At 35.8% G+C, this 144,179-nt stretch overlaps 4 protein-coding genes, 1 long non-coding RNA gene and 3 pseudogenes across 7 annotated transcripts in view; 5 read left to right on the forward strand and 3 right to left on the reverse strand.

Moving 5' to 3' along the window:
- Positions 1-11,218: 11,218 nt before the first annotated feature.
- Positions 11,219-28,384, reverse strand: LOC145934289 (uncharacterized; annotated as a pseudogene).
- Positions 28,385-39,736: 11,352 nt separating this feature from the next.
- On the forward strand, positions 39,737-42,432 carry LOC145934385 (uncharacterized). The gene is made up of 3 exons (XR_014425021.1): positions 39,737-39,873; positions 40,767-40,878; positions 42,229-42,432. It is a non-coding gene; the product is annotated as an uncharacterized LOC145934385 (long non-coding RNA).
- LOC145934384 (G-protein coupled receptor Mth2-like) lies at positions 41,068-67,880 on the reverse strand (annotated as a pseudogene). Its single transcript, XR_014425020.1, has 6 exons — positions 66,376-67,880; positions 65,769-65,847; positions 44,543-44,726; positions 42,470-42,635; positions 41,875-41,935; positions 41,068-41,804 (listed from the first exon to the last, which is right to left on the reverse strand). The product of XR_014425020.1 is annotated as a G-protein coupled receptor Mth2-like (transcript).
- Positions 67,881-109,809: 41,929 nt separating this feature from the next.
- Positions 109,810-112,614, forward strand: LOC145934290 (uncharacterized). The gene has a single exon (XM_083034651.1). The coding sequence runs from the start codon at positions 109,810-109,812 to the stop codon at positions 112,612-112,614; it is 2,805 nt and encodes a 934-aa protein (XP_082890777.1).
- A 503-nt stretch (positions 112,615-113,117) lies between these two features.
- On the forward strand, positions 113,118-115,006 carry LOC145934291 (uncharacterized). Its single transcript, XM_083034652.1, has 3 exons — positions 113,118-113,297; positions 113,342-114,123; positions 114,181-115,006. Exons 1-3 carry the CDS (start codon positions 113,118-113,120, stop codon positions 115,004-115,006), a joined length of 1,788 nt encoding a protein of 595 aa, XP_082890778.1.
- A 4,863-nt stretch (positions 115,007-119,869) lies between these two features.
- On the forward strand, positions 119,870-124,644 carry LOC145934292 (uncharacterized). The gene is made up of 6 exons (XM_083034654.1): positions 119,870-120,250; positions 121,969-122,365; positions 122,643-122,846; positions 122,944-123,006; positions 123,096-123,185; positions 124,516-124,644. The coding sequence occupies exons 1-6, from the start codon at positions 119,925-119,927 to the stop codon at positions 124,642-124,644; spliced, it is 1,209 nt and encodes a 402-aa protein (XP_082890780.1). The 5' UTR covers positions 119,870-119,924.
- A 7,141-nt stretch (positions 124,645-131,785) lies between these two features.
- On the forward strand, positions 131,786-134,237 carry LOC145933794 (uncharacterized; annotated as a pseudogene). The gene is made up of 5 exons (XR_014424926.1): positions 131,786-132,338; positions 132,782-132,876; positions 133,005-133,340; positions 133,488-133,840; positions 133,931-134,237. The product of XR_014424926.1 is annotated as an uncharacterized LOC145933794 (transcript).
- Positions 134,238-138,722: 4,485 nt separating this feature from the next.
- Positions 138,723-144,179, reverse strand: part of LOC145934293 (uncharacterized) — an 11,539-nt gene continuing 6,082 nt past the window's right edge. The window contains exon 9 of the mRNA XM_083034655.1: positions 138,723-138,950. Within this exon, the coding sequence (XP_082890781.1) occupies positions 138,784-138,950 (167 nt within the window). The 3' untranslated portion in view covers positions 138,723-138,783. The remainder of the gene's footprint in view (positions 138,951-144,179) is intronic.

The raw sequence follows: 144,179 nt of genomic DNA on the forward strand, positions 1-144,179 counted from the left end.
TATGTATATGATTTACTATAAAGAAGTCAAAAAGACAAACATAATATTAATTTCTCAATTTAATGGAGATCAATATTTACCTTTCTAGCTTTTTTAGTAGCAAATTCTTTGATAATATCTTTTTTATTCAGATTTTTAAATATTTCGTTTTCTATACTTAAAATAGCCAAAGAATTGAGTCTTTCTTGGCAGATTGAAGATCTCAGATAGCTTTTAATTAATTTGAGTCTAGAAAAAGATCTTTCTCCTGCAGCTACTGTTACAGGTAGGGTCAGTAAAATCTTTAAAGATATTGTTACGTTTGGAAGCGTTGTGGTTAATTCATTTTTTAATATAAATTGTAATACATCGAAAGCACCAAGTTTATCTTCAAGGAAAACTGAAATATTTTCTATTTCTGTATTAAGTTCTTCCGCATCAATGTCACACTCTTTAAGTGAAGGATCGCTCAATTTTATTTGTAGGTCCATGCAAGTTTTCAGTCTCAAATCTTTATTTTTTTTTACTAAATTCTTTTATATTATTTAAAAACCCAAACAAGTCATTGTAATTTTTTATTTGTTCAAATCGTTCTTCAATTTTCGAAATGGCAATGTCTATGATAATGTAGAAAAAATTTATTTTATAGTTGGTTTTAGGATCTGATATATTATTATCATTACTTTCGTAATCAAACATTCGTTTTTTCTTCCGTGGCCTGATACTTGTGTCACTTGGAAAAGTTGCTTCACAATCTATATCAATCGCTATTTCTTGAGCATCATTCAACATAACATCGTATTCATTATCCGACCTTATTTCTTTTAAAAAGGAAAGTAAATTATCTAGCATATTTACTAAATTAGGAACAATCATACTTGAATTTTGCATACTTTTGCTAACAACATTTATTTTTCCTAAAATCTTGTACCAAATAATTACTGAGCAAATAAACTGAAAGCTTTTAATTTTAACAATAAGAGATTTGGCTAAATTTGTGGTATCATTGTCTTTGGATTCATCACTATAAATAGAGTATAAAGCGTCATAAACATGATGTAAATTAAATCTAAGAGCTTTGATTGATTCTACTCGGCTCTGCCATCGAGTATTTGACAACGGTTTTAGTGTTAGGCTTGGAACTTCAGTTTTTAATACATTCCAGCGATGAGTAGAGGCCGAAAAAAAATTATATAATTCTTGAACTTATACAATTCTTGAATATTGAAAAAATTTGTAATTTCCAATGAACCTCTAGCAGCGTCATTTACTACTAAATTCAAAGTATGTGCTCCGCAAGGCACAAAAAATGCTCTAGGATTAATATCAAGAATTTTTTTCTGAAGACCATTATTTTTTCCCTTCATATTGGCCCCATTGTCGTAACCTTGACCCCTGAGACCATTTATATTTATATTTTCATTATCAAAAAATTTCAAAAGGAAATCGGTCAATCTTTGACCTGTCGTATCAGTCACAGGGAAAAAACTTAAAAAATGCTCTCTAATTTCTATTTTTTGGGAATTTTCGTTTAGATACACAAAACGTACAATTACTGTGATTTGTTCTTGGTGACTAATGTTTGGAGTACAATCTAGAATCACAGAATAATATTTTGATTTATGTAATAGATTAATAATTTCATTTTTAACTTTTTGACTTAATATAGATATGAGCTCATTTTGAATATTATGACCTAAATAATGAGGTAAACGTTTACTATCAGATTGAATGCGCCTGATGTGCTCTGCTAAAACATTATCGAAAACAGCTATTGTTTCAATCATTTTTAAAAAATTGCCGTTATTTCGTTCGAAAAGCTTTTCACTAGAGCCCCTAAAAGCTAAATTTTGCCCCGCCAAATATTCAATTACATAAATAATTCTTTCTAGAACAAGTATCCAACGTTTTTTTTCTAAATTTATAAGTTTTTCATTTTTACAGTCTATAGTTGTTTCAAGTTTCAAAGATTTTTTCAAATTTATAACTGACAATATACTCTTAATATGTTCTTTATTTTTTCCATGCCTTTCAAGCGCTTGAGATAAATGTTTCCAGTCGTTAAAACCATTACAGTCAGAAAAAGGTGAATGAGTTTTTGAACCAAACAATTAACAATTGAAACAATAAACCGTGTTTTTAGATTCTGAATATATTAGCCACTCCCGTGGAATTCTTTCATTATTGCTCAATTTTTTGTAATAATAACTTGTTGAAAATGATCTATTTTGTTTGTCAAACGGAAAAGAAATATTTTTTATTTGAATTATTGGACCTAATTCTAACAAAGTGAGTCTCATTTGATCTGAAACAAACTCTGGCCAAAAACCAATGTCCCTTAAATTATTTCTTGATGATTTGTTGATGATGAACCTGCTGATGTACTTTCAATTGATTGGTCAACTGTTGAGTCTTGACTGTTAATTTTATCAAGAGAGAGAACATTTTCAGTATTAGAAATTGCTTCTTGTGGCCTCTCAGATGAACGTTCTTCTGTCGATGAATTCTCCTGTTCTTGTGTCGGAGTCTTTTGTGTTAAGAACTTTTTCAATAGTGTTGTACATTTTTTTACTGACTCTTCTTTCTCCAATCTTCTCTTACGATATTCAAATCCAGATAAACGCTTTCGATTGTCTGACATCTAGGTATATAATAAATAAATAAAATCTATCTTATGTTGTAATTCAATATTAAGCGATTGAAAGATATTTCATTTAAGTACTTACCTTTAATTCACAGAACAAAAATTTTTTCTTTAATGCAATGCTCGAAACGTTGAATGTTGATGAATCACAAGTTGTTATTGCTCAAACCAAATACACTTTATAATAATAGTACTAATGAAAACTGTATTTGTGATAATCGCTGAATAACTAAATTAATCAACAGAATGGAAAATGCTTATATACTTTTTGTTTTGCTCTAAATCTGAAGAATAGCGCCGTTTCGTTTCTCTTACTATACTCTACAATCTACAGACTACTACAGTTAGCTATATCTTCTGTTATTATTCTTTTGTTTTTCGTCTCTACGCAACGCATCCATATTAGCTTGAGCCAATTTCAACAGATGACGCCGCTGTTTTGATGTCTTGTTTCTGGTTCGAGTTTGAAAAATGTTATATATCCACAAACTTCTACTCTTAATCAAAATTTGCCGCCCCTTGTATCCTGCCGCCCGTGTGCGGCGCACACTCTGCACACGCGGTTAAGACGGCCCTGTCCGACCCTAACGATTTTACTGGTCGTGCTAAAAGGAAAGTGCAAAGCGCGCAAATTACCGACGACGGGATCGAAGGCGGAAGTGATTGCGCGACTTATGGACGTTGATCCGACGAATTCGTGGATGACGGAGGAGGACGAGCGTGATGGAGACGGCGACGATGCGTGCAGTGAGGCTGAGGCGCCGGAGGATGCACTGCATCAACGAGAGATCGAGCTTTACAGACGAGAGAAGGAGCTTGCGGAACGCGAGCTTGCGCTGGTTCGATGCGAAATAGCAATGTTACGCGAGCAGCAGCGGTGAAATTCAGTCGACGATAAAGAGGCGGCAGCAGCGGTCGGAGGGAGGATGACCCCATGTATGCAGCCGCGGATGGATCTCAAGATAGTTGGAGATCTGCTGAACGATTTCGACGGCGTGACTAGCGATTTCGATACTTGGGAGAAGCAGGTGTGATTCGTGAAGCAGGCTTATCGATTGGAGGACGACCACGCTAAGATCCTGATCGGCACGAAGCTGAAGAAAAAGCATTTAAATGATTTCACTCGAAACCAGAGTATGTAAGCATGCCTTTCGAAATTATCCTGGAAAAACTAGGAGCAATGTTCCAGCGCCGCGAGAATAAGTTAACGTTACGTAAAAAATTTGAAAGCCGCGTCTGGAGAAGGGAGGAAACGTTTCACGAGTACTTGCACGAAAAAATAATTATGGGAAATCACGTGCCAATTGACGAAGATGGGCTAATCGAGCATGTTATAGATGTATTACGGTATTCCGAATGCAGCAGTGCTACCAGGCGCGCATACAGGAGTTCGTGTCAACGAACTCTCTTTTGAAGGCGTTCGAGAAAATAAAGCTCCGGGATCGCGGTGTCAGCGGCTCGATTCGGCAGGACCAGCGAAGCGGTGGAGCATCGAGGGACGAGCGGCGTGAGCGGGCCGACGGGATCGAAGGATCGAGCGGTGGTGGGAGAAGCTCCGATAACAGGAGGGCGGCGTCGGGAGCTAAGCGTTGCTTCAATTGCGGCGCGCGAGAACACCTTAGCATGAATTATCCAACCAAAAATTTAGGAACGAAATGCTTCGAATGCGGTAAGCACGGACACATCGCGTCAGAATATAAAAAAAAAGCGAAGCAAAAAGAGCTGTTGTTGCGTCAATCTCAGAGGTTAATAAAAAGTGCGTAAAGAATGTATCGTTAGGCGATCGAATTATTTCAGCGTTAATCGACACAGGTAGCGATATTTCGATAATGCGAGCCAGCGAGTATACGATGGTTGGAGCGCCGAAACTGCGAGCATCTAACAAGTAACACTACTCAAGTGCCATTCGCCGATATTCTTGAAACTTTGCACACACGTAGTACATCGAAAAACATTAAACACGTGTTTTTTTATTTTGGCTAACAAAACGTTTTAAGGTCGGGTATAGTACCACTATCTTGCCTTCACTGGTCGGGTATAGTACCACTATCTTGCCTTCACTGGCTGGGTAGACCTTCCCATTGCCTTCAGTTTCCGCCATTTGGATGCGTCATATTGAATTTTTCATCCGCCACCTCTAGATTGATATAACTGTTGCCAAAATCGTAATCATGTATCTAATAAACTTCGCAAGTGGCGTTAAATAAAGTTTTTGAAACTTCTGCGATTTTGTCCACCATTTTGTATTTGCCATTCTGAATCTCGTTAAACTAATGTCAAAATCGTCATCAGCGATCTCAAAAACACGCAGACAATGGGAAGGTCTACCCAGCCAGTAAAGGCAAGATAGTGGTACTATACCCGACCAGTGAAGGCAAGATAGTGGTACTATACCCGACCTTAAAACGCCTTGTTAGCCAAAATAAAAAAACACCAAAGGAGAGATATATGGAAAAAGAAGAGGGGAGTATAGGTATAATATTAAAAGAGATTAGAGAATTGAGAGTAGAGGGAAAGCTGGGAAGAGAAGATCTAAAGGGGGGAATAGATGTTATAAGAAGTGAAATAGAGATGATGAAAATAGAAATGAGGTCAAAAGAGGAGAAATGGGAGAGAGAGAGAGAGAGAGGAGATGAAGGAAAGATTTAGTAAGTTAGAGAGAAGTTTGGAGAAGGGAGTAAGCAGTTGGAAGTGTGAGGAAAGAATTAGAGATATAGAGAGGAAATTAGAGAGAGGAAAGACAGAGGAGAAAGAAAAACTTGATATTTAAAGGGGTGAGAGGAGAGAAAGGGAAGGTAAAAGAAAATATTGAAGAAATTTGTAAAGAAATAGGAGCGGAAATAGGAATTGAGGATATTATAAAGAGATAAGGGTAGGAAATGAGGAGAGAGGAAAGATGGTGTTAGTTAAATTAAAATCTGAGGAAGATAGGAGGAAAGTTTTAGAAAAAAGAGAAAGTTAAAAAAGAAAGAGATCTGGATAGATGAAGACTTGACTTTCAAAGAAAGAAAAATGAAATGGAAACTGAGACAGATAGCAGAAGAGGTGGAGAAAAAAGAAGGGAAAGTAAAGGTAGGATATTGAAGGATATGGATTGAAAACGAGTTATGGCTTTAACATGAGGAAGTAGAAGAGTTAAGAGATGGAAAGGGGAGAAGGAGGGAAGAGGTAGGGAAAGAGAGGATAGGGAGGGGGGAAGAAATAGGAGGCGCATAGAAAAGAGTGAGGAAAATACGAGAGTGCATAATGAGGGAAGGAGAGTAGGGAGGGAGATTAATAGAGAGGAAAGAATAGGGAGAGGGAATCAGAGAGAAGAGAGGGAGATAATGGAAAAGGGAGAAATATATAAAATAACGTTCTGGAATGTGGCAGGTTTGGGAAATAAAGATAAAGATTTTTGGAAAGAGCTAGAGGAATGGGATGTGATGGTCTTAATTGAAACTTGGATAGATAAAAAGAGATGGGAGAGGATTAAGGGGATGCTTCCAAAGAAATATGTATGGGTGATTCAGTGGGCTGGGAGAAAAAATAGGAAAGGAAGAGCAATAGGAGGAATACTTATAGGAGTTCGTGTAGGAATAAAAATAGAAAGGGAAAAAAGGATGGAAAACAAAGAAAGACTGTTAGCTATAAGGGTGAATTTAGGGGGAGAAGAGTGGGGAGTGATAGGAGTATATATAAATAAGGATATAAAAGAAAAACTGGAGATTTTAAAAGAATGGACAGAGGAGAAGGGTGATAATAGAAGAATGTTAATAGGAGGGGATTTTAACGCGAGGACAGGAAGGAAGGGTGGAAAGGTAAGGGAAGAAGGGGAAGCAGAGGGTAGGGAGTCGAAAGATGGAAAAATAAATGGGGAGGGAAGAAAGTTATGCAGTTTTTTGGAGGAACAGGGATGGTTTATCTTTAACGGAAATGTAAAGGGAGATGAGAAAGGGGAATGGACATATACAGGAGAAAGCGGAAACTCAGTGATCGACTACGTAATAGGGGATGACAGAGCAGAAGAAAGGGTAGTGAATTTTAAGGTTGAGGATAGGATTGACTCGGACCATCAACCAGTGACAGTATGGGTCAAAGGGGAAAGGAAGAATAGGAAAGAAGGTAATGTAAGAAAGAAAGTAAGTAGAGGAATATGATCAGAGGAGGGGAGGAAAAAGTTTATGGATACGTTCGGGGAGAAATCAAAGGAGGAGGGAAGAGGGGTACAAAAGGAATGGGGAGATTTAAAAGAGGGAATCAAAAGAGCGTTAAAGAAAGTAGAGGAGAATAGAAAGGAAGAAAGGAAAGGAGGGTGGTGGGATAAAGAGTGTAGAAAGAAAAAGAGAAAAGTTAGAAGAGAACTTAGAAAATGGAGAAAGGAGGGGGGATCAGGTAGGAGTTATAAAGAGGAGAAAAGGGATTATAAAATTATGTGTGAGAAAAAGAAAATGGAGGAATTAGAGAGATGGGAAAAAGAAATAAGAGAAATTAAAACGGAGGGTCAGGTATGGAAGGTTGTGAATAGAGGGAGAAAAAGGAGAAAAAGAATAAATGAGGGAATTAAGATGGAGGAATGGGATGGTTATTTTAGAGAATTGCTAGGAGGGATAGAATGGAAGACGGTGTGGAGTAGAAGGAAAAGGGAGGAAAATGATGAAGAAGAAGAGTTAGGGAGAGAGGAATTAAAAAGGGCAATTAGAAAAATGAAAGATGGGAAGGCAACGGAAGAAGATGGAATAGCAAATGAGATATGGAAATATGGAGGGAAAGAAATAGAAGAGGGATTGTGGGAAATATGCAGGAAAGTATGGAGGGGAGAAGGATGGCCAAGTGATTGGAGTGAAGGTGAGATCGTCCCAATTGTGAAGAAAGGAGAGGGAGAAAGGAGTATAGGGGGGTGACGTTACCACAAACGGCGTATAGAATATACGCTACGGTATTAACAGAGAGGTTAAGGGAAGAAATAGAAGGAAAAGGTTTACTACCACCGAATCAGACGGGATTTAGGAAGGGAATGGGAACGATGGATAATATATGTGTTGAATTATCTAATTAATAGACAGATTAGTAAGAAAGGCGGGAAAATGGTAGTTTTATTCGTAGATATGAAAGCGGCATTTGATTCGGTAGACAGAGGAAAGTTAGTAGAATCGATGGTGAAGAGGGGTGTAAGGGAAGGATTAGTAAAGAGGTGTGCAGAGATTTTAAGGAAAACAAGTAGCAGGGTGAGGGTGGATGACATAGAAGGCGAAAGATTTTGGACAGTAAGAGGGGTTAGACAGGGGTGCCCTTCGAGCCCAAGCCTATTTACTTTGCTATTAGCGGATATAGATGAGGAGTTACAAAAAGGGGGATGGGTAAAGGTAGGAGGAAGAAAAATATACTTTGGCATATGCAGACGATATAGCAGTTTTGGCGGAAGATGAGGAGGGGATGAAGAGGGTAATAGGAAAATTGGAAAAATACTTAAAGGAAAAGGGATTGGAATTAAATATAGGGAAAACAAAAATTATGAGATGTAGGAAGGGGGGAGGAAGATGGAAAAAGGTTAACTGGAGATGGAGGGGAAAGGAAATAGAGGAAGTAAGAGAATTTAAGTATTTAGGATACGTATTAACATATAATGGGAGACAGGAAGCACAAATTAAAGAAAGAGTAAAAAGAGGAGCTGCTTTGTTAGGACAAGTGTGGGGAATTGGAAAGAGAAGATTTGGAAGGGATTGGGGAAGAAGAATATGGCTGTTTGATAAATTGATGTGGGCGGTAATTAATTATGGAGTAGAGATATGGGGATGGAAGGAAAGGGAGGGGATAGAAAGAATCCATGAAAGGTATTTGAGATGGGTGTTAGGAGTAGGAAGACACATACCAGGCTATATGGTGAGAGAGGAATTACAAAAGGAAAGGTTGAAAGGGAGAGCAGGTCTGAGGGCATGGGGATATGAAAAGAGGTTAGAGGAAGGAAGAGGAGGAGAATTGGCAAGGGCATGTTGGGAGGAGATAAGGAAAAGAGCGAGGAAAGGAAAAACTATCAGGATGGGAAAAAGAGAGAAGGGAATTTTTTGAAAGGAGGGGGTGGAAACTGGAAGAGGTAGAAGAGTTAAGGGAAGTAGGACAATTGAAAGGATATAAGGGAAAAAGAAAAGAAGATACAGAGAGAGGATAGATGGGAAAGAATAGGAGAATCGAGGTCAAATAAATGGTATAAGATGATTAAAACAGAAGGAATACCGAGCTATTTAAAAAAAGGATGGGGAGAAACTAGGTGGCAGAGGATAGCCAGATTTAGATTGGGAGGAGAAATGAGAGGAGGGAGATTCTGGGAGGAAGAAGAGAGAAGGAAGTGTAGGATATGTGGATGGGCTATGGAAACGTGGCAGCACGTATGGGAGGAATGTATGGTAAGGGAAATAAGGGAACCATGGCGGGAGAGGGTCAGAAATATATTAGGAGAAGAAGGAGAGGGAGAGGAATGGTTAAAAGAACTGGAAAGGGTAAGAGAGAATAAAGGAATGGTTGAGTGAGGTATGAATGAAGGAACGGATGGAAAACTGAAATATGTAAACGGAAACGGAAGTCCGATTAGGGTTTAGGGATTAGCTTAGGGCGAAGATGTGTGTGTATGCGTATAGTTAGGAGGCGTGTTGTAAAAGATTTACTTTGTTGCGTGGCGAGTAAGCGATGTAATGCGAAGAAATAAGAACCGAACGTTTAGTTATAGATTATTTATAATTTTTGTATTTTTGTATATTTTTTATTTTTATTTTTACTGTTATTTTCTTTGTATGATTATTAGTATTATAATTTTATTTTTTTTATGTTTATTTCTTTTGTAATTTCCACGCGGGGAAAAGAATTTGTACTGATAACGGGGATAACTCCCTTATGTAATCTCTTTGGAGACACAATAAATATATCTATCTATCTATCTATATATATATATTATAATTAAAATAAGGATATATAATATTTATAGAAGCTCCATGATACACATTAAGGCTCCTGGTACCTTGTCGACCATGTCGGAATCGTGACGTCAGAGGCGAGAAAACACACGCTAAAATTTTTTAGATGCCATTTCTAAATAAAAACATATTTGCATAAAATAATACTTAAGATCTCTTTAATACACTTCTAAAAAACGCCGAAAACTATCCTTTTCCCTTTATAATCAATCAACAGCTGTAAAATGTAATATTATGAGGCCCAGTCCGTCTGGTCTTTGCACATGTGCAGTCATTCCGCATGTCAAAGTCTGATATCTCGATCATTTTACGGTTGTTGATTGACTGTCAAAAGAAAAGAACAGTTTTCGGCGTTTTTTAGAAGTGTATTAAAGAGATCTTAAGTGTTATTTTATGCAAATATGTTTTTATTTAGAAATGGCATCTAAGAAATCTCAACGTGTTATTTCTCGCCTCTGACGTCACGATTCCAATATGGCCGCGGTGAGCACCCAGGAGTCTTAATTACTTAATTAATCTATATTTTAAAATAATTGTATAATTTAATATTTTGCTTAAATATGTATACATATACATATGTCATAATACATAAAATATTTCGACAATATTTGGAGTAAAATATATTTCGTCCGAAGCTTTATTGTTCAATTTTTCGACTTTTTAAATATAATTAAAATTTTGAACCTTTAATTTACAACTCGTTTACTATTAATTTGATGGACATTATGCAGAGTCAATGCTCATTTATCATATTTGTGTAAAAAAAAAGGATCAAGCGCATGTTAAAGCGATTCCGCTTTGATTTGTTTCCAGAGAGGCCTGGACAAGTCTTTCACTAAAAAAATCGAACAAAAAAAATGTTCGATGAAGAGTAAAGTGGACCTAATAATATTGTTGTTTTGGTCTTAAAAATTTTGGGTAAAACTGAAGGAGAGCTCCGTCCTCTCCGATTTTGTTCAAACTTACCAATATTGTGTATTTTTGTGCGTAGAACAAGAATCTGTAAAGTAAAAGTGTCGCTCTCAATTAGGGAAAAAGTTATAAAGTGTTAAAGTGGTAGTTGTGAGGTAAGGAAATCGGAACCTCGCTTTGCGTGAAAAGTTGCAAACCTATGTGGAACCTCGCTTCGCGTGGAAAAGTACATGCGTGGATTCAATGGGTTCGGCCCCCCTGCGGGGGCTCCAATTCAGGAAGATATAACCTAACCTAACCCCTAACCCAAACCTATTTCCAATTTAAAATTAAAATTTGTTTGGGTTAGGGTTAGGTTATATCTTCCGGAAGTGGTGCCCCCCGCAGGGGGACGGAACCCACTGAATCCACGCATGTACTTTTCCACGCGAAGCGATGTTCCACATGGGTTTGCAACTTTTCACGCAAAGCGAGGTTAAACCCAAACCTCGCTCGCGTGGAAAGTTGTTAAGAATGAAAAACATTTAATGAATTATTTAATCGAACATCATTTAATAAATATAGAAATACAGTATTCAAAGTGTAATAACAAATTAAAAATTAACACAAATAATCTTACATTTCAATGGTGGAAAGTATACTATGAAAAAAATAAGCATAAAAAATATATTAAAAAAACAATATACATTATAAACAAGTACAAAATATGATATATGGTTTAATATATATAATTATTTTAAAATTTTATTGCAGATGTTGAGGCATCTTCTTCATGAAAAGTCTTCGGTGGATACAGTTCCGCAATTGCACTGAAAAACGCATTTAATCTTTCTTCATATTTATGAACGCGTTTGAAGAGATATTCAGCTAGATATCCCACTAAGTGCGTAGTACGCGTTCCGTACCGTGGAATATTAGCTCTTACCTCTCTCCAAACGCGTTCAATATGTTGAGTGTGAGCTCCTAAAAAATGAAAAAGTTGTCTTAATATTTCTATATAATATTCCTTAATTTTTTTTCTTAAATATATTATAGTTGCATGAATAAAAAATTTATAAGATTTTATATGTTTAAAATATCTGTACTTACCAGTACATGGGTCGACGAAATTTAGAGAATGATTAACTGTTAAATGTTGGAAGCCTTCATTGTTTAAACAATTGTAAGACTTCCAACAATCTGACATTATCGTCGTCCCAGGTAGGATCCACTCTTTAATAATATTTAATAATGTTCCTTCAGTGCGATCCGGAACTGGTACAAGAAATATATTTCCTGAATTTCGCGTTCGTATCCACCGAAGATCCACTTTCCTTCGATTATTCGGCCACAGTTGTATTTCCTTTTACCGATTTTTACTTCGTCGATTTCCACAATTATATTTGGACCTCCAAGTTTTGGAAAATTTTTTTCCCCCCAATATATGCAAACCTATATAATTTTAACATCATAAATTTACTAAATATATTTGACATATTTATATTTAATGTATTAAATATATTAAATATATTATATATATTATATATACCAGGTGTCCCATTTTAAAGGACCCACTCAAATATCTCATTGTCAGAAACACTGCGTTAAATCGAAAAATGTTTCCTACAAAGTTGTAGGGTTTCGAGGGGGACATAACATAGTAATATTCATTTGACCTTGGGCGACGTCTCCAAGGTTAGTGAAGGTTAACCTTAAGTGAAGGTGAGAATGAATTTTGAAGAAAATTAAAAAATGCTTCAGATAAAAGTTGTTCAAATTAATTAGTAGAAAAAGATGTTATAATAAAAAATATGGGTTTCCATTTAAAAAATTTATTCTCACCTTCACTTGACCTTGGAGACGCCGCCCAAGGTCATATGAATATTACTATGTTATGTCCCCCTCGAAACCCTACAACTTTTGTAGGAAACATTTTTTGATTTAACGCAGTGTTTCTGAGATATTTGAGTGGGTCCTTTAATATGGGACACCCGGTATATATTATATATATATATATACTTACTTCTCGGCAAAAGGAATTCCAATCAACAATCGAATGATCCGAAAGTTGCAGCTCTGTGCATAAAAATTGATGTCTCGGAGGCCGTAACTAAAATTAGGGCGTAAAATTTGCATTAAATTACTATAAACTAATCAAAAAATTTCTTTCAAGACTTAAATTGTAGCTTTATATGTTTAGTTTCATTAGCAATCTGGCTTTTTTGAAAATTCAAATTGGTAGACTTAATATGGCAGTGAAAGTTACGAAAAATTAAAACACAATTTCTTATTTTTTAAATAAAAAATTATAAATGTGTTGTTAAAAAAATTATTTTGACCTTAAATCGTAGCTATTTATATCTACTTTTATAAGCAGTCAGACTTTTTTGAAAATTTAAAATGGAAGACCCAATATGGCGGCGAAAGTTACAAAAAACTAAAAAATAATTTTAATTCTTTGAATAAAAAGTTATAAACTTGTTATTAAAAAAATTTTTTTAGTTTTAAATCGTAGCTATATATGTCTACTTATATAAGCAGTTAAACTTTTTTGAAAATTGGCGACTAGAATCCGGCGAAAAATTTAATTTTATTAAGACGGATACATTTTATAAAAGTATAAATATATTTATTATCAATTAAATTAGTCGTTTAATTATTAGTAATTAAATTTTTATCAATTATATTAATAATTTAATTAATTTAATGTTATTAAGGGGATGCTGATCCTTACCGACAGAACAATATTTTTCTGCACCCTTTTCTTTTTATTGGTTAAATAGAATAATAAATACTTTTCTATGATTGAAGTACATATAGAAACAAAGCCGGAACCTTTCGACTTTATGTTAAAAACAAAAATAAATAAATAAATTTTTTTGTCACAATCCCAAAATATATCAGAAAAATTCTGTTAACAAACATAGATAAAAAATAGGATTTATTGCATTAACAAAATTTTATCACATTGCACGTAGGTATAATACGAAATATCGAGTCGTAAGTAAGTTCAAATGTATCAAGTAATCTCATATATTTTTATCTCATTTATATAATCAAGAGAAAAAATGTATAGAAGAAAAATATATGCGATATTGTGTTTAAGCTAAATTAATTATTAAATAAGTACTAAATATTAAATAATTGTGCCCTGTGCACAAGTATTTAATTCCAACGAAAAATTAAATTTCGTTGGAATCAACGCACCGAAATCCGCGTACGGCTCCTATATAGCCTATTTAATTCTCAATTTATATTTAATATAGAGGAGCCTTTAAATTCTTAATGTTAAATAATTTTTATTATATTAAATATTTAGTTCACAACGATTACAGTCACATTTTCATGATGCTGCGAGAAATTATTGAAAGACTATCAAAATTTTGTTAACAGTTTTCATCAATCCAGCGCTCGTAAATCGATTAGTGTTACATCATGCGGAGTCTATAATACTTTTGCGTAATATTCAAATGTTAATAATATCAGAATAAGTCACAAATATACATACCGGTTACCCTCGCTATTTAAATCGACGATCGTTAAATTCGATCGGATTTGCCTCACAATCAGTTCTATTTATACTGACAGGCTGGATAGAAGTGTATAATAGTCATACATGTAATAGAACAGTAAGCGACATTTGCGATAGCAAAATATGTCAAATGTTGTTTTAGACTTCAGACAATCAATTGTTTATGAAGTTACGAGTGCGTAAGCTCACACGTATTTTTATCATCTTTGAATTATTTTAAATTAGTCTTAAAGCTTAAAACGTGCGAAAAAAACTATTGCACAACACAACTGCAAAGTTTATCGTTGCGTTAATTATCGAATAGTATTTATCGATGTACTTATATACAGCGTGAATTTTTTTACGCATTAAAAACTTATATCTCGGAAACAAAGCATTTTAGAGAAAAATGTTTTATACAAAAGTTTTTTGACTCGAAGGGAGATATGAAAAGGTGCCATTGTTTTGTGTGTACCCTTGGATAGTCGTTTGAAGGTCACGTAAAGGTCATCTTTAATTTCTTAAATGGAAACCCTCATTTTCCATTACATATTCTTGTAACTTATTTCGAGAACTTTTCAAAACACTATATTTTTATTCAGTGTTTTTCAAATTATGATGCTTGAAGTTTACAGTATTTTTTGACACAAAATACAAAATATCTTGTAAAATATTCAGTTTTCGGTAATCTTAGATTAATACTTTTATGCACGGAATAAGACCAATCAATTGATGTTGACAAAGAACACATAGTTGCTTTCAGGGCCGGCAACTTAATTCCGAGTGTGGAGTTCTGCTATCGGTTAGGTTAGATGGGAGGGGGGGGGGGGGGTAGCAAAAAAAAAAAACTGTAACAAATTTTAACAAAATGGAGCCTTTCGTCTTTAATTTTTTATCTACCTCTACCATATAATGTTACAGTTCATGGCGGTAGCTCTCGTCGCAATTCATTAATAATTTTGGAACAAATTGGTCAAATTCCGAGTGTGGAATTTCCACACTCAGATTAATCCGAGTGTGGAAGAATCCCACACTCCATATATAAGTTGCCGGCCATGTTTTAAGAAAAAGTACGCAGCTACATGTTGCAATCACATACTTTTTCTTTAAACAATTATCTGTTTTCTTTGCACCAATTGATTGCTCTCATTATTCCGTACATAAAAGTAGTAAGGTAAGATTATCGAAAACTGAAGATTTTACAAGATATTTTTACATTTTATGTCAAAAAATTGTTAACTTCAAACCTTATAACTCAAAAAGTACTTAAGAGAAAAATACTTTTATTATTGTATTTTGAAAAACTCTCGAAGTAAGCTACAAGAATATGCATTGAAAAATGGGGGTTTCCATTTAAGAAATTGAAGGTTATTTTATGTGATTTTCAAACGACTTTCCAAGGTCAAATTAATGACACCCTCTTACTAATGACACCTGTCTCCTTCAAAGTAAAAAACTTTTGTATAAAACATTTTTCTCTGAAATGCTTTGTTTCCGAGATATAAGTTTGTAACGCGTTAAAAAATTCACCCTATTTATGTAATACGTTTTCCTTTTTTAAATTAATATATAGCAAAATCTGAATATAAAATAACGCTTGATGCCATTGATATTTTGGTACATATATGTGTGTTAAATTAATTTTATTGAATCGCGAAATAAGTTTCAGCATTTTTTTTATACAGAAGACACAATAAAAAATTCGATTGCGAAATGTTATATCTTATATCAGAGATTACATGTTATCATGTAATCAAATGCAAATTGATTCAATTAGCTTTTAATTGTATACCGAGAATTGGTAGATCTTATATAAAGTTTAAAATTTTAAATTAAACGATAGATAAAAATCGAATAGCATAATATATAATTTTTTAAATAAAGTTAGATTCAAAAGAATGAATTACTATGTAATATATTATATTACATTGTTGTGACCACTAATCAGATCTTAGACTCTTTGACCTTTGACTCATAATATACAGTATAAATTTTACATAAAAGATACATATATTCTTAAGACATTCGTGACTACACTTTACATATTCTACCGGAATAACGACCTTGCCGTAAAATTCTTTTCAACGAGCCGCTATTTATCACATCGTTACCGAATCCGCATTCCTTTGACGCTCGCGAGAAACTCGCACTAATCGACGACTCGGATGCAATATTGACATTTCTCTATTTTTTAATCACGCACGTCGTCCTTGAGTCTTACGAACTAATTATCTTTGGGTCACTTTTGGTAGCGGGATCGGAGATAAAATCTTTCGGCTATCGTCCGGTCGAATCATTGAAATATCACCGATAATTTTGTTCTTCTCATGCTTTAATCTCTCGCTTTCTCTCTCTTTTTTTCTTTTTCTTTCTCTTTATGTCCTTTTCTGTATTTTCCTCTGATTTTTTATCTCCCTCCACTTTTCCTTTCCAACACCCCTTTTCAAATCTCACCTGTGCATATGCGTGGAAGAAATAGAATTACAGCATCCTCCCTCGTACATCTCATGCTGGTAATAATGCTGGACCGCACGTTTTGTCCTCCCCACCAGTTAATCAAATAAATCCTATAAATGCTCTTGGTTGCGCGCAGACGAAGAAGTCATCTTTTGCGACGCTCTCTTGAGTGAAGCATGTGTTTGTTTTAAAATGTTTAAAAAATTTTTTTTTCTCGATAATTGGCACAGCGATAAAATCATGGTAAGTACATTACGAATCGTGTATGTATATAAAAGTGACATGAGAGAAAATAAATAATGATGAGGATGAGCGGTGAACTCGAAAGTTGTGAGTCTTTTTTTCGTCAAAAAGTAACATAAGTAAACTTGTGAATAATCATTCACTCGTGATCTGAGGTTGAGAAATTAAACTTTGTACAAATCTTCATTGATTTTTTTACGTCGATGTTCTGAAGTTTTTATAGATTTTTGTTTTATTATATTTTTATGTTTCTTATGCAAAAGATATATAACGCTGCAATTGGTGATAAATAAAAATCTGAAAATTAAAATTAAAAAAGAGTAGAAGAGATGACAACTTTATTGCAAAAAATGATGAAACCTATCGATTTTTATAACAAAAATATATCGCAATTATACAAGTTTAGGGATAAATTATATAATAATAATAAAATAATTTTTTGATGTATATTTATCAGATATATATTATTTACACATTAGTTTTTTTTTATAAAGTTTGTAGATTTTTGTTTAAATATTTGTTTAAATATATAGTAAAGATTAAATATAAATTTTCTTCAATATACATATTAACTACAAATTTTAAATTACACATTTAAAAATTTTTTTAACATAAAATAAAATTCTATTATACTATATATCTTTGCTTGTTGAAATTTAATTCAAAATTTGTCTCAGAAATACTATCCTTAAAAACTCGTTTAATATTTATAAGAAAAAATTTTATAAAATTTTTATAAAAATTACCGCTCATTGCGTAAATTTTTCAGACATGCATTTTAGGATCGTTTTAGCGATTTCGTTGTGCCGCGATAACGCAAAGAACTCGCAGTAGAAAGTATGGAGCGCAGCGGATGCAATGGTGGCAGTGCATTGGCGATAATTTACTTCGTATACACTCTCGCAACAATGTCGAGCGAATGTTATCCTTAGAGCAGATAGACATGGAGGGAAAATAGTATATATTTTCCGGGAAATAAAAGTGTCCCCAAGATTGTGCGAGAGAGAAAGGTATAGTAATTCCTATTCGTTCTCTATACGCGTGCGCTAAATTGGCAGACATGAATGACAGCTCCAAATTTCTTTTAAAATAGGTAACAACTGCATAGCAATAACAGTTGCTTGGAAACAACATTTGCACACAGAAGACTAATAGGAACTTATACCTTTCTCTCTCGCACAGATGTTGTGGACACTTTCAGACCAGTATTCTCCCTCCATACACAGATGTCTATAGTCTATACTAAACCTAGATCGCTAACTCTGTCAAAAAAGCTGAGACCAGCCGGATTTCCGATTTCGGCTATAAACCTTACACAGCTTTTCATACGTCAAAACCCGAAGTTAGCGATCTAGGTTTAGTATAGATATCTGTGCCTCCATATCTATATGCTCTAAGGTGTTATCACGCCTTTTATTTTCATTTCTTGAAGTTTGCACTTTCTTTTTTGCAAAATACTGTTTTTATTCCCGACTGTTGCCAACCATAAGTTGGCGAAAACGAGGGAGTATGCGTTTCATTGAGTCCGGATCGGTCGTGACCTTAATCCTCGATAAATACCGCATAATTTTATATCATCTTTTGAACATAAGTTTTTTATTCGTAATCAAGTAAAGTTTTTTATTTTGTTAATAAAAAGTGAAAAATTAATATTATTTTGGATAAATATTGACAAAAGGGGACCCAGCCCCAATCACCTTGACCTTGACATATGTTGTCAAGGTCATAGGCCTGAGTAACCTCCAACAAATTTTAGCCGTCGCTCCTTCTTAAGAAGAAAGTTATTAATAAAAAATTATTTGTAAAAATTAAAATTTGTACGTAGTCTAACAGTGAAAAACTTGATGACAGAGTTCATAGAAATAGCTCTACCTATACTATATACCTATATACATATACCTAAATAAACATTCAATTTTTTATATAGAGTGTTCAAAAATAACATATTAATATGATGAATTAATTATTTATTGAATACATTTTGCTCATTATTTCAAAAAAAGCATCAATACGTTTATCTAAAAAAGTTTACTAAACACACACACACACACGGGGAAATGCAAGGGGGGCCTTCGGCCCCCCTCCCGCACCCGCCCCGCCGGTAGGCAGGGTGGACCTCGCTTTACAACTTACAGGATGTGTCCATTGTGATTGAACTCTTCGCAATGCATCCCCTACCGGCCGCGAGGGTGCGGGAGGGGGGGGGGGCAAAGGCCCTTGCACTCCCCCCCCCCGCGCGCGCGCGCGCGTGTGTGTGTGTGTGCATATATGTTTCTGATATTTTATATTTCCTTTGCAATTTTTTTTATTAATAACTTTTTATTAAACAACAAGCGACGGCTAAAATTTGTTGGAGGTTACTCAGTCCTATGACCTTGACAACATATGTCAAGGTCAAGGTGATTGGGGCTGGGTCCCCTTTTGTCAATATTTACTTTATTTTGTCTATACGATCTCTCATTGGCTGCCGAGTGAAACTAATTGTAAGAATAAGCAAAATGATTCATCAATAAGATTTGTGTGAGCATCCGTATAGAGAATCTTAGGGCCAATTTCACTAACGTCGTAATATTTTCAACACTAAGGGCCAATTTCACCAACATTGGTTAACTTTAACCTCCGGTTAAACTATATCTTTATCTCTTTTCAGATACGTTCATAAAAAAGAGCTTAATTACTTACAGTAACTTACAGTTGGACTTAAGACCATATGGTCGGCTTAGACATAACTTGTGTCATCACAGTGTGTCATATGTGTTATTTGTTATGTTATTTAGTGTTGAAAATGTTATTAAATATTTAATTAAGAGTTAAAGTATTCAATAAATATATGGATACATTCTAATTGTAAGAAGATATCAATATTCAAGTAAGTCATTTTCTTATTTTTTATTTATATTATTTTTTTCTGTCACATAAATTTTTATCATTTTATATATATAATTATATAAAGATAATTATATATAATTATATAAAGATAATTATATATAATTATATAAAGATAATTATATATTATTATATAAAGATAATTATATATTATTATATATTAAATCTATATTTATATATAATTATACATATATGTTAATAATCTTTCTGCATTGCTATAATTATGGCAGAACTACGTTCAGGCAGCATAATTATAGCTACGCAGAACTTTCTTAAGGCAGCATAATTATGGCTACGTAGAAAAAAGATTATTAACATATATAATTATATATAAATATATATTATATATAATAATATACATATAATTATCTTTATATAATTATATGCAAATATATACAGGGTGTCCCATGACTCGAGGTCCATACATTAAGGGCGTGTTATTGAAGTCATTTAGAATTTAGAGTTAAAATTGTCTAATAAACATATGTCCCAAAATGCTTCCTAACAGAACTACAACCAGTAAAAGTAAATGTAAATATTTAAAAAAAGAAAGAAAAAAGATATTTAATTTAACTTGTTTATTTAATAAATTATTAAAAGTTATATAAAGGTATTACAAATTCTGTTCAAAATTATCTCCTGCAGATGCAGAGATCCTACAGATCTTACCTTAATACTTTCATGCACGGAATAATGAGACCAATCAATTGATGTAAAGAAAACAGATAATTGTTTTAAAAAAATTTTTGTAATTTGCAACATGCAGCTGCGTACTTTTTCTTAAAAGCAACTATGTGTTTTCTTTACACTAATTGATTGGTCTCATTATTCCGTGTATAAAAGTATTAAAGTAAGATTACCGAAAACTGAATATTTTACAAGATATTTTACATTTTAACAAGATACGTTTGATTTTTGACTATTTTATCCTTATTATTTTTTATGCAGAAAATGTTATAAGGAATCTATTTACATAAAATATTTAGGGTAATTTCATTTTAAAAAATCAAGTTGACCTTAAAATAACCTTGAAAACCGTCTCCTATAAACATTTCTATAACATCAATTTATCACCCCCTTGAAATACTGCAACTTTTATTTGAAACATTTTTTTCTAGAAACTATTTTTGGAGATAAAAATTTGTAACGCTTTATTTTGAATACCCGGTATATATAATGTTTTTTTAATTTTAACAGGCAAATATCTTGAAAAGAGGAAGTTTTTTTAGAAAATGTTTCAGATAAAAGTTTTATGACTTCGAGGGAGACATAAAATGGTACTATCTGTTTGACCTTGGATAGTCATTCGAAGGTCACATAAAGGTTATCTTCAATTTCTGAAATGGAACTCCCTATTTTTCATTTACATATTCTTGTAGCTTATCTCGAAAGTTTTCCAAAACACTATAATAAAATGTTCTTCCGTTAAGTATTTTTTTAGTTATAGGCTTGAAAGATACAATATTTTTACATAAAATACAAAATATCTTATAAATTATTCAGTTTTCGGTAATCTTACCTTAATACTTTTATGCATAGAAAATCGAGATCAATCAATTAATATAAAGAAAGCACATAGTAGTTTTTAAGAAAAAGTACACAGCTGTATGTTGCAAATTACAAACTTTTTTTTAAAAACAATTATTTGTTTTCTTTACACCAATTGATTGGTCTCATTATTCCGTTTAAATATAATTTGTTTAAATATATATTATTCCGTTTAAATAAATTTGTTTAAATATATACATTTCTATAATTATTAACTTTAAGTATAAGTAAAAATGCTAGTTTATACTGATGTTATAAAACATTATTGATGTTATAACATTAAGCGTAAAATCTAGCATTTACTCGACATTTAAAGTTAAGAGACAAGTATGATACCTTAGAGCTAATTTCATCAACTTTATATAATTCTTTTGACTAAAACTTAATTACGAGATAGATAGTGAATCGTGCGTCGCATAGTGGTAAATGAAGGAACTAATGATTACTGAATATTATTTTTTATAATATTTTTGGAATGTTGCTGTAACATTTTTCATAAAATATTACAGTTATACGTTCCTATAATGTCCCTACCCCTACAGTATTACAATGCAACTTACAAGATTGTAACATTACTGCACTGTAATTGCAATGTACTGTTCTGTGCGGGTAAGATTTCTATCGTATTCTAATGATTAAATCTGCTTTCAACAGAAAATGAAAGAAAACGATAGAAAACAATAACATTTTTTGCAAATCGTATCGGTTCCTATTGTTTTCTATCGATTTTTTTATCAGGAATATGTTTTTTGTTGTAACTTTACAATAAAATACATTTTCAATCGTTTATAATTGATGCAAATTAAAAATTATAGGTTTTTTTCGTAATTGTACGTTAAAAAACTTAAAACTTTCTAAATATACAATTGATTACTAATAGATTTTCAATCATTTCTTATCGATGAATTCCAATAAAACGATAAAAAACAATATATCACAATAAGAATTTTATCGTATTCTAACAACTCAATCCGCTTTTAACAAAGAATGAAAAAAAACGATAAGAAACAATATTTTTTTCGAAATTTAAAAAGTAAAACAATATAGAATACGATAGGAAACAATAAGATTTTTTATAGATCGTATCGGTTCTTATTGTTTTCTATCGAATTTTTTTATCAGGGCACCCTGTATATATAAATATATACAGGATGCTAAGAAGAATGAAAATCTAAGAAAAGATCTAATACTATTTTTTAATGCGATGAATAATTTCGCCGCAATTAATTATTGTAATCAGTCAATCAGGAGCTACGAGAGAAAGCCAGGGTCCGAGCGCGCGAAGTGAAAAAGGCTACGGCGGCTACCGCGCTTATGCTCTCGTACCGAGCGGAGAGAAAGTGCTTGCAATTTGTTTATTTATTTTATTTATTTTATATACTCAACTTGATTTTAATATGAGTAACAAAATAATTTACAGGAACAATCATCACGTAAAACATTTGCGTGATTCTGTATCATGATACAGACTTCGTTAATTTAATAAAAGAATTTATTTTTAATTAGAGAGTTTATGCGATAAGCAAAAAAAAACGAAGTTACTAATAATAATCAATTATCTCGCTGCGGCCGCATTTTATTTTAAGTTAAAAAATTGTTAAGTTTGATAAGACCGGATGTCGCACTCGAGCAAAACACAAAAAGTGCTTAACTCTATTTATAAAACACGTAACTATTTACAAAACATTTTTCTCGTTAGGGTCGAATTTCGGTCGAAATTTTGAAAAATAAAACATAAGGTACATTTTATGAGGCAGACGCACTCAAGCGAAATGCGTAGAAGGCTTTTCTTTAAATCCGATTGTCGCATGGCACTGGGCATAAAACTCTGGAAAATTGTACAAAAATAGAGGTTGAGAAAATATTTTCAAAATATGTTACAAAACGTTATTGTATCATAGTATTTGTATCATCACATGCTAATATATCTAAATACAATTATTTATATAAATATATCAATAAATTTTATATTTCACTGTGGTTTGATATCCAATTTTATAAATTAATATCTATGTTTAAAATTTTATTATTATATAATATTGAAATATCGCTGCATAAAAGAATGTGGGAGTAGTAATATGCGAAATTCAACGACTGTAAATTTGAATATGTAAATGAAAACAAATTATTATCGCGGTTCAGCGAACTCTGATATTATTACAAAGACTATTATAAACAGTATCGGAAAAAATTGCAAACGCATACATATTGATACCCTCGCGATAATAATATCGTCTAAAAATATTATTTCAATTCGGAATATATTTTCGCGAATATTATCGCTCTCTTGAATGTCTGTCGAACGACATTCTTAATGAGACCATCAGATTAAGCGACCTCTCGGCTTTATTTCATTATTTGACAAGTGATTCGCGCCATTTCGTCCCAATATATACATAATTCCGGAGCAACGTCTTGTTTGCCTACCGAGATACGAGATAGTAAGATCGATCATCCGAGGGTCATGTGCGGATGTGTGGTACATCGTCAAATGAACGGATGATCGGACATACCGGATGCCGGATGTAGGGTCGAAGCTTTTCGTCCGGCGTTCCCTCCCCCCTCTCGTAGAAACAAAAAGAAGAATTTGATAGCCCGCGCCAAAAACATTTTCGTGAATTACATACAACGACTGGGAAAATATTGGAGGTTCCACGAGGGTCCTTTTCCGGCTCTCTTCCTTTTTCTCGCGCGATGAAATGTCACGCTTGACGTATCGCACCGGCCTGGAAATTTTCGAAGGGCAATTTCCCGAGTATGATTCGTTCGCGGACTGACAGAGACGCGCTTCTTCTCTCAAAGAACAGGCGAAAATCAAGCACGCGTGTATCAATCGCGAGTGCCAATCTCCACTCCGACGAAGGAGGGAAGGACGACGAAGGTGGTGGCCTTTATCTCCTCGCCTTTGATATCAGAGGTCCCCCGAGTGCGCTATGCGATACCTTTCTATGGAAAACTTTTATGCGAAAGTACCTCGGCGTTATTTGGAAACTCTCGGGCTTAATATCTACGCGTAGAGAGCGATAGTTTCGCCGAGAAATTCCAATTTGACCGATCGCGAATCAAATGACGAAATAATACGTCCGACGCTTCGAGAAATCTCTCTCTGTCCTCCTTTCTCTCGCTATATGAAAATGCATTTTTATCGCCTCATTCCGTACGAACAATTTCAATATTGTTGTATTATAACATAACTCTCTTCCCGCGAATCGGAGAGATAATGGATACCTTAAGCTTCTCAACGCGAATGAAATAATAATAAAAGTGGGAAGGCGAAACATTTTTTTATTTGGATTCTACATTTTGTATGAAATCAATATTAATCTTCGGAATCAGAGAAATTTTTCCGTAAATAACTCAACTGTTACCGTGGTTTAATCTGCCGATGGTAAAAATAATATGCCGATATCTCTTCAAATATTCTAGGCAAAAAAGCCCAAAGTGTAATCAATAACAATACACTTTTATCGGGTAGAAATATTTTTCAGCGAGACATTACGAAGCGAAACTGCAAAACTGCAGCTGCGCTACCCAATCGTGAATGTATATACATTCAATTCTATCTATTATTAAAATCATCAATTATTAAAAATCAGTTTTTAACACACATGTATATTTAAACAATATAATATATATGCAATATAATATATATGCAATATATATATACATATATATATATATATTATTTAAATATTGTTCACATACATTTTATTATATTATTTATATGTACATGTGTGTTAAAAGACTGATTTTTAATAATTAATAGAATAATTAATTATTAATATATATATTAGTATTATTATTAATTATTAATTTTTATAATTAATTATATATATAATATATTATATATAATATTTATTTTGTATATATGTATATTATATATATATATGTATACACATATATATATATATACATATATACATACATAAATATAGTTCAATAAAATATAAAGTAGATTGAATGGTTTGACAAAAATGTCGGAATTTGTGACAAATTTAACAAAACAGAACTAAAAAATATTATCAGAGCAACAAACTTGCCCCCTTTCTGCACCACAGTCGCGTTTGTTTTCGATTTTTTTGCATAGAAAAGATTGCTTTCAATATCTTACGAAGACGGTTGTAGAACTCGATTTTTGTAAAAACGACATTGCGGGGCTGTCCAAGCAGACGTTATGTCACACAAGCTTTCTCTCTCTCACTCATACACACGCGCGTTTGCTCCTTCCATCTTCGTTTCCAGTTGACGATTAAGCCGGAAATAAGCAATCGTGACGATGCCTTTGCGCAGTTCCGCTCGTTTCAAAAACGAAGGAATTGATTGAAACGCGACTCCCTCGACGCGCAAAAATCCGATGTCCCGTATTTCATTCAAAAGCGCCATTGTTGATGAGGACATCGCGTTGTTAGCAAACGCGATTCACGATCCCTGTGGAATCACGAATAAAATCCAGAAAAAAACTATATTTTGGAGAAGATGTGAGAAATTTGTAAATATTTTAAGCGATAATTACATCTTATCGAACTGTCACTTAGCTGTCAAAGTCGAGCGATCAGCTGATTGCATATATATAATTTTGATCTTCTAACTAAGAATAACTAACGAAGAATATATCATAGGTTTTTGTTTGAATAATGTATATATCTCGATAAGACTTTTCGTGTATAAACACGTGTCATCCACTCTCGTGCCCCTCCTTCCCCCCTCTTAGATCTTGGGGAGAGAGCAGGGGCGCGAGAAATGTCGCGCGGTACCTATTGCTCAACGAAACGAGATTATCATTGCGACTTATGTATTTCAAGAATCATCGGCTCCGTGATGTGAAACATAATTTACCGGCTTTGAGAATTCTAAGCACAGACACTTTTCCAACGGGTAACGTGTTTCCACCCATGATGCTCCCTCGGCGACGGTTTAGGGGTGCATCGCACGTAAGCCAACGCTGTTACTTGATTCGCTTCATCTTCCACCGGCCGGCTTAGAGAGGGATAGAAACTTTTATCTTATCCTCTCTCTTGTGCTCTCCTCTCTCTCTTCTTTTTCCTTTTTTTTCCTTCTTCCTTTGACCTCGCCGTCTTCCGCGGCGCTTGTGCGGAGCTCGTGGAACTCCGCTCGTGAAAATTGTACTCCAATTTAGTAAGATCCGATTTGTATGGATAGTTGTGCCCGGGATATCAGACCGGAGGTATCGAGTGCAAGAGCGCCGCGGAATTTTGATGGTGTCGAATTGCGATAGGTGGTAAAGTCCGCGGTGGTGTTTGACACGTTATCAAAAAATTAATATGTCGCTATTGATCTCTGGATAGCTCCCCATTCTTTAACCGGATAAATGCACCTTACGTACGGCAAAAACTTTCCATGTCTATATTGGAATCGTTGTGACGCGTAAAAGGAACTTTCTAAGCATGATTTACAAGAAAACGGTCGGAAGTGTCCCTCACCGATTTTAATGGGGTTTGGATATGTTGTAAGCATTAAAAAATATTAGACCCATATTTTTTTTAGCTGCGTATTTTGACGTTTAGGGGGTGAAACACCTCGTTGAAGAAAATCGGTTTTTTTATTTCTGAGCTAATAACGTCAAAACGGTAAAAGATATAAAAAAATGTTTCAAATAAAAGTTTTATGGTTTTTAATGTTCTTTAAAACAGTGTAATAATATTTTACAAAAATTTGACATTTTTGAAAAATATTATTACACTCTCGAATGGACCATGACAAAAAATAAATGTCCCCATGCGAAGAAAACGATTAGGGCCATATTGGCCCGACATGGTTTTTCTCGAAATTTTGTCAAACTGTCAGATTATCAGCACAAAACTTTATAATACAAATTTATTTGTTAAATTTGATACCTCGAGAACAAAATCAGCATACCACATTGTATAAGAATATTAAAACTTTAATCGACGTTTTGGGACCGTTGGAAGGGTTTTAGTGAAAAATGACTAACCAGGGAACAGTCGGAAGTGTTCCTCACCGATTTTGATGCGCTTTGGATATGTTGTAGAGCATCAAAAAATAGATAGATAGATAGATAGATATAATTTTATTGTCCCCCTTAGGGTTTCAATTTACATACATTGTATACAATCTCCTCCAGCTCCATTACACAGAATAATAAAAAATAAAAAATAAAAAAAAAAAAACATGAAAATAAAAAACAATAAGAGTATAAAATCATAAGAATCGGCAAACAATTGCCGATACAATAAATACAAAAATACAAAAAATAATACAAAAGAAAATTCCCTCCTCTCGCCGCTAACCTACCTCTCCACACACACACACGCCTATCCCCCATCCTACCTCTCTTCTTAACCTAACAACTTAACCTAATGTCTTAACCTAATGGCTTAACTTACTAATACTTAACCTAATGGGACTTCCGCTTCCGGCTTATTTCTTTTACATTCCATTACATGCGAGTGTTTACGTGTCTGTCTGTCTGTCTGTCTGTCTGTCTGTCTGTCTCTCTCTCTCTCTCTCTCTCTCTCTCTCTCTCTCTCTCTCTCTCTCTCTCTCTCTCTCTCTCTCTCTCTCTCTCTCTCTCTCTCTCTCTCTCTCTCTCCCTCCCTCCCTCTCTCACTCTCTCATTCTCTCCTTCTCTCTCCCCCCTCTCTCCCTCCCCTTCTCCCCAATCATTTTCTTCACTCTCCCTTTTCTCCTCCTCCTCATCGCTCCCTTGTGCTATCTCTCCCCTCCTCCCTTCCCTGATTTTCTCCAATTCTCTCAGCCACTTCTCTCCCTCCCCCTCTTCCCCTAAAACTATCTCTACCATGTCCTGCCAAATCCCCGACCCTCCCCATCCCAAACACTCCTCCCAGACATGTTCCCAATTCGTCACCCCTCCCCCGCATATTCTACACCTCCTCTCCTCTTCATCTGCCCAATATTTATTTCCCTTCATCCCATTCCCCAACCTAAATCGCGCAACCCTCTGCCATCTCCCTTCTCCCCAACCCTTCTTCAGATATGCTGGAATACCTTCCCCCTTGATCCATTTATACCATACATTATATTCCGACCCCTCAATCTTACCCCTTCTTTCTTCCCTCTGTCTTTCCTTGTCGCTTAATTCTATTTCTTCCCATCGGAATTCACCTTTCTCTCTAGATTCCTCCACCTCTATCAAGTTCTTTCCCCTATCGTTGAAAAAGTCTCTTCTCTCCTCTTCCCATTCCGATAATCCGCTACCTTTTTTCGCTCTGGTCTTTATTTCCTCCCAACATTTTCTCGCCAACAAACCTCCCCTTCCCTCTTCCAACCTTCCCTCATATCCCCATGCCCTTCTACCCATCCTTGCCCTCATCTTTTCCCTTTGCAGCTCTTCCCTTATCATATACCCCGGAGTCCTCCATTCCATTCCCATTACCCATCTTAGATATCTCTCCTGAATCCTTTCTATTCCTTCTCTCTCCCCATCCCCACACCTCCACCCCATATCCCATCACCGCCCATACTAACGCATCAAATAACCATACTCTTTTCCCCCAATCCGCTCCAAATCGTCTCTTCCCTATTCCCCATACTTGCCCCAGTATAGCTGCCCCTTTCGCTACTCTTTCCCTTACCTGCTTATCCTGCCTTCCATTTCTCTGTACTATATATCCCAGATATTTATATTCCTTGACTTTTTCTATTTCCATCCCCTTCCATCTCCAACTGACCTTCTTGAACCTCCCTCCCCCCTTCCTACACCTCATTATCTTCGATTTCTTCGTGTTTAATTCCAATCCCTTTCCCTCTAAATATCTTCCCAACCTCTCCAGCATGCACCTCATCCCTCCCTCCTCCTCTGCCATTACCACAACATCGTCTGCATACGCCAATGTGTAGACTTTGTCCCCTCCCAACTTCACCCCTCCCCATAACCCCCTCCTCATCTCATCCTCCAAGTCCGCCATCAATAAATTGAAGAGTAACGGACTCAAAGGACATCCCTGTCTCACTCCTCTTCCTGTCCAAAACCTCTCCCCTGTTTCCTCCCCTATTTTCACTCTGAAGCTTACCTCTCCCAACACATCCTCGCTCCTTTTTACCAAGCCCTCTCTCACCCCTCTCTCCCGCATTGCCGCTAATAATACTGATCTATCCACCGAATCAAACGCGGCCTTCAGATCCACGAAGAATAATACGAACATCCCCCCCTTTCTACTAATTCGTTTATTTATCAGGTAGTTTAACACATATACATTATCCATCGTCCCCATTCCCCTCCTAAAGCCCGCCTGATTCGGCGGAATCAGCCCCTTCCCTTCTATATCTATCCTTAACCTCTCTGCCAACACCGCCGTATATACCTTGTACAACGACGGTGTCAGCGTAACTCCTCTAAAGTCCGAAACTTCTTTTCCTTCTCCCTTCTTCAAAATCGGCACCACCAATCCCTCACACCATTCCCCTATACATCCCTCCTCCTTCCAAATCCTACTACAAATCTCCCATACCCACTCCTCCATTTTCTCCCCTCCGTACTTCCATACCTCCCCCGGTATCCCATCAATACCCACTGCCTTTTTCTCCTTTATTTTATTTATCGCCCTTCTTACTTCCTCCCTACTTAATGCGATCTCCTCATCCCCCCTTTGTCCCCCATGCATCCTCCTCACCACCCTTGTGTCTACTGCTCCTAGTAAATCCCTAAAATAATTATCCCACATACTCCTCTCTATTCCTTCTCCCGTCTCCTTCCTCCCTCCCTTCCTTTCCCTTCTCAATATCTCCCACACCTGACCCTCCGTTTTCGCCTCCTTGGCCTTTTTTATCCACTCCTCGTTCTCTTCCTCTTTTTTCCTCCTGCACAGTTTCCCATACCCTCTTTTCATCTCTTTATATTCCATCCCCTCTCCTCCTTCCCTTCTCCATTTTCTCAACTCCTTTCTCACCTTTCTTTTCTCCTCTCTACATTCCCCGTCAAACCACCCTCTCCCTTTCCCTTTGTTCCCCCCTCCGACCTTGTTACCCTTCTTCATTATCGTTACCAGTTTTTCCTTCATCCTCATCCAATCCTCCTCTAATCCGCTCTTCTCTTTGCACCTCCCCCAATTCTTCCCTGAATTCCTTTCTCCCCTCCTCAGACCAGTTCCACCTTTTCATACCCTTTTCTCTCTTTTTGCTTCTATTAACTCCTTCCCCTCTGATACCTATTGTCACCGGCATATGATCCGAGTCCACTCTTACCCCCACCCTCAGATACCCAACCCTTTCCCTTACTTCCTTGTTTCCTATTATATAATCATTCACTGAATTCCCATTTGGCCCCATATACGTCCAATCACCCTCTTCATCTCCTTCCATCCCTCCGTTGAAAATTTCCCATCCCATCTCCTCTAGTTTACTCATCACCATCCTTCCATCCGCATTTACTTTCTTGTCCTTTGACTTCCTCCCTTCCTCTACCCAACTTATCTCCTCCTCCCAAATCCGGCCCCCCAAACTCCCTGTCCTCGCGTTGAAGTCTCCACCAATTATTGTCCTTGTATTTCCTCCTTCCTCCTCCATCCATTCTTCCATCCCCTTCAATTTTTCCACTATATCCCCATTTATATAAACTCCCACCATCCTCCATCTCTCCTTCCCCAATAAGACCGTCTTTTCCATCATACCCTCCCTTTCTTCTCCCGATTTATTTTCTACAGGTACCCCTTCTTAACTCCTACCACAATTCCTCCCATAGCCCTCCCCTTTTTATTTCTTCTCTTAGCAAATTGAACCTCCCAAATAAATCCCTTCGGTAACCTCCCTTTTATCTTCTCCCACCCCTTTATATCCACCCAAGTTTCTATTAAAAAGACGACATCCTTTTCCCCTATCATTCCCTCCTTATCTCCACTTGTCCTCTACTGCTTTCTTTAATCTCCTCCTTAATTTCATCCTTCATTCCCCTCATCCCCTCTAATAATTCATTTAATATTTCGTTTTTTAATTCCCTATTCATCTCCCTAATATAATCTTTCCACCCTTCCGGTCCCTCCCTCTTTTCCTCCTCCGGTCCCTCCCTCTTTTTCTCTTCCGGTGATCTTACTATTCTTCTACTCCCGAATAACCTTTTCCTCTCCCCTTCCCTTTCTATCACTTTTCCTATTTCTTCCTCATCCCTTTCATCCCTTTTTCTTTTTAACATCTCTTCATTGGATCCTACACTCCCCTTTCTATCAATCGTCGTACTTTCCTTAATTCCCGTTTTCTCGTCCATATTCCCTTCTTCGTGCTCTATACTCTATGCTTATCTGTTCCTTATGCGCTGCCTATCACAATTTCCCTGCTCTCGTTCCGTGCGCTAGCTCCTTCTCTTTATCCCCACGGTATTCAATTCCCTAGCCCCCCTTCCACTCCCTCCGCCACCCTCTTCTACCTCCCAATCTGCTGACTCACCCAGCTGTCACTTTTCCCTGCTCTCTCTCACTCTCTCACTGCATTCTTACACTCTCTCTCCTTGCACACGTTCCGCACCTATCCTCCTTGCATCCCTCTCACCCTTATTCCACACTTATTCCACTCTTAACACTCTTTTTCTTTTCTAATTTACCTCTCTCACTTTCACCTCAACTGTCACCGTTAACACCGGAAACGGAAGTGCATCAAAAAATATTAGACCCGTATTTTTTTATAGGTGCTTATCTCAACGTTTAGGGGTTGAAACAACCCCTCGAAAATAATAAACTTTCATTTTTAGCGAATATCTGCGAAAATATAAGAGATATAAAAAAATGTTTTATACAAAAGTTTTATGGTATTTTATACTCTTTACAATGGTGTAATCACATTTTTCGAAAATGTGAAATTTTTTAATCGACCCCTCCCTCCACCTATTTTGCAAAATTTAAAAATTATGTAAGAACAAAATTGAAGAGCATTAAGTTCCAAATCCATCTATGTATAATACATTAATATTATGTTTCCACGATTAAACGTTGAGATAAGCACCTACAAAAAAATACAGGTCTAATATTTTTTGATGCTCTACAACATATCCAAAGCGCATCAAAATCGGTGAGGGACACTTCCGACCGTTCCCTTGTAAGAACAAAAGTTATGTATTTTTTTTACGTAGAATGCGAATCTGTAATAAAAAGTAGGGGTTCCTAATTGAAAAAATTGACTTGAGTTTTATTGGGCTTAAAATAGGTCCCGGGCCCAAAATTTAAATATTTCTTTTAATAGTCCCTTTGAAACCCTACAACTTTTATTTGAAACATTTTTTTTTTTTAGAATGCTTTGATTTTGAGATATTTGAGTGTATAAGTTAAAATGGGACATCCTTTATATAACATAATATACATATAATATTGTTCAAATTATTATATAATTTACATATAAATAATAATTATAAATTATTATTTGTTATATTATTATAATATGCAGAAATTATTATAAATTATTATTTATTAATAAATTATGTATGGAATAAAAATCTCAAGTATAAGATTATTCCATACAAGACTTGGCAGTATACCAAGTAGTAAAATTCGTGCCCTGTGCACAATTAATTTAATTCCAGCGAAAAATTAAATTTCGTTGGAATACGCATCAACATCCGCATTCGGCTCTTAAGGCCTATCACTTATATTTGTATTTAATAAATTATATTATACAAATTATATTCCATTATTAAAAAGAAGATGTAAAGTCGATTCTCGCATATATATCGAAGATCGTGTCACCGCTGTATCCGCGATGTTAATTGATTGTCCCGATGTCGAATAATCGCGCGAAACCTCTTGACGAACACTAACTTTTATTATTTCCGAGTTATTCCGCGTTATAAAAAATCTTCTCACTGCTTCAAACTTTGGAAAAGTTTGTAGTAGAAGAGAAACAACTTCGTGCAAAAATCTAGTTAAAGCAATTCTTTATTCTCCTCAATTGACGAATGCGGCTGTTGAGTGGGGTAAAGAAAAAGAAATGATAGCACGTAAGCAATTGCAGGAGGAGTTGGGGATACAAATTGATAATTGTGGAATATATATTGATGAAAATATTCCATATCTTGCTGCGACGCCTGATGGCATTGTCGGAGACGATACTATCGTTGAGATTAAATGTCCTTATGCGGCGCGGCAAGTGTCTCCCATCGATGCAATGCTCAATAAGATTTCAGACATTCATAGAATGTTTGATAAAACGGATGACACTCGAATGAATCAAAGACACGCGTACTACTTCCAAGTACAGGGACAACTCCACATAACGCAAAAAAATTATTGCATTTTTGCTGTGTGGACACCCTTGGGATTGAAGTACACGATTGTCGAGCGTGATGACAGATTTTGGGAAACAAAAATGTCAATACTGCTTAAACGATTCTACGAGGACTGCTTGGTTCCTGAAATAATAGATAGTAGAGCAGCAAGAAATATGCCTATTCGGGAACCGCAGTATGTCATCGAAGCACAAGCGGCTAAGAAAAATGACATAAAAGTGGAAAGTGTTATTGAAAGCACCACTACCACTGTTGCTATTCCAGAAATGGAGCAAGATGACGATTGCATTATAACTGATTACTCAAATGAAAAAAGAGATCTAACTGAGGATGATATAAAAAGACAAAGAAAAATGTTAGATGATATAATACCTTCACTCTTATTAGTGAAGAATAATGTATTGCCCATAGATAGTAAATTAAATGATGAATCGTTAGATCTATTTTTACGTATTATAAGAGAGACTTCTTGCTTTGAAACACAAAGTGTGTTATATTTAGAATACCCGCATATAATTGAAGCTAGTCGTAGCAATAAAAGTTTACAAATTATTGGCGGAAATTGCACAGATCATTGGCGATGTATTTATTTTGATGGCACCAAACTTCACGTGTACGACAGCTTACCTGGTACTACGTACGATAAATTGCATGCTAAAGAAAAAGAATATATTCGCCTTTGTTATCCCAAGATAAACGAATATGATATGATTTTCGAAGAAGTACAAACACAATTAGATAACACTTCTTGTGGAATTTATGCTGCGGCTTTCGCTACAACTATAGCCTTGAAAGGAAATCCTTGTAATGAAAAATATTCCAGTGACGTAAAGTGCATGAGACGTCATTTAATTAAAATTCTAGAAAGCAACAAATTATTGCCTTTCCCGAATTAATATTTTTAATTATTTAACCCATCTTTGTAAACTTTTATTGCTGCCATTATGCAAAAATAAGCAATGATAAAATAAAATGGTACAAGTTATCTGCAATCGTCATTGTATAGAACATATAGTATAACATAAAAATCTCGGAGAGACGATAAAAGAATATTGGTTGCGTTCTCACGGGAATGGGCGTTGGAGGGGCCCATTCTATATTTTATATATGTAATATTAAATTTATTATGACAATTAAATTTTATGTTATACTTTTGTTTTGAAAATAGTGCATTGCAAATTAGATCGCAATTTCAACTGAGGTAATTGCGTTGCAAAGTGTTAATATCAGATATAATTTGTTTTGCAATGTACTATTTTCAAAAATATTTAGTAATGGGTAACAAATTACAAAGTATAGAAACACAAACAAAGTTGCATGTAAAATAAGAAATATTTTATAGTACAAGTATACTTCCCATAATATGGTTGAGGTCATTTTGCGACGCAATCATTTAACTTAGTTTAAATTGCGATCCACTCGAATTATTAATTCGTGTTGTTTATTAAATATGTACCGAAACAATAGCAATTACATAAATTTAAATTTTTATTAACTTCAAATTATAGAAAATATATTTAAATGTATGTATGTTTATATGTACATTGCTTGCTATTGTTTACTGTACATTGTATACATATTATTATATATCTTTAACCCAGAGTAATCGTACTACATTAAAAACTTTAAAATAGAAAAGATCTCAAAAATAATACAATCAAATATATAATTCATAGATGTTTGATTGCATTGGAAAAAATTGCATATATTATACTTTTATTAACATTTCTTATTATTTATATTATTTTTTTATATTTATGTTACGTCCAGACTCAAGGAAGGAAGAGTCGAAAGGAAGGACGTAACTAAATTTATCTTTTCGAACGACGGCAGACTATCCGTCTGTTCGATCCGAACGAACGTCTGGGTCCAAATAGGTCAACGACCGCAAGGGTCGCTCTTACTCTATTTAAAGGGCCGTTCGCTCGATGGTCCCTTTTTGGCAAGAGAATTTAATCTCTTTTACGCAGGATGGGACCTTGTGCGATCTTGGTTTACGGGAATGAGTGGGAACGGGTTATTAATAAATGAAAATCATTTGTGTTGAAATTTATAAATTTATTCCTAATATAGAGACGAAAGAATTTATATACATAATAATATAATCGACGGACTTAGTTGCTAATGAAGAGTGAGTGTATGTGTATGGGTCGCGGGTGATACATTAGTACGGAGGTCTTCAATCGGGGCAGAAAGGGGTAAGAATTATTGTTTAAGTTTTAGGGTCCCGATTGGTGGTTACAATAATTTAAATGATAATAGGTATATAAAAATAGTGTCCATGTGTGTGCGTGTAAGAGAGAATTCTAGGTTATATTCGGTAATTATGGCGGTGGAGGGGGGATAGGTTCGTAGGAGTAGGTGTGCAGGGACGGCTAAAGGATATCTACGCCCGGGAATGAATAGGCCGTAGCCCGAGCCACTTCTTGTCTCAGGCGTCGATTCCGACGATTTCGCGCATGCTTTGCTCCAGCTCTCGAAGTTCGCTTTCTTAAGTCGTCCACTAAGAATGACGAGCGATAAGAAAAATAGATCGAGGCGATCGAGTGCAATTTCGAAATAATTCTTGGAATACTATTCTCGTTTCATTCTGTCGTTATTAATTTTATTTCTTATTCCTTGCGCTTGTAGTGTACTAGAGAGAGAGGGAGAGAGAGAGAGAGAGAGAGAGAGAGAGAGAGAGAGAGAGAGAGAGAGAGAGAGAGAGAGAGAGAGAGAGAGAGAGAGAGAGAGAGAGAGAGAGAGAGAGAGAGAGAGAGAGAGAGAGAGAGAGAGAGAGAGAGAGAGAGAGAGAGAGAGAGAGAGAGAGAGAGAGAGAGAGAGAGAGAGAGAGAGAGAGAGAGAGACTGGATAATGTTGAGTAGGGGAATGGTATGGGAAACGGTAATCACGAATCTCTCCGTTATCACGGGAGATCCTGAGTGATTTTTCGGGATGGATGAAATCACGGATCTCGCCGTTATCACGGGAAATCCTGAGTGATTTTTGGAGATGGAAGAAATCACGGATCTCGCCGTTATCACGGGAAATCCTGAGTGATTTTCGGGGTGAAGGAAATCACGGATCTCGCCGTTATCACGGGAAATCCTGAGTGATTTTTGGAGATGGAAGAAATCACGGATCTCGCCGTTATCACGGGAAATCCTGAGTGATTTTTCGGGATGAAAGAGAGAGGGAGAAGAAGGTTTAGGGTTGGATATGATAGCACTTGCGCAAAAGGAGATAAAGAAGATGGCTTTATCTTAAATCCAAGAATTATTTTGATACGGGGTGAAAATTGTACTTTATCTTTTTCCCTTGTTATATACATATATGTGTGTCTTGACTTACTGTTAGTAGAGTGCGTTGTTAATTGCTGCAGGGTTCTAGTCTGGTTGTGTGGTCTTCCGGACTTCCACTATGTTTTTTTTTCACTTGCACTCTAACGAACATCGAAATTTGAGTTGAAAGCGGATTTCGAAATTGAAAGTATAAAAGTCCGAAGAGTCTAGATACGAGCTCGGATAGCTTGTACACGGCAAAACTGCGCTCGAAAATTCGGATTAAAATCTACTCTCTCGAGGGATGTCGCGGGTATATAAACCTTCTTGCTCCTTCTTCCCGTTAGTTTGTTAACATTTCCTGACGAATAGGAAATTTTTCAATGACGCCCTTTCAGTCCCGGAGGCGTCTCTTGACTTTAAAAGTTTATCGGGATTGGTCAGGGCTTTTGTTTAGAGCCCTAGGTTTTGACCAATGGAGAATTTGTTGAGGTTTATATTTTTATTATCCTCTTGAGATTATCTCGGTGATCTGTCAGGCGGCATTTGTTTGGATTCGGTTATCGTTGTTAGTCTGGTAAAATTTTATTCGTTTTCAAGTGGAAGTTTTCTTCTAAATTTTTATTGATTTTCAAGTGGAGATTTCCTTCTAAAAAGTTTTTATTACTTTTTAAGTAAAATTTTCCTTTAAAAGAAAGATTTTTATTGCTTTTCAAGCGCGAGTTGTCAACTAGTCAAAGCGAGAATTTCAGACACCGCGAGTTACATCTGGTATGTATCTCTCCTTTTTTTTTTATTTTTATTTTTACGATTAACCGTCTCCGGTCAGCTGCTTCGCCTGCCAGATCATAGTCTTATTCCCACGCCTGTGATTTTTCAATCATCGCCTTGCATTCTTTGAAAGAAAAGAATCGTGGAGTCCACAGGACGTAACATTTATATTACATATTTTTTACAATATTTTGTATTAAATATTTATATATAACGATTTTTGGGATAAGAATATGTAACAATATGTTGTAGCGCTTCTATTGTTGTGTTTCCAATAAGCGCAAAAAATTATGATTTTATTATAAGTAATTGATATTTTAATATTATATATTTGACATTGTTTTCCTTTCAGATTTTATAATGAATTATTTCTTTATTATAATTATATTGATATTATCTATAGAGTTGCTTGTTGCAGATAGATTTGGAGACGTCTGAAGGACGGATCACTTTCAATGAAGAGGCGTGGATACCATTGAATCAACGCCATTATATTGCAGCAGGTAACGTATGCACAGTGCGGGTTTTAGTGAGTAAGAATCTCACACTACCCCGGGGTGCCTTTTGAAGGTTTCCCCCACGTAAAAAAAAAAAAAAAAAAAAAACAACGCTACTGCCATGTTAAAAGCTCTAGCTTCAATCAATTAATAATCCAATATAATAATCAACAATTATTTTTATATTATAGTGTATAGTATATTTGAATATATAAAACTATTAAAAAATATTTTTTTTAATTGAGAAAAAGAATATTTTAAATATTAAAAAAATATTTTAAATATTCTTTTTAAAATAATCTTAAACAAATTTTTTAAAATATTTTTATATATTCAAATACTTATTATTATATAAAAATAATTGTTGATTATATATATTCATTGGAGTATTTTATTGATTGAAGCTTGAGCTTTATGGCACAAACTGAACGTCTTGTACATTGTCTGCATATAATATTTAACTTATTTATAAAATATATAATATATAAGTTTATATATATACACACAAACACAGATATGACAAGCGTTCTTGATTTTTTTTTCGATTATTGATGTTATATTGTATAATCTCTCTCTTATCTCTTTCTCTCTGCTACATAAATACTATTATAACGTGTAAGAACTTACGAGTAACGTATGATGGCTCAATGCAAGAATATTCAATCTCGTAGAAAACTTGAGTTCAAATATATCAATATCAATTTTTTTTATAATATATTGGAATATAGAAAAATCATAGAAATATATTTTTTAAGGCGATAAACTTAAAAATTTTTATATTGAAAATATTTTAATCATTTTACAACTACACACACTATATATATTAAATGCAAAATAATTCCGTAAATAAATTAATCAAGTAATAAATCAATTGCAGCTACACACACACATACATACACACACACACACACACACACACACACACACACACACACACACACACACACACACAAATAGCTGGTATGTTGATTTTTATTATTAATTTTTTAAATTTATTTTCTGAATTATTTTGCATTTATATAGTGTGTGTAGTAAAATAATTAAAATATTTTCAAAAAATGTTTAAATTAATCGGCGAAATATATTTTTTTTATAATTTTTCTATATTGCAATATATTATAAAAAAAATTGATATTGATTTGAACTCTAGTTTACTGGGTGATACACTGAACATCCTTGCATTGAGCCATCATACATTACTCGACATAAGTTTTTTCACATTATAAGTATTTATGGAGCAAATTATACAATAACATCAATAATCGAAAAGAAATGAAGAATAATCAACATATTCGTCAATCTATGATTGCTACAAGCTAATGATAATTTATATTCGTTCTCTTATTCTTGTCTCTCTATCGCGCTGACTATACATAAAGTATCGATAAAAAAGTATAAGCAATAAATTGTCAAGTCTAAAGTACCCGTGTCTAACATATATTGTACACTAATTCACTCTTAATTATGCTACTGTTATTATTTATCATTAGACAATTATAAAACATACATATAATTTTTAGTGATATATATATATATATATATTTATATATAATATACGCACATATGTGCATAAGCGTATATAAAATTTACAAAACGTGGGTGCTTATTAGCCTTGCTACGTTACTGCCTTCTGCTACGGAAGGCCAGAAAGCATTTTCAGGCCGTATCTCGCGTGTAGCATGAGCACGTGATCAGCAAGGTAGAGGAACAAGGATAACGAGATTATCGATCCTTGTCTCTCTACCGTGCGTCCGCATGAGCAATGCAATGGTGTGTGTACGTGTACAGACATACACCACTACATAAAACCTGAGAGTTAGTTTCTCAGCGTTGGCAACACTGAAATCGGAGTTTCGCGTTGTCACCGCGTGAGGTCTCCAACATCAATTCGGAGTTTGCCTGGGTCGCCTGCCGACCCTTAAATTGTTTGTATATCCGTACACGTTCGGGAAAAAGTAATTAATATCTTCGGAAATGCATTTGTTGTCTTCTTTCGTCATGCGATCGCCAAGAGGACAGCAGAGAAGAATACAAGTAATATTATGGCACATTTCGTATGGGATGACGTTGCTTTTATTACTGTTTTTACTGGAATTTTTAAAGACTTCATTAGACATGGAATCATTCCTTTGAATCAAATTTTTATAAAGATCTGGTGACGTGAAGTAATTTCTTATATGATTAACATTTGTTGAATTTGTGTGAGATTCCATCGGTATTTGTTCATCGTTATCATGATTCTGAACGGACCGCTTGTTCAGTTCAAATTGTATCAAATCAATATCCTCGCGATCGTTATTCGTGAAAATAGTGCGAAATTCGTACAGCATTTCGTTATATTGCGTATTATTGGTAAACTTCACGTATAAATCATATCGCAGTGTTTTTATTTCATCGCTATAGTTTGTAGAATTCGTATCTATATATATCTTATATCGTACTGTCAAATTATCATATTTTCTTCGTTAATCGTGAAATTTTGCTGAGATTTCGATGACGAAGTAAGGAGGAGAAGAACTCCACAACACAAAATCGCGAAATTTTCTTCACACATTGTTTCACATAAGGCTAAACTTCAGAGTAATTATATAATTAAACTAGTCGAGCTTTTACAATTAGTGTTCATTATTTCTCACATAGGTTTCGAATTTTGAATAATTAAAAAATTTCATATTAAATTGATTTATATCTTTGTTTGTATATTAACTGAATAGAGGAAATGCGCTAAATGTAAAATATATAAATATAATAAAATCAAATTAACCTTTTTTTTGCTTTTCTCAACGAAATTTCGAAGAATCGATCCGATTTTATTTTGCCACCGTTAACATTGACGATTGTGCGGTTGATTTTTATTTATCTCACTAGATTGAATAACACTAATACTGTATCACTGTGTATCCGGTTTTTACTTTTCTTCCTGGTAGAGAGAAGAATGCGCAAGAAACCTGTTCCATGGGAGAGGAGATATAATTACCAAGGACGACGAGTCGTTGATATAACTTTACGAGGAAACTGTCTGTCTACTACTCTAAAACTGTATACATACATATAACTTTTACATATACAAGGAAAACAAAAAAATTCATTAAAATTTCTACTGATGATAGCTTTAATCAATGGAGCAGCGAAATAAAATGAACTCTTTGACTTTTTTTTTTTTTTTTTTTTTAATATTTCATGTTTAATTGATGAGCCATTATATTTTTAAGAATATGTGTTGGGTGTTCGACTTCATTTAGTATGTACAATATATTACATACCTGTAAAATTTGATTAAAATTGGAGGTGGGTTGTATACGGAAGTCTAGCCCTATTTTTTTATTAGAACATTTTTTATAGGATTACAACCATTAATTTGATTCAATAATATCCGATAAGTGATTCATTACGAGCACTTAAGGATCAAAAATAAAATGCGTTAAAAATTTACGAAATCTACATATATCTTTTAGACAATAAACTATATTAAAGAAAACTTAAAAATAAATCTTAAAGAATAAAAATTATTGAATAAGAAAATCCGAAAAAGATAAATTTTCTTTGTGAAATTATGAGCTAAATCTTTTGAAGACCAAAATAAAAACATTAGTGCCTAATAAAGTTATTTTTGATTGAAAAATTATAATATTATAATTAATTGCTAATTAATCGTTGATTCCTGATGATAAAACTTTCTTTTTACACATTGGAAAATATTAGAGTTTAGTTCCATCGGACGAACTTATCGCGTGACAATTTTCTTGTCCGCAAGAATTCGCCTTTTCTTGCATAGGCATCTCTGATGTAGTAGTACAAGTGCTCGATGTCACATTTGTTTCGTATCCGAATTTCTTCAATATCATTAACTTGATTTTTTTTTTCCATACAAATATGATAAAGGTGCAGAAATTTTGCAGGATATCCACAAAATCAGTAGCATACCAGACGTAATTAGATGCATTTCCATACAACCATGACATTGTCTTCACGATCCATTGTAGCATACCAGACGTAATTAGATGCATTTCCATACAACCATGACATTGTCTTCACGATCCATTGAATGCCCATCACGACGAACAGCACGATAAATAGTTTCAGATACAGATTTAACCTGCAAACAAATATTTATATTTACATTTGAATATCTTTCAATAAAAATAGTAAATACTATGTATTTATCAAGTTATCTCTTTAAAAAATTATATAATAAATTACAATTCTAAAAAGAAAGACGGAAATAGTTGTTTAAAGAAATTGTTTAAAAATGAGATTTTCTTTAAAAAATAAAAAAATGAATTCATTAATATTATTATTCTCACTATTTGCCACATTTTGAGAATTTCAGACTTTCTTAAAAAAACACGATTGAAGTAATAATAACAGCAATGTTTTTTTTTTCTACAGATTATGTAACTACAAGAAAGAGAAAAAAAGAAAACAAGAAAAAAATGAGAACACCGAAAAGATGTATAGCTTTCAAATAATCATCTTTTCCTTTCATCAGGAGTACCACACACCACCACCACAGATCAATTTATTATGTAATATTGTTGGCAGAGAAACTGATAAAAATGTATCGGCATAAATCTCATTAATAAAATAAAAAATTATCCGCACATCGATGCAAAAATGTTTAATTACAAACCATTTTTTATTGTCATTATACCGCTTGCTTTCTGAATCTGTCAGTAGAAGACCTGTATCCTTTTCGTAGCGTGTGATCTTCAGCGCCGTAGAGATGGATAAACAAATGCTACTAATAATACAGATACTTTTGAGCCCATAATAATATAACGCAAAAGCTTCCTTGTCTGTAAGTATAATATAATAAATTATTATACTATTTCTTATAGTGGGATCCCTCAACTGTCTGTATTATCGACAAAATTATTATTTTCGTATTTCTAGTCTTTCGTCGCATTAATTTGACAGAATTAAAAATGCTTCTCCACAATTGCACTACATACATCAATGATCCCAGGAAACTCCGATTTCATATGAAAAACCAAGAAATAATTACGAAATAATTGTCCTTATTTATTTTGATTTCAATATGGCGTCTCAAATTGTAGACGAATTGTCAAGTCATCATAATATGTGCTTTATATAAAAAGTGTACAATTTGTTTGAACGTAAAACCAAATTTCCTGGGGTTAAAAAGAACACGAAAATAATACTGTTACCATCTAAATTTAGATTAGAAATCTAATATAAAAGTATAGTTTGCATTACGATTCATGCGTATGTATGAGTGCGTAGGTGTGGTAGAGCGAAACCAGCAATACATATTTACATTTCAAATCTATAATAGTATTAGGCGTAGCAAAAAATGACTCCATGTTTGCAATGTATATACATGAATTTCTAATACATGTGTTTGACCTAAGATGATTGATAATGTGAAATTCAAAATGTCCATTAATTACTTTTCGATAGTCAGTCGATAATTACCGATATTTTTAATTCCAGAATGAGAGCGCTACTATTTTGTCGGAGTTAGAGACCTTTTAATAAGAGACTGACCATAAGAGCGTTTCGTCCATGTTTCGTCAAAATCCTGCAAATGAGAGAGAAAAACAGATTATCTCACTCTTTCATTCACACAAATGTATGTTTGTTTATACATGAGCCTTCATGTAAAGTGACACCACAGTATATTCAGTAGCGCAACTCTCTGTCGGCGTCTTTGAAGTTAGTGTTGGCTAAAATGGAGTGCGCATGCGCGAAATAAGCGAGTTGCCCAATAATGCCATCTGGACTTTTCTCTCGCTCACTCTTGTTTGTTCTCTCTCTAACTATTGCCGCCAATTTCTGTCATCAAATGTACACATAAACATTTAAAGAGAGCATTTAAATGTGTTGAGGCATTTAAATGAGACTGAGAGAGACCGAAACAAGTAAGAGTGAGTGAGAGAGAAGTTCAGATGGCATTACTGAGCAACTCGCTTACTTCGCGCATGCGCACTCCATTTTGGCCAACACAAAATCGAGAAAGTTGCGCTACTGGATATACTGTGGTGACACGCTGACACATTGTGTGTTTATTGCAAAAATGGGTGGATGTTCGGCCGAATTTTGTAACAACTCGCATTATCAAAGGGTTATATGTATAATGAAAGTTTTTCCGAGAGATCCTGAACGACGTGCATTATGGGCCAAAAATGTTGGCCGTGAAAATTGGAAACCTTCAAATAATTTGTATCTTTGTGAGATTAAGTAGCATATTTTTAATAAAATTTTAAAAAATGTACTATTTTAACATAAATTATTTAGATTAGTATAAAAATTAGTTTTTAATATTATGTATATATTATGTATATAGTTTTCAATATATATATTTCCATAATATTTATCATTTAATATTACTTATATTAAAAATAAATAGACTAATTGTTTGAATATGAGCGGAAATTAACGAAAAATGCCGGACAAATCAAAAGTGACCCCTTATGGCCAGTCTTTTATTAAAGTCTCTAGTCGGAGTTCGCTGTTCGCTGAGGGATCTCCTTGGGGATCCTGAAGCTGTTCTATTTGACTGACAGAACGATTATTATTCTGCACCCTTTTCTCTTTATTGGTTAAATAAAATAATAAATGCTTTTCCACGATTAAAGTATATATAGAAACAAAGTCGGAACCTATCGATTTTGTTAAAAACAAAAAAAAAAGGTTTTCAGGATCCCCTTAATCAAGTTATCTATCAGAAACGTTCACTTACCATGGAACCAGCAATTTCCTAAACGAAATTCCGGTCGCAAAATTTTTGGTACATATTCGGAAACAGAATCCATGATGACACAGAAAATAGCTAAGATGAAGGGACAACCCCACGCATAGATCATATAAAACATCAACTTTTTTTTTCTCGATGTCCGACGTTTTTTCGCAACGAACAGAATCCTCTGCAATTTATACGTCATATTTAATCATAGCACTAGATAAAATAAATCACACTGTAAATGCGTTTGCCTTTGATCGAAGCTTTCTCGAAAGCTTATTCCATATAACTATAAAACTAGATAGATATAAAACTAGATTTACATAATACGTTACACGACACACGACACTCGATTACCATTAAGAAATGTTATAACATTCGTATAACATTCAGGAACTATTACATATTTACATTATTATTGTATAGACACGACAAAGGTAATCTAAATTTATATTTAACTTTAGGAGACGAATTTTTGACAAAAAAATCTATTTTTGTTAAAATGTTATAAAGTGTTGCCTTATTTTATACATAAAGAAGAAAAAAGATCAAAGCAATATAAATGTCAGGTTTGTATAATGTTAAAAGAATTCAAGAGAAAAGTTTGTTACATTATATCGCGAATAATTAGACCATTGTTATAGCCCGAACTATAACCAGTAGTTATTAGGAATAATAATATTGTAAAACATTTTTACTTATAAACGAGCGCTCTCGCCAAACGCTCGAAAACGAACGAAAACGCTAACGCAGCGAAATACGCACGAAGCACGGAAATCGCGAGCTGCAAGCGAAAGCCAGGGACTTCGACCTGCTTCGCTTGCATTTAGACCAAAAACGCGTGAATATTATTAACCAATCGGGGACTTGTTTCCAAGGGCCTCGCCCGTTGAAAATCAAAGAATAAAAGAAGATATAAGACGGAGAGCCCGCCCGCGAAGGCAGTCTCGAATACAATTCCTAAACATCAAGACGTGGTCGCTAATAAGAATCCGGAACATCAGGACGAGACTCACTAATAAAAATCTGAATCATTAAGAAGAATTGCTAATAAACGCTCGTTAGCCAAACATCGAATGTTACGCGAATATATATATATAATTAAAGAAAGGACGAGAAATAAAGTGAAACCATATTTAATTCGCAATAGAAGTGTATTTAAAGAGAAGAGAACAGAGTGTAACCCTCCTAACTTCCTACGAAGTCCTGGTCGACCCGAGGATCCTCATCCTTAATTCGGCGCAACCCCAGTGCCTTGTTCGAGGCACACAACAATTTGGTGGCAGCGGTGGGATCGCGCCGACGGACCGCCAGGACCAGCAGGAACCTGAAGACCTGAAAACAATACAAAAGTATTAGAAAAATCAGGCACGTCGAAATAATCGACGGACAACACAGAAAGCAGCATACAATAAATTAAGACCAGCAATACACACATACACAACGTGTGGAAGCAGGCACGTCAGTTAGAAAAACAGCTGACGGAAATAAGCAGAAGCCACAGTGCAGTGAGAGAGAAGGACGGACAACGCAAGCAATACGAAGAGCGAGAAGCAAGCAGCTGAGAATCGAGTAGGATCGCCAACGTTCCAAGGACAACGCCGACCTGCGACAATCTCACGGACAACGCATCATCACGGAGCGACGACCTGCCGTGTCAAGCACGAGCACCGAGCCGCCAGCCGTTATCAGTCCACGAGCGATCGAGTTGCAGTAGCAGCAGCCAAGCCGTACCGAGCGATAAAGAGCGTAACGATGCGAACCGTAATACTGTAAGTCCGATCCTTATAATATTTCTGCGTGAATGTCGGAAGGGAACAAGACACCCCCGAAACCGATAGCGAACAAATCTTGGCTACATAGCGACTCAGCCAAACGAGCGATTCAAGCGTTACCATTAACTGTAGAAAGATTCGAGCGAGTTCGTAGAAAATTAGAGAACGAATATTCAAGCGAAAGCGAAGACGAATTACCCGCGAACGTCATTGTTAAACGCGAGTTCCCCTTCGATAGTTTTGACGAAAGTATACTAAAGACGCGAACAGACGGTAATAACGAAAATATAAAAGAAATTAAAATATGCGCAAGCCAAATCCCTAGCAACGCGTCGCAGAAAAGCGGATGGTCAACTACGTACGATAGTAGCGATTTTGACTCTAACGAAGACAACATGTCTGTAATGCACACTCCACCAAATGGTGCAGCGGACGTATCCGTGGGTGTTGTAGACCGCGAAATTTGTCGCCTACGCGAAACTATAGAGCGCGGAAACGTACATCGCGTAGAAGTCGACGTACACAGGACACCCGCCGAACATAGGACACCCGTCGAAAACAACGCGAAAGAGGAAAACCCTTTGATGCGCGACGTATTACAAGGCCTACGAGACTTACGAATTGAAATGCGGACAGAAATAAATAAAATGTACGATTCGAGGTCACGCGGAGAGAGATCAGACGACAGTCGTCAAAGCTCCCGCGAACGCGCACGCAAACGGGATGCAAATAGGCACCGCGATAATCGACGACATCTCCGTGAACACACCCGTAATCAAGATGCGGAAGAGAGATGCGACAGTCGGCAAGATTTACGCGAACTCACTCCCGAGCGAGACCGAAATAATCAACGTGATCACCGCGACTACCTTCGCAATCGAGACGCAGGAGATCGACGGAATCTACGCGAACACTCACGCGAACAGGGAGCGGATAGGCGCTACAATAGGCAGATTAGATCCCGCGAACGCGCTTATGATCGAGATTCGGACGAAGAGCACGAGCCTCGTATGGCTTACGGACGAACCGAGCGTGACATCCGAAATCGGCGGAATGCCTCACAACGGTACATGTCACTAAAGGAGGCGCGAATAATGATACCGGAGTTCGACGGCACAACGCGAACCCGATTACAAGAATTTTTAAACTCCTGTACGTACGCAATTAAAAATATTCACCCCGATGACGAGGAAGCGTTAATTCAAGGAATATTATTTACTAAATTACGGGGAAAAGCTATGCAAGATTTCGAGACACGAGACATTCAAACGTTCGAAGAATTGAAAGACCAACTAGTTACGTAACGAATTGAAAATACTCGTGCGATCACAACGATACACAACACTCCAAGAAGCGATAACGGGCGCAACCGCAGAAGAAAAGTTAATAGGATCTAACGCGTCGCGAACGACAAATGCAAAGCAGAGCAAAACTGGGCAACAACCGCGACAAGGTCAACATAAAACCACGCAATGTTATAAATGCGGAAAATCGGGACATTACGGACGCGATTGCCGCAGCAGTAAATACGCGTTCCCAAAACCGGACAAGCCCCCTCGCGCAAATACCGTAGAGAAATTCTGCAATTATTGCAAAAAACGCGGACACAATCGTGAAGAATGCTGGTCTTTAAACGGGCGACCGAAAAGAAATATCGCGGAAAAAGCAAAGAAAACAAACGCGAAGATAGCCCAGATAGAGTCGGAGAAGGACGACCGAAAGAAAAGTAGGCCGCGACAAGATACATCCGACACCGAGAGCAGTAGCAACGAGGAAGACACGGGAGAGGAGACTCCGGCGCGCGCGATCGAATTTAGAGTATCGCACATACGACGAACACAACAAGAGAGCGCGGGGTTAGATCTAATTACACTGCCGATGCGCGAAGCCCGGAATGGCACAGTTAAAATGCTGTTCGACTCAGAGGCCACAATATCATTAATGAAAGTTAAACATTTAAAAGACGATACACTAGTATATAGAGAAAAAATTACACTCATTAGCATAACAGGACATAAAGCACAGACAATAGGAAAAATACATGCAACAATCAACTTAAACAAGAGGAAAATAAAACATACAATTTATGTCGTCAAAGATGACTTCCCCATGGAATATGAAGGAATTCTCGGGATGGATTTTTTGCGGAAACAGGGAGCCACCTGCGATTTTAAGAAACGGGAACTCACCATAGGAAACGCCGTGTTAAACCTACAACCGTACGATAAGATCCGGTTACAACCGCGCAGCGAAACGATAGTACGGGCCGCTACAAACCTAAATAGCATAGGAATCGTAAGAGCCGAGGAAATCACACCTAGAGTCTATATAGGGCGATGCTTAGTAGAACCAAAAAATTTTGAATGTCCGATTAGCGTCATTAATACCACCGACGAGATCGTCGAAATCAGAACACCATTGATAACAATAGACGACATAAACATAACATCAACGCACGAAATAAATAGTATAGAAACAGAAACTCCGAAGTATTCGTCCGAAAGAAACAAAAAAATATGACAATTACTAAGGACAGAGCACCTCAACTCAGAAGAACGACAGGCAATACATGGGATATGCGAAGAATATAGCGATTTATTTCTTTTGAGCGGAGAGTCACTGAGCTGCACCGCGACAGTGAAACACGAGATAGCCACGTGCGCTGACACATCATCGGTCAATGTACGACCGTATCGTCTGCCGGAAAAACACAAGGCAGAAGTAAATAAACAAGTGCAAGAAATGTTAGAGGCCGGTATTATTCGGACAAGCGTTAGTCAATGGAACGCGCCATTACTAGTAGTACCGAAAAAAGCAGATACATCCGGAAAACCGAAATTAAGGGTAGTCGTAGACTTCAGGCGGTTAAATAATTTAACAATAGGCGACTCATTCCCGCTGCCAAATATCACAGATATATTAGATCAGCTGGGAAACGCCAAATATTTTACTACCTGGCATCAGGATACTACCAGATACAAATGGCGGAACAGGATAAAAGCAAGACCTTCTCAACCCCCTACGGACATTACGAATTTAACCGAATGCCGTTTGGACTGAAGAATGCGCCAGCAACTTTCCAACGCCTGATGAATTCAGTACTTACTGGAATACAAGGGCTCAGATGTCTAGTCTACTTAGATGACATCGTTATCTACGGATCAAGCCTGGAGAATCATAACCGAAGACTCGTAGAAGTCCTGCAGAGACTACGAAGACACAACCTGAAGCTACAACCGGATAAATGTGAATTTCTGCGCAAGGAGGTAATATATCTGGGACACATTATCTCCGAAAATGGAATATTACCGGATCCATCAAAATTAACAGCGATAAAAGACTTTCCGACACCGAGAAAAGTAAAAGACATCCAGTCATTCATTGGACTAGCCGGATATTATCGCAAGTTTATACAAGATTTTTCAAGAACCGCGAAACCTCTAACAAAATTAACAAAGAAAAGTGAAACATTCGCGTGGAATAACGAACAACAAATAGCATTCGATATATTAAAAGAAAAACTAATGACAGCACCAGTATTACAATATCCAGATTTCAATGAAGAATTTAATGTGACCACAGATGCTTCCGACTATGCAATCGGAGCTGTGCTGTCACAGGGATCGATAGGCAACGACCGACCCATCGCTTACGCAAGCAGAGTATTATCTCGCGCGGAGCAAAATTACAACACAACAGAAAAAGAATTACTAGCGATCGTATGGGCCGTGAAACATTTTAGACCATATGTCTATGGAACAAAATTTAAAATTATTACGGATCACAAACCCTGGTATGGCTTTTCAACGTAAACGATCCCGGATCAAGATTAATCCGCTGGAGGTTGAAACTAGAAGAATATGATTATGAAATCATACACAAGGCCGGACGAGCGAACGCGAACGCCGACGCGTTAAGTCGAAACGTAACCAGAGACGCCAACAAAAAGGAACAGAAAGAAGAGATCCACAAGTTAGAAAGAAAGGAAGAAAAAGACGATTCCGATAACGCAAGAGTATATACCGAAGAGGAGAAACAACAAATACTCTACGAATATCACGATGCACCCACAGGAGGACATCAGGGAATCGAACGTACAATAAAAAGAATTCGATTAAAACATAACTGGCCAGGATTAACAAGAGACGTCGAAAAATCTCGAAATGCGAATCCTGCCAGAAAAATAAATTATCGCGACGAGTAAAAGCACCCCTCATTATTACGGACACGCCGAGTAAACCATTCGAAAAATGCGCGCTAGATATAGTCGGACCGTTAACAATTACTAATAACGGAAATAAATATTTACTAACTTTCCAAGATAATTTAACCAAATTTAGCAAAGCGATACCGATCGCAAACCAAGAAGCTAACACGATCGCGAAAGAATTCGCCACGAAAATAATTTTCGAATACGGGATTCCCGAAAAAATTCTAACCGACCAAGGAACAAATTTTGTAAGTGAAATATTTAAGAATACGTGCAAATTACTTAAAATCGATAAAATTCAGACAACAGCTTATCACCCCGAAAGCAACGGAGCATTAGAGCGTTCACACCGTACGTTAGCCGAATATTTAAGACACTATATAAATGCCGACCAAACAGACTGGGACGAGTGGATTCCCTACGCAATGTTTACGTATAACACGACCCCACACACGGCTACGGGGAATACACCTTTCGAATTAGTATACGGACATCAAGCGGACCTACCGACAGCCCTAGCGAGACCGCCTAAACTAACGTATAGTTACGACGACTACTCACAAGAATTAAAAGAAAAAATACAGGCGTCAAACCAACTCGCGAAAGAAAATATTAAAGAAGAAAAAATAAAAGCCAAAGGGTACTACGATAAATCCGCGAAAGAAACAAAATTTAAGATAGGTGACAAAGTACTAGTATACGACGAAACGCTCCGACGGGGACGATCGAAAAAATTAGATGCACTATGGGCAGGACCGTACGTAATAACCGAAAAGAATTCCGACGTAAACTACACAATTAAAAAGGGAAGAAAAGCAGTGCGCATGCATACGAATAGACTAAAGCTATTTATAGAAAACTAATACTTACTGTTATATACTTACTGTGATCCGACAACAATATATACTATTTTGCGTCCCTTTAATAATAAAGTGAAACCATATTTAATTCGCAATAGAAGTGTATTTAAAGAGAAGAGAACAGAGTGTAACCCTCCTAACTTCCTACGAAGTCCTGGTCGACCCGAGGATCCTCATCCTTAATTCGGCGCAACCCCAGTGTCTTGTTCGAGGCACACAACACCATGTTATAATATTTTATAAATATTTAAACTAAATATATAATGTATACATATATATATTATCTAATATGCCATTTTTCAAAAAGTTAACTTGATCTTAACAACATAGAAACTAACCGTCTAAAAACTTTATGCAATAATAAAAACTTTTAAGAAAACTATTTATTTTAAATTATACTTTAAGTCTATTATCTCCGTACTCTAATTTACAAACTATTAAATATAGTTGCTTTTATACTGTCACAGTCACATATTAATACAACATAAAAAAATTCTGTTTGATCAACTCAAAATGTTGTGTGTGTCTCATTCCTCTTTGTCTTTATGTTGCCGGTATATATAGGGGAAAATCGGGTAAAACCGGGTAGCCGGGTCAAACCGGGTACCTCTATTTCTTTGTGATAGATATTGTCATTTGTGGTCAATTCGTTTATTAGTTATAAATTGACGCCATTATTATTCTGAGATGAACCGTGTCCACATATACAGATACTTCTTTTTTGAGAGAAGTTTAAAGTTTTCGAAACAAAAAAGATCGATATCGGAGCAACATTCAAGTCATCGTGGACTTTTTTTCTACAAAACATCTATTTTGATAAATGCAGAACTGAATTCTGTATATTAGAAAGTATAGATTGCATTAGTTTTCATCGTTTCTTTTACGTCGGAATATACAGCCGCCGTATTATTTTCCTCGTGTGGGGCAAAACCGAGTATCTACCCAGATAGCAAAATGTTAGCAGCATGTCGGCAGTATGACAGCAGATCTAATCATGACTTTACAGCAGATTCCTATCCACTGTGTCCGCAATTGATGATATTCTGCTAGCATAGTTAGTAAGCAAAATCTGACAGCAGATTGGCGGCAGAAACCGAATAGATCTGTCAAACGCAATCTAATAGCAGATTGGCGGCAGAAATCGAGCAGGATCTGCACAGTTCCTTGCCATTTGAATATATAAGTATAATAAAATTCAATATTTTTCGATGAATATAACAGATGCATAAGACGTGTATTATCCGCTACTTATAATTTTTTTTTTCATAAATATGATATTTAATGTATAACATATTATATTGTATGTAGTTATATCTCACATAGCAATTAAATGTTCAATTTAATCTATTAATTAAATTAATAAAATAAATTGTAAAAATAATTAAATTTATATAATTTATAAAATTTAAGATATAATTTATATGAGAATTAAATTCTGCTTTATGCTTTAAATAGAAAGTAAATGGATAATTTTTCATGTATATCCTATTGATTCTAATAAGTTTAATATTCTCATGTTAGACTTGTCAGATATCAAAAATTAAACTGATAGAAAAATATACTTTTGATCTTTTATTAATAGCCACGACTTGCAGACTTTATATCTATTTTTAACAGAAATTTGATTGCGAGAAAATACATCACATAGCGGTAGGTGAAGGAACTATTAAATAACTGCAAAATGCAGATCCTGTTGTCAATTTGCCATCAGATTGTGCGCGCGCAAATCTTGCTCGATTTCTGCTGTCAATCTGACACCAAACTGCGTTGCGCAAATCCTGCTCGGTTTCTACTACCAATCTGCTATGATAATTCTATACAAATCCTGCTTGATTTCTGCTACTGACTTGCTGCCAAATTATGTCAGCAGATTTTATAACATTTCTGCCAACCTTCTGCTATCATTATCTGATATAACAAGTTGATAAAATCTGCAGTTTTTTTGCTGGCAAAAATATATAGCACACAGTTTTAATACATGCTCTTGACAGATTTGGCTATCTGGGTACGTGTGGGGCAAAATCGGGTACAAAAAATATAGAATTAAAAAATAAAATAATAAAAAAAGCAAGAAGACAATTTATCTTTAGAAGAAAAAAAAGATGTAGCCTGCATCTTTTGCAATAATTTGTACTTAACACCAATCAAAGGCTAGATACAGTGCATTACATGCCAAAGGTGGATTTACGAATTCTGCAACTATGTAGAGCAAGATATTTGCTTTTTTGTGATTTTTTTTATAGAATACACACAGAAAGAATTTTCTCTTATAGAATTTATCCTGAAAATTATGGTAATCGTGAGACAATATGGTATTGAAAGAATTTTAAAAATATGTTTGATTAATTTTACCATACTTTTAGTGAAACTATACTTTTAGTATATTTAATCAAGCATATTTTATATTTTATTGCGATAGATATTATTATTTTTTATTGTGATAAATATTAATCAGAAAAATTTTCATAAAATTCTTTTTATACCATATTATCCCATGATTACCATGATTTTTAGGGTAAATTCTAAGAGAAAATTCTCTCTGTGCATTTTTGTATTGTATTATGATTTTAAAAAATCAAGATTTCGTAATTGCACGGTAATTTTAAATGAGTACCCGGTTTTACCCACTGGTGGGGCAATTTTCTCGTAGCTTTAAGTTCACTAAACACTACTAGTAGATTTTAAACAACGGATCATGCAAGATCATGTCATTTCCTTTATTTCCTAATATCGTATTTAACTTATTGGCTCTTATTAGCTCTTGTTCCAAGTAAATTTGATCCTTACAGAGCCTTCTAATTATTGATTTAATTTTTAATGCCCCGACCTGGGCACGCCAAGTTTTTGTTCGTCATTTTAATCGTTTCAATGCCGGGTCTAAATCATTTTGACTATGCAGATGCATTATTCTTAAAAATACAAAGATGATTCTGTGATAAATTTTATATCAGATCAGATAATAATCTGCAAAATTAATACACATTTATATTTGGCTGAGTAACTTTTTTTAAATATTTAAAATAATAAAATGTAGGAAATAAACGCGAGTATTTATGCAAAAGATAGTCCCTTTATTGCACGACAGTCGAATAAACAATTATACAAAAGAGGAATAGATTAGCACGTGGCGACATTGCACAGCGAGTGAGAAGGCGATGGAAATGAATACGCAGGTAGCTTCCTCACATGGCTGCGTGTCGCAACCTTACGGCTCATTCTCAAGAAGCAACGAACGGAAATTAGCTTTAGACGGGAACCTTTTAACTTTCCAACACCCCCTCTTAAAAGGTACCTGTAACAAAACAACAAAAAGGCAAAAAACATTGGGGCTAATGCTCTATGCCCATGTTCTTGGTACAATTCTGATGCATGGTTGAGCTCAATCCTTTCGTGAGCACATCGGCCGTCATCTCCTCGGTTAGAAGATACTCCGCTTTTATTACCTTTTTCTTGATTACTTCACGAATGAAGTGGTATCGGAGATCGATGTGTTTGGCTCGTCCATGCTGGACTGGGTTACGAGCCGTGTTGCCAGCTACTTGATTATCGTTGTAGATTGTTATTGTAGGCTGCTCACCTATGATTCCTGACAAGAATGCTCTTAGGTGCACAGCCTCCTTGGCTGCTTCTGACAGGGCGACGTATTCGGCTTCTGTACTTGACATTGCCACAGACTTCTGCTTGCGTGACATCCAGCTGACTGCTGTGGTTTGCCATTTGGAATACGTAGCCAGTGTAAGAACATCGGTAGTCCACATCTGCATTCCAATCAGCGTCAGCAAATCCTACCAGAGGTTTGTTCGTCTTCTTGAATACCAATTTAATGCGTTTTGTTCCCTAAAGATATCAAAGGACGCGTTTTGCCGCTTTCCAGTGTTCGAGTCCGTAGTTGGAATTGTACTGTCCCAAGACACTGTTAGCATGGGCTATGTTAGCGTGTCGATACCGCGAGATACATGAGAGATCTAATCAGGCTCCGGTATGGTATTTTTGACATCTTTTTCCGCTCGACGCGTTTTTTGGACACATTTCTTTGCATAACTTCACGGACATGCTAATCAGAGTCGATACGGCTTTACACTTAGCCATGTTGAATTTTTCGAGTACTTCTTCAGTGTATTTTTCTTGATCCATGGTGATGCAGTTGTTTGAATAAATCGAATTCCAAGACAATGATAAATTCTCCCAAGGTCCTTTATTTCAAAGCTGGACAATTGTCTCTTGATTTCATTCATCTTTTCGATGTTGCTTGCAGCGATGATGACATCATCGACGTATATTACCACGATTGTGATATTGCTTCCGTTTTGCAGCGTGTACACGCAGTTGTCGGCTCCCGACTGTTTGAAGCTTATTGACCTCAACTTTTCATCGAGTTTGGTGAACCACTGGCGTCCGGATTGTCTCAATTGTACAACGCCTTCTTCATTTTGAGCACTTTGTCCTTGGGGATCCTTCGTAGCTCTGCCTCACTCAGAATGTTCGATAAATGGTCTACGATCTCCATGTACAGTTCTTCTTCTATTTCACCGTTCAAGTATGCGCTGACAAAATCAAGTTGGTGGACTTCCAGTTCTTTTTCAACTGCGAGAGCCATTACGAATCTTATTAACCCGGCTCGTGCTACGGGGGCAAACGTCTCGTTGAAGTCGGTGTACCGACGTTGTGCAAATCCCTTTGACTAGTGTCAGGCTTTTCGACGTTCGACTAAACTATCAGCATTCAATTTGGTGCGTAGGACCCATCAGCAGCCGATAACCTTTTGATCTTTCGGCCGGTTGACGACAGTCCATGTCTCATTCTTCATGAGCGCATCGAATTCCTTTTTCATCGCGACTTTCCATTCATCCGCTTTAGGTGCAGCTAGGGCGATCTTGGCGCTCTTCGGATCAGAGTTAGTTAATCCAGCGAATTCTTCGTTGTTGGACGCTTTTTCGGTCTTCCTGGGCCATCGCCTATGAAGATTAGACGACCTGGCGCTGGGGTGAATTCTAAAATATCTGAGCTGCTGGACAAGAGTTGCTCCTCCTCTGCTGAATCGACGCTGTGGAAATTGTCGGTTGAATCCCCGTCGTCAGACATGATATCTGATTCTTGTATCGGATCGGTATTTGTGCGTTCCTTGGCGCACATCAGTAATGTCATCATCTATAATTTCTCCGGTATCTTCACCTGCTGGGAATTCATTTAGAAACGATACGTCGCGACTTTTTAATACTTTACGAGACTTTGGATTCCACATTCTACATATATGCCTTGGAGGTGGGCGAATAACCGATGAAGATACATCTACTTGTTTTCGGATTAAATTTTCCGCGTTTACCACTTTTATCGAGCACATGTGCCACTTTTCCGAACGGCTGGAGTGGCTCGCCGGTCCAGGCTGTGTAGGGCATAGACATATTAAGATAGACTGCTTATGAGGCAGTGAAACCAGGAGTGGGGCCATCCTCCTCTGAGGGAAAAAGATAGCATGAATTGATTTGGCTTGCTATCTTCTTCTAGTGGACGTGACTTATGACGTAATCTGCGCACCAGTATACCATTAGAAGAAGACAGAAAGCCAAGTTCATGCTATCTTTTTCCCTCAGGAGGACGCCCCCCATTACCTTATAAGCAGTTTATCTTAGTATGTCTATGGTGTAGAATAGGTTTTCTTTCAATGTCTTGCAAGGACATCGATTGCGTATGTAGGCTGATGTCAATACAGCCTCGGCCCAAAATTTTGGTGGTAGGTCCGTCTAGATCAACATGCACTTTGTCGTTTCGACTAATGTCCAGTTGAAGCGCTCTGCTACGCCATTCTATTCCGGTGTATACTCGGTGGTAAGCTGGTGCACTATTCCCTCCTTCTCAAAGAAGTCTCTGAACTTGTTGTTGAGATACTCGCGACCATTATTAGATCTCAAGATCTTAATTTTTAGTCCTGTTTGCTTCTCGACTTTTGCCTTAAAAGCCTTGAACTTCTCGAAGATCTCGCTCTTTTGAACCATGAAGGCCACTTCATAATATCGCGTTTCCTCATCGACAAATGTCGCAAAGTATCTTGATCCACAGCGATGGCACTCTCATCGGCCCGCAAACATCCGTGTGTATCAGCTCTAACACGTTTGAGCTTGTTAAGGTTGAGTGTGAGAACGGCACACGCGCTAATTTTCCACTCACGCACACCTTTCATTTTTGCAACTCTTCGTTATATTTGATATCGACGGAATGCATCTTCTTGTTTTCCACTATATCTTTCAAGTTTCTCACATTTAGATGTCCAAGTTTTTCGTGTAAGTCCTGCCATGGCTTTTTATTAGTGCTTCCGGTTCTCGCAACGTTCGCGGTTTCCTTCACTTCCGGTATGAGGTATAAGTCATTTTCGCGTTTAGCGACCATAATGTTTTTTCCGTACGCGTCTATCACAATGGCTTTAGTTTTCCGAAAAATAACCTCGAACCCGTTGTCCGTAATCTTTGCCACGGACATTAAGTTTGTTTGGAGATCCAGTACTAACAATGTCTTTTAATGTAACGTTTGTTTTGTCACTAATGTTCATTTGCACTGTCCTTCTACCGCGGTTTTTCGTCGACGCGTTGTTCGCGAAATTTACTGCGGGTCCGTTGCCATTTGGGTATATGTCGCTGAATTTGATTTCATCGCTTGACATGTGCGACGTCGCGTCCGAATCCACGCACCATTTTCACTCGCCTTTTACATCGTTCGCGGAGCTGTTGGACGCTATCTCGTGACGTATGTTTACGCACGCACACATAGTGATTTCTGCACTATTTGTTGAGTCACCGGTCGACTTCTTCGTCTGTTTATTTTTTTTGCATTGTTTCGCGAGATGTCCCGTTTTTTTACACTCAAAGCACTTGATATCTAGATTTTTGTTTTTATTCATCACGTCTGCACTATTCGGATTATGTCTTTTCGACTTTCCGGCTTTATTTCGCGACGTGAACATGGTTTGTTGCGCCACCGTCACTCCTGCGCATCCGCGATTTGTACTCCTCGATCATCTTCATCTTGAGGGTCTCCGGTTCGAGAATTTTATCCTTTGCCTCAATCGTTACTCTGAATGACTCAGACATAGCAATCAGGTATGTTGTATAGGAGGATGGAGATTAGCTTTTTATCGATGTTGAGCTTCATATCTTCGAGTTTTCCGACAACGTCAAAGAAGTCAGCAAGATGCGTGCGCATGTCTTCACCGTCCTCCATCTTTCTTTGTATCAGCCGTTTGAGCAACATGGCCTTTCTCGCCGAGCCCTGTGACCCGTATGTCGTCTTCAATTTGTCCCAAACTTCCTTAGAAGTTGCACAGTCCTTGATGTGTTTCAGCTCCTCGGGAGCGATTGAAAGGATTAGGTCAGACATTGCCTTGGAATCAACATTGATCCACGCGGCTTCTGCGTCGGCACTGGTAGTCGACTTGGTCGTTGTGCCGTCCACGTATCCCCATCCGTCGTTCTTAATCAACAGTGCTCGCACTTGTATTTTCCACGTGTCGTAATTGTCTTTCTTTAACGGTTCGATGCGAAAACCCATCACACTCATTTTTACAGTTTACGATCGCGTAGCACAGAACGAAAGATGTTCGACGCACGTCTTGTATCGCGTTTTTTTTTAGCTTACACGTTTTTCGCACGATTACACAGTGATGCAGTTGATGGTTTATAATAGTATTTTAAGAGTATTAAAATCATCACTGTTATTTGATTATCATCACTGTCTAAATTCAGGAAATAAAATTGTTATAATCTTTCTTTAATAACTTATTAAGCATACTTCAAAAATACTTTATTAAACATCATTTGAAAAATGACTCGGAACTTTTTAATTCAGTATATGAAAATCAATGATTCTTAATAAAAAGAAAATACATTTTTCTTACAAGAAAGAAATCTTTCTCAATTTTTTAACACGCTCTACGTATTTTTTTAGAGCATAAAGCTATTTAAATATCTAATTGTCATAATAAATTTCTTTTCAAAAATTTATTACTTTTGAGTAATGGTCGAAATCACTCGTAGGAAGATCCAATAAATGATTTGTTTGAAAATTTAAGTTTTAACACATATTTCTAAAGAAACGGATTGTTTAAAAAATAATTTTTGTAAAACACAGATTTTGTCTTTTGTATTTGTTTAAATCTTTATATTGATAATAGTTATGTTTTAGCGAGAGTTCTATTTGTAGAAATTTTCTATTTATAAAAGTTGTCTGTCAGGAAATACTATTGACAGAAGGATATGACTTTTAGTTAAAACATAAAAGTAGAAAAAATAGAAAAAGAAATAGAAAAAATAATTTCTATTATTACGATAGACGAATGCATGTTAGCGCGCGCGAAGGCATAGCGCCTCGCTGTAGCGGCGCGGCGGCTGAGCGCTCACGCACACTACTAGACGCGCGGCTCACTGACGTATGCCCAGTTAAAAGTCGGCGTTGATTGGATTAACGTTACTCAATAATTACTACTTTATTAAGCACTAGCTTTTCGGCCCGCGCTTTGCGATGACTTCAAAGCCTGTATATCACCTTCTTTTTTAATTTATATTTCTTATTTTTTTTTATTTTTTTTTATTTTTTTATCATATTCATCATCTTGCTTTATTTTTTCATTTTTTATTTTAAAAATTTTTAAAGAATTTAAAACTTATATATAAAAATCAAATAATTAATTAATTTTATTACTTACTATTTTTAATTTCTTCAATATTATTTAATTTGTTCAATTCATTTGTTTAATTTTCCATTTTCTTTATTAATTTTTCAAAATTCAGTCTGCAAGCCTCTCTCACAAGTAACACTACTCAAGTGCCATTCGCCGATATTCTTGAAACTTTGCACACACGTAGTACATCGAAAAACATTAAACACGTGTTTTTTTATTTTGGCTAACAAGGCGTTTTAAGGTCGGGTATAGTACCACTATCTTGCCTTCACTGGTCGGGTATAGTACCACTATCTTGCCTTCACTGGCTGGGTAGACCTTCCCATTGCCTTCAGTTTCCGCCATTTGGATGCGTCATATTGAATTTTTCATCCGTCACCTCTAGATTGATATAACTGTTGCCAAAATCGTAATCATGTATCTAATAAACTTCGCAAGTGGCGTTAAATAAAGTTTTTGAAACTTCTGCGATTTTGTCCACCATTTTGTATTTGCCATTCTGAATCTCGTTAAACTAATGTCAAAATCATCATTAGCGATCTCAAAAACACGCAGACAATGGGAAGGTCTACCCAGCCAGTGAAGGCAAGATAGTGGTACTATACCCGACCAGTGAAGGCAAGATAGTGGTACTATACCCGACCTTAAAACGCCTTGTTAGCCAAAATAAAAAAACACGTGTTTAATGTTTTTCGATGTACTACGTGTGTGCAAAGTTTCAAGAATATCGGCGAATGGCACTTGAGTAGTGTTATTGTCAGTGTGTATTTGACATATGATATGTGAAATCAGTAACTTATATAATTGTTCAAAATATGACAATCAAATAGTGTGTGTGATAATCGATAATAATTATTTAATATATATTTAATATATTTAATATTAGACAGAATTAGGTACATACTGATTTAAATTTAAAAAAAAGAACGAAACAGAAAACAACAAAAAGCCACGTAAGATCACTCCCCGGAAAATAAGGAAAATTTTGGTACCGATTTCATGAAAATCGGCCTATATAAATGTACGATCAAACAGAGAAAATTAGGCGTTCTGTCTGTTTGACCGCGAACTACTTCTACATTTGTGGATCAATTTTCGTGAAACAGGTACCAAAATATTTCTAATGTTACGGGGATGGATGTTATGTGGTTTTGTTTTCGTTTCTTTTCTTATTTCTTTTTTAATTTAATTCCAAACTGACAGAATTGGGTGCTTGTTAACATTAAATAAAAAATTAAATAAATAAATAAAAAAAAAACGAAACAAAAAAAACTACGTAAGATCACTCCCCGAAAAATTAGGAAAATTTTGGTACCGGTTTCACGAAAATCGATTCATAAATGTGGAAGTAAATCGCGGTCAGACAGAGAGACAAACAGAGGAAGGAAATTATATATGTATATAGATGGTAGAAAAAAATGGTTCAGGACTTTTTGACTCAGTTTTTCATGAGAAATATCACTGTATAAATAGTGGGCGCGAATTAAGTGACACCCATATAAAGTGATAGCAAAATAGTCTTTCTTAATTTACAAGGTAGTTAAATTAATCGACCACACTAGCCAATGAATTTGTCTAAGTTATGAGTTTAACTACCCTGTTGATTAATTTACTAGCGATATATAAAAAATAAAAAACATATTTATATTTAATACGAGTTTAGAATAATCGACCCAACTAGCTTGAAAATAATTTCTTAATATTCACAACGTTTCGACCATGTGGTTGTGGTCCTTTTACGAAGGAATTTACTGAAATTTTACATATACGATCCCTTCTGTCCCCCCTAAAGAAATGTAGGCGAGAAAAAATATAGATCCGAAGCGACTTTCGGATCTATATTTTTTCTCGCCTACATTTCTTTAGGGGGGACAGAGGGGATCGTATATGTAAAATTTCAGTATATTCCTTCGTAAAAGGACCACAACCACATGGTCGAAACGTTGTGAATATTAAGAAATTATTTTCAAGCTAGTTGGGTCGATTATTCTAAACTCGTATTATTTATTTTACTAGCGATTTGAATAATTAATCAAGATATTTATATTTCTTAATTTACTATAATTAAATATAATTTCTTATATTTTTATATTTAAATGTCAAATTTTCTGCGAACACATACTTAAGTACATATCGAAATGTATATTTTCATAAGTTTCTTTGACTCATAATTATAATAACGTTAATATTTCGTATGTAGACCTTTATCTTTAATGACTGGAGCACACCTTCACGGCATAGATTCAATAAGTTTTGCATATTTACTAGCAAGTAGCGAAGTCCACGTTTCTTGTATAATAGAGTATAATTCTTCAATATTTTTCGGCTTTTGTTTTTTTACATATATGTGGAAATTAATCCACAGCATCTCGATTGAATTCAGATCTGGAGATTGTGCCGGCCACTTCATTACGTGATTATTATTGTCACTCAAAAATGTCTACACGACTCTTGCAGAGTGTTTTGGATCATTATCCGCTTGATAGATCTATTCTTCTATTCTTCTACTGGGTGTCTGACGTAAGGTGTCACACCGAAAATATACAAATAGATCTCGTTAAACTGAGTCGAAAAGTCCTATACCATTTTGCAAACAACCACGTAAAATTTCGAGATATTAATTAAAAAAGATCGACCAACGAGCGCGCGAATTACGTCGGGACGGCCCGCTAAGCGGTGTACCGTGCCGTATCGCTATAGGCAACGCGTGCCTAGCATGCGGCGGGCCGCCCCGACGTAATTCGCGCGCTCGTTGGTCGATCTTTTTTAATTAATATCTCGAAATTTTACGTGGTTGTTTGCAAAATGGTATAGGACTTTTCGACTCAGTTTAACGAGATCTACTTATATATTTTCGGTGTGACACCTTACGTCAGACACCCAGTATATACGTATTAAATTTAAAAAATAAATTTTATCAAATTCGTATTTCTTTTTAATATATTTCTTTATATTGTATTAATCGGTTCAATTTAAATAAAAGTTAAATTTAAATATATCTAAATAATTAATAATAATTATTTAATTATATTATATAATTATTTAATTATGTTGTAATTAAATCTTTTTAAAAAAATATATATATGTTAAAAATATTATATTAAATAACCATATAAATGTTAAATAAACAATTTTTATTTTCGCAATATACAAATATTTCATTCTTTTGAACATTATAATAATTGATAATAATTATTATTAATAATTGCCTTTTTGCACAGCTTCATTCTACCACGGAACAGAACCAGTGGTATTAAAATAATGCATAAAGTGATCTCTGATTACTTTTGCATTTCGAGTAGGATTATTACCTCTTTGTCTAATTATACCATTAAGACGATTTTGAATATCAATTTCCGAATTATCTTCAATCATATTATTTTGATATGGCCTTCGAGATAAAATAAAATAATGTAAAATACAACACGCCAGAGTAATTAATTCGACTTTATCAACTGACAAAGTAATTGTGTTGAGGAGAATTCTGAATCTATTTGCCAAAATACCAAATGCATTTTCTACAATTCTTCTTGCCCTACTCAAACGATAGTTAAAAATTCTCTGACTATAGGTCAATCCACATTCAGGATATGGTTTTAATAAATTATTTGACAAGGGAAAAGCATCGTCAGCAACTATTACAAAGGGTATTAGTACAGTAATTCTAGGTAATAGATTAAGTTCAGGTAAATTTAAAGAATTATTATTCAAATGTTGAGCTAGCTCACTGTCTCGAAATACTGCACCATCATTCATACGTCCATTTCTACCAACATCAACAAATAAAAATTTACATTTAGCATCAACAAGAGCCATAAGGATTATACTATCTGTACTCTTATAATTTCTATAAAATGATTCACTTTGTCTTAAAGGGCGAAAGTTTATGTGTTTTCCGTCAAGTGCTCCAATGCAATGAGGAAACTGCCATAAAATTCGAAACTCAGCTTCAATTTCAGCTCACTTCTCTTTACTGTTAGAACACTAATAATAAAACATAGTTTTAGATAAAAAAGCCGATAATAATTTTAACTAGAAATGAGAGGTACATACTTTTATACACTCATTTTGAAGTTCAAGAACTATTGCTTGTAATGTATTAAAAACAATAACTGAAAGTGTATTGGGAGCTATGCGTACTGCATAAAAAAGATCCTTGTATGAATTTCCAGATGCAAGAAAGCGCAATGTAGCAGCCAATCTACAATATTAATTTTATATTTAAATTTAACCGATAACGCAATGTGAAAGAACATATTGAAAAGAAATACGGATTCGTTAAAATTTACCGTTGACGAGGGTTTATAGCCTGACGCATAACAGTATCTTTTTTTTGTATGTGTGGAGTAATTCGGATCAAAATTTCTTCAAAAAGATCTTCATCCATTCGATAATAATTGTTATAAGAATGTCTTGCAAACTAAGAAAAAATTAAATTAATTAAAAAAAATTATTTTGAAAAATGACAAAATATTTAATTTGATGATTCAATATAGATATAGATTAAATGTACCGAAGCTCCTCTTGCACCATATTTAAAACTCCTCTTCCTTCGTTCCTTCTCTGTAGCCAATTTCGAATCCATATCCTTCTACGTCTACGATTTCTTCTATTTATTTCACGATTAAGTAATAGCGCGAATGCAGCTAATCTCTGTCGTCACAAAATTTCATTTCTTATATAAAATAATTGTTGTTCCTCCATATCAATTTTTTACAAATATTTGATTTGATTATCGAGATCTATCCTGAAAAACCTGTCAAACAGCTACGTTTGACGTTTGACGTTTTCTTTCGTCTGACGTTTTCATACAACGCTTCATACGGCAAACAAATATCGTGTGACGCTTTTATACAACGCTCCATGCAGCAAATCAAACAACGTACAGCATACAAGCTAGCATACAAGATAATCACACACAAAAATGTACATCGTGTGACGCCGGCTTTACATACATCATACATGATTACACACAATCTGTCAAAACACATATCTAACTGTTAAAATAATGACATAAAGAAATGATGAGTTGGAAAGACGATAAAACAGTGAAACGGACAGGAAATGAGATGGAAAAACGATTAAATAATATAATAATAAAATGAATTTAATAATATTTAAAATATATATCTTTTTGCGCTGAGTATGCTAATTAACCCTCATTACACACATCATGAAACACAATCTGTCAAAATATATAACTGTCAAAATAAAATATCGATATCTGTCAAAAGCGCCGCTATGCGACAGAATCGTGAGATGTAGAATTTCCCGGAGAGATGACCAAGAAGAAGACGTTTCTTAATCATATATTTTCTGTTTCGGACTTTGCATAATAATATCTCTGGTTATAAACTACGTAGAGCAAAAATAAAGACATTTTTGTTATATAATTAGGACTCAAGCTATCCATTAAGACCACTAAGAATTCGATCGGTTCAGTCGTTATATGAGATCCGATAATATGAGGAACTCGCAATTGGACCGTTCGCGTATACATACATATGTATATATATACGGTGCGTTTCGCTGTCACTATCGCTACGCCTTTACTTGGCGCAAGACACTGTCGTGTCTCTTGATATCAAATACATTTATATTTTAAACGAAATTATTTTGTCACGTCGTGTCGTATAATATAAAACAATATTATGAAGGTAAATTAAAATAGGAAGCAAATTAAAAAAATAGAGTATAATAATTAGTAACTTACCTGAATGTCCACCACATATTAAAGCTTATCGTAATTAGCCAGAAAAAACCCGATATATAGAAGAAATAGTTGAAGAAGGCTGCAAAAATAAATAAAAATTATATATACATATAGCTATAATAATAAATAATATCTTAATCATTAAACGCGCGTTAAAATGCAGGTACTCAAAGTTATGATGTTTTTGTTTCTCCACACATTAAGAAATAGATTTATATATAATATAATTTCCTGTACTAAATAGCAATATTTAGCAAATACTACGGATATTAAATAATGTTTCAAGACATAACTCTACAAAATTCGATAATACATGAAAATATATACGTGTATATTAAGGCGAACTCAGATTAATTATACATTTAAATGTATTTAAAATTTCTCTCTCTCTCTCTCTCTCTCTCTCTCTCTCTCTCTCTCTCTCTCTCTCTATCTATCTATCTATTAATCCTTGCATTTTTTAGAGTCTAACAAATTATATATATTTAAGTTATTGAAAAAGTATAATTAATATATGAATATACAATATATGTCTGACAAATATATACACTGCATTGTTTGCTTATAATTGCATATACTTGCATATAACGATTTAAATATACTGTACCTATTGTAACACAGACCGGATATTGTACATCATCCGCTTTGATGATAATAATGACAATGTGAATTGTGTATGCGATAGACAAAGCACCGCTGTAATTGCGCAACATAAAACCGTGTAAATTTCGGAGCTCTGGCAATATAGAATACACCAGAAATATTGGCATCAAAAATAGTATGGATATTATATGGAAGCTCCCATGTATGATGTGTCCATAAAAATTCGAGGAAGCATTAATTGACGGCTTGTTGATCTCGTCGTTTGTTTCTGAGCAATAGACCACTTCGAATTCATTCCCTTCCGTAACGGTGAGACAATATAATGTCGATTTAACAATTATTTTATAATAAGATAAATAAATAGAACCGTTGCCAAAAATCATATAATCGTGCTCATGACCAGAAGGAAGCAGGTAATGTTTCTCTTCCTGGCACAAATTGTACACGGCCAGGTGAAATAATTCGTCCACTCTCTTATTTTCGCTCTGCATTGAATCGTTTGTATATTCGTACACGTTTGGAAAAACGTATTTAATATCTTCGGAAATGCATTTGTCGTCTTCTATCTTCATGCGATCGCCAAGAGGACAGCAGAGCAGAATACAAGTAATATTTTGGCACATTTCGTATGGGATCACGTTGCTTTTATTATTGTCTTTACTGGAATCTTCGAAGACTTCATGCGACATGGAATCATTCTTTTCAGTCATGAAGTTTCTCTTATGATTGACATTTGTCGAATTCGTGTGAGATTCCATCGGTATTTGCTCATCGTTCTCATGATTCTCAACGGACCGCCTGCTCAGTTTAAATTGCATCGATTTAACATCCTCGCGATCATTATTCGTGGAAATAGAGCGAAATTCATACTGCATTTCGTTGTATTGCGTATTATTGGTAAACTTCTCGTACAAATCATATCGTAGTGTTTTTATTTCATCGCTATAGTTTGTAGAGTCCGTGTCTATCTTATATCGTATTGTCAAATTATCATCTTTTACTTTGTTGTTCGTGGAATTTTGCTGAGATTTTGATGACGAAATGACGAGGAGAAGAACTCCACAACACAAAAACGCGAAATTTTTTCCACACATTATTTTGCATAAGGATAAACTTTTAGAGTAATTATATAATCAAACTAGTCGAGCTTACAATTAGTATTCATTATTTCTCACATAGATTTCGAATTTTTAATAATTAAAAAATTTCACATTAAATTTATTTATATTTTTGCTTGTATATTAACTGAATAGAGAAATTAAATGTAAAATATATAAAATGCGTTAAATGTAAAATATATAAATATAATAAAATCAAATTATTCTTTCTTTTGCTTTTCTCATCGAAATTTCGAAGAATTGATCTGATTTTATTTTGGCACTGTTAACATTGACGATTGCGCGGTTGATTTTTATTTATCTCACTAGATTGAATAACACTAATACTGTATCACTGTGTATCCGGTCTTTACTTCTCTTCCCGGTAGAGAGAAGAATGCGCAAGAAACATGTGTCTACGCGGGAGAAAAGATGAGACTACCGAGGACGACGAGTTGTCGATATAGCTTTACGAGGAAACGTCTGTCTACTACTCTAAAACTATATACATACATATAACTTTTACATATACAAAGAAAACAAAAAAATGCATTGAAATTTCTACTGATGATAGTTTAACGTTTAACCAATCTAGCAGCAAAATAAAATAAACTCTTTGACTGTTTTTTCTTAATATTTGATGCTTAATTGATGAGCCATTATATTTTCAAGATTATCGTTAAAATAAAAAATATTATACATTGATACGCAGTAAGTTAAATGACAAATTTATTTTTTCTACAAATCACATTTGTTATCTCTAGACCACAAAGAAAAATGATTAAAAGATAAAATTATATTAGATATATAGTTTATTCGCCAAATCTTGTACATACGAGTACTTCTTTTTGCTAGGTACAGTGCCTGCAAATATAAAATGATAATAAAATATAGTTTTTCAAAAATTGATTTAGATATAATGCTTGTAATCGTTATATCATGACTATTTATTTGATTAAAAATTGAAAATAACGATAGGTCAGATGTCGCTGATACTATTTAATTTTTTACTCCCGACTTTTAACGAGCAAAAGACATCTTTCACAGAAGATTTCTTTAATTTTTTCAAAATAACATGTAACTAATTACTAAAAATTAGTAGAGTATAATTAACTCTAAAATTAGAAAGTAATATCCCATACAGCATCAAAACCAAAACATGTCTAAAATCGGGACATAAGACGTTTTAAAGATGTTTTTTTTGTCAAAATTGAAACATGAGATGGTTTTTATGAGTTTCAAAACATAACTAAAGTCAAATAAAAGTTGCGGGGGGGGGAGGGGGGAACCGCGCGACGGACCATGCACATAAGCGGCTTGTGCCGTGCGGCACGAGCAAAAAATCAAAACAAAGCTCATACAATAACACGCGAAAATGAAGAAGCGCTAGATATTGATTGTTCGACTACCAACGTGAGCACATCGAGATTAGAGAGCATTTGTTAATGCATTTCTCAGACACAACAAAGGAGATTTCAGTAAAGTTCAATTGCTTCACAATCAGAATTCGTTCACGAAGAAAGACAGTTCGTTAAAATTAAAATTTATTTATCAGTAATGAATCGTTTAACCGTTAACGAATTAGTCGACATGCATTTAATGTATGGTCTCGCTCAAAGTAATGCTACAGAAGCAAGAAGATTGTATATCAAACAATTTCCTGGGCAATACGCACCGAACCAACGATCTTTTCAAAATGTTGATAGAATATTGCGAGAAACTGGACAGTTAACACAGCGTCGAAGAGAGGGTAGGCCTCGAATTAACGCTAACACGGAAGAAAGAATTTTGAACGCATTCCGGGTTGACTTCTACTAGTATCAGAAACGTCTCAGGAGTATTAGGCCTGCCAATAACTACAGTATGGAGATTTCTTAACAGAAATTCCATGTATCCCTATCATGTACAACGTGTTCAAGGACTGACTGAAAACGATTATGGTCCTCGTCTCAATTTCTGCCAATGGTTCATGAACGAATTAGAACGAATGCCTACTTTCAGTGAAATAATTCTGTTTACAGATAAAGCAGCATTCGATAGAGACGGTATTACTAATTTTCATAATACACATGAATGGATGGAAGCAAACCCCCACGCAATTGTTCAAAAAAACCACCAACAACTGTTCAGTTGTTCGGTTTGGGGAGGAATCATTAACAATTCACTTGTTGGACATTTCTTTGAAAACAGATTAAATGGCGAAATTTACGTTGAATTTCTTAGAAATAGATTAGATATACTACTTGTCCCTCTCAACATCCGACGTAATATGTGGTTTATGCATGATGGTGCACCTGCACATTTTAGTTTAATTGCTAGACAAGAATTGGAACGCAAATTCGAACAATGGATAGGGCGTGGAGGACCTGTATGCTGGCCCCTCCTGGGTCACCCGATCTCAATCCGTGCAAATTTTATCTTTGGGGTCATTTAAAATTCTTTGTTTATAAACGGCCAGTTAATAACGTCCATGAACTGAGGCAAAAAATAACTAATGGATTTGAAAACATTAGGGAAAATTCGGAAGTGCTACAAAGAGTTCGGGACTCCTTAGAAAAAAGGCTTAGAGCCTGCATTCATGCAGAAGGAGGTCATTTCGAACACTTCATATAATTTTTACATTCTCTCTCTCACACACACACACATGCACGCACGCACACACACAAAAGTTATTGATGACTCGTCGTCCTCGGTAGTCTCATCTCCTCGCCCGAGCAAGAACATGTTTCTCACGCATTCGTCTCTCATTTGTCTCCAAAAGAAAAGTTAAAACCGGATACAGTGATATATAGTTTAGTTTTATTGAATCTAGTGAGATAACTAAAAATTTACCGTAATCGTCAATGTTAACTGGACTAGAATAAAACCAGATCGATCTTTCCATATGTTGCAGAGAAAAAAAAAAAGAAATCATTTCTCTCTTGCGATTAATTCAAAAGCAAACATATGCATACATTAATTATTAATTTTTTTAATTATTCAAAATTCGGAAACTACATGAGATTTGAAGGATACTAAGCTCGATTGGTTTGATTATTTAATTACTCTAAAGTATATTATGTAAAATGATTTGTGAAAAAAATTTCGCGTTTTTGTATTACGCGTTTTTTCTCCTCGTTACTTCATCCTCAAAATCTCAGGAAAATTCCATAAATAACGAAGAGAAAGATGATAATATAATGGTACAAAATGAACTAGACGAGAACTTATAACAAATTATGGTGACGAAATGCAGTATGAATCTCGCACTTCCACAAACAACGATCGCGAGAATGATGATTCCATACAGTATAAACTGGGCACGCATTCAATACAGAACTACGAGGATGAGCAAATATCGATGAAATCTCACACGAATTCAACAAGTGTCAATCACAAAAAAAATTTCAAGTCAGGGGAAGTTTATGAAAACTGGATTGAAAAGAATGATTTTATATCGCATGAAGTCTTTGAAAATTTCAGTAAAGTTATTAATAAACATTGTTCCATACGAAATGTGCGATAATATTACTTGCATTCGACTCTGCTGCCCTCTTAGCGATCGCTTCGTTGACGACAAATGCATTCCCGAAAAAATTAAATATCTTTTCACGAATGTTTACGGATATGCGAACGATTCGATACAGAGCGAAAATAAGAGAGTGGACGAATTGTTTCAGCTGGTCGTTTACGATTCGTGCCAGGGAAAAGATCGTTTCTTGCTTCCCGTATCAGTATGATTATATGATTATATGATTTTTGCCAACGGTTCTCTCTATTTAACTTATTATGATATATTTGTCAAATCGACGTCATATTGTCTCGCCGTCGTAGACGGGGATAAATTCGAAGTAACCATCTGCTTGGAAACTTCTGATGAGATCAGCAAGACGATAACTAATAATTACACGTGGATTTATAATGCAAAAATCATATATGTGAGCTTTCATGTAGTATCTACTCTAAAAAATAATGTTATTTTAATTTTATACAATATAGTTTAATTGTACAAAATAATTAAATATTTCTAAAAAAAATTATATCAAAAAATTGCGTCAAATAAATAAAAATTTATGTTATAAAAAATCTTTATTATTATTATAAATTACAATATAATTAAAGTCGGGTGTATAGTTAATACAATTAAACTATATTGTTTAAATTAAAATAACATTATTTTTTAGAGCAGTTTTTTTACAGTAATTTAGAAACACTGTTTTTTGTATAACACTTTTTCACATGGCGCATAAACTTGACGCCCTTTTTTTACCTTTTTTTTAAAAAAGGTAAGTTTTTTTATGGATATTCATTTTTGTAGTATATATTTATTACACATTTTAAATTATATTATATATATATATATGTTAATAACATCCACATTTCTTCAAAGTATGTATATAATTATTGATATAAAATAAGGAATAATAAAAGCTATATGTAATAAATAACGTAAAGAAAAATCATAAGAAATATGCATTTTTGATAACTCAGAGCACTCATAATAGTGCTATGAGTTATCAAATTTTTATGATTTCTTTCTTTATATTATTTATCAACAATTATAAATATACTTATGAAAGAAATAATAGTAGGATGGGGTGGAGCAATAAGAAAGTAATTATTATGAAAGAAAAATATGGTAGCGTAGAAATAATATGCAATAAGAAAGTAATTATTATGAAAGAAATATGGTAACGTAGAATAGTGCAATAAGAAAGTAATTATTATGAAAGAATTATGGTAGCGTAGAAATAATATTATGAAAGAAACATGGTAGCGTACAAATAATTTATTTACTTCCTTATTTTATCAACAATTATATACTTGTGAAAGAATTATGGTTGCGTAGAAATAAGAAGGTTTTAACTATGAAAGAAATATATCACATATATGTTGTATTGCATATGACATGTATGTAGTATGTAGTATAATATTGCAAAATTCTATTATTTCTTTCATAAATATATATATATTATTATATATTATTATATAAATATAAATATATATATTTATATAATTGCAACTACTTTCTACTTTGTTACGCTACAGTCTTATTATTTCTTTCATTACAATAACTACTTTTCTGTTACGCAACCATTTTACCAACTTATCAACAAGAAGTAATAACAAGAAAGTAATTGCAAATATATAAATATATACTTATGAAAGAATTAGCAGAATCTACAGTTTGCAATACTATACTGCATACATCAATGTGAAATACAATCTGAAATGCAATAGCACATATATGTGATATATAAACTTTCACGACTTTCTAATTTCACTACCATTTTACTATTTTTTCATATGTAATTGTTGGTATAAAATAAAGAATAAGGACATGTTCCGATATACACTGCCAGTACTGAAAAGCTATAGTTTACGTTATGTATATTATATATTTTCAGTACTGGCAGTAATATCGGAATATGGGGTATGTGTGTTTAAAAGAAGTGAATAAAAGCTAATAATAATAAATAACGTAAAGAGAAAATCATAAAATAAATGTACATTTTTAAGCTTATAGCATTCATAATAGTGCTATGAATTATCACATTTTTATGACTTTTTCTTTACATTATTTACTATTATTGACTTTTAATCACTTCCTTATTTTATATGAACAATTTTTATACAATTGTAAGGTGGTCAGTGAAGCGGTTAAGAAGCTTGAGCTAGGATAGGGTAAAGGGGCGAATCAGGAAGGGATGCGTTCAGCGTGGTTAAATGAGTCTGGTACTCAGAATATTGGTATAACGGATATATTTCGGCGGCCGGATAGCAGCTCGCCAATACCGGTGTCTGCTTGTTCGAAGACGTACAAAGACTAGAGGCTTTCGAGCCTTCTTCTTTCGGCTCTCTCACTGCCTCGCTGTCACGTGGTCCCGTGACCAATCAGCAGCGATCCTGCTGCTTCTTCTTCTTCTTCTTCTGTATTGGCTGCTTGAGCTATATATGCTCATACACCATTTTATGACATGGTATTCAATTAGATAGTATATGAAGTCAGTAGTAATTTATATAATGATCTTCGATTGTTTGACAAACCAGTGCTGTTTTTTTTATAGATTCTTGCATTATTGGAAAAGGCCAAGCCAGGAATATCCAGGTCAATGATCGGTTCTATAAGACGTATTGAGGAGATGAGTCTGTTGGAAAATTCAATATGATTAGGGCAGTCAAAAAAGACATGATTCAAATCTTGAAAAGGGTGTCCACAAGGACACTCAGGAGAGGCAACAATATTCTTTTCCCATAAATGACCGTTAATAGCAACATGATGTGATCTGATTCTGGAAATCAGGACAATAGTCGAACGCATAAGATCAGCACTGAGACAATTATACCATGGAGGAGAAAGCACCGACTTGATTAAATTAAAATATCTAGCGCCTTTATGTTGACTTTGGGACAAAAGAACACTAACAGCATCCTCCTTAGCCAGAATTTTGAATTTAGAGTACAAATTAGTATAATGACATCTACAGATAAGGAGAGGATCAGGAAGGTGCAAAGACTCTTTAGCCAACAGATCTGCCCGTTCATTACCAATAATATCCCTATGACTGGGTATCCAGATTATATTGACATCAATGTTTTGTATTTTACATTTATATAACAAATCTCTAACTTTCATAATAATCGTATGAGTATCACCCGACAATCCAGGATTCCGCAAACTAGAGAGAACACTTAAAGAATCCGAGAAAATTGTTGCTTTGGCAATGCAATGATCTGGACCCAAAATGATGTTAATAGTATGAAGGATGGCATAAGCCTCCGCCTCGAATATAGAACAGAAGTCATTTATGCGGGTTTTACATTCCAATCCGATATCCGGGGAGAAGACAGCATAACCAACCCTGTTCACAGAGTCCTCTCTCGAACCATCGGTATAAAAGGAAACTCCACCCATACTACGCCTCAAATAATTCTCAAAAGAGTCCGGGATGCCTGATTCCCTGCGAAGCTCAAAGCCGAGCTCAGTATCAATGCTAGGTTTAAAATGACGAATATCGTATGAAAAATTCAAATATCCCGGAAGATGGAACTCCTCTATCTGAGAATAGAGCTGAATATTTTCAAGATAAGTCCTCACCAAAGGACCAAAAACAGCTCCGTCAACCTCAGGCAGATTAGAGATCTGTTCTATGGTTTTTTTAAAGGGTGAGATGCACGAGCCATAATCTTGCAAAGAAGCTTTCTCGTCAGAAATTGCCATCTCGAAGATAATGGGTGCTCACCATTAATATCCAGCAAAACATTAGTTGGAGTAATACAAATCATACTCAAAACAACCCTCAAAGCGGCGAATTGAAGTCTACAGGCTCTAATGTATATTGTCGAGTCAATAGGATGAAAAGCCTGACATCCCCAGTCCAGGACCGGACGAATGAATCCCTTGTAAACATTAAGGAGAGTACTAGGATGAGCCCCCCATCTAATTCCAGAAATAGCTTTCAAGATGTTAATTCTGGGAATAACCCTGCTTCTCAATTGGTTAATGTGAGCCCTCCAATTTAGTTCAGGATCCAAATAAACCCCCAAATATCGCGCAGCCCATGAAAAAGGGACAACCTCACCTCCAATCCCGATGTCAAACCGACCATGCCCGATCAACAGACGAGTGTTTCTAGATTTTAATGTAGAAAAAACCGTACAATAAGATTTGGTAGGAGAGATATTCAGTCCAAGTATTTTAAGAAGAGGATTCAGTTTATCCAGAGCGAGATTTAGTTGGTCTCTAATGTTTTCCACCACAGAATTCGAACAATAAATAGCTATATCATCGGCAAGAATTTTAACTGCATTGGGCAAGCATGAATTGATAATAGATATATATATATTAAATAGAATAGGGCTAAAAATAGATCCTTGAGGGAGACCCCTAGATGTCAGTCTTCTTTGTAATGCAACACCGTTAGCAAATCCAGTAAGATGGCGACAAGAGATGGTATCTTTAATAAACTTCAGAATCTTGTAAGGAAGACCAAATTTCCTCAATAAGATGAACAAAGCGTCAGGAATAACATTATCAAAAGCCCCAATCAAATCAATAAAAACTACACCGGTAATTTCCTTTCGTTGATTAGCCTGATGAATATCAGTAATAAGAATTGATATATTATCCATACAGGACAGACCTCTTCTGAATCCGTACTGAAACTCCTGGATTATGTGATTATTCTCAGCCCACCATTCAAGTCTTTTATGAATAAGTTTTTCAAATAATTTATGAAGATTATTAGCAAGATGATATCGGTCTTAGAGCACCTTTATTCCCAGGTTTAGGAATGAATATAGTGAAATACTCACTCCATTGCCTAGGATATATACCCTTATTATAAAACATATTGAAGATTTTCAAAATCAATAAATGAGTATCCGCAGGTAACTTTTTTATAATCTTATTTGATATAAGATCTGGACCTGGTGATGACTTAGCTTTTAGAGAAGAAATAGCTTCTTCATATTCCGCAATAGGAAAGGGAACTAACATAAAAGATGCATTAGATCTTGTGCCATTAAAAGGCAAGTCAATAAGCACATCTTCATCCATCTGCGAGAAGGGTCGATTCAACAATGGGGGAACCAACTTATTAAATGCAGCCTCAAATTCCACCTCCGATACCGCAACACCACTGGACTTACCGCTTTTCCTATTAGAGAAAGCCCTAATGTATGACCACACTTTAGAAATAGGTGTATTGATATTAATAGAAGCACAAAAATTCCTAAAAGATTCCCTCTTTTTCTTAGAAAAAGCTTTAGATGACACCTTACAAATATCAGAGTATTTTTGAAAATTCGAAAAAGATGGACATCTCTTGAACTCTCTAAAGATGCGATTTTTATTGTGTATTATATCTTTGCATTCATCATCCCACCAGGGGGCTGGAGCCTTTTTCCGTATATTGTTGATGTTATGACGAACAGCATCAGCTTTAAATAAATCTTGGTATAGATCAGAAATCAATTTATTATAAGTACTATTGAGATCCCTGGAGTTAATTACAAAAGTCTGAGTGAAATTAATACATGCTCTCTGGAATGCATGCCAATCGACATTGACAGTAGAAAAGGAAGGCCTACCAAAATCAGAGCCGGAAATGAAATTATTGATCCAAGTAATAATAGGAAAATGATCACTACCATAACCAGAAGACAAAACCTTCCACTCACAGGCATGCGCAATACAATTGGAAGTCAACGTAATGTCAAGAGCAGATGTCACCGAAAGATCGGCCGAGGCCCATGTAGAACCACCCCTGTTGTGACAAAAGAGGTCCACATTGTTGATTGCGGCCTCCAATTTCCCATCCTCAGTATCCTGTCCTAGAACTTGATCAGACCAAAGAGCACTCTTACCATTCACGTCACCACACAAAATAATAGGAGAATAACCCTCACAAATTCGAAGAATCTCAAGCCAAGCACCCGGATTAGTATGAGGGTGCTTGTTTCCACGAGGAGGACTATAAACTGAGCAAATAAAGATGTGCCTATCAGTACCAAGCCACACCCTACCAAGAATGATTTCAATCTCATTTCTAGAAGACACAACGCGCTGTTCAAACGCGCATCATTCACCAAGGAAAATCTGAATTTTCTATCGATCAGGATAGCCACTCCACCAACCCCGTCTATTACGATTACGCGAAAAAATTTCATAGTTCGCGAAAGAAGGAGGTGAAATCTCATCACTTAGTCTTGTTTCACAAAGAGCAGCTATACCAATTTTATGTTTTTCCAATATATACAGTAGATCAGGAATCCTTCTCATCAAAGATCGACAATTCCACTGCAAAACATTAACAGAAAAACAAGCCATAACAAAACAAACAGAAGTATGATAATATATTTAGAAATTTAAGTAGAAAAGATACTACTGAGAAGAGCCTGGCCCATCCCAGTCAAAATATCCTTATCTACCTTTTGCAACGATTGATGCTTATTCTGATAATCCATTATCCATTTATTCAAAAAATCAATATTTAATTTAAAATTTAATGGTTCCGAAACTTGCATAGCAGAAGATGGGGAAGAATGTATATTAGGTAGATTCTGAGAAAAGGAGAGACTATTAATTACCGAATTATTATTTTTATTTAAATTTGTCAAATTAGAAGTAGAATTAGATGATATTGACTGATTAGAAAAGATTCCTTTATTGATGGAGGTAACAATTCCATAATTGTCTTTTTTCTCCCTTCTATAAGTCGAAGGAAGAGATTTCGTTTTAATTGTCAAAGAAGAAGGCAAAGGAACATCCTTTGGAGACAGACTACAAGAATTCTCAGCCCGGTTAGGCTTAATCACATCAGAAAATGATCTCAACGAAGTATTGAAACCCGATGATAATGAAGATCTATAAGGAGTAGCCAAATTAGATGGAAGAAAATCGTAAAAAGTAGGGAGTGGAACTCCGTATGAATCCACACTAAGTGGTTTTACAATATTATTCTCCTTATTGCGTATCAAAACCTCAGCCTCGAACTGCGAAACATTATGGAAGGCCATCATTTTTTTGATTTCCTTTTGTTGAATAAAAACTGGACACTTGCTAGAAGAAGCTTCATGTTCAGTATCACTGAGCTTATGTCTGCTGCAATTAATGCACGAAGGCTTATCGGCTAAACATTTCGACCCTTCACCATGAGTCGATGGATTTTTTCCACATCTTGCACAAATAGCGTTATTATCTGAAGCGCGACAGAACCTTGAAATGTGACCATATCGTTGACATTTGTCACAACGTTTAACTCTCTGTATATAAAAGGACGCAATACTAATCTCTTCCCCATATAAATAACACTAGGGGGGACTACAGAAGATCTAAAGCGTACTATGTATGAGTCAGAATTGATATAATTAATAGTAATAGAATTATCATTTTGTTTTTGACGAATAGGCCTTTTTAGTCTAGTGACCTCAAAAGGAGGAGTCCACATAATACTCCACTCAGGAGGAGGTCGAAGATTATCAATAATTTCCTGTGGAGTATCGTCATCATCAATACCGCGAATAATATACTGCTTAATAACCTTGAAATTAGGGACATAAGCTATCCATCTTTCTCCCGGAAAAATTTGTACAGCAATGTTATTGAAATTCTCGACAAATTTATTTGCAGAATTGCTATCACTGAATGAAACTGAAAATTTGTTTCTACCAATAGTTTTCAAATCGAAAGCAGAGTTGAAATAATTTATATTTTTTGATATTCTCTTACCCAAAGCTATTATTCCATAAGATCCGGTCTTAGATTTCTGATTATTTAAAGTATTATTATTATTATCGTTACCTTCTTTAGCAGAGTCTTTATCAGGCGTCTTAACCTGATATATAGGAGGGATAGGAAGCTGTTCCATATGAACGAGGAAAGGAGGCTTAGACTCCAGCGAGTACTTATTTATAAGACGTGAATCAGGTGCATCCAAGGGATCCGTAGATATCCTTTTACCAATTGACTCGTAATGAGATACTTCAGATAGCCTCTTTTTCCCATAGATAATGCGTCTTACTCCCTCCTCCACTGAAGCCTGCGAATTAGAATTTTTTGGATTATTTTTATTTGGAACAGGCTCACAATCCATATTGCTATCCAGATCACAGACAATTATCACAGCAAGAAAAGAACAAAGGACAGGATAGAGAACAAAGGGAGAAGCAATATGGCCGAAAAGGCAACTGCGACACGTGGCAAAATACGTGGCGAAAGCACGCTAGGTAAAAAAAAAATGTATAACGGTAAAATAAACCGTGGTCAATGAAAGAATAATTATAGTATTAAAGAAATGTTTATATAAAATCAAACAATATCGAAGAAGAACAATCGCACTGCAGTTTAATAGCCCGCGTCAGCACGGATTTCTAATCCACCACGACCGATCGCACCGCCGTCCCGACTCCCCTGGTGGTCCGTGGTGTAGTCCGATCCTGCTGCTGCGCGTCTATCTAGGTGCGTGCGCATCTACAGAGATGCGCGCGCATCCGTGTCGGGGTTAGGTACTTTTGTACCTTACAGCTCGGCCATTCTGACGGAGGCATTCGTCCTCGAATGCTTACAAAGCGTGAAAACAAATGAAACAAAACATAGTTTATGGCCTTAGTGTAAATGAATATATTTGCAAGAAGTACTTAATGCATTATGCGTCAATAACTGAATATAAATAAAAGATTTGGTTCGATGCTTATACATTAACGCTAAACTATTATTAAATTGCGTTCGCCCTTGTTAAAAAAAAAATTAAAACTACTAATCACAGTAATCTGAGGTGTACAAACAAAAAGGGATTACATCGAAATTAACTTAATAATTTTAAGGAACTAGTCTAGAGATTATGCAAAATTTAGTGTCCAATGTTAAATTAATAATAAAGGTAACTTATAACTAATTATACATGAGATATACGGATATATACATATATACACAAGCATATACATATATATATATATATATACATATATATATTTACATTTCATAATCATTAATTAAGTCATATCGTTCGTGGGTTTTATCCATGGTTTGATGCGATCTGGCGAAAGAATTGAATTATATATTTTTGACGTTACATTAAAACCTGGTACGTCTGTTATCATGTATCTATTATTATTAAGTACCTTTTTGACCTGATAGGGACCCTTATAATTTGATTTTAACTTTTTATCATCCCCCGTTTAAGGGTTGTGTCCCTAATGAGAACGAGATCTCCTTCATTATATTTTGAAGGTTTCTTATGCTTACTGTCGTAATACAGCTTATTATACTGTTTAATTTTATCAGTTGGTTCGACAGCCAATTCCCGACTAGAGAGTCTATCTTTACTAAAATCTAGTTCAATTCCAGCTACCTTATTGCGAGGTAGTCAATTAGTTCAATATCTGCGTTATTGCGCTGTTCGAATCCTAAAAGGATTTTAGAGGGGGAAGTTTTCAAGGCTGTGTGGTAAGTATTATTTAGAACGTACTGGATCGTGTCCAGATGAACACTCCAGCACTCGTAGTCATCGACCACTTTTCTCAGTGAAGATTTTAGGAATCTGTTGATTCGTTCAACTAGCCCGTTGGCCCATGGAGCAGCCACGGCCACTAGATGAAGTTTAACTTTATAAATTTCTAAGAACTTGGAAAATTCAGCCGAGGTAAAAGCTGTACCCCTATCTGATATAATTCTTGAGGGGAAAGAAAAATTGTGGAACAAATTTGAAAGAATTTTGATAACTTCTTTTGAATTTGTTGTGTTGGATAAAACGATCTTCGCTGTTACCCGAACAGCGTGCGCTGCGATCTCATCTGACCAGATGTTACCGACTGTGTCGTTCTCTCCATCGCGACGCACGCGCCGCGACACTCCCAGTCTCGCCCTAGCAATCCCGTCATACGTACGTGTTATTTTTCGCTCCCGATTATTTGTAATTCGAAATATATTCTGAATACCAATTGATACCGTTGTCGTGTTTATGCGTTCCCGCGTCGTTGCCCAATTTCCCGTCACCTCTAACATGTTGTTTTGGTGGCTGAAAGCCATGTATAACGCAAAAAGGCGTCGACTATTACTAAAATATGTTTGAATCCGTCCAAGGATTCCTTGATTGGCCCGAAATGGTCTATATGAATAATTTCAAATGGTATGGATGGAGAGTCTGTTATCTTTAATTCTCCCTCCCGTGTATTGGACGAGGTATTTGCCAGCATGCAAATCAAACAATTGTCTATATGATTTCGTATTCTTTTTCTACACGAGGAGAACCAATAGTTATTTGCGATACCCTGTAGGGTTTCATCAAACCCACAGTGGGCCATGTCATCATGGTAAACCCGAATTAAGTTTGTGATCATTGAGTCAGGCACTACGAACCTGTGTTTATGAATACCTTTTTTGAAAATTAACCCGTCGATTAGCTCAAATTCTTGATGCTCTTCGAGCTCTAACTTTTCGGCCAACTGTTTTAATTTGGGGTCTTGTGTTTGTCTATATTGTAATTCTTTTTCTAATGGAATGGAGTCTGTAAAGCAAGCTATTCTACTTAGGGCATCTACGTGAGCCATATGGCGACCATGTCTATGTTTAATTTTAAAAGTATAATTTTGCAATCGCAGAATCCATCTCGCGATCCTTGGGTTAAGGCATGCTTTGGTTATCGCGTGAACAATTGCATTACAGTCCGTGACGACTGTGAATTCGAGACCGTACAAATATATGTGGAATCTTTCGATTGACTTGACTATAGCGAGCATCTTTAGCTCAAAACTATGATAGTTTTTCTCGGCTTCGTTAGTACGTTGACTATAATACGCGACCGGAGCCCAATTGTTTGATTGCTGCTTTTGTAGCAATATACCTGCGATAGCTATTGAGCTAGCGTCGGTATGGATTTCTGTGGCTGAAAGAGGATTGTATATACATAAGGTTGGTGCTGTCACCAATTCCTTTTTTAATGATTCGAAGGCCAAAATGGCTTTTTCGTCCATTTTGAAGGAAGACTTTTTTAACAAGTCCGTAAGAGGTTTAGCCTTTGAGGCATAGTCCTTTATAAATTTTCTAAAATAGTTACTGAGTCCTAAAAATCTCTGTATTTCTACTATTTTTTGTGGCAACGGGAAATTTTTAACTGCCTCTATGTGTCTTACACTGAGAGAAATTCCATGTGGCGAGACCATATATCCTAGAAATTCTACCGATTTTCTTAAAAATAAACATTTTTCGAAATTTAATTGGAGATTGTGTCTCTTGAGCAAAATCATAACCGTTTTTAAAATTGATAAATTTTCTTCTATCGAGCTAGAAGGAATTAGGATGTCGTCCATATAGACTATTATTCGATCCTCTGTTATTAACGATTGCAAGACTTGGACTAGTCTCCTCTGAAATTCCGCTGGTGCTTCACAGTAACCAAACGGGAGTCTCAGATATTCAAATTTTCCATCGGGCGTAGCAAACGCGAAATATTTTGTATGATCTGGGTGGATTTTTTTATTGTAGAATCCATCCTTTAAATCGAGAAGAGAGAATACATTTTTGGTGCTCAGTCTGGAGAGACAATCTTCAATCAGTGGAAATGGATACCACTGTTTATTTACTCGGCTATTTAATGATCTCAGATCTACACAGAGTCTGATCGTACCATTTTTTTTCTTATGGGAACTACCCTGGAGCAATATTGCGAATTGCTTGTTTTTATGATATTTCTTTTTACGAGATCGTTGGTTATTTCTCTTAATTGTAAACGCTCAGCCCATGCGAATTTTCTAGGGGCCAATGAGTAGATAGAATCGTCTTTTAACACTACTTTGACGATGTAATCCTCCTCTGATGGAGTTATTGACATGTTCTCTATTTCCTTGATGATAGATATTAATTTCTCTTTTGAATTTGTATTAAAGTCTGTTTCAATTTTTTCAAAAGTCTCCGAATTATCTGTGGATGTATCCAGGAAATCTGAGAAAGCAATTTCATTAAATAGTTTAACGCGTTCGGTTAAATTTTCCTTTGAGAAATTCATGGTAACTGAGATTTTATTTGTCTCAAGGAAATCTCTTCCGATAACTAAATCTGCAGAGGCAAAATTATTTTTGAGAACATGTAGATTTATTGGCACCGTCAAATTAGGTAAAGATTCTAATTGTATACTGGATGATATTAAACCGTAAATAAAAATGGGTCTATCATTAAGAGCTTTATATAAATGATTAGAATTATTTTGAAAAATTGAAGGAAACTCGAAAAAATTCTTAAAACTTGACGGACGAATGAAAGAGACTGGACTTTCGGAATCTAACAGCGCTACTAAGTCGCAAGCCGTGTTATTTATTTCTACGACCTTGAGTAAAATGTTGTCCGTGGAGATTTTTCTGCTGTTGTCCTCGTTCACCAGGGCTATCAGCGGCGTTGTCTCTGCTGGCTGCTTACTTACTGCCGCTACTGTCAACTGCGGTTTGGATGACTCTGTTTTTTGAAGCTGACCCTTCCTTTTTAGCTTCAAGCAATCGTCCCTCAGGTGTCCTTTGTTGCGGCAATAAACGCAGAAAAGCTCCTGCTTATTCTCGTTGTCCTTTCCTTTTGAATTGTTGGGACCTTTAAAACTAGACGAACCTTTATTAATTTTAGGGTTGTCTTTGTTTTTCTCGAACCTGTAACTAGGTAAATTGTTTTTGTTTAATGAGGCATCACATGTAGTTGTGATATGATGCATTTCCTCCAGGAATTGATCCACTGAGTCCGCTCGTATTGTGGCTGCTGCTGCTTTAATTGACAGGTGACTAATACCGTCAATTAGCAAATGAATGATGTCTTCCTCCTCTAGATTCAGTGGTTGGATTAGCAATAATTTATCCATTGCGTAATCCTGGAACGATTCTGAAGAGTAGCACCATTTTCGGTTTCCGATTTTTTGTATAGCTACATGAAACACTATTCTTCTTTTGAACCTTCTTGTAATTGCGGTTTTGAATGTAGTCCAAGATTCATAAATGTCACTCGAACTGAGGTCGAACCAGCGACGTGCCATTTTATTTAGTTTAGCAGTGGCCGCTGATAGTCTGACTGTCGGTGATAATCTATAATTTCTGGCAATGGCATCTATTTTGTCCAGCCATAGGGTTATTTTCTTCTTCGGATCCTCCGAATGTCGAAATAGAAGAAGTTAAAAATTTAACTGCTTGCCCAACATTGGCAACTGAGTTATCATATCTGAAATGGAGCTCGTCTTGAGGTGTTGTAAACCTGGGAGCTTGATAATCTATCTCTTCTTGTAATGGAAACGTTGTGTATTGACAATTATAGTTAAACGAAGGTGGACCTTGGTCTAGATGTGAGCTTGCTTCTTCCAAAAGGGGTTTCATTTCCTTTTGCGAACCATACTGGGTTGGAAACTGAGACTGCGCTTTATTCGATTCGATGCGCTGTTTGAACATATGTTGCGAAGATGAAGAAATTGAAGGATGCATCTGCGACCTGATAATTTCTGGGTTTTGAGGCTTATACCAATGCTGTTCCTTTGGTAACATTGGTGTTTGACTTTGATCCATGCTCAAATCCTTGTGCGAAGGCTTATATGAATGCTGCGATGTAGGAAAAGCATGAAAAATTAGTTCTTTATCCATGTTTTTGTTGATCGACATAGATTTTAACATTTGTAGAATTAATGTTTGTTGATCCATCATTTGTCTAATTAAAAGTGGATTGGTTTGAGGGGATGTGATATCTCTCTCGATAATGGGAATGTCCGCCAGAGATATCTGGATTATCCAATAACGAAGCGTTACCTGTGTCTGGAGAATCGAATGTGTTTGATTCACCTATTGTTTTCTCACAGGGCTCCTTGCTTATTTGTAGTGGCAAATTGTTTCTTAACAAGACATCGATAATAGCATCTATTCATCGTATGTTGTCATCTGTTGCTAGCTGGATTCCATGCCTTCTGCCCTCCTGTTGCAAACGAGGTAATTTCATCTTGAGCAGCTCCTCTCGAAAAGATTCCATTGTTGGATTCCTAGTAGACTGTTTTAGATTACTTGTGAGCAAGCAAGAAATATTTTACACTCAAACGACACGAGAAAATAATTTTTTTTTTTTTTTACGCAAACGCGGGACACTGTCCGATTCCGCGCGTACGAACAATGGCTGACTTATTGCGCATGCACCGCGTAAAACGCGGGAGAAACCGGAAGTGATTCCTCGCTAAGCTTGTCTATTTTTTTTTCTCTTTTGTTAGGAAATAATAAGATCGTGACGACCGCACTGAAATAACCGTTGACACGAGCAAACGAACAGTCGCAGACGTGAGGACACGGCAAAACTGAGACTGAACACTCGCGAGGAACAATGGTCATTGACGTACGTATGCATTCGCCCGACTTTTTTTTTTTTTTTTTTTTTAGACACTCGGGAAAAATCTCTTCAGCCTTAGCTTCAGCAACGAGAGAACCGAGTAGTTTCGAATATTGAACGAAACATAAACGACGAGCAACTACTGCGTGTTGCGTTATCGCGAAGACCGGAACTGCGTATTCCGAGTCGGTCGACACCACGCGCGAACTGGCGGATATCCCACTTCTGAAGCTGTAAGGTGGTCAGTGAAGCGGTTAGGAAGCTTGAGCTAGGATAGGGTAAAGGGGCGAATCAGGAAGGGATGCGTTCAGCGTGGTTAAATGAGTCTGGTACTCAGAATATTGGTATAACGGATATATTTCGGCGATCAGATAGCAGCTCGCCAATACCGGTGTCTGCTTGTTCGAAGACGTACAAAGACTAGAGGCTTTCGAGCCTTCTTCTTCCGGCTCTCTCACTGCCTCGCTGTCACGTGGTCCCGTGACCAATTAGCAGCGATCCTGCTGCTGCGCGTCTATCTAGGTGCGTGCGCATCCGTGTCGGGGTTAGGTACTTTTGTACCTTACACAATTAAAATGAATTTTTTATTTATTCTGTAAGGCTTGGTTTTATTTAGGGAGGTTAACTGAAATAACCGTGGGAAAGCCTTGTGTCAGGACGGCTCGCGAGGGAAACCGTCGTGGGTACGGGTATTAAAGTATAGACTCAGTTACTTGCACAAAAGTATATTTCACGCACACGGTTGTACATGACCCGTTAGACCTACGGTCGGTAGTGCTTCCGCTAACTCCGGCTTGTATCCGGTGTCGAGCCTCCAAAGAGGGGACTCCGCCAATCAGGCTCACTGGCGCGAGGCAACGCATGCCCGAGCGCCATCTATATCCGCTAGGCGTGCCAACGCCATAAACGCGCGCAGTACAATTAGGATAGCGTGTCGAGTCGTAGTTTACAGTTCGGCCATTCCTGACGTGGCATTCGACTCGAATGTTTTGGAAAAATAAAGATAGAAATAAAATGAATACATGGTATAACGTGGACTAAACTTATTTAGTTTAAAAGCTAAAAGAAAACAACTATAGTAAATCGTTATTAAATATGTGTAAGAACGCAAAAGAAAATGATTTAGAATGTGTGTGAGTGATATAATATTATCATTATATAATACTGTAGGACATAAAATAAATGATTGCAAATTAGTAACGCAAATAAAATGCGCAATCACAACAAAGTAGAAATGAAAATCTTTGGTAAAATATAACTGGGAATGCGCTATAAAACTTATATAACTAAGCATAGAATGCGGAGGTACTATGGTGTATAATAGTCATTAACGAGTATAAATGTGATAACAATATTTGAACATATATACAAAATGTGTACGAAACTTTCTTATGCTATGGTGGTTTGACGACGGGTTTAACCCATCGCTTCATCCTGTCCGGAGAGAGAATGGAGTTATATGGTTTTTGTGACTCATTAAATCCAGGTATGTCCGTTATGACATATCTGTTTTTGTTAAGAGCTTTAGCTACGAGAAATGGACCTTTGTATAAAGGTTTTAATTTCCTTTCTTCTCCAGGTTTCAAAGTGGAGTCTCTAATCATGACATAATCACCTTGGCTGTATTTGGAAGGTGTCTTATGTTTTTCGTCATAATAAACTTTATTATAATTCTTAATGCTATCTGTAGCTTCTATTGCTAATTTACGACTAGGATCGCGATCAGTTTCTAGCTCTAAATCAGTCTTAGCCATTTTATGAAGACATGTTATTAATTCTATATCCGGGTGATTTCGTAATTCGTAACCTAATAGGATTTTTGAGGGAGTAGCCCTCAATGCTGCGTGAAACGTGTTATTAATTGTGTACTGTACCGCACTTAAATGTAAGTTCCACGTTTGTAGATCGTCTACTATTTTACGTAGTGACGACTTAAGGAATCTGTTTATCCGTTCCACCAGTCCGTTTGCCCAGGGAGCAGCGACGACAATTAATCGGTGCGATATATTCCTCCTGAGTAAAAAGGAATTAAATTCTTGTGACGTAAAGGCTGTCCCTCTATCTGACACAAAATTCTGTGGGTTGCCGAAAGTATCGAAAAGACTAGATAGATTTTTTATGACTTCTTTGGATCCTGTAGATTTGGTAGCAAAAAGCCACGTAAAACGGGAGAAGGCGTCTACTACTAATAGGATATGCTTAAATCCATGTTCTGTCTGGTTTATAGGACCGAAATGGTCGATGTGAATCGTTTGAAATTGGTGGTGAGGATTATCGATAATTTGAAGTTCGCCTTCCCGAGAATTAACTGAAGAATTTGATATGAGGCAGGTCACACAGTTTTCAATATGTGCTTGAACCTTTTTACGCATGGAAGGAAACCAATAATTTGCAAGTATTCCTTTGACCGATTTGTCGATACCGCAGTGAGACATACTATCATGGTATATTCGAATGATGTTCGTGATCATTGAATCTGGGACGACGAAAAGGGGTTTTTGCATGTACTTCCTAATCCGTCTATTAGTTCGAATCTTTCGTCTTCTTTAGACTCGAGATTTTCAGCAATGATTTTAAGCTTAGAGTCTTGTAGCTGTTTAAACTGCAACTCTTTTTCGAGAGGAAATGATTCTGCAAGCGCTACTATACGACTAAGCGCATCTACATGCGTCATGCGACGTCCTTCTCGATGAACTACTTTGAAGCGATAGTTTTGAAGTTTGAGAGTCCATCTGGCTATACGGGAGTTGAGGTTTGCCTTATCGATAGCAAAGACCAGAGCATGACAGTCTGTGACCACTGTAAAGTCTATTCCATATAGATAAATGTGGAATCTTTCAATGGATCTGACAATCGCCAGCATCTCCAACACAAAGCTGTGGTAACAAGATTCAGCCTTGTTGGTGGACTGACTGTAAAAAGCGATTGGTGCCCACTGGTTGGAATCCTGCTTTTGCAGTAATATTCCTGCAACTGCTAACGCACTGGCATCTGTATGTAGCTCACATGGTAGATGTGGGTTGTAAAGTCGTAGAACCGAAAACGACATAAGTTCTTAAGAGAATTAAAAGCCGAAAGACAATGATTGTCAAAACTGAAATCAACGTTTTTCTTAAGAAGGTTTTGTAATGGTTTAGCTATAACCGCGTAGTCTTTAATAAATTTGCGGAAATAGTTAGTGAGGCCTAAGAATCTTTGTATTTCTACTAGTTTCCTGGGTTGAGGAAATTTTTCAATGGCGTCCACATGACGTGAACTTAATGTGATTCCTGCGGGTGTAATGATGTAACCCAGGTATTCTATAATTGATTTTAAAAATCTACATTTTTGAAAATTAATGGTAAAATTATAAGTTTTTAGAATAATTAAGACTTGTTTGAGAATTTCGAGATTTTCCTGAACCGTAGATGTGGGAATCAAAATATCATCAATGTATATGAGAATTTTATCTTCTCTGATCAAAGGTTTAAGAATAGCGATTAATCGTTTTTGGAATTCTGCGGGCGCCTCGCAGAAACCAAAAGGGAGTCTATTAAACTCATATTGCCCATCCGGTGTGGCAAAAGCAAAGAATTTTGAAAAGTCTGGATAAACTTTAATTTGTAGAAAATCGTCTTTTAAATCTAACAACGTGAACACTGATTTGTTACTTAGACGAGCAAGGTGATCCTCTATTAGGGGAAACGGGTATTTTTGTTTAATAACGCGTTGATTTAATGATCTGAGATCTATATACAAACGCAATAAACTGTTCTTTTTTCTTACTGGCACGATGCGGGAACAGTAAGGAGAACTACTTTTTTTTATAATATGTCTATTGAGTAGATCATTAATGATCTCGCGGATTTGAATACGCTCGGCCCATGCGAAACGTCTAGGAGCGAAGGCATAAACAGATTCGTCTTTTAAGCTTATTTTAACGAAATAGTTATCGTCATGCGCCGGAACTTCGGTGTCTTCGACTTCTCGAAAAACAGAAATTAGATTATTTTTAATAGAATCATCAAAGTCTATTGATACTTCCGAAAATAATGAACTGATTTTATCAGATGAGTCTTCGACTACATCAGTTGAAACTACTTCGTATAATAAGTGTAATTTATTTTTTGAATCTTTAGACGAATGCTTTGTTACCACTGTAATTTCGTGATTTTCCAAGAAATCGCGACCAATCAAAATATCGGCTGACGACAACTTATCATTTAATACATGTAATTGAATAGAAGCTGAGAAATTCGGTAATGCTTCTAATTTTATTGTAAAATTTAACTACCATTAATTTTAATGGGAATGTTATTTACTGCTTTATAAGAAAGACTAGGTAATATCGTGGCTTGACTATTTGCAAAGAATTTTTTATAAGCTACTGAACTAATTAATGAAATGGGACTTCCAGAGTCCAAAAGAGCGAAGCAATCAGATGAATTATTAAGTTCGTTTACCTTGACTAGCACGCAATCGGTTACGATTTTCCTACCCTCGATATTTTCGATAAACGCAACGGGGTCCATCCTTTTGTCCTGGGACTCCTCTACAGCGGAAATTTGTGACACTGGCGGGGGTTGGGCACGATTTTGAGACTGCTCCTTCTTCTTAAGTTTATTGCACTTATCCCTCGTGTGATCTCTTGCACGACAATAAACGCAGAAAATTTCCCTGGGTGTCTTCGATTGAAGATCCGTTTTGGACGATGAATCACTTTCGAGTTTTGGTTTCTCGAATTTTGATTTGAATGTTGGAGATTTCTTCCATGAGGTACCACAGGTTGAGGTTATATGATTTATGTGTTCTAAAAACTTATCAACTGTTTCTGTAATGAGTAGAGCTGCTGTACTTTTGATGGCGATACTATTGATACCATCTATAAGACAGTTTATTATGCTATTATCTGGAAGCCTTAGGCTTTGCAGTAAGGCTATTTTTTCCATAGCGTAGTCCGGAAAGCTTTCTTTGTGCTGGAGCAATCTGCGTTCCTCTGCTTTCTTCATGACGGAGCTAAAAATAATTCTTCTTTTAAAACGGGAAATTATAGATGTCTTGAAATCTAACCACGACTTGTTAATAGATCCAGGGTTGAGGTCAAACCATCTACGGGTCACCTTAGTTAACTTGGAAGTTGCTGCGGACAACATGGCGACAGGGGGGAAACCATGTATTTCTGCAAACACTCGATTTTTTCGATCCACGGTTCTATGTTTTCTTGTTCGGAACCTCCAAACTGAGAAATCTGGGCTGCTAAGAATTTAGATGAATAAGAAGTTAGTTGACATAGAAGAGAAATTTTCCGTTACCTGTGTGACGTTAGCAATATTGAAGCCTTGATTTGAGGAAGAGGCAGTGTGGACGTCAACCTGTTCTCTATTTTGTGATGTAACGCTGTCACCTTTTACTGCAGACAAGACTTGCTTAAGCATCTCTTGTTGCTGGAAAGTTTGTTGCTTAAGCATTTCCTGTTGTAATTTCATTTGAGTAGCCATTAAAGAACACAGTTGTGCTATCGTTACCTCAGAAGCGGAATTTTGTGAATTTTGAATAGTAGATTCCTGTAACGAGATACCACTGTCTTCAGAGGGGGATGTAAGACTCGAAAGGCCAGGTAAATTAGATGCTTCCCCTTTTTCGGGAACTAGTGACTTGGCTGAGTCTTTACTCGGTTTCTTCTTATCAATGAGGTACAATAATGTATCTATGCAGATTTCACGGCTACTGGGAACGTCAGTAACCCCGTGCTGACGAAGTTCTTTCTGTAGTTTAGGAAGCGTGTACGCTTCGAGCTGCTTGCGCAATACCATCTTCAAGTGATGTACGAACTCGAACAAAAGTCTCAAATAACTCCGTAGTTATTATACTGTACGCACTATTGAGTCTAATTTGGCGCCTCTTTTTAGTAATTGTCTCGTACCACGAGGACTTCGCGGGCAAAGAGAACAATGGATGTGATGCAATGTGCCGGGCGGGCAACGCAATGTGGCCGTCTTTTTGAGCGCGTGTCGTGCACGTGACACAAGTAGCGACTTGATTGGCCGGTAGAAAGCGGGAATGTCCGTTAACGCGCGAACACGAGGACAACGCTTGGCAAGTAGTCAGCACGTATTCTTTTTACAATACGAGCTATCGAACAACGCACTTTCTGCGATGTATGCACTGTTGGAAATATCGCGAAAAACAGTCACTAACGCTTGAAGCGCGTAAAAAGTGGCTGACGCGGGGAAACCACAGAATAATGACCGACGCAGACCGGTAGATCGACAGTAATTGACTCGATATCAATTTGATAGTCTACCACGTATAACGCGAGAACGACTAAAGACACTGTGGTATGCGCAGGCAAACAGTCTTTCACACGAACACGCGAAAAAAAAAAACTGCGGCAAGCGCGATCCGGCCAGCGTCCAACAACGTGTACGAGCACAAAGGTTCTTTGTCTTAAAAACACGCCGGACAGTCACGACGGGTGCATCCCACTTCTGAGCTGTAAGGCTTGGTTTTATTTAGGGAGGTTAACTGGAATAACCGTGGGAAAGCCTTGTGTCAGGACGGCTCGCGAGGGAAACCGTCGTGGGTACGGGTATTAAGATATAGACTCAGTTACTTGCACAAAAGTATATTTCACGCTCACGGTTGTACATGACCCGTTAGACCTACGGTCGGACGAATCCCGCGTGCTTCCGCTAACTCCGGCTCGTATCCGGTGTCGAGTCCCCAAAGAGGGGACTCCGCCAATCAGGCTCACTGGCGCGAGGCAACGCATGCCCGAGCGCTATCTATATCCGCTAGGCGTGCCAACGCCATAAACGCGCGCAGTACAATTAGGATAACGTGTCGAGTCGTAGTTTACAATTCTTTTATTATTAATAAATCATCATCATCCTATGCATGTGACTGACCTACGCGCATCTCATTAAAACTGACAGATAACCTATAATAACCTAATATTAGAGAGATCAAGGAGCGACTTCAACGCAATCTAACATTGACTGCTCGAACAGTACATTTTCGCGCGCATGCGCATTGAGAAGGTCGACGACGTCGACGATGACCAAAATGAATCAATTTTATAAATAAATCAAATTTAGATTGTAATATCTCCGTTTATATAACACGTAGAGCAAAAATAAAGACACTTTCTTTATATAATTGAAACCCAAGCTATCGATTAAGCCTATCAAGAATTCGATCGGTCCAGCCGTTCTATGAGATCTAATAATATGAGATACTTTCAAATGTCCGACTCGCGTATAGATACACGGAGTGCCTCGCGGTCGCTATCGCTACGCTTATAATAAAGCTACGCTTATTGTGAACTTGACGCGAGACATTACCGTGTCTCTTGATACTATTTTTGGTGTCCATATTTCTGGTGTTTTCCATAATGCCAGAGCTCGGGAATATACACAGCTTCATGTTGCACTATTACAGCTGTGTCTTAACCGTTGCATACATAACTAACATTTTAATCACAGATAATGTTATACAGGATTCTTCGGGTACTATAGGTACAGTATTCCTAAACCATGCAATAATTATATTTAACCATGTAATATATCAATATGTATATGTATATGTATAACTATGCAATCCATGGAACGTATATATATATTGTTACGTCCCTGGATTGCATCCCCTAGTGTTTCCGGGAGATCATCGTCAAAGGGGTTGTTTATTAACAACCGATGTGTTGTTGTTTAACAGCGACATATTAATGGACTTGATGACGACACTTAGTGAAAATGTTTGTTAAGTGTCGTGCTGAACGTAATTATGAAAAATTGTTTAAAAAATAGTAAACAGTCGGAACTCTATGAAAAAATGTTTCTCAAGTATAGAACTGTTATAGAACTGTAGAGAACTACCGTTAAAACTACGGAAAATCATCAGCACGACATATTTTCACTAAATGTCGTGCTGGACGTAATTGTGAAAAATTGTTTAAAAAATAGTAAACAGTCGGAACTCTATGAAAAAATGTTTCTAAAGTATAGAACTCTTATAGAACTGTAGAGAACTACCGTTAAAATTACGGAAAATCATCAGCACGACACATTTTCACTAAATGTCGTGCTGGACGTAGATATTAAAAATCGATTAAAAATTATTAATTGATGAATATCGATCTGATATTGCATATATATGCTAATCTTGCGTAGAACTATCGGGAATTCTTTCCAAAAATGATATTATTCAACGCGTTTTAGTACTTTAGAGGGAAGGTGTCGTGCTAGATTCGCGAAGTTACATTTTTTCAATTTTAATTTTTTAATATAAAAAATGCGGAACTCTTTTTAATTTTTATCAGGAACTGTAGAACTATGAAAAGTACTATAAGAACTCTTACTATTTTTTTTAAATTCGTAAAATGTCGTGCCAACTTCACAGACACGGGGTTTGTGCAGTAATAATTGCAATTAGTAATTTATAATTTATTAGGTTCGCGATCGACTTAGCGCGAATTAAATTAAGCGCGGGTTCCCGAAGATTTCGCGCAATCGCGCTAGAAGCCGCGAGCGTTTTGCGCGCGCGCATTAATCATGCGCGAATCGCTATCAAATTTGGGCCAATGCCTCAAGCCTGTCGAGGCCCAATCACCGACACCCACGCACTCGACTTCCGCTAAATGGGGCACTTTAACTCGCGGAATTGCGGACCCGTTTTCTGGAAAGTTCGCAACCGCGCATCGAACAATGTAAAACGACACTTCCGTCCCGAGGACCTTCCAGAAGACTGGTTCCGATAAAGCTGCGAGTTAAAGCTGCCGACTCTTCCAGCTTTCTTTTGAGCCTCCACAAGCCGTTGCGGACAACTTTCGATAATAGAATCGTCACGTACTGCAGTCGAATCGCGTCTCCCTGCGCAACTAAACTGTTCGAAGCGCAGATAGTTCTCTGCTCGAGGACAAAGCTGTGAATTTTAAGGTGTTTATGTGTAAAGACCATAAAGAGTTGTAAATAGAAATTTAATTTAATAAAGTAAAGTGCGAGATATTGAAACCTCGAGTGCTTCTCAGTTTCGCCCATTCAAACATCCTCCGTTACAGAACAATTAGGCTATTTTTACATCCTGTCATTGTTTACATTGTTTACGTTTTTACGTAAAAAATAAATAAGGTAAAAAATTAATTTATTACGGTAAAAAATTACGTAAAGAATTGACGTAAATTATACGGCACATTACTGATCACGACGTTATTATCTCATTTTCCCAAAAATTGAATCGTAGAAACATAATATTAATATATATGGATGGATTTGGCATCAATGCTCTTCAATTTTTGTTTAAACAAAATTCTTGAATTTTGCAAAATAATAGGGGATAGGGGGGTAAATTAAAAAATTTTACATTTTCGGAAAATGTGATTACGCCATTTTAAAGAGTATAAAATACCATAAAACTTTTGTATGAAACATTTTTTTATATTCCTTATACTTTCGCAGATAATCGCCAAAAATGAAAAAATCCGTTATTTTCGAGGGGTTGTTTCAATCCCTAAACGTTAAGATAAGCATTGTAAAAAAATATGCATGTAATATTTTTTGATGCTCTATAACATATCCAAAGCGCATCAAAATCGGTGAGGGACACTTTCGACGGTCACTTTGCGCTATCTGACCCCCCCCTCTCTCTCCCTCTCCATCTCCCTCTCTCTCCCTCTCCCTCTCCCTCTCTCTCCCTCTCTCTCGCCCTCTCCTTCTCCCTCTCCCTCTCCCACTCCCACTCCCTCTCCCTCTCCTCTCTCTCGGTGAGTGTGTTTAGACGTGTTTTTCGTCGCTCGTGGTTGCTTGCTACTGTTCTGCCGTAATATGCCCCACGGGGCGCTTCTTTTTTAGTTCAACTCATACAAGTGCACTCTCTGCTTGATACTGTTGATTATTCTGCCCGCCTCTTCATCTTGCTGGACGCCTGACCACGTTTGAGGATTTTGTCGGCTATATGTCACTATAGGCTGTTTTACGCCGTTGACTTTCCGTCTTCTCGGTGCTACCTATTTGTTTACCAATACGTTTTCAACGATATGGATATTGGCGAGAAGAACGACGGGGAAGGCGACAATGGCGGGGGCAGGCGGGGGCCGAGTGGCAGTGGCGTCGGCAGACGGGGGCCCAGGAGGCAGTTTTCAAACGCGGCTTTAAATGTGTCAGGTGGGTCAGAGAGTCTTTCTATCGATGCAGTAAATTCCTCACGGGTGAATGCGCTTAGGGCGTCTGTTGACCGCCATAGTGCTGCGATATCTAAGGCGCTCCTGGCGAGTAAGGAGTCGCTCGAGAAGAGAGCGACTATTGAGTCGGCTTTTCGTGCTTGTCGAGACGCTTTCTTGGAGATTTCTGTTGTTTTGCTGAATCTTCTTGAGGACAGATCTGCGTGTGCGGGTGTTTCCATCGGGGAGGTGAAGTGCGCGGTTTCCGAGGTCATAGAGGAGCGCGGCGGTTTGTGTGCGGAGTCCCTACCTGAGGGTCAGCCACCTATGCATCCGTTGCGCGCTCCGCTGGCGCAAGGGTCAGTGTCTCTGGCGCGGAGGTCCGTGTCTCCGGGGGTCCCACGGTTGAGCTCATGAACACCACGAGCTTTATTGTGGCGCCCGATGATGAGTATATGGAAAAATACTCCTCGGCACAGGCTACAAAGGACGCTCTGCACAGAGTTTTTAAACCATCGGACTGTGGATTAAGGGTCAGCAAGATGGTACTGAGACATAGTAAGGCAGTAAGAATTGAGGCGCTTTCACCTGATCTCGAGAGGATTAAGGCTCACCCGGATATTGTCGCTGCTGGCCTTACTGTTAAGGAGAATATCAAGATCAACTCCAAATTAATAGTACACGGGGTGCCTGTCGACCTGTCTGCAGAGGAGATCAGGATCGGGCTGGTAGCGCAGAATCTCAGTGGCGACCTTGGAAATGAATTAAGGGTGGTTTATATTTTCCCCCCGAAACAAAATAAGCGTACTACCAGTTGCATACTGGAGGTTAAGCCTGCCACTCGCAGCGCTCTAATGGAACTTGGACGAGTCTTCCTGGGATATGCTGCGTGCTCCTTCGCGGATCACGTGCGTGTCCTGCAGTGCTATAGATGCCTGCAATTCGGACACATGGCCAGGAACTGCAAGGGACAGCCTTCTTGCGGATACTGTGCGGGGGATCATGAGATGAGGGACTGTGATGCGGGGGATCGGCCGCCTGAATGTATAAACTGCAAGAGGCAGCAGGGAACCAATAAGAACTTAGCACATAAAGCTACTGACGGCAGGATGTGCCCCATTCTGTGTAGAAAAATCAAGGATATAATTTCTAACACCAATTATGGGTAGGTCATCGGATCGCACCGAGGATTTCAGGATCTGTCATGCGAACTGCCAATCACTGTATGCGCACTTCGACGAATTCCAACCTTCTTTTAATAGCTAAGATTTCCACGTTATATGCCTGTCGGAGACTTGGCTACGACCTAGCATAACTGATGGTATGGTCAGATTACCGGGCTACACTATTTTCAGATGCGATAGGGAGGGAAGAAACGGAGGCGGAGTCGCCTTTTATCTGGCTGACACATTACGGGCCTCAATTCTGGTGAGTTCTGCGGGGTCGCCCGCGGGCAGGCCTGAATTCATCATAGCAGAAATAACGCTCAAGGACACGGCCAAATTACTCTTGGCAGTGGTATATAGGCCACCCAACATAGGCTACCTAGATGAGTTCTTCCGACTGTACTTGGAGCTGCAGACGAACTATAGGCACTCCATCATCATGGGTGATTTCAATGCTGATTTACTGCAAAGCACATTTGACAGCCAACAACTATCTACCTTTGTTGCATCGTCAGGCCTCTATCTCGTTCTGTTTGGACCAACTCACCACCTAAGGAACTCCAGTACGTCTCTTAGATCTATGCATAATCGATGATCCGGACAAACTTATTGAATACGGACAACATGGAGTTGACTTCTTGTCGGCATGACTTGATTCAAATTAAATACGGCGTCAAGGTTGAGCGCAGGCGGAAAAGGATAGTTGTCTGCAGGGATTGGCGCGTCCTTGGGCTGTGCTACTTTCGGACATGCAGGATCTCGACTGGGGCAATCTGTTTTCTTTCTGCAATATTGATGAAAAAATTGATATATTTAATACTAAACTACTGGAGGTTCTCAATATTCACGCGCCTTTAAGAAGACGGCTCTTTAAAAACCTTCCCGCTCGTTGGCTCACGGATCATATCAGGTCGTGTATGCGTGAGAGGAATCTGGCAAGGAAAACCTGGCAAAGAAGCAGAAGGAGTCGAGACTATGATTGCTACAAGACACTTCGAAATAGGACTCAAAGGATGATTCGCACTGCAAAAAAAACGTACTACATGAACCTTCTTGGAGACATGGATAAGGCCAACGTTGTCTGGGGCACCCTTAAACACCTAGGGCTGATCAAATCTAAAGAACACGATGCTAATCTCTCCCTATCTGTTGACCATCTCAACGAATTTTTTGTTGGGGGGAATGCGGAGGCGGACTATGAAGAACAGGTACTCTCTTTCTCTGCGCTTCTCGGGGGAAAGTGCGTCGACTCAAGTTTCCATTGGACTTATATTACACCATTAATGATTACTAAATTTATCTCAAATACTACGTCCAATGCAATTGGCGTTGATGGCCTGCCACTGAAATTCATCAAACTCATCATTCTCTATCTCACCTGTGCTGGAGCACATACTTAATTTCTCGCTACAGAACGTTTCCCCACCGCATGGAAATCAGCGCTTATATTCCCCATACCGAAAGTCTAAAATCTTACGTTGGCGAAACACTATCGTCCGATCTCCATACTGCCGACCTTATCCAAGATTCTTGAGCGTGCGGTATGCGAGCAGATCCGTAATTACCTGGAGGATTCGAATTTGGTTGATCCCTATCAGTCTGCCTACCGCAGGCACCATTCCACTCAAACTTGCCTGATACGTGTGCTGGATGAGATCAGACATGCGGCTGACCGAAGAATGGTCACTGTGTCAGTCTTTTTTGATTTCTCCAAGGCGTTTGATAGAGTTGATTACTTGACGCTTATGAGGAAACTTAAAAATCTAAACTTCTCCGACTCAACGCTTTCCTAGATATTTTCTTATCTGACGAGTCGTACTCAAGCTGTCAAGGATAGTGTGGCTGGTACTCTGTCATCGTTGTCTTTTGTTAGGAGAGGTGTCCCACAAGGTTCGGTCCTGGGCCCGCTACTCTTTACTTTGTACCTGTCTGATTTCAGACACGTAATGAGACACTGCAGGTATAATTTCTACGCCGACGATCTGCAAATCTTCTTGCATCATGATCCACACAGGCTGCCGGAGGCTGTTCAGAGAGTTAACGATGACATTCAAGCGGTTATTAACTGGTCGGCTATAAACTGCCTAATGTTGAATCCCGACAAGACGCAGAGTATTATAATTGGCACCTCGAGATACGTAAACTCTATAGACTTGCTCACTCTTCCTAAGATTATGGTTGGAACGTCAACAATCCAGTATTCATCTGTCAAATATTTGGGGATCACAATTGCTAATAACCTATCTTGGGATAAACAAGTGAACAACATAACCAACAAAATCCGATCGAGCCTCTACCGCAGGGATACGCAACTGGCGGCCCGCGACAATCCAAGCTTGACTCACAGAAAAAATAAATTAAATTTTTTGCACATAACGCCAAATTGGTTTTTTTATGCGATATAGCGACCGGAATCACGAGATCCCAAGCACACACACAATCAGCAGATTTTGACAATGGAATATCTAATTACAGGCCTGACAGCGTGGGCGTCCACGGAGCACGCGAAAAGGAGAACATGCCACCTCTCCGCGCTATCTCTTCTCGTCTCTCCTCTTTGGCTTTATCCCCACCCCAATCTACACTCTTACACAGTCACATGTCTCAAGACGGTACGCCTCGTGCGTATGGAAGCGTTAGCGGGGAAACTCGCGCGGTCAGGCCTGTGAGACTCTAATATCGAAGCCACTCGCTTTACTCGATTAAGAGACATTTGCTTCTTGGCATTTATCGTTTGTCGGTTCGGTGGAACAGAAAACCGACTTTTTTGTTTGTTCTTTTCTGCTAGCCGAAAGCCGAGCGCATACGGACGCGTGACATAAGCAATTCTCGGTTGTATGCTTGCTTGAGACGTCGCAATATCGCATTACTAATCTTTAATTTAGTTGCGGATTTTGTTTTTTGTTGTCTTGTTCACGATGTCTGAGTCAAAGCGTCGAAAAATCGATTTCGAAAATAGAATATTTAATGAAAAATGGACTGAAGAATTTTTCTTTGTTCTTCCACTCCATAAAAATGCGAAACCAACATGTTTAATTTGCCACGAAACAGTTGCTGTGTGCAAAGTAGCAAATATAAGTCGCCATTATGAAACAAAGCATTTGAAAAGATATGACAAAGATTTTCCAAAGGGTTCTTCACTTAGAATTGAAAAAGTTAATGCCCTTCGTTCATCATTTGAACGCTCTCAAATGGTAATGAAACGTTCGATGTCCGAACAGGAAAAATGCACTGAAGCATCTTTACGTGTTGCATGGATTTTGGCCAAACATATGGTGCCATTTTCATATTCCGAGATAGTCAAAGAATGTTTGATACAAGTCTCAAATGCGGTTTTCGATAATAAGAAAGAAATTGCAGAAATGTTTAGCAAAATTCCACTATCTCGTGATTCCGCGATTCGTAAGACCGAAATTTGCGCAAAATCAGTTCGTGAAAGTACCATATATTAGCAGATCTTACTAAAACACAGTTTTTCTCGCTTGCGATTGACGAATCTACAGATATATCTGATGTAGCACAAATGGCTGTGTTTATTCGTTATGTTCTGAATAATAATTATAAAGAAGAACTCTTGACATTGTTGCCATTGCATGATCGCACAACTAGTTAAATATTGTTTGAACGTTTCCAAGAATTTATGAACAATAATGGCCTCTCATATAAAAATATTCTTTCTATAGTCACTGATGGTGCACCAGCAATGATAGGAAAAGCAAATGGTTTTGTAACACTTTTGAAGCAAATTAATTCTAAAATTATTTCATTACATTGCATAATTCACCAAGCAGTTCTTTGTGCAAAGCTTTCGGGTGATTTCAAAAATGTCATGAATACAATTATGAAAATTGTCAATTATTTGAGATCTCACTCAGCATTACAACATCGCTTACTCCGAGCATTTCTTGAAGAATGCGATTCTGAATACATTGATCTTCTTCTGCATAACGATGTTCGCTGATTGAGCAAGGGAAATGTACTCAAAAGATTTATAATTTTGCTTAATGAAATTTCGGATTTTCTTAAAAGTAGAAATACAAAAACAGCTACCGAATATTTTGAGTTTCTTTGTAATTCAAATAATGTTACTAAACTATGCTTTTTGGGTGACATGTTCTCACATATCAATGACCTGAATCTGGCTTTGCAAGGAAAAGGAAAACTGATTTGTGATATGTGGGAAAAGATTAAAGCTTTCCAAAGAAAATTAAAATTGTTTGAGAATGATTTGAATTCTAAAGAGCTGATTCATTTTCCTTTATTAAAAGCACATTTTAAAAGCAATGTTAAAGAAATTCCACAGTTTGAGGAATACGAGAGTTTTCTAAAAAATTTGCAACTTGAATTTACTTCCCGATTTACTGATTTTGACCAAATTGGCGACTTATTAGCAGCAATACAAAGCCCATTCAGTCTTGAGACAAATGGTAATTGGATTAATACAGCAGTGCAACTGTTCACTCTTGAAAAGGCTAAATTGCAATTCGAAATTATTGAATTTCAAGAGAGTACTGTGCTGCGAGAGAAATTTACCACAACAGATATAGCAAAATTTTGGATAGACACACTCCCTGAACAATCTTTTCCAAATCTGAAAAAAATGGGTACTATGCTATGTACAATGTTTGGATCTACATATGTTTGTGAAGCAGCATTTTCTAAAATGAACATAATAAAAAATAAATATCGAAATCGAATGACTGACGACCATTTGCGCGACTGCATGCTAGTAGCCAATACCACTTATGAACCAAGTTTCATGAAACTAGCACAAGATAGGAAAGCAAATTTTTCACATTAAAAATGCCTTTTATAACAATTAAAAATTAAAGTAATTGCCTTGTCACGAAGTTATCAGAATTTTGATCTCGGCGATATTAATAAAAAAACAAATAACAAAAAATATATAAAAACAAAATAAAAAACATAAAAAAACATAAAAAAACAAATAAAAACACAAAAAGTAAAAAAACAAAAATATAAAAATATAACATAAAAACATAATAAAAAAACATAAAAAACATATTAAACATAAAATAATATATAACCAATAAAAATACAAAAAACAAAAATAAAAAACAAAAGCCCTAACCCTAACCCCTAACCCTAAACACACCCCCCTTTTTTACCCTCCCCCCCAAAGGGATTCGACGTTGCCTCACCTCCACGTGGTGATTCCTGGGTGATGCAAAGAAGGCAAACATATTTTAGCTGTTGCGGCCCGCAGTATAATTTCAAATTTTACATTTGGCCCGCCAAAAATCTAGTTGCGTATCCCTGCTCTACCGTCTAAAGTTGTGTAAACACCTGTTCCCAGTGGCTCTCAGATCTAGGCTCATCATCACCCTGATCCTGCCGCTGGTAGACTACTGTTGTGCTGCTTTCACCGATATGACTGCTGAACAGAACCTTAAACTACACAGAGCCGTAAACTCGTGCGTTAGATACATTGTAAATGCGAGAGTGGACGAACATATCACTCCACACTACAAGAGTCTACGAATGCTCAAGATCAGTGAAAAAAGGTCATATTTTGTTGGATGCCTAATCTTCAACCTGTTACTTAAGGGTCAACCCTCTCTTCTTTTTGAGAACGTGAATTTCAAGGCTAATATACACGGAAGAAGCACGAGATCTCCTGGGGATGCACTGATAGTGCCGCAGTGTCGCACGGAGCTGTACAAACGGTCATTCCGATCAGTTTCGGCGAGTTTCTGGAATGGGCTACCACAGATCATAAAGAATGCTTATTCACAGACCAGCTTTAAACGAGATCTCTATGCGCATCTGCTGGATACCCGCCTCTAGGTTTCTGGGTTTTCTCGCACTTTACCCATCACCTATTCACCTAAGAGTCTCTTTCATATCTTTTCGCTCTCACTCTCTGACACGCCTGGCCTTGCTTATTTTGCTTATTTTGTCTTTATTCTGTCTTTTGTCTTATTTTATTTTATTTTTATTTTATTGTGTTTAATTTTGTTCTATTCTATTTTATTTTATTTTTTTAATTTTATTGTGTTTAATTTTGTTCTATTCTATTTTATTTTATTTTTTTATTTTATTGTTTTATTTTGTTCTATTCTATTTTGTTTCACTCTATTATATTTCAATTTTGCTAATCTTGCAGTACTATTATCTTTGATTGTTTTTCTATAACTATCAAATGCGTTTCTGTTTTTTAAATGTCTCACATATCATTGTAAAGCGCTCATAATTCGTACTTATTTTTCGCGGCACGCATACACATACACAATGTATATACATACCGTACTCTATTACTGCTACTACTGATTACTTATTTCTACATAACACACAGCCACATTGTATTTCTATCTGATTTATTGTATATTCTGTATTCTTTTGTTCTCTGCGCTTGAGGAGACTCGCTCCCGGAGCGCCTAATAAATAATGCTTTCTCTCTCTCTCTCTCTCTCTCTCTCTCTCCCTCTCCCTCTCCCTCTCCCTCTCCCTCTCCCTCTCTCTCTCTCTCTCTCTCTCTCTCTCTCTCAATTTTTAATCTTCAATTAAATAAATAGTCATGATTAGACTTTATAAAAAGAGACTCGCCAATTCATCATGTGACCGTTAGTCTCTGATTGGCTGGGGTATAGATCGCAAATTTGTACTATATGAAGCCACAATATAACCTGTTCTGAAGATGGATAAGTAGTTAGATGAATGATTATACAAAGATATTATTTTTGAACATCTGTTGTTAGTAAGTAAATTTATCATATTCAAGTAAAATTATGAGAAAAAGCAATATATGTTGTCATGAATAAGCTTTGAATAATAAATAGACGCTTTATAGTAGTTAAATAAATGTAGTACGAAAGTTAAAGATATCTGTTTTGTTAATAATATAATTCTTATCATAGATTTGAATTTTTTTTATTATGCAATGCCACACATCCGCTGCGCATCCAGGTGTTTTAATCATACATATCTCATCAAGGATATGTATTAGTGATATTCCCCAAAGATGACAATTATCGAAAAACAGATGATCAGATGCTGCTTTGGGCGAAAATGTGTCTTGGGTAAAAAATACGTTCTTTGGAAAACCTTAGATTGTGCGAGGTAAATATGCAATCATCAAGAATGCAGGATCCAAATAAAAATGGTTTAAAATATGTTTCTTTTTTCCAGGTGCATTTTAATCAGATTTATTGATAGTGGGTAGTGGTAGCCGAAAAAAGTGAAAAAGGATGCAATATCTTGACATTTTTGTCGTTGTCTCTGATGTTCTTCAAGATTCTCGTTCAAATTGTGATCCATATATAAAATATTCTTATAGCGAGAAAGCAGAAAATTCATAGATATTTACAAAATACTTTAAGGTGACAAAATTAATTTTAGCATATTGTTTAATTTAGCAGCGACAAATTTATTTGATTAAAATTTTTTTATTGTTTTATTTATTTATTTATTTTTGTTGTTTTTTAATTTCTAATTTTTGCATAAAATTTTAATTTTTAATTTTTCTATTATTTTTTTGTGTTTTTTTTGTATTATCTTTTTTTTTATTATTACAATTCTACATGAATTTGTATTTTCAACGTGAAGGAAGGTTTATAATTATATGATTCTATATGGATTTGCAAATTTTTCACTAGTACAAGTTTCTACTTTTATTTGGCGCAATTGTTTTAATATCATTACTTTTCTAGTACGTATTTTTCTAGTAGTATTTTTCTAGTTCTACATGGATTTGCAATCGATAAAAAGAGACTCGCCAACTCGTCACGTGACCGTTAATCGACTCTGATTTTCTGGAATATGGATCGCAAATTTGTGCTCCATCCATGAAGCCACAATATAAGCTGTTCCGAGAATGGATAAGTAGGTAGGTTATACGAATGGTTATACGAAGATATTATTTTTAAACATCTGTTGTTAGTAAGTAAATTTATCATATGCAAGTAAAATTATGAGGAGAAACAATATATGTTATCATGAATAAACTTAACTAATAGACGCTCTATAGTAGTTAAATAAAAGTAGTACGAAAGTTAGAGATATCCGTTGTGTTAATAATATATCTCTTATCGTAGATTTGGATTTTTTATTATGCAATGTCACACATCTGCTGCGCATTGAGATGCTTTAATACATCTCATCAAAGATAAGCATTGGTGCGATTCCCCAAAGATGACAATTATCGAAAAGTATGGTCAGATGCTGCTTTGGGCGAAAATGTGTTTAAAGCTTCTTTGGAAAACCTTAGATTGTGCGATGTAAGTACTACGCGATCATCACAAGAATGCTATGCAGGGGATTCAAATAAAAATAATTTAAAATGCTTCTTTATTTCCAGGTGTACTTTAAGCCATCGGATTTATTGGTGGTGGGTAGCCGAAAAGAAATGAAAAAGAATGCAATACCTTCACGTTTTTCGTTATCTTTCTGATGTTCTTCAAAATTCTCGTTCAAATTGCGATCCATATATAGAACATTCTTATAGCAAGTTGCAATCTAAAAATCGAAAAAAGGAGAAAACTTTTATGTGCGCAATGTTAAACAAAGACATAATAGTTATATTTGTTAAGAAGTTAATACATACATCTGAGTATTTTTGTATCTCTTTAAGAAACTTAGCTTGTACAATAATCAATACAATAGAAAGTGCTGTAAAGTTATCCAAGAACCAAGTGCGTGCTATGAATCATCGGACTAATTGCCCATTTACTACACTTCCGTTATTAATTAATGAAATTAAAAAAAGATATTCAATAGAGATGTCAAATTCCGAAAATATCTGTCTTCAGATGTGCTCTCTAATAAAAGGCCTGCGCGCAAACTTACAAACGAAATATTGAAGAATGTTATAAATGTTATGGAATTAATTTTGCAGAATAATATATAAATCAAGGCTCTGATATTAAACTAATAAATGAATAAGGGCCAATAAGAGCCAAATCGCGGATGATGTATGATATAAAAAATAAACTTTTAAACTGCGAAGTAAATTTATTTGCTAAACGGTGACATGAAAAATTAGATTAATAAAAAAAAAAAAATTTTTTTTTAAATCGAAAAATGATTACGAAATCGAGATTACACAATTTTTGTATCAGAATTGTATAATTATATTTCGACCACTGAAGAAGGCCCGAAAGGGGCCAAAACATTTAGCAAATAAATTTACTTCGCAGTTTAAAAGTTTATTTTTTATACCATACATCATCCGCGATTTGGCTCTTATTGGCCCTTATTCATTTATTAGTTTTGCAGAATAAGTTTAAATGAAAGGATTTGTCTTCTTGCTTTTTTATAAATTAACGTATAAGATTCAAAGAGTATATTATATCAAAATCATAACTGGCACTATTTATGTTTTTATGACATCCTGTTACGTACAGCTGCTTTAATCTAAGTTTAAATCTCGTGTAGATGATTTTGATCTCTGAATGCGAATATTTGAACATTCATTTTCAATATTATTTTATTAAAATTCTACTTATGCATACAAATTGAAATCTTCATGGTTTTCAAGCCATTCTATATATTCAAAATCTATAATATTAAATATAAGATTTTCGGTATGCACTATATCATCAAGAAGAAGCATTCTTATCTTTTATCTTATTTTTCATACACATTTCTTTTAAAACATTCTTTTGAAAACATGAATAAACTCAGGCAAAGCAGCCTATTTGCATTAAAAGAATGTATTCGTAAAGAAATCATCAAGTTCTTCTTGTAAGAAAAACTAAGGAGCGTCAATAATCCTCTTCCTTTCTCATATCGCAAATTAAAGTGAGAACTTTGAATACAATTTGCTCACATCTCTCTCTCTAATATTTTCATAATAACTTCCATAACGACTTCATGCTTTTTCTGTTGAAAAATGGTAGGCAACAACTTGTTTGTATCGTTTTCGGATTCCTACGGAAAGAAAAACTAAAGCTTTTGATGCGCTCAGTTTAGGTACTCCAGGAAGTAATATGTAACCATCATAAGCGCCAGTGCTAGGATCAAGATCTACTCTTTGTTCAATACTCATTTCATCGAAGAGAAGAACGTAATTTTTGTCGTTTTTATTTATATTATCTATCATTTCTTGCAAACGTTATCTAAAAATTCCGGATTAAATTTAATATATGTTCTATACTTCTTTGTAACGTTCGCACAGAAGAAAGCGGTGCCATTATTTTTCGAAGATAATTGTATCCTCTGATTCCACAAGTAAGAGCAAACTCAAACTTTTAAAGATGGTATCTTCTGACCAATTAATGTCTGATCAATTAATGTGCCTGTCCGTAACTAATCATCGGCTAAAAAATTTGAGTTTCTTGCAAGCGATTATTCAGAATCTTAATTTGTTTTTTTGAATTAACGTTTTCCTCTGTGAGATCTTCAGTTCTCGCATTTAATAATTTATCTTGTCTTTTCTTTGTATTTTGTACTTATCATTTTCTTTTCACATTTTCTCTGTATTTTATTTTTATTATTGTGGGATTTTTTCAGAGATTTTGACCTATCACTTTTCCTTGTTGAAAATTTTCCTTGATGAAAATTTCATTATGTCCATGTTAAGGTCATGCTGCAAACAATTATCTTTTTTTTAGAACTTATTTCATTTGTTGATAGTGCAAATAACCTTGTAGTAGAAATTATCTTTTTAATTTCATAAATTGACAATAGAGGTGCAGTAAATGGACAACTAATTTCACGTTTCATAGCACACACTCGCTTCTTTGAAAATTTTGTAATAATTTCTGTTGTATAATTTTCATTGATCATTTCACATGTTGTGCTTGAAAGGCTGCAAAATTGCTTAAATGTATTAATTTTATAAACTGTAGTTATAGTGTTAACATTTTGCATATAAATCTGCATATTTCTGCCACTATTATCAGAATTTTCATCATTATAAACATGTTTTCGTTTTTTAGATTTTAATTTCAGCATCTAGCTAGATAAGAATGCTCTATAATATTTGACGAAATTTAATTTAACGTAAAACGATTCTTTGAATACTTCTGCATCGACTTGTTATAAGAATGCTTCATATTATATTGATTACGATTTGAACTCTCTGAAGTATCAAGTCTTGATTTAACATTGCATTTATGAATTTTCTGCTTTCTCGCTATAAGAATATTTTATATATGGATCACAATTTGAACGAGAATCTTGAAGAACATAAGAGACAACGACAAAAATGTCAAGGTATTGTAATGATATTAAAACAATTGCGCCAAATAAAAGTAGAAACTTGTACTAGTGAAAAATTTGCAAATCCATATAGAATCATATAATTATAAACCTTCCTTCACGTTGAAAATACAAATTCATGTAGAATTGTAATAATAAAAAGAAGATAATACAAAAAAAAAAAACATAAAAAAGTAATAGAAAAATTAAAAATTAAAATTTTATGCAAAAATTAAAAATTAAAAAACAAAAAAAATTAATAAATAAATAAAACAATACATATAAAACAATAAAAAAATTTTAATCAAATAAATTTGTCGCTGCTAAATTAAACAATATGCTAAAATTAATTCTGTCACCTTAAAGTATTTTGTAAATATCTTTTAAACTATTTATATTTTGGTCATCCTATCCTTATAATTTTTTATGCAAAAAATATTGCAAGGAATCGATTTATATAAAAAAATATGGTGGTTCTCATTGACATCTAAATATATAGACGGAGCATTAGCTACCGATTAGGATGAGGGGACGTCTGATATTTGCGATGAGGGAGGAGTATATAAACTCAGGCAGTTCCGTCCTTTGACTATAGAAATATGGACTGCCAGTAGCTAATTTCAGCTTGTAGCCAAGATGTGTAGCGCCACCATCGACCAATTGAGTAATGCGGGAACTGAAGGGACACTGTCGACTTGTGATTGTTCAAGCGTCTGCCAAACAGTTCACTAGGCCTGCGCACAATAGAGAAAATATTAGGAATAAATATTAAATATTAGGAATAAGAATTCTTCTAAAATAATAAAATCGAAAAAACTCTGATATAAAAATACAAATTCGGGTATAAAGGACTAGTAAGTTCTAATAAACCAGTAAGAACCCTTTGTACCCGAATTTATATTTTTATATCAAAGTTTTTTCGATTTTATTATTGATCGAATAACGACTGTTAGTACATTTAAATTATCATTATATTTAATTTTTAGACGCTATCAAATAAATTGTCTGTTTTCCAAATATCTTGCTATAATAAAATTAATTATAAAATTAATTTTTCAATTAATTTTAAAAATTAAATTATTTTATTATGGCAAACAATTTACATTGAGACAACACAATTCACATTTCTTAGACATAATTTAACAAAACCAATTATTCTTAGTGGTCAGTAAACGTATCTGCATATAATTATACAAGATGTTAAAAAAGTGTTGCATACGCTCAACACCATTTGATAGAGAATGAAAATCTAAGAAAAAATGTCTAATATTATTTTTTGATGCGATAAATAATTTCACCTTGTCTGAATTTAAAAAATGATACCTAAAATAAATTTTATGAGGCAAAATTCGTACTTGAGCAAGTTGTTTCTCTTCAAATAATTTTTTCGGAAAATTCTTTCCCACTTCGCGCGTTCCATCGTTTGTTTCCTCTTGTAGCTCCGTGCTGATTGACTAATTACAATAATTAATTGCAGCGAAACTATTCATCGCATCGAAAAATAGTATTAGACATTTTTTTTTTAATTTTTATTCTCTATCGAATAGCGTTGAGCGTATGTGTTCAGAATTGAATATAGCGCGATACATTTGCCGCGTATCAATGAAGTTAGCGCAGCTCATAATTGCCATGTATTATCACGGCGAGCGCAGCTCGGAATGCACTGAATTCGATTGCTATAAACAATAATATCTTTTATTTTTGTAGAGTGTGTATCGTTCGTTTGAATTTGCTTCCGACGTGCTTCGTCTTATATTATTTTCTTTTCGCTCGAGAAGTTTCTGTGTAATCGCGAGAGTTATTCGTTGTAAATATTTATAGTTTAATTACGCTTGTAATAAACTGATAAATGTGTTGTGAAATATACTTTATTTCGTATCTACATTGAATTATCGAATTCTTTTCGTCGCGCATCGCGTTAATATTATTCGCCGCGTATCGCGTCCGCGAATAAATATTACTTCCGAATATTTGGTCCTTCGAACCGGATCTCGCTATCCAGTTTCCGCGAGTGAAGATCTTTCGGTAGTGCTTTCATCCTCCGAGTGATAATATCATCTGGAACATCAAAATGAGCAGTAAAGAAGGAGAAGGAATTCTACGTTCGCAGTTCGAATTAAATATTAGGATTTCTCGTTGCTCCGAATATCTCAAGCAAATCAATGAAGCTAATATTACTGTGGGATTAATCGAAGCACGTCTACAAGCTCTCGAGAATAATTGGAAAAAGTTTGAGTCTCAACATGACAAGCTAATCACGCAGTTCTGGGAAGCTTTATCTAAACACGAATACAATACTGGGAATTTCTTATCAAAAACGGAAGAAGCATATCTTACTCAAAGAGGTTTGTTATTGGATACTCTTCGTGCGCTGAAGAATCAAGAATTAATTGCTGCAGCAGTAGTCATGCCTCCTCCGCCTCCTCCTCCTGCTCCTGTTCCCAGTCTTCCTCCAAGATCAACGTTATCTCGCATTCAGTTGCCGCATTTTTCGGGCCGGTATCAAGATTGGCCGTCATTCCGCGATCTTTTCAGCTCCATAATCGGGAAGGATACTTCCACATCAAAGGTCGAAAAATTACATTATCTAAAATCCTGTCTAAAAGGAGAAGCCGAATTATTAGTTCGTGATTTACCAACGACGGACGAGAATTTTCAGCGAGCATGGAAAGTCCTTACCGATTTTTATGAAAATAAACGGTTGCTAATGCGCTCTTATCTTTCTCAATTTACTTTACTGCAGAAGTTAAAACATGAGTCTGCTGTTGAATTACGAAAGCTGTATCACAGTGTGAGAAGTATTGTTGGATCTCTCGAAAGCATCGGACGTCCGATCATCCGTGGAGAAGATCTCTTCGTACATCTCGTAGTCGAATTACTCGATATTCGATCACGTCGTGAATGGGAAACTGACCTTGGTGAGAAATCAGATCCACCATCATACGAAGAGCTGTTACGTTTCCTCGATCGACGATTACACACCCTTGAATCGCTGCAACCTATAAGGCAGGAAGCAAGTCACGCCAAGACAAATGCGGAGTCTTCTCTTCAAACGCGCGCTCTGCACATGCGCAAACAGGAAAATAAACGTAGTCGTTGTTCTCTGTGCCGGAAGAATCACTACATAATGTTCTGCGACGTCTATCAAGAGAAGCCTGCCGGAGAGAGAAAGCAGCATATCGAGGATAATAACTTGTGCCTCAACTGCCTCGGCAAGCACAAGGTAAGTGAGTGCTCCTCAAAGAAGACGTGTACGTCGTGTCGCGCGCGTCATCACACAACATTGCACGACGCGTATCAGTCAAGCGAGGTCGCTAAAACCTCACACGTCGCGAATCAACCGATTCAATCGAATAAAACGCAGTCAATCGTACTTCTCGCTACCGCTCGTGTTCGTGTGACCGATCGTTTCGGTGTTATTCATTCCACGCGCGCACTAATTGATCAAGGATCCGAATCATCCCTCATCTCGGAGTCCTTAGCACAAAGACTACAACTCACTCGAACGTTTACTTCGGTCGCTGTTTTCGGTATCGGTGGCAAAAGGACTGGTAACGCACGCGGTCAAGTTTCACTCCGAATTTCTGCATTGGGGGGAGGATCTCAGATATCAGTGTCGGCTCTAGTCCTCCCTCGTCTTACACTCTACGGTGGCGGTATTCGTGTAAACATCGCTACGTGGTCTCACATTGACGGATTAGAATTAGCAGATCCAGACTTCCAGGCAGCTGATCCAATAGATATAATCCTTGGAGCTGATGTCTACGCTTTTATTCTTGAACCGGGTCTTCGAAAGGGTTCACTTCACGAACCTGTGGCGCAGAAGACTGCATTAGGATGGATATTATCAGATGCAGTAAAACCCATGATCAAGCAACATGATGTTTATACTCACCAGTGTCGGATCGAGGAGGATCTATCAGCAATCGTACGTCGTTTCTGGTCGCAAGAGGAACTTTCTACCAATACTCCAATCAATCCCGAGGATCAGGAATGCGAGGATTTTTTTCTCAAGACTCACGTTAGGAATGCGGAAGGACGATATATTGTTCGACTTCCGCTAATCAATCCACTGCCAGATCTTTCCGCTACCCGTCGCTCCGCTTTACGAGTTCTTTCCAGTATGGAGAGAAGATTTCAACGCGAGCCTCGTCTTCAACTACTCTACGAGGAATTCTTGCGACAATACGAAGATCTGGGTCATATGAAAATAGCGTCACAAACTCCGGAAAAGCGAGTCAGCTATCTTCCTCATCACGGTGTAATGCGGGAAGCTAGTACGACGAAACTGCGCGTCGTTTTTAACGGCTCTACAACGATTCCTTCCGGCGAGTCACTTAATGGATGTCTCATGATAGGCCAGAGTCTGCTGCCATTTCTCCCCGACGTTCTTTTGCGATGGCGTCAATATCAATACGTCTTCATGACAGATGTTGTGAAGATGTTCCGCCAAATTTTAGTTCACCCAAATGATCAAGACCTACAAAGAATAATTTGGCGTTATCCAGGGCAGAAGCAATATAATGAGTACCGTTTAACTACAGTTACTTACGGTCTCGCATGTGCGCCATTTTTAGCCATGCGCATTCTTCGTCAGCTCGCCAAAGACGAAGAAGAACAGTTTCCTGATGCAGCAGCAGTTCTTCGGCGTGACGTCTACATGGACGATGTTCTAACGGGTGCTACAACACTTTCGGAAGCTCTGGAACTCCAGCGTCAACTTATAGGACTCTGCATGGCGGGCGGCTTCCCTTTAAGGAAATGGTCAGCAAATGATCTCGCTCTTCTAGCCGACATCCCAGTAGATCATCGGATGCAGCGCGAACTTCGTGCTTGGCGACCACACGAGTCGCATGCTACCCTTGGATTACAGTAGCATCCAAGTGAAGCTTCTCATTCTCCATTAGCAAACTTTCGTTGGAGACTATTACAAAGCGGTCGGTACTTTCCCTCACCGCAAAACTTTTTGACCCTCTCGGTTGGTTGGCACCAGTTATTGTGAGCGCCAAGATTGCCTTTCAATCAACTTGGTTGAAGAACCTGGAATGGGATACTCCCCTCGATGAAATATCCAGTCGTCAATGGCTAAATTTCCAGTCTGAGCTTCCTTTGCTGGAAGAAATCCGAATTCCTCGTTGGATCGGTTCATTCGAACAGGGGGGAGGAGTGGAGATCCACGGATTCGCCGACGCTTCTAAGAGAGCTTACGCCGCCGTCATCTACCTGCGGACAACGCAGAATGGAGAATGGATTACACGCTTAGTCACTTCAAAAACCAAGGTTGCACCACTTAAACAAATAACTTTACCTCGTCTCGAACTCTGTGCAGCTTCACTCCTCGCTCGACTAGCCTCTCACGTACGCACGACGCTTGGATTCATGAAGGCACCGTTGTATTTATGGTCAGATTCGACTGTTACCCTGGGATGGATCCAAGGACATCCGACTCGGTGGCGTACATACGTCGCTAATCGCGTGTCTGAGATCCAAAACACGGTGCCGGAAGCGTTGTGCCAAGCGTTGTGCACCACGTTCCAAGCAAGGACAATCCAGCTGATTGTGCTTCACGAGGTCTATCTCCTAAAGAGCTCGTAAAACATCAGCTCTGGTGGTGGGGACCTCCTTGGCTTAAAGACGAGCAATCAACATGGCCATCTTCAAATGGACCAAAAGATAACGAGGAACTGCCGGAAGCGAGAGTCAAGATCCACGTCACAACAGCCAAGTCACTGTCGTTAGAAGAACCTGATGAACTGCGACGCTTCTCTTCACTTAATCGTTTGCTGCGTGTTACCGCGTGGTGTCGACGTTGGCTTCGGTTACGCAAGAATGCAGTCATTTGCGACACAGCTGTTTCTCCTGTCGGCGTCCTATCGACAATCGAATTAGAAGACGCCCGTCTGATGTGGATTCGAAGGATTCAATCTCTAAAATTCAAGAACGAATTGAAGACGATTAAACAGGGTCTCACATTATCAAAATCTAATACACTTACTCGTTTAAATCCCTTTATAGATCCTCAAGGCCTTCTTCGAGTTGGTGGTCGTCTAAAACATGCTGTCCTCGCCTATGATGAACGCCACCCTGTACTTTTGCCTAGCGAATCATCGTTTACCCGATTAATTGTTAAGGCATGTCATCGACGTTCGTTGCATGGCGGAGCTCAATTGACTCTGGGGATGATTCGTCAGCGCTATTGGATCCCTCGAGGACGAGTCATCGTCAAACAGCATATCCTCCGGTGCGTGACCTGCGTGCGATGGCCAGCTACGATTCCACAGCAACTCATGGGCAATTTACCTCCTGAGCGGGTAACGCCATCAAGGTCCTTTCTTCTTACTGGTGTGGATTACGCCGGATCTATCTGGATGCGAACTTCGAAGGGGTGAGGCAATCGAGCACACAAAGCCTTTATCGTTGTTTTCGTCTGCCTGTCGACAAGGGCTATACATTTAGAAGTAGTTTCAGACTACACATCCGAAGCGTTCCTAGCAGCATTGCGGAGATTTACAGCTCGTCGTGGAATATGCAGTACCCTTCATAGTGACTGCGGTACCAATTTTGCGGGAGCGAACGCTCAACTTCGGGCTCTCTTCACATCCAGCAGTAAAACACTTCAGGCGATCATCGGACAGTTAGCTACTGAACAAATACAATGGCGATTTAATCCACCATCAGCACCTCATTTTGGCGGTATTTGGGAAGCTGCCGTAAAATCGCTCAAACACCATTTACGAAGAGTGGTGGGCGAAACCACATTAACGTACGAGGAGATGAGCACGTTTCTCACTCAGGTCGAAGCTTGCCTGAATTCCAGACCACTTCAGGCTCTTTCCGATGATCCGGAAGACTTTACTGCTCTCACTCCAGGAGATTTTTTAATAGGATCAGCCCTAACTGCAATACCTGAGCCGTCACTGTTAGAGCAACCGACAAACCGACTGTCACGATGGCAGCTCCTTCAGAAAATGCGGGACCACTTCTGGGAGCGCTGGTCTCGTGAATATCTGCATTCTTTGATTCATCGTCCGAAGTGGTGGAATAAGGAATCAGGTTTCGACGTCGGCCGACTGTGTCTCATCCGCAGTGAGATAACTTCACCGACGAAATGGCCTTTAGCGCGGATCGTCCGTGTTCATCCTGGTCAAGATGGTCAAATACGTGTTGTCACCGTCCGAACAGCTACTTCAGAATTTACTAGGCCAATTGTGAAACTTATTCTTCTCCCGATCGCTGATTCAGAAGCAGATGATTCACCAAGAGCGTAAGCGCGTGAACAGTGATTTTCTCAAAGAAATGTAATTTTATTCCTTTTCTCTGCGAGAAGTTTCTGAAATTTTCTTTACTGAAATAATTTTCATAATATTAATAACATTACAAGTTATGTTTTACACCGTATTCTAAAAATATTAATTCTTACCTTTTCCTCTTCTATTCTCAAGTATTTGTATTTAGCTACACAATACGTTAATAAGTAGATTATTTTGTACCTTGTTATTGATTATCACTTGTGATTGCGATAGATTAAGGCGGGCGGCCTAATACTTAAGCCAAGCTTATTCATAGTCCTTGATAACACATTTTGCACAGTCTTACTATTTAACACTCGCGATCACGAAACTTACTGATCAGCCACATACATTGATTCACCACGTGCTAATGAAACACCCGTAACTGTACACAGCCTAATATAAAATTTCGCCGAGTGCTTTAGGCGAAGCGGGCGGAATGTTCAGAATTGAATATAGCGCGATACATTTGCCGCGTATCAATGAAGTTAGCGCAGCTCATAATTGCCATGTATTATCACGGCGAGCGCAGCTCGGAATGCACTGAATTCGGTTGCTATAAACAACAATATCTTTTATTTTCGTAGAGTGTGTATCGTTCGTTTGAATTTGCTTCCGACGTGCTTCGTTTAATATTATTTTCTTTTCGCTCGAGAAGTTTCTGTGTAATCGCGAGAGTTATTCGTTGTAAATATTTATAGTTTAATTACGCTTGTAATAAACTGATAAATGTGTTGTGAAATATACTTTATTTCGTATCTACATTGAATTATCGAATTCTTTTCGTCGCGCATCACGTTAATATTATTCGTCGCGTATCGCGAATAAATATTACTTCCGAATAGTATGCGACACTTTTTAACATCCTATACAAGTTATTTATGCTCTATAAATTTATATTATTACTTACCATTTATTATTATGTTCAAATTTTAAATGTATATGCAAATAATTATACAAGTTATTTATGTTTTTATAATTTATACTACTATTATATACTTACTATATGTTATGTTCAAATTTTATATTTAAATACATATTTTTTGTATGCATTTGTACGCGCGCGCTTATAGTGCTCTAGTATATTAAAAAGTATAATTTTTAATTTTTTTACATTATTTTGTAACTGAAAACTAGAAAATATAATTGTGGATTTTAAAAAATGCAGTTTATTTATTCAAATTTCCTGGTCTTTGGTCGATGGAGCGGGGCTTAAATCTCGAAAATGTTGGATTCATTGCGATGCAGAGAAATCTTATAGGGAAAGTGGGGGACTGGCAGTCCATATTTCTATAGTCAAAGCTATTCTTATATCTCTATGGTTCCGTCAACGTGGTTAACCAATCACGTTGACGGCAGTTGACGGAACTGACCGAAGTTCATGTACTCCCCGTCCCTTACCGCAAAAATCATAATATACACCTCTCAAAAGGCTCCGTCTATATATTCAGATTTCAATGATCAGACCCCCCTCGTTATAATCGGTAGCTAATGTCTATATACAATATTCAGATATTAATGGTGGTTCCATTTAAAAAATTCAAGATGATCTTGCCACCCAAGGTCTTAGCCTGACCTTAGCTATTCAATAAAATCAAAGTGATAAGGTCTGTAAATAGATATTTTTAAGTTTTATAATTTTTGTTGGAAATATGTTTTTCTAAAATTCATTGGCCCGTATTATGAGCTCACATTTATCTTTAGATGTACCTCTAAAGTTAGAGGTGCCTCTAAAGTTAGAGAGGCCCGTATTATGAGCTCACATTTATCTCTAGATGTACCTCTAAAATTACAGATGTCTCTAAAGTTAGAGAGGCCCGTATTATGAGCTCACATCTATCTCTAGATGTACCTCTAAACGTACCACGATAATTGTGGCGATATTATGAGCACACATCTATCTCTAGATGTCTCTAAATGTGTCACGATAAATGTGGCGGTATTATGAGCGTACATTTAGCGGCGCATCTAGAGGAAATCGCCTAAAAAACCTATTTTGTACCACATTTATAGCACATTTATGCTACTCTCGATAAATGTGCCCTTGGGTACATTTATTTGCGTCTCTAACTTTAGAGGCACTTCTAAGAGATAGATACGTGCCTCTAAAGTTAGAGACGCAGATGAATGTATGACTAAAGTCAGTTTATCTGCGCCTCTAACTTTAGAGACACATCTAAGAGATAGATGTAAGCTCTAAATGTGCGATAAATATATGATTGATTTTAGATGTACATTTATCTGCGCCTCTAACTTTAAAGGCGCCTCTAACTTTAGAGGTACATCTAGAGATAGATGCGAGTTCATAATACGGGCCATTGTTTATGAGATATTCGACCGTTTCACTTTTGGGACATTGATTAAATACACACTACTTGGCACTGTTTGGTTTGACTTTACTTAATAATTACTCCTTTATTAAGTATTGTAGAAAAAAATTATTCAGAACTTTTTGACTTATTTTTTGGTAAGGAATAACATTATATACTTACAAGTAAACCTCGGGAAACGTCAGACGCCGATTTTTTTCATATTTTTTGCAGTTGTTTCTCATGTCAAAATATGAAGAAATCTGTCAATATTTTTAGCTCAAATTGATTTTTTTATTTTTTTTTTGAAATTTTTTAATTTTGCGCAAATACACGATTTTACATATGTTTAAACATTTCTTACTTTATAAGAATAAATGTATATCCGATTTTTTAAAACTCGACACACATATAAAACATCAAATAATAGTTTATGTTTTCTTTCTATAGCATTAAGCAGTTTTGAGGGTAGTAACTACTCTTCGAAATCCTTCTTTTCTATTTATATATAAGTGGATCTGTAAAGAAAGGTTGAAAAAAAATATATGATGTGCAGGTTTTGGGGTCGCCGATTATAGATCAGAAATTTATTTTGCAATATTCAAATTGGCGGACGTCATTGTTCAATCTGTACATATCTGTGAATATTGTGTCGAATAATATTGTTGTATTCTATATATTGTTGTATATACAATTAAATAGTTAATATATTTTTTTAATTAGTACGATTATAAGAAAAAAATGATAAAAAATATGGACAAAAACAAAAAAATTATAAAAAATATATAAAAATATAAAAACAAAGTTTAGAAAATATTAAAAAATATATTTAAAAATATATAATGTGGGCCGAGATTAAATATTCACTGCCGAATCAATACGATAAATTATTCAATAGAAAAGACGTCAAAATAAAATAAGTCAGGATTTAATATAATACGTCGATTTAATACAGGATAGCTAAAGATATATGTACAGAATATAGGCCGCGATAAGTAGGTCAAGGAGAACTCGCGTAAACAGAAATCAGCTGTTATTGTGTCGGCTGATCCTTCTAGACTCTATCGCTCGATATCGACTTGTCGTCGACGCGGAAAGCAAATCATTCGATCATGCGCAAATGATCGCGCGCATCGCTGTCAGGACACGCGTGGCCCGCAATAAAATAATATAATTGCCTACAATAAAAAAATAAAAAATAAATAAAAAGTAGATATCAATTTTTAAGTTTACAAGAATTATTGGCACACACAAATGTACTCAATTTCTCTTTCTTGATTGAGATTTAATTTTCTGAAAAAAGTTTTTTACAAGTTGATTTATTAAATTTCTTAACAATGTCGTCCACCAATTTGAATGTTGCAAAATGAATTTTTGCTTCATAATTGGCGACCTCAAAACCTGCACATTATATGTTTTTTTTCAACTTTCCTTTACAGAGCCACTTATATGAAAATAGGGAAGAAGAGTTTCAAAGGGTAGTTACTATCCCCAAAACTGCTTAATGCTATAGGAAGAAAACAGATAAACTATTATTTGTGCTATATGTGTGCCGAGTTTCAAAAAATTGGATAGATTTATTTCTAAATAATAAGAAATGTTTTAAACATGTGCAAAGTTGTATATTTGCGCAAAAGTAAAAAAATTTTTTAATGAAATAAAAATATTAATTGGAGCTAAAAACAATGACAGATTTCTTCATATTCTGACATGAGAAATAACTGTAAAAAATTTGAAAAAAATCGGCGACTGACGTTCCCCGAGGTTTACTTGTTAGTGGGCGATCTTTGTAACATCCTGTATATATGTTCATACAAGTATACTATTTAATTAATATATTATATTTATCTTCTACTCACACACTTTATTATATCATTTGACATATAATCACTCTTCTTAACATATGTATGTATGATATATGTATTTTCTGTCACATGTCAAGTTATTAAATATTGAACGTTCCCTCTATTTGCTTTGAAATAGCGTTGCCGGACAACGAACAGTCATGATGCGCGAATATGTAGAGTCGAAGCATGCCGACTGAATATATGTTTCCATATTCATGCAAATTTATCTATTAAATTTCATTCCTATTTGACGGTTTAATGTCGTGACTATTGCATTTGATTTAAAAATGCATCGCAAAATATAACCAATTATTTACAACTTATTATCTCGTTATGCTTCAGATAATTTTCAATAATACATATGTTTATATAATTATATACAATAATATATATATTTATATAAGTAATAAACAATTTTTGCCCAAGTTATATTATAACAATGTAAATAATTGTGTTATATAAATCTAAATGCTGTATTAGCACTATTTTTGTAACAGTAAATGTCTTTCTTTTAGCGATCAATAAAGCACTCTGATTAAAGGTAATGATAAAATCATAGACAGTCTGTAGTGAATCAGTATGAATTCTAATACGTGCATAGTTATACTATATTCGATGTGATAAACACAATTGTTTCTGTAATATGTTAGGATAAGTAATACATTTAGTGAACATTAATCGTATGATTGACATTTCCTACTTTCTCAAAATTGTCAAAGAAGTCATTTTCAGAGAATTCTAATGGATTCAAAAAAGTGTCAACTTCCGACTTCTACAGGCCAATTTCTCGAAAACACTTCGCGTCTTCTGGGAATTAATTTGTCGAGTTATGTGGGCAGATTATACAGTTTCACACTTATGGTATTGTTCTTTATGTTAAGTGAAATGTCTTGGCATAATGTTTGCACCAAATATTGTGAAGAACTTCTTATCAGAAAGTTCATGATAACATTGGAATACATTCTATACATCCTATTAGTATTGACAATGCTGGGCACATCTCTATTTCGTCCGAAGCACTTCGCTTTTCCTCATCAGGAGATGTTCATCATAGACTCTATGTTTGAGTAAGGATTTTTCTTGATTAAATAATTAGTCATTTGTGTAAAATTTATTTTGTATTTTCCAAATTTTGTTTTTTTATTAATTGTTTTATATTGTTACTATGTTTGTACTAATTTATAGTGTATGTCATAAACAACAGCGTATTCAGGATTTTGTTTTGGAGTGGGAAGAAAAGCTGAAACTCTGGTTCAAGCGATTACATTAAACTAAAATTATACATTAAGCAATCTGTAGTTCTATTTGTTTAATATAACTCTTCTATAAGTGTGAAAATGCTGACAACTAGTCGGTTATATCTCGAATTTCAGAGGTTCATCAAAGGCTGAAGCTTAGCAATCTTTATCCTCTCCCCTTGCCCCATAAAAATACGCCACTGATAAAAAAACATGTAGCCGTTAGTTTCAAATTATATACTCTTTCGAAATTACACTCTTTTTTTTAAAATCAACTATGTATTTTCTTTATACCAATTGATTCTTCTCATTATTTTATATAAAAGTATTGAAATAAAATCATCAAAAAATTAATTATAATAAAATATTATACAGTTTATGTAAAATTATATTAAATTAAAGTATAAAATATAAACTATTCATTTTTCGGTAATCTTACTCTTATAACTTTTTATGCCAAATATTGCGAAGAATAGATTTATATACAGAGTGAGGAAAAAGTATCGAACCGGTAAAATATCTCGGAAAGAATGGGATATAAAAAAAACTATTAAATACAAAAGTAGTAGGATTCAAAGTAGAGCATTTGATGATAACCTTAACCTTGACTTAGAAGCCAAATTTAGGGGTCATTTCAAGATCAAATTTATGTTTTTAAATGGAATCACTATAATTTTTTTATATAAATCAATTCCTTACAATATTTGGCAAAAAAGTTATAAGGGTTGGATGACCAAAAAGTGAATAGTTTATGATATTTTGTACTTTGATGTGACATAATTTTACATAAACTATAAAATATCTTGTAAAATATTCATTTTTCAATTATCTTACATCAATACTTTTATGCACAAAATAATGAGAGAAATCAATTAGTATAAAAAAACACATAATTCTTTTTAAGAAAAAATATGTAGCAGCTAATTGCAAATTACAAAAGTACTTAATAAAGTACTTAATAAAAATATTTTATTATAGCGTTTTGAAAAAAACGCTCGGTAAGGCTTGGTAAGGCGGGAAACTCTATAAGTTAAGCTACCTGCTGAATATGCTATAGAAAATGCTATAGAAAATGGAGATTCCTATTAAAAAATGTTAAAATAATCTTTATATGATCTTGACAACGCTATTCAAGATTCATCATACTATTTAATGGGTTGCTTAAAAGACTACAACTTTTGTATGGAATATTTTTTTTTTTTAAATACATAGTTTTCATAAAATTAAGGGGTTTCCACATTTTTGGTATACTCTGTAGATGTTTATGTTTTATATTTTATATCTATAAATGTAACATTGTATAAAAATGGAAATACGAGTCATAAGCCAGTATTCATAGTCCGATCTTATATTTAAGATCGTCTTAAGTCCGAGCTTAAGATGCTACGCAACTTGATTGGTTGAATGGGATCTTAAGTCAACCTCTGACCAGACTTAAGATAATCTTAAATATAAGATCGGATTATGATAACCGGTCTTAGAGAGATTCTCTTATTGTGTATATTTACATACAAAAAACATGTTGTATTCATTATTTTATATTTCAGGTCGTATGGCGCACAAATTTCGAAAAAGGATATCTTCTTCGCGGAGTATCTGCAAGATGCTGTCACAATGATAGTGGCATTTTTTACCATAATGAAATATACTTACGATATAATCGCAAATAATTCATATCAATTGATATATTATTCTCTGCAATCTTGGTATTCTATAATCTGCTTGTTATTTATGGATGGATTATTTACCCATTATGTCAACGATATATATTTAAGATTCCGCGAATTAAACAAGATTGCGATACATTCAAGGGAAAATCTATCGATTTCTTATATCGACTTTACAACGAATTTAAACATGTTTAATAAATGCAGTTGCACTGTAATCACCAAGATCTGTTTGATTCAGCATATTCATCATGGATTATATGTTTTAGTGACAAAGGTATTTATATAATTATCTGCAATTTATTGATTATATTGTAACTTTAATAAAAATATAATCAGTCATTATACGAGGTGTGTCCAGATAGTAATGAGAATGAGATTGTTACGCTTTCCAAGGCTTCCTTAGAGCAAAAGCCCTAAAGAGTATAACAATCTCATTCTCATTACTTTCCGGATATACCATATATTGTATAATAATGAGTATAAAAAACAATATATTATTCATTGAAGTTATTTCCGGTAATCTTGATAAAAAATTATGTTTTTACTACCAGATCAATAAAAATTTTGGTCTGCAGCTTTTGACCATTTCTGCCATATGCCTGAATGCTATAATTCTTCTTCTGCATGATATGTATCACAACATCAAGACAGACAATACCAATATTGAAATTTTAATTTTTCATATAATCTTTATATCATGCTACGTTTTTCGATTTTCATACATTAGCTATGTTTGTCAGCGATCTAGAAATGAGGTTGAGTATTAAATAAATGTAGAAATATATGTAATATATATATATATATATATATATATATATATATATAATATATAATTCTATTGTGTGTTTACAGTTTAAGCAAATGGGAATAATTTTGCACAATGTTTTTCTGCAACATAAGTCATTGCGGGCTAAAGTAAGATTATTTATATGTATATACAAGTTTAATAAATGTCAAAAACTGTTGAATTTTCTTGTTACATATAAATTCTATCTCTCATTCAGGTAATACATTTTTCACTTCAATTAATCAACGAGGATTTGACATTTACTGCTTTTGGACTGTATGAAATCAATATTTCCCTTATATGTTCTGTAAGTAAAATTTTTGATAAATATATCAAGTAGCTTATTCTTAATAACCTTGACATATGCAATTAAAACCATAGTCCTGAGTAGCATTTGAAAGATTTTATCCGTTACTTATTATTTATTAAAAAGTTATTAATAAATGAAGACTCGTGTAAAATAAAATTCGAATAAAGATTATCAATGAATTTAGGTAATGATATTAGCAGCGATTTCATCGATTTCAATGGCCTTCAATATATGTTGTCAAATACATAATTCTAAGTAATTTGCAAAAAGTTCTAGCCGTCGTTCGTTGTTTATTACAACGTACCCTGCAATTAAAGTTACCAACAATTAAAGTTATCAACAATTAAAGATAGTGATCGATATTGACCGATGCTTACAACATAAGAAGATATATTTCCGCATGAATTACCAACTTTATATTAAAAAATAGAAAGAAAAGGATACAGCTGCAAACTAAATTAACAATAAATAGGATTATATATTTCGTTTATGTTATATAAGTGTTAAATTATAGTCTAGGCAGTCATTGCAAAGTAAATGGATAGGTTCTGCCCCACGCCTTGCACTTCCAGTTCAACAAATGCTAACCTAACCTAACCCAAACCTATTTCTAATTTTTAATTGAAATTAGGTTTGGGTTAGATTAGAATTTTTTTTAGAGCGGAGCGCGCCTCTTCCCTTGTCCACATATTAACTTAAATATACAATTAAATACTTAAATATAAAATGTTTATGCTTGAAGAAGTTCAGATTATCGCATTTAATATGTGTTCTTATCGTATCATTTAATTGTTAATAACTTTAAAAGAGCGACGGCTAAAACCTTTTGAAAGTTACTCAGACTGATGTCCTTGATTATACCAAGATCATTGAAATCGATGAGATCGCTAATATCAATATTTACTTTAATTTAATATTTATACATTTTTATAGAGTACGCATACTACATGTACACAATTATGCAAACAAACAAACTTTTATATAGAATGTTCAAAAACATGTTATAGCTTGAAATGCTCTATAATACTTTTTGATTTACTGCCACATTAGTTATATTCTATATATTATTCTATATTCACATCTTACCTTATTTGTCTTATTTTACTATATATAGACTTTTACTTGTTAAAATTTTTTAATAAATAACTTGCGACAACTAAAATCTTTCAAATATTAGGGCTATGACTTTGATAATATATACATATGTTAAGATCAAGATTTGAGGCTGATTTTTTAAATTGATATTACAAAATTCATATTACAAAAGTTTTTATTTAATTTTACATATTAATAATGCAAGATCTATCTTGATAAAATTTTCTTATAGATTGCTGGAGCGGTAGTAACATATCTTGTTATGGTCATTCAATTGGATACTACAACAAAATTTACAAATTACAATGTAACTACTATGTGGAATTATATTGAGAATAATTCTCCAACGACTATTGCATAATTGGTATAATTTTAAAGTTTTATATGACAAAAAGTTTATATATAAATAGCATTTTATTTTTCAATACAATTTCATACATTTGAATAATTTATATAATCTAATTGAGATGTAATCTAAATATGTGACTATAAAAACACAGAGAAAAAAATCTTTATATATTTATTCAGTTTCGTTTTACAATTTGAAACTGTATTTTATTTGTAAACTTATTACATTGTTATTTATTGTATATACATAAGAATCGGAATTTCTTTTCTTTTTCTTTTTATTTCTTTTATCCTACGCTTTTCTTGACAGGTAAGAACAGCTTACATTAAGATTTATAATTAATAGTTTTAACGAACAGAAGAAGTGCTGTGCACATGATTTTAAAAAAGAATTTTTTTGTGAAACATTACGCATTGTCAACTGTATCCGACTTTTATTAACTTTTATTGCTATTTCGTTGTTGTGTTTACATTAATAGTATATTTTAAATTGATTTTAATCGCTCTGAAAGTGATTTAAAAATTTTTTAAATATAATTAAAATTTTGAACCTTTAATTTACAACTCCTATGCTTTAATTTGATGGACATTATGCAGAATCTATGCTCCTATATTTGCGTGAAAAAAAAGATCAAGCGCGTTGAAGTGATTCGGCTGCGATTTATTTCCAAAAGCTCGATACGAAACAAATGCAACACCATCGAGCACTTGCACCACCACATCAGGCAGAATAGCCATGCAGAAGAAGATTAGTTCTTCCGGACAATGAAGAAGTTGCGCAAAAACTTTATCTGATAAACCCGACCCCATAATTTTTATTTAAAAATTAAAATTATGTTTTCTTATGTTATGTTGAAATTTCCCATATAACATCGGACATTCTATGAATATGTCATTTTACGGCTCACGGTAAGATTTTTAAAAATATTTTATGGTTACATAATTCTATTCAGTTTCATAATCTTACACATACTAAACTCGTACACCAAAAATGTTTCAGGGAACAATTTGTTGAAAAATGCTCAGATTTTAAAAGATGTTGCTGCAGTAATTTGGATTGTGGTTTGGTACACACATATAGATTCTGCTACAATTATCAGAACATTTCATGTACCACCAAGGACTGCCCATTTTTACATTGTAGTAATGCAGAACAGCATCGTTACATGATGACAGGCAAAGCAACCGAAAATCTGAAAAGAGAAGTGGGCCGAACCTTACAGAACACGGATATATGTGGTGATTTTAAAAAGAACATGTGTATACGAATAAATTGCAAACGTCGATACGTCAAGTTAGAGGACATGTCGCCTTTAGAGTGTCCGGTATGTCGGGATCAAATCGTTACGGACGTTTTTGGTGCTGTAGATTGCGGGCATATATTATGTTATAACTGTGCACTTAAATGGTTAAATGATGACAATGAACAATTAATAATACAGTGCCCAATGTGTAGATGTAAAGGAGAATATAAAAAATTAATGTAATCTTTTTGTTTTAAAAGTTAATTTTACCTGCATAATAAAAATCGTTCATATTTTTGTAATTATGTATTTCTTTTATTTAGCAGCCTTTAATTATACAATAATAACTACAAATGAGGTGTTTCTTCCTTCAATACAATTCTCCACACTCTTCCATCTGCTTAAACTGTAAACATATTTCCTTTTTATTAAAATATATCAATTCATACATATTTGTTTCAAATAGATTATGTTCAAAATGAATATATAATTTTGAAAAATTGAAATAAATTTGAGCAATGTAAAACACAAGTACAGCTTAAACATTTTTTAAAACATACTGTTTACATATTGCAACAAGATTTTTAAAAAGATTTATTTTACAAGAAGAATTAGCTAATTACATTTTATTGCAAAAGTATAGATATAAAGCAGAGAAAATTATTTTCTTAAAACTTATATACTAAAAAAATTGTTGACCATTTATCACATTGCATACAGCAGAATATAGGAAGGGGACCATCTATTTAAACTGGAAGTCGTTTGAAGCAATATTTACAATAAGTGTGGCCACAGATCAATGCTTGCATGTTTCGCGTTGTAAGCGAAATATAACATTTCTTGTACACTGGTTCATTATTTACTAAAAATAAAAAATATCGGTTAATTCAACTTAACAATATAATTTACCAATTGAAACATTTAAATGGTTGAAAAAACTTACTGTTGCTAGCTGTTCGACATGTCACACAGGGCCATAAACATTCTCCCAACATGTACAGTGTACAGGTCTGTGTCCTTAACTCTGTTACGTCCTGTGGACTCCACGATTCTTTTCTTTCAAAGAACGCAAGGCGATGATTGAGAAATCACAGGCATGGGAATAAGACTATGATCTGACAGGCGAAGCAGCTGACCGGAGACGGTTAATCGTAAAAATAAAAATAAAAAAAGGAGAGATACATACCAGATGTAACTCGCGGTGTCTGAAATTCTCGCTTTGACTAGTTGACAACTCGCGCTTGAAAAGCAATAAAAATCTTTCTTTTAAAGGAAAATTTTACTTAAAAAGTAATAAAAACTTTTTAGAAGGAAATCTCCACTTGAAAATCAATAAAAACTTTTTAGAAGGAAATCTCCACTTGAAAATCAATAAAAATTTAGAAGAAAACTTCCACTTGAAAACGAATAAAATTTTACCAGACTAACAACGATAACCGAATCCAAACAAATGCCGCCTGACAGATCACCGAGATAATCTCGAGAGGATAATAAAAATATAAATCTCAACAAATTCTCCATTGGTCAAAACCTAGGGCCCTAAACAAAAGCCCTGACCAATCCCGATAAACTTTTAAAGTCAAGAGACGCCTCCGGGACTGAAAGGGCGTCATTGAAAAATTTCCTATTCGTCAGGAAATGTTAACAAACTAACGGGAAGGAGGAGCAAGAAGGTTTATATACCCGCGACATCCCTCGAGAGAGTAGATTTTAATCCGAATTTTCGAGCGCAGTTTTGCCGTGTACAAGCTATCCGAGCTCGTATCTAGACTCTTCGGACTTTTATATTTTCAATTTCGAAATCCGCTTTCAACTCAAATTTCGATGTTCGTTAGAGTGCAAGTGAAAAAAAAACATAGTGGAAGTCCGGAAGACCACACAACCAGACTAGAACCCTGCAGCAATTATTAACAACGCACTCTACTAACAGTAAGTCAACACACACATATATGTATATAAAAAGGGAAAAAGATAAAGTACAATTTTCACCCCGTATCAAAATAATTCTTGTATTTAAGATAAAGCCATCTTCTTTATCTCCTTTTGCGCAAGTCCTATCATATCCAACCCTAAACTTTCTTCTCCCTCTCTCTTTCATCCCGAAAAATCACTCAGGATTTCCCGTGATAACGGCGAGATCCGTGATTTCATCCATCTCCAAAAATCACTCAGGATTTCCCGTGATAACGGCGAGATCCGTGATTTCATTCACCCCGAAAATCACTCAGGATTTCCCGTGATAACGGCGAGATCCGTGATTTCATCCATCCCGAAAAATCACTCAGGATTACCCGTGATAACGGCGAGATTCGTGATACCGTTTCCCATACCTTTCCCCTACTCAACATTATCCAGTCTCTCTCTCTCTCTCTCTCTCTCTCTCTCTCTCTCTCTCTCACCCTTCCTCTCTCTCTAGAATACTACAAGCGCAAGGAATAAGAAATAGAATTAATAACGACAGAATGAAAGGAGAATAGTATTCCAAGAATTATTTCGAAATTGCACTCCATCGCCTCGATCTATTTTTCTTAGTGGACGACTTAAGAAAGCGGACTTCGAGAGCTGGAGCAAAGCATGCGCGAAATCGTCGGAATCGACGCCTGAGGCAGGAAGTGGTTCGGGCTACGGCCGATTCATTCCCGAACGATAGTCCAACCCAGGAATTATTAGAGCGCTTAATTACAGAACATATTAATATAATAAATAAACACAGCAGAAATAGAAACCCTGACACTCCCCTTGATCCTCTGATTTCCTCTCCAGAGCCATCGCACATTCCATCCTCTGCACCTCAGAACCACCCTCCCTCTCCTTGTCTCAATCATTCTCCCTCCCCCTCACCACTTAATATAGAGTGTGACGAAGGTTGCACTTGTCAAGAGGTAGTAGAAATCCCCTTTATTTATAACGAGGCCTACTCCTTTTTAAGGAGACACATCGGGCAAATTCCATTCCAACACGAAGACCAATGTTATAGATGGCTCCTTTCTAATTTCCCTATACTAGAGCTCCCATTCCCAGAAGGTGTTTACACCTGCGGGCCAGACGATCCCGATGAAGAGCAGTTCATGAGAATTGTAGCGGGAAGTCTCCCCGGCGCCCTCATCCCTATGTTTACCCCTATCCATCCCAACCCTATCGGATTCCCCGTCGATATCCTCCGCGCTTTCCTTTTCCTTTCCACCGTCGAAATTACCGAACTCTCATAAACTAGCATTCTCTCTCACACGCACACACATGGACACTATTTTTATATATCTATTATCATTTAAATTATTGTAACCACCAATCGGGACCCTAAAGTTTAAACAATAACTCTTTCCCCTTTCTGCCCCGATTGAAGACCTCCGTATCTATGTATCACCCGCGATTTATACACAATCACTCACTCATACACACGAGCATCTATTTCTTTTTTTTTTCTCGACTAAGAGAAGTACACAATTAGAATAAATAATAAATAATAATAATAATGTATAAGTATAATATGATTCTTATGAATTTAATTCTTCTTTTCTCGTTCTTTAAGAGTAAAATAAATTAATTGTTTTAATATGAAGCCTAATACTCTTTAGTTTATAACCCTTTCCCATTCATTCCCGTAAACTAAGATCGCACAAGGTCCCATCCTGCGCAAAAGAGATTAAATTCTCTTGCCGAAAAGGGACCACCGAGCGAACGGCCCTTTAAATAGAGTAAGAGCGACCCTTGCGGTCGTTGACCTATTTGGGCCCAGACGTTCGTTCAGGTCGAACAGACGGATAGTCTGCCGTCGTTCGAGATAAATTTAGTTACGTCCTTCCTTTCGACTCTTCCTTCCTTGAGTCTGGACGTAACAACTCTATTGGGAAAGTGTCTCTCAAAAGAAATGCCAATCTTTTCATTTCATTGTAGACAGTTTGCCGAAAGGGTCGTACGTTTTCATTAATTTCACGGATTTCATACTCTGTGAGATGTACCAATTTACAAAATTGGTTACCATTGCAAGATGCATTAGAACAATTTATAACTTTAAGATACATTTTGCACGGATTTCTACAGCAAACACGAATCATGAAATCACGGCAAATCATTTTTGAGACAAATATTTTACTCTATTTAAAGAACACAGAAGCTTCTTCTTCAGAGATAATGGCTTCTGCCTTTGCAATTGCAAATTATCAATTTATATCACAAGCGAAAAACGACATAAGCGAAAAACGACACAAGCGAGATTAACTAACGAAAGTAGCCATATACGTGTGTGTGTAAGTCCGTTCTTAAGTCAAGTCTTAAGTATTAATGTCTTCTTCTTCTTCTCTTCTCTTCTCTTCTCTTTATGGCTGGTTGGGAGTATTAATGTCTACAATAGAGTCGTAAAATAGTAAGTTATAAAAAATTGACCAATTACAGTTGAATGTAAGGAGAATAATCGACTGTAATTGATTTATTTCTTACGATTTATAACTCTATTGTAGACATTACTTAAGAAATGTTTAGAGTTTCGTAAATAACATTTTTCAAAACACTCGAATAAAATAATTTACTAATTCGTGCTAGAAAGTGTGTCGAAGTCGACATAGGAATTTTTTAGCACCTTTTAAACAGAATAAAGAACATTGAATAACATTAACTTCAATTACGAAAGCAACTTTAATACTCTATAATTTCGAAACCGTTCGGATTCGGACATATGTTTATTAACATTTTCGACTTGTTTTCATATGTTAAAGCTGTATCAGTTTTTGGCACTGCCTGATTGTGAGTTCAGAGACACCGTGCATATGTATACTTACCCAGATAGCCAAATCTGTCAAGAGCATGTATTAAAACTGTGTGCTATATATTTTTGCCAGCAAAAAAACTGCAGATTTTATACAAAACTTGTTATATCAGATAATGATAGCAGAACGTTGGCAGAAATGTTATAAAATCTGCTGACATAATTTGGCAGCAAGTCAGTAGCAGAAATCAAGCAGGATTTGTATAGAATTATCATAGCAGATTGGTAGTAGAAACCGAGCAGGATTTGCGCAACGCAGTTTGGTGTCAGATTGACGGCAGAAATCGAGCAAGATTTGCGCGCGCACAATCTGATGGCAAATTGACAACAGGATCTGCATTTTGCAGTTATTTAATAGTTCCTTCACCTACCGCTATGTGATGTATTTTCTCGCAATCAAATTTCTGTTAAAAATAGATATAAAGTCTGCAAGTCGTGGCTATTAATAAAAGATCAAAAGTATATTTTTCTATCAGTTTAATTTTTGATATCTGACAAGTCTAACATGAGAATATTAAATTTATTAGAATCAATAGGATATACATGAAAAATTATCCATTTACTTTCTATTTAAAGCATAAAGCAGAATTTAATTCTCATATAAATTATATCTTAAATTTTATAAATTATATAAATTTAATTATTTTTACAATTTATTTTATTAATTTAATTAATAGATTAAATTGAACATTTAAAATTGCTATGTGAGATATAACTACATACAATATATGTTATACATTAAATATCATATTTATGAAAAAAAAATTATAAGTAGCGGATAACACGTCTTATGCATCTGTTATATTCATCGAAAAATATTGAATTTTATTATACTTATATATTCAAATGGCAAGGAATTGTGCTCGATTTCTGCCGCCAATCTGCCATCAAACTATATGTGCAGATCTGCTCGGTTTCTGCCGCCAATCTGCTGTCAGATTTTGCTTACTAACTATGCTAGCAGAATATCATCAATTGTGGACACAGTGGATAGGAATCTGCTGTAAAGTCATGATTAGATCTGCTGTCATACTGCCGACATGCTGCTAACATTTTGCTATCTGGGTATATGTATATAATGGATATTATATATATATATACATGTATGTATATGATATGGAATTAAAAGTTTACTGAACTAATAAAACACTAATAGTTTGAAGATGGCCGTTGTAACAGTGACAGGTGTAAGGTAGCACTCCGTGTTGGAGCGAGGAAAAGGAGGTGAGGAGATCGAAATGGAGGAAGAAGAGTGGAGTTTTGGATAAAGGAGCGAAAGTGGAGCTGGGAGAAATGGGGGAGTATACAGGAAGGAAAAGATAAGGCTATAACGAAAGGATAGAAATTAGGGAGCAGCATGTGGAAAGGAAAAGGAGACGTGGCATAGAGAAGGAGTGAGAGAAGAGGGCGCTGAATCAAGTGGAGAACGGGGAGATAGAGGAAAGGTAGATCGAGGGAGAGGGCGCCGCAGAGGTACGAGGTAGTGAGAGGTAGGAAAGAGTGGCGAGAGGGCGCCGCGAACGGCGGAAAAAGATCGGTAAGGTGAATCGATACAGCTGATGGATAAGAGGTTAAGGGTATGAGCACAATGCGACGTAACAGTGACGTAAGTCGTAGTCGTAAGTCGCTTACGTAAACGTAAGGTAACGCACAAGCCGTGGCGTATGTCGTGTGTCGTAAAAACGTGCCTTGATCTAAAAAGTATGTACATAATCTAATTATTTCTGAATAATAGAATACATAAATAATAAGATAAATATCACGTAATTATATTAATTTTGAATTTAATAATTAAATTCTTATGCAGTCTATTGTAAAAAACTATCCATTTTTGTGTTTATATGTAAATGATAAGCAGTAGTCATTTTAGGTTAACTAACACTAAACAATTTTTTATACTCCTTTAATTAAATAATTAAAAGTATTAAAAAGTATTAAAGTATTAAGTATTAATTGTGATAAGTAAAAAATTGTACAAGTTTTTATTGAATTATTTTTATCATAATTAAATGTTTTTATTAATTTTTAAATGGTTTCATTTATTTTTAAACTTTTACTATAGGTGATTTTTATACACCAGATTATTGCCAAAAAAGATGCACTTCCTTAAGGGAACTATTATTTATAACTATTATTTGTTTTAGGATTTATAGTAATGTGGCAAAATTTCAAGCAAGCGCAGCTTTAAATAAGAAAAGCAAAATATGTGAATCGGATGATGTACCTGTACGTTCTTTAAGTAATTATTTATATTCAATTATTTTTGAATGTATTAATGAAATTTAAAAAAAATTCTATCGTAAAGCAATGTCCATTTCTTTGCTCATGAAATTACTATAATAAAAAATGATAATTTTACATTTGTAGATAAACATTATTCATATTAAAGACAAAAATAAGAAATGCAAATTATATTTTTATTTTTGTAATTTATTGGATGTGCTTATGTATTTTACTTAAACGTAAAAAAAGACAAATTAGATGGTTGAACAGGCGTTGGCATACTAGACCAATTAACCAAATGAGAGCTCAATATGGAGACTATGAAAATTTATTTCAACAACTTAAGAGTGACAAAATTATTTTATCGTTATGCTAGAATGACACACACTTTAAAAAACTTTTGGCTTTAACAACACCATATTTAAAAAAAGAAAGTCCACGTGCTCTCATTCCAGAACATAGACTTATAATAACTTTAAGGTAAAAAGATTTCACATAAAAAGATTTTAAAATGTTTAATACTCTATTATAACCATTAATTTATTATAACTATTAATTTTTGATCTTAGAAAAAAAATTTATATTGTACAATATAAATGTAATATCAACTAAAATAAAAAATTGTAGGTACCTTGCTACAGGCGACTCACCGCTATCAATAGCTTTAGCATTTCGAATTGGAGAATCCACAGTCAGAAAAATTATAAAGGAAGTCTGTTTAGTATTCATAAAAGTTTTACAACCATTATATCTTACTCCTCCTACTGAAGAGGGCTGGAAAAGATGTGCTGATGGATATTGGAAGCGGTGGAACGCACCTAACTGTGTTGGATCAGTTGATGGCAAACACATAAGAATGCGATGTCCTCCATATTCCGGAACTTTATTTTATAATTATAAAAAATATTACAGTATTGTGTTAATGGCAGTGGCAGACCATTTGTATAGATTTACATTAGTTGATGTTGGAGCTTATAGAAGTAAGTATTATGAAAATACAATTCTTATTATTTACACTTTATTATATAAATACAATAAAAATAAAAATGTACGTCTTTGATTTATTACAGGTGATAGTGATGGAGGAATTTTTAACGACTCCCAAATAGGAAACAAGCTAATTGATGAACAATTAAATTTGCCGAAAGAGGCTATTAATCTTCCTGGCAGCAATATACAGACATATATGTATTTTCTTGCTGATGACGCTTTTAAATTGTCAAATAGAATTGTCAAATAGAATTTTCTTCTTCTCTCGATTATACTGCTCTCTTAAGGAAGTGGATCTTTTTTGGCAATAATCTGGTGTATAAAAATCACCTATAGTAAACGTTTAAAAATAAATGTAACCATTTAAAAATTAATAAAAGCATTTAATTATGATAAAAATAATTCAATAAAAACTTGTACAATTTTTTACTTACCACAATTTGCTTCAATCATTGTTTTAGACATTTCATTCCATGCATTTTGTTTCATTAATGTGTCCTTAAAATTAGGATTACTCTTGTCGTATAAAAATGATCGCTCTCTAAATAACTCAATAAGGAAATCATCGCCATTTTTTTCTTCAATAATAATACTTTCAGAATCATCAGAAAAATTTCCAATATCTTGGATATCAATATTTTCATGTGTCAATATATTACAGTAATTTTGATGATCTGACATTTTGTTACAACCACTTCCTTTAACAAAATATAAAAAGAAATGAATATATGAATACTAACGTAAAAAGATAAATAACAAATACTTTTAATTATTTTATTGAAGGAGAATAAAAAATTGTTTAGTGTTAGTTAACCTAAAATGACTGTTTATCATTTACATATAAACACAAAAATGGATAGTTTTTTTACAATAGACTGCATAAGAATTTAATTATTAAATTCAAAATTAATATAATTACGTGATATTTATCTTATTATTTATGTATTCTATTATTCAGAAATAATTAGATTATGTACATACTTTTTAGATCAAGGCACGTTTTTACGACACACGACATACGCCATGGCTTGTGCGTTACCTTACGTTTACGTAAGCGACTTACGACTACGACTTACGTCACTGTTACGTCGCATTGTGCTCATACCCTAAGGAGATGGTGGCACTGGTACACGTGAGATACGGGTGAAAGAGTGTGCGGAGTGTGTTATTGAGGATAATTAAGAAGTGAAGGAGACAGGAAGGAAAAAGAGGATGGAGTCGGAAGAAGGAATAAAGGAGCTAAGGGAGATAAAGGTGTTATTGGTAAAAATGATGGAGATGATGAGAGAGAGATGGAACGTACGGGGAGAGAGCCAAGGAACTATGGAGATAAAGAAGGAGTGGAGAAGAGAGGAAGCGGCAGCAGAAGGAGGTGAAAGAGAGGAGAGAGTGGTGAAAAAGCGGGACGGAGTGGCTAGAAGTAAAGAAGAAGGAAGGAAAGAAGACGGACGGTCAGAGGAGGAGAAGATGCTAAACGTAATAAGGAGAGGAATGACAGTAGTAAGTAGTAAGGAAGAGAGGTGCATGGAGGAGAAGAAAGGGGATAAGGAGGAGAGAAGAAGTAGGGGGGCTAACGGGAAGGAAGAAGAGGAAGAGGGGGTGAGGTATACAAGGCAGAGGGCTTGTGAGAGGAGAAGAGAAGGAGAGTCATGGGAGAAGGCGGCGGTTGAAGAGAGTACGAAGGAGGATGCGGGAGAGGAGGAGAAGTTGGAAGAAGGAAGGTACAAAGTTGGAGAAACAGAGAAGGAGGGAATAAAGGATGGAGGAGAGAAATTGAAGGAGAAAGGAGAGGATAGGAGAGAAGGAGAGAAGAAAGAGAGAGAGGAAAGAGAAGAAGATGTGGAAGCATGGGGATTCGATGAGGGGGAGTTGGAGAGTAGGGGGGAAAGCGAGGAAAGAGAAGAGGAAGGCAGAGCGGAATGGTGGAAGATGGTAAAGGAAGAAGAGGACCGGAGCGCGAGGGAGAAAATAAGACGGAACGAGAGGAGGGAAGGAGAGAGAGAGAGGAAAGTAGAGCAAATAGAAGAAGAGAAGTGCAGAGGGGACAGAGGAAAGGAGGAGGTAGATAGTAAAGAAAGGGACCACAAAGAAGTGGAGGTGTGGAAGAAAATAGAAGAGAGAGAAGAGAAGTGGAGAAGAGAGAGGGAAAGGAGAGAGAATATTAGAAAGGAGAGAGAGAGGAGAGAGGAACAGGAGAGAAGAAGGAAGAGAAGAAGGAACCTGATTTGGAAAGGAGTGGATGGAGAGGACCAGGGAGAAAGGAGAATTTTTGTGGAGAAAATCATAGAGAGAGCAATAGGGAAGGAAGCAAAAGTAGGAGTGATAACGGAGAGGACAGGAGAAACAGGAGTCTGGGTACTAATTGTGGAGATGAAGGAGGAAAAGGATAAGGAGGAGATGCTGAGAAGATGCGGGGAGATTCATGAGAGATGGGGGAAGATTCATGAGAGATGGGGGGTGTGGATCGACGAGGATTTGACGATGGAGGAGAGAAATGCAAGGTGGAGGATAATGGAGAAGGCGAGGTTGGAGAGAAAAAGAGGGAGAACGGTGGAGATGACGAATAGGAGACTATGGATTGACAGCAAGGAGTGGCTCTGGGACACGGAAGGAGGGAGATGGGTAGAGGAAAAATGAGAAGAGCGAAGGAAAGAGGAGGGTGAGAAGCCGGATGAAGGGAGGAAGAAAGAAGAGAGAAAGCGGAGAGTGAAGGAAGTGGAGGACAGAGAAAGAGCAAGAAGAGAGAGAAGAAGAAAGAAGGATGATCATAGAAGAGCGGAAAGAGGAAAGAAGAGGAGGATAAAGAGATGGAGAGAAAGGAGGCAGCAAGAGAGACAGGATGACGAGGATAGGAGAAGGAGAGAGGACAAAGAAAGGGAGAGGAGATGATGCAGAGGGAGAGGAGAATAGAGGGAGAATTGTTATATGGTTAGGTTTATGTTTATGTTTTTGTTTTTGATTTATATGTGAAGGTAAAGGAAAGGGGACTTGGAGAGGAAGGAGCACACGGTGAAGGAGACGGAATAAGACAGGAGATAAGAGAGAAGGAAGGATGAGTCTGGATGAGAGGAGAGAAGGAGGAGAGAAGATGGAATAGTTCTGTATTTGTATTATTGGTATTTGTATTATGGTGGTTAGAGATATTGTGAGGTCGCAAATGGCCAGGTACGGGGAGAGTGGAAGAATGTAAAAGATTGGGGAACGCTCCTTGGAAAAGCGCCTTTATAACCCTGCGGGGAATAAATATCCATTACCATTACCAATAAAACACTAATAAATACAATAGAAATATAAATGTTGCATATGTAGAAATATACTTGTTATATACGATTCTTGTAAAAATAAAATACATTATTTGTTTGTTGGTTTATAATTTGTATCTTTATTAAACATAACGTTATAAAAATATAACATGGCAGCGCATTTATACGTTTACACACACACACACACATACATATTTGCAAAAAAAACTATCAATTATCTTTGGTACCATGTATCTTTTGCACATAAGGTAAATACATTTAAGTATAATAAGTAACATATACTACGTATAAACAAACTATGCTTTAGGAACTATACTTTTCATATACATTTTAAAAGGCACTTAATCGTTTTAAAAATGAAATAGAAAAAAAGGAAAAGAAAAATGTCTTGCTCTGCGGGAACTAATTTATGGCTAAATTTTAGAAATATTTCGAAACAAAAAATCTGCATTCCTTTTGCATTGACAAAGTGTATAACAAAAAATTCATAACGTCGTTAGCTCTTATCTCTTTTTTAGATTATTTAGCAAGAATAACTACCTATATATATAACTATATGTATATAATTTAAACTCATCGACGCTGCTATAGTACAGAACTACGCTTATAAAAATGAAACCAAATTATATAATATTACCGAATTATAAAAACGAAATTAAATTATATAATTTAAAGTATAATATTCATATATACAAATATGAATATTACAATACAAACAATAACGATATAAAAAATACTTTCTTATGAATATTACAATACAATACAATAACGATTAAAAAATTTTCAGATTGCAGCTTGCCTTTACGAGGAAATATTGCTTGAAGCAGACAGCTTTTCTTACGGTTTTCTGATTCTAAAGGTTATAGCACACATTTTCCGTAACCGTAAACATAACCGTAACATAAGGATTTGACCAATCGCGTTGCTTGATTCATTTGACATGCAACCAATGTCAAATGAATCAAGCAACGCGATTGGTCAAATCCTTATGTTACGCCCAGATAGCACAATGAATTCATTTGTATGTCACCAATTCTGAATTCTTTTTTAAATACATATAAAATTTATTTTATGCTCCATTAGAATGTTGAATTCTTTTTGAGCTTATTTCGAATAAATTACATATGAATTCATAAAGTTGAGCTCATAATGATCACTTGTGCTATCTGGGCAGTTATGTTTACGGTTACGGAAAGTGTGTGCTATAGCCTTAAGATATTTTTCATAAGTAGTATTGCATACTGGACATCGATTATGTTCCAAACGTTCGATGCATTCAATGCAACAGGCAAGATGACCACAGGGTACAAAAATGTATGTTCGCTCATTGATAAAACACAGCGTGCAAATATCTTCGGAAAGCTTCTCTTTTGATACATTATTCGAATTGTCTTGAAAATCCCAATTTACAGTGTGGAATGGAAGTGCTTCAGAAACATTACTATCATCCGAATACCAGTATCCATAATCGTCATTTGGCACCTCACATATCGATGCAACAACTGCCTGTAAAGAGAACAAAGAAATAAAAATTACAATATTGCTTATATTTCTCTGTGTGAAAAATTAATCTTGATTTTACAGTTTACAACAGCTGTGTACTATTAAATGGAAATAAGATTACCTCACACTGCTGTGTTTAGTCTTTGAAGTAGAAGTATTTCAATTTCTTATATTATCTTAAACTTGTAAGTTTGTGAATTCTCCAGCTCTTGTAATGCTTGCCGTCGATTTGTCTTTGGTTGTCGATCAATTTTAATAACTTTATATAATTTTGGTAACTTCATCACATCAATATTCCGCTCATACATGTTTCCGTGTTCATTGTAAGAATTTTCTATAAAGTAAAAATGCAATAATTATAAAAGAAAAATTTTAAATGCAATAATATAATAGATTTAAAAAAAAAGTTAAATTTGAAAATTAAGATGTTAAAAATTAAGAATATGTATCTATAAAAATCCTTTGATCTACCAAAAATACGCCAACTGAGAACTGAAAATTGTTATTTAAAAATATATAAACAAAGAAAACTTAAGAACATATAAGTAGAAATTAATAATTTATAATAATATTGTTACGTCCCTGGTTTTCTTCCCCTGAGCGCCTTCATTTTCATCCCCCGAGTATCATTGCTAGGAGGGTTGTTTATTAACAACCGGGTGCGGATGTTTTTCCGGCGCCATATTTAGATTTTGTCTAGCCGATGCATCGAGCGGACGCTACGAGACCTGATTACTATTCTTTTTCGCATTCTGAATGTATATATTATTATATTTCGTCGCATTCGTGTATTGGATCATTTTATTAAAGATCCTTTCTTCCTTACGCGTGTTAATTCATTTCGTGCGCGTGTGAGAGTGAGTGAGTGCGAGAGACGTCCTTTTGCGAGATATTGCAAAGGTCACCCCGAGGACGTAACATTTTGGGGGCTCGTCCGGGATCGAACGAACAACGAGCTACGAAGGATTTGAGAGATGGCAATACAACATTCGCCGAGGAAAACCCGATCGCAAGCTCCGTCTCGAGACACCGTCAGCGAGGAGCCGACGGAACACACGTCGACGCAGGGAGATCTCTTGCAGACTGCGATGGAGGAGATTCGTCAGCTGCGAGAGGAGCGTCGGGAACAACAAATCCGCTTCGAAGCGGTGTTGCAACAACGCGACGAGGAGCTGCGGCAGTTGGAGCAGAGAATCGGTTCGCGGGAAGACATACAGCTAAGTCTTTCCAAGAATAGAGCTTGCGGAGATTTTTCCGAAAACAGGGTTTCCGCGGATGTAATTCCCGAAAACGATTTGCGCGCGAAAATGGGCTTTAAATTAAAGCCCGACGTTTTTGACGGGAAAGTTCCGCTGCGAGAGTTCCTCTCGCAATTTCTTTTAATCGCGCGTGCAAATAATTGGGACGAATCGACTAAAACAGTAGCTTTGGCCGCGAGTTTGAGAGGGAAAGCGCGGACTGTCTTAGAAAATATAGAGAATTTTGATCATTTAAATTTTTCAGAATTAAAGTCGAAGCTTGAGCTTCTTTTCGGGGAGGGGAATTTAACCCAAAATTACTACTCGCTGTTCACTAATCGTAGATAAAAGTACGGAGAAGATTTAGCCTCTTTCGGTGCCGAGTTAGAAAGACTGTCGCGATTAGCATATCCGGAGTGTCCTTTCGCGGTGAGAGATAAAATCGCGTGCGCGCAATTTGTTTGGCTCTCTCCGATGGTTTCTTGAGGAGGACTCTCCAATTAGAGGGAATAACCTCCTTAAATTTGGCCGTTGAGAGAGCAAAAACAGTGAAAATAATACAGGGAGAAAATTTCGAAAAGGGAAGAGAAAATTTCGGAAGATTTAATAGAAATTTTGGAGAGTCGAATTTTTATCAAAAGACGGAGAGGAGCGGCGCGCGGAACGGAAACGAAAACGCGCGGAACGGAAATGACGCGCAGAAAGATGTCGGAAAGAAAAATCCTTCGGGAGGGAAATGGCGAGGAAATAATTTTTCCTCGAAAGGGAAAGAATGTTGGACGTGTGGAAAAACAGGACATTTTCGATCTGAATGTCCTGAAGAAAAGGGAAACGCGGTTTAGTTGAGCTGCGCGGGGTGCGCTCGACTTACTCACAAACCCCGAAAAATCGATTTATAGATTTTAGTATCGGTAGAATTAGGGAAAATAATTTCTATTATAATGGAAAGATAGATGGAAAGAAATGTTCTTTAAAGATAAACACGGGCTCCGATATTTCCTTGTTAAATAGAAAGTTGATAAATAACAATATGAAAAAGGTTAGAGTTAAAAATTGTAATTTAAAATATCCAACAGGAGAAAAAGTAATAATCGAATTTCAAGTTGAGGTTAGAGTAGAAGTTGGAAAATATTCTATTTTGATTCCCATGTTCGTTGCTGACATAAATGACGATTGCCTATTAGGAGCCGATTTTCTTAAGAAAATTAATTTAGAAAATATTTTTGATTTTGAATTTAACAAAAAAGAAATAAATAAAGGAGGATGGGTAAAATCACCGGATTTTGGCCCAAACGATGGAACCTTTTTTATGCATATCTTCTTATATTTTTGGATGTGTTGAATTCAAATCAAACGTTATTTTCAAGGTGCACCGATGGGAAAATATTGAAAATCGCATTTAAATTGCAGTTCTGCTCTTAGCATGACCCTTCGTCGTATTTATTTGGAATTGTGCTTTGAACAGCTTGAGTTTGGTCACGATGAGATTTTCTGTAACATATTACGCATTCAAACATATTATCACTTACATGACGATATGATGATCTTGCTTTTTTAGCTAAGCTTACGCCACAAATGTTACAAATCTTATCCATTCCGATCAATAAAAAAATGAAGAAATATATTATAACGCCACGACGGAGTAATTATTGCCGGAAAATATGAAAAGATAAATCTAAGCGCTCTAATAAAAATAGTTCTTTTTTTAAATAGAGCCGAATTTCATTGTAAGTCAGTCTAAATGTGAGAATAAAACTAATTTTTTTCTGAAATATCCCAATAATATCTTGTGTGGCAAGTGTGGAAAACAATGAATTACGTCGCGCGTGAAGTTGTAGCATGAGCCGAAGGCACAAGTACGAGTGTGAATGTATCTGTATCATAAGCTGAGGCGAATGCGGCAACTTCACGCACGACGTAATTCGTTGTCTTCCGCACATGCCATATACAATATTTTTTGTAATGCTTGACTTTTAACACACACACACACACACACACACACACACACACACACGAGATGAGATAGCCGCCACGCTACGTCATTGATCTTGGGTCATGCTAAGAGCAGAACTGCAATTTAAATGCGATTTTCAATATTTTCCCATCGGTGCACCTTGAAAGTAACATTTGATTTGAATTCAGCATATCCAAAAATATAAGAAAACATGCATAAAAAAGGTTCCATCGCTTTGGCCAAAATCCGATGATTTTACCCATCCTCCTTTATAATTGTTCTCGGATTGAAAATTCTTTTAAAATTCCATCTATCTTAAAGGAACTTTTTGAAAATAATTCAACCAATTTGGAAAACACACAAGAAGAAATTTTCGCTGACTTTTTGAATAATTTTTGCGATATATTCTCTGAAATTATTGTGGCTGGCAATTGCAATGTTGTTGAACATGTTATCAATGTGAAAGACTCTCTCCCCATAAAGCAGGTACCTCGTCGAATTCCAATTCATTTAAGGAAGGAAGTAGATAAAATAATTGAGGATATGAGAGAACAAGGAGTTATTGAGGAATCACAAAGTCCCTGGATTTCTCCGGCCGTCATGGTGAGGAAAAAGGATGGCAGTTTAAGATTTTGCGTCGATTACCGGAAGTTAAATAATATCACGGTAAAGGATTCATACCCCCTTCCCAGAATCGACGACATTTTAGATCAACTTACAGGTAATTGTTGGTTTTCCACATTAGATTTGAAAAGTGGTTATTGGCAACTAAAAGTCCGATCGGAGGACAAAGAAAAGACGGCCTTCTCGATCGGCAGAGGTCTTTGGCAATTTACAGTAATGCCGTTCGGTTTATGTAACGCCCCCGCGACATTTGAACGACTTATGGAGAAAGTTTTACACGGTTTATTATCAAAAATATGTTTGGTATATTTGGATGACGTAATAATTTTTGGAAAAAGTTTTGAAGAAATGCTCGAAAATTTAAATTTAGTATTTTCGCGATTAAAAGAAGCTAATTTAAAAATTAATCCAAAAAATGTATTTTCTTCCAAAAAAATGTAAAATATTTGGGACATATAATTTCCGAAGAGGGCGTGACTACGGATCCGGAAAAGATTGTTGCCGTAAAAGATTGGCCGATCCCCCATACAAGGAAACAGTTGCGAAGTTTCTTAGGGTTTTGTTCGTATTATAGGAAATTTGTGAAAGGATTTTCTTCTTTGGCAAAGCCCCTTTACGCGCTGACAGAAAGTCAAGTTAAATTTGTTTGGGGAAGTGAATGCCAAAATGCATTTGATCAATTGAAGCTGATGTTATCGTCTTCTCCGATATTATCTTTTCCTAAGGGAGATGATGAATTCGTTTTAGATACGGACGCTTCTAATATTGGTATCGGTGCGGTATTGTCTCAAAGACAATTTAGAGAAGAAAAAGTTATCGCGTAGAGAGAGTCTGGTTTTATAATCCCAGAAGAACCAAAGGGAAGGCTCAAAAATTGCAGAGCAACTGGGAAGGGCCTTACTTGGTAGTAAAAAAGTTCAATGATGTAGTTTACTGCATCCAGAGAACTGCTAGGCATAAAAAGAAAGTCGTACACGCGGATAGGTTAGCTCCTTTTATTGAGAGAACTTAACTTAAGATTATTAGAGTAGATTGGAGCCCGGAAATGTCTATCGTTTAGTAGAGTCAAAGGGAAATCTTATTGATTAGAATTAATTACTGCGTAATTTTTCGTCTTATTTTTCAGAGTCTGATCTGATTCCCGATTCCTGAGTCGTAAAGAGGTTTTGCTTCGGGGGAAAGTTTCCTGGAGATGGCGGATGAGACGTTTATCGAGCTGAGCCTTCCAGGAAGAGGGAAGTTTTCGTCTTCGTTTCACTCTAAGAAGACTGCCTCGCCCGCGGTTTTTGATCCGTGGTTTTCCCGCGGGACTTCGGGCAAATGCCGAGGCGGGGACTTGGGGAGTCCACGAGGGACGACGGGTCCACGGAAGCTACCCCCCCCCTTGTCTGAAGTTTTCTGGAGTTCGCAGGGAGATCAGGATGCGACGGAAAGAACATCGGTCGATTGGATTCCAACGGCGGATCGCTCGGTAACCTGAGGCAGCAGCCCAGGGTAGAGCAGGATGGTTCGCCGGAACCCTGGAGTCGACGTTTGGCTGTCGGTCGATTGGGACCAGGAGTCGCTCGGTAACCTGTGACAGCAGTCCAGGGTAGAGCAGGAAGGCTCGTCGGTGCCCTGGAATCGACGTGGATGTGCGATTGGATCCGAAATGGCGGATGGTTCGAAAACCTGCGGCAGGAGCCCAGGATGGAACAAAGAAATTCGTCGGGATCCTGGAGTCGACATCGAAGTTTTACGGCAGCGT

This window comes from Prenolepis imparis, unplaced genomic scaffold (genome assembly GCF_030444845.1).
Source record: "Prenolepis imparis isolate NDT839.2.m4 unplaced genomic scaffold, iyPreImpa1.0 SCAF_3, whole genome shotgun sequence".
In the NCBI taxonomy this organism is placed as follows: domain Eukaryota; kingdom Metazoa; phylum Arthropoda; class Insecta; order Hymenoptera; family Formicidae; genus Prenolepis; species Prenolepis imparis.

Bases quoted from the DNA above. Each gene is read 5' to 3' on its own strand.
- LOC145934290 (XM_083034651.1), top strand. From the start codon at position 109,810: ATGAGCAGTAAAGAAGGAGAAGGAATTCTACGTTCGCAGTTCGAATTA.
- LOC145934291 (XM_083034652.1), top strand. From the start codon at position 113,118: ATGAAGGCACCGTTGTATTTATGGTCAGATTCGACTGTTACCCTGGGA. The intron at 113,298-113,341 runs GTGCTTCACGAG...GTAAAACATCAG, and splicing joins CAAGGACAATCCAGCTGATT to CTCTGGTGGTGGGGACCTCC. The intron at 114,124-114,180 runs GTGAGGCAATCG...CCTGTCGACAAG, and splicing joins TGGATGCGAACTTCGAAGGG to GGCTATACATTTAGAAGTAG.
- LOC145934292 (XM_083034654.1), top strand. From the start codon at position 119,925: ATGGATTCAAAAAAGTGTCAACTTCCGACTTCTACAGGCCAATTTCTC. The intron at 123,007-123,095 runs GTAAGATTATTT...TCTCTCATTCAG, and splicing joins ATAAGTCATTGCGGGCTAAA to GTAATACATTTTTCACTTCA. The intron at 123,186-124,515 runs GTAAGTAAAATT...ATTTTCTTATAG, and splicing joins ATATTTCCCTTATATGTTCT to ATTGCTGGAGCGGTAGTAAC.